General features: G+C 52.7%; 1 protein-coding gene and 1 long non-coding RNA gene across 6 annotated transcripts; one reads left to right on the plus strand and one right to left on the minus strand.

Annotated features, from left to right (window-relative positions):
- The first annotated feature begins 8,388 nt into the window (after positions 1 to 8,388).
- On the plus strand, positions 8,389 to 91,667 carry SH3BP4 (SH3 domain binding protein 4). Of its 5 annotated transcripts, none has more exons than XM_077869324.1 (7): positions 8,389 to 8,548; positions 45,166 to 45,241; positions 65,582 to 65,685; positions 77,027 to 77,272; positions 81,602 to 83,958; positions 88,341 to 88,529; positions 89,569 to 91,667. In XM_077869324.1, the coding sequence occupies exons 4-7, from the start codon at positions 77,155 to 77,157 to the stop codon at positions 89,791 to 89,793; spliced, it is 2,889 nt and encodes a 962-aa protein (XP_077725450.1). In that variant the 5' UTR covers positions 8,389 to 8,548; positions 45,166 to 45,241; positions 65,582 to 65,685; positions 77,027 to 77,154; the 3' UTR covers positions 89,794 to 91,667. The 5 variants fall into 5 exon arrangements, with proteins under 5 accessions (XP_077725450.1, XP_077725446.1, XP_077725451.1 ...); XM_077869325.1 differs by lacking the exon at positions 8,389 to 8,548 and adding an exon at positions 19,968 to 20,177; XM_077869320.1 differs by lacking the exon at positions 65,582 to 65,685.
- Positions 66,057 to 71,004, minus strand: LOC144296265 (uncharacterized). The gene is made up of 3 exons (XR_013363431.1): positions 69,223 to 71,004; positions 68,268 to 68,508; positions 66,057 to 66,835 (listed from the first exon to the last, which is right to left on the minus strand). It is a non-coding gene; the product is annotated as an uncharacterized LOC144296265 (long non-coding RNA).
- Positions 91,668 to 141,471: the final 49,804 nt, after the last annotated feature.

Consider the following 141,471-nt stretch of genomic DNA (forward strand, 5'->3'; position numbering starts at 1 on the left):
TGTTATACATTTTTAGTACGCTTCAGTTCTGGATCCATATTTTGAGAACAGTGCTTTTGCTCCTGTCAAAAAGAACCCCTCACATTTTACAATCCAGAAACAGAAGGCTCCTCTCCCTCAGGCGAGAAGAGTTCAGATTCTGATGCTCAGACAGGAAAACAAGGTGGCCCCATTGATCCTCTTGCCAAGTGGATCCTCTCTGAACATGCTCAGTTAGCTGGAGGCGGAGCAGGGTTATCTCTGCAGGCTAACTGCCACCTGTCCTATGACCTTCTCGAACCCTAACGGGGTCTCGGGGTCTCGGGGCCTCATCCTGGGAGACCAGCTGGAGCCCCTCAGGCTGATACAATGACTAATCAGTTTAAAGGGAGGCCACTGGAGAGAGGTCACCCCAAGGCCAAACCCAGAGCGGCCACCTCCTGACATTGTCCCCTCCTCCTGTGTAATGGCTGCAGTGGATGCTTGACACTCTGCTGACCAGAGCAGAAGGCCTGCCTGACAGCTTCTGGATTCATCTCTAGGACTGAGCTGTCAGCTTGCAGATAAGCAGTGAGGTCTGTTAGCAGCCAGGGAAGAATGAATCATGAGGGAAAGACCCAGACTGTCTTAGAGTCACACCAAACATGACCTCCCCTTGATGCCAAGTGGACTAGAGAAACAGGTCTCCGGGCACTGAACAGAGGCTGGAAATTCAGATTCTGGATTGTGGCCCACCTACAGCCGGGTTCTACCTCTGTTCTAGCTGTGGTCTTATCTGAGTCATTCAAATTCTCTGAGCCTTCTTTCTGCATTAACCACGTCTTTTATTTTCTGCATTCTGATGCTTTGACATTTCTATCCTCAAGATAGTGAACAGCTTGCCTGCAAGCACATTTTCCAATCAACCCAGAGCTCATACTCATCAACATCCTTTACCAGGCTATCCAGTGGCCCTGATCACCTCACAGCCAGGGACCAGACGGCTGGGGACAGCCCTTCACCCCAGAGCCTGCTGCAGTTATTCAAAATAGCTGATCCCAAGCCTGCTTGTCCTGTCTTGCCCCTTCCTTCCTGCTGTTTGCCCACATCTCCCCACTTCCTCTGCCTCCCAACCCTGGTGCTTCCCCACATGGCCCTGTGTGCCATGCCTCTTGTCTCTAGGGAACCGTATGATAAACTGCTTCCTTTGTGACAGTCCCTTCCATGTCCGTGTGTCTTACTATGCCTGATAGAAACAAATCCTGGGCATTTTTAAAAACAGTTCCCATAACTTTGAAGTGGGGATGCTGAGGATTATGCCCACTTCAGAGAGTGTCTACAGAGATTGCGTATAGTTATGCACCTAAGGTACTTGGCACAAGGTCCCTGCCAGGACCCAATAAATGGTGATGATGATTATCATCATTATCACCTGGAAATTTCTATATCTCAGGGGGAGGGGGGAAAGGGGAACAGGAGGTGGAGGAGGGAAGGGGAGAAGGGAAAGAGGAAGAGGGAGAGGAGGAAGGGAGAAGGAGAAGAGGGAAGAGGGAAGAAAGGAAGGGGGAAAAGGGAAAGGAGGAAGGAGGGAAGGGGAGGAGGGAGGGGGAAGAGGGAGGAGGAGGGGAGGGTATGGGGGAGGAGGGAAGGGGAGGAGGGAGAGAGAGAGAGAGAGAGAGAGAGACAAAGGGAGAAGAATCTCCTTCCTAACATCTTATACATAGAAAAACCCGCTCCACCAGTAGACATAACAGCAAAAACAGAAGAAAAGCTTGGAGGCCTTGCTAAGGAATCTCTGTCCACATCACCGCTCTGTCATTAGGAAGAGATTCAAATGCCACCTATGGCCATCTGTCTTCCATATAAATTTAAAAATTTATGTTGGTAGTTAGATTTTATATATATTCGCCCTCTCTTACAAGTCATTGCAATAAATGATTTGTAAATAATGATTTCTTCCTGTAAGGCTGTAGATACCTAGGAGTCTAAGGGTCCCCCAGACTCTCCTTCCCACAGCATGGACTCACCTGCAAACCTCCTAGGAGTCTCTCCTAACTGGCTCTGAACAGGAGGGTTAAGCCTTGTGCTTCGTGGTGAGGGCACTGCAAAAAGGAATTGGCAGTCCCTACCCAGCATTTTGATGGCTTTCGCAGGTTCTGGAAATTCTAACCCCAATTTAAACCCAGATTTAAGTACAATTTAAACCTATGTTGCCATGACTAGCAGTAACTGATTTTTTTTTTTTTTTTTTGTAAAGAAATAAAGCTACTCACCACAGGCCATGTAGAAAAGCCATGTGCACACTGGAGAATAGGTCCAGGTAAATATCAGACCTCAGGGCAGATTTTTTTTGCTGTTCATGCTCTTTCCTTCCCACAAAATTGGCCATGGGTTGCAAAACTGTCATCGCTCCCGTCTATTCCCAAACTGACTGAGCACTTTTATTAAATTCTCACAGTTTGACATTGAAATTCTCCCCGTGGGGAGGCCTGGCCTTGAGCACTTGGGGTTCCAGGCCCCGCAGGACTCCCCACAGGGTTGGAGCTGACCCGCAGGTAGGGCCCACAGATACATCCTGCCCATGCCACACGCGGCAAGGTGCACCCTCCCTGCCCACAGCCCCCGAGGCCTCCAAGCTTGGCACCGGAGACCCGCCTGGGATGCCGCCCCTCCTCCTGTTTCTATGCCTGAAACAATAACACTCAGCCTTTGCCATCTAGCCATGAGGATGCCCACCCCACCTGCACCTAGGCTAGGTCAGGTGGCAGTCCTGGCACTTACTTGACTACTAAACACTCTATAGCCCGATTGCTTCTTCCCCAGCTGGGTGCTTAGAAGGATCGAGAATGGACTCATTTTTTTTTATCCCCAGCGTCTAGCATACCACCTGATAGACAGGAAGCATTCCAGACATAATTGTTAAATGAGTAACTGAATAAAGGACTGAGAAAATGAATATTCATTTAGAAGTATTTCTAGAAGTTTCCTGAAAGTCACAAAATTCCCTATTTTGTCTGCATCCCTCCTGGATGCTATGTGAGAGAATCGTGTGCTCCCGTGATGCTCTAGTTATGCCCCCCGCCTATATGGATTAATTAAGGACAACCAGCAAGATGGAATGCTTGGTGTCTCAGCCTCTCAGGGTTGCAAGGATGGAGGCTTCCCAGAACGGCAAACGGGTCACCCAACATTTTCTGACAACAGACACTCTCTCTTGTAAAGCTAATGCCTTATAGAATTCTTGGCAAAGCAACTTTGTCCGAGCTGCTCCGGGATCTGCAGAGGATGGAGCAGCATCTGAACACCCCACATTCCTACATAGGCAATGGGCTTTGCAGGCCCAGCCCCCAGGATCTGTCCATCCTCAGTGGTCCCTGTTCTTTACTTCACTTCCTCACCCCATGGAGGGGGTACATTTCAGTTTCCTGAAATTTTTCTGACCTCGGAGTCTTCACATATGCTGTTCCTGCTGCCTGGCTGCCGTACATAAGGCAGGCATCTCCTTGCTCAGACCCTGGTGCTTGCCCTTTGAGCATGTACCACCAGCAGGCTGGCCCCCCTCCTGCCTCAAATCACCGCCGCACTCTGGGCCCCAAGACAGTGGAGGCGATTCCATCTCTCCCGGTCTCATAGTGTCAGGGCCTGGCACACAGTAGCGGTCAATAAATACCTCTCAAATGCACAAATCTCATTCCTTAGGCTTATGTATCATGCAAGGCCCACCTCCTCCCTCAACTTACATCCACAGAAGGCATTTATCCAGGCTACGGTTTTTATATTCTGAGTCACAGACGACAAATAATGAAATTTCATCCAGGCACATTGATGATTCAGTGTGTTTGATGGAGCCCACTGAAAAGCTACCCTATGCTCTATGCTCTCCTTTTCTCCCGTAGCTGTGTCTTGTACCTTTTTATTCTATCTTGCTCTCATCATGGGCATTTGGGTCATTACTAATGTCGCACTTCACCAAAAGAACGGTATTCTTTTTATCTCCTCGTTGAGAATGCTCTGGTCCACAGACAGATACTCTCATGATGGGTCTACATGTGATTTCAGAGTCGTTGCACCCTCCTGGGAAGGGTGTTTTACAGGTGGTCACAATGCCATCACACGAGCAGGCTTTGGCAGAGTTCAGGACAGCAAGGAGCTTTCTCGTTTGAGCTGCTATCTCTGGGCCCGCTGTGTCTATTTTGAAAAGTCCGTGGCATGACTCTTTGGTGGTGGCAGCTGGGATGCATCCAGCTTAACCTATTGCTTGTCGAAATAACAGAGGTGCGGGGCACCTGGGCGGCTCATGGGTTGAACGTCTGCTTTGGCTCAGGTCCTGATCCTGTGAGTATCAGGCTCCCTGCATGGAGCCTGCTTCGCCCTCTGCCTGTGTCTCTGCCTCTTTCTCTGCGTCTCTTACGAATAAATAATAAAACCATTAAAAAAAAAAAAAAAAGAAAAGAAAAGCAGAGGTGCATGCTTCAGTCCAAACCCATCCCACTCCCTTCCTCTTACCTACCTGCCTATTTTACCTTCCTACGTATGAGAGACCTAACATGGCATTTTTCCTGCACACGGAGTGCACGCCCTTATAAAGGAGCCCACACTCAGAGAGAAACCTGGCAGGTGACCCTCCTTTTGTAAAGTTTGAAGTTCACATTCTGGGACGGTCCCTTCAACCCTTTCCCCTTGGAGCAACGTGGTTGCCCCCTCCATAACTACAGTGGCTTGAAAAAAAGGTATTTCTGCGTACAGCTGATGCAAAACTAGGATAATTCTTTCATGTTCTATGTGAATCACAGAACAAGTTGTAAGTCTGTATAGGCAATAATGACAATGGCGTATGTATCTAGATGATTTTTGCAGCACACCGAGCAATCTGCACGCATTGTCTCACTTAGTTCTTGCTAGCAGGCATTGCCGTCACTGTCAGAGAGGACACACCCAGCCATGGGGTAGACATGGCGTTGGACCACAGGCAGCCTTCGTTCAGCGCCCATTACAGCCAGTCTGTCTCTCTCAATGCGTGTGAGCATGTGTCCCCACGTATGGGAGTGTATGTATACAGACATACATGTGAGATAGACACTTGTTCAAACACATAAGAGATGCGTAAGATAGATACACGTACACACAGATAAGATAGATTCATGTAAAAACAGGCTGACACACCTGTAAATGCTTAGGAAAAGTGTCTGAATGGACACATGATAACACGCCATTTGCCGTGGAGTCTCGGGAGAGGGTATAAAATTGGGGATTGATGCCCCTGGTTCCACCACACACCTCTCTAATTATTTGTAACCTTTGAAACAAACATGCATTAGTTCTGTACCTAAAAAAAACAAGTTATTGATTTTGCTGTGCGTGTTCCCACTAGAAATGCTTACCGAGTAATTGAATGTTATGAATATCTTACGGTTTTTTTCTTCTCTTTTTGTGTTTGGAAGGGCAAGTAATAAAAACTGGTGGAATGAGAAAGCATACATTCAACAGGAAGCAGCGCCTTGAGACCTCCTTGCCCTCCAGAACATGCAAGACGAACGATCCGCACACAACCTCCACCGAAACGTGTAATGTTGACACCCAGCAACAAGGCTCGAGGGCAATCCAAGCTATTGCAGTGACAGCATGGGTAGCATGTTCACGCCTTTGCTGCCACTGCCTTCAGACATTCGGACCTCTGGGAATTCCTCTCCTAGGATGTGGAGTGGTCTAAAGATGCTGATAGCACCATGAAAGCAAGTACCTTGGCACAGGTATGGACACCATCAGGCAGGCTCTCTGTAGGCCCCCAGGCAAAATGCCCAGGTATTTGGTTGTTTTTTTTTTTTTTTTTTTTTTCACACACTGTCTCTTGCATGTCTGCAGCACTTTGTTCTTTGTGATTTTATTGTCTCTTTCTTAACCGCTCAATGAACTCAGCTTCTCCCAGACTGAACTCTGGCTTTCGTATTTTATTATTTTTGTGTGTTGCTCTTGCTCCCCGTACTAGCAACAGAGCTTTTCATGCTTTGGACCATTTGTGGCTTCTCTGGGCATTGTCTTTTCACACCTTTTGCTTATTTTCCAATTTTCTACTGCTCTGTCTTTTCCAATGCATTACAGACATTTTTTTACACAGTAAGGATGTCATTTGGAATAGCGGTAATAACAGTAGCTACAACTTATTGAATGCTAATCTGCACTAATCTGCTAAATGCTTCACACACAGCATTGAATTTTCATACTCACTTAGGAAACTGAGTCACAGAGGTAAACTAACTCACCAGAGTTTGAAGCCTAGCAGGCTGGCTCCTGGGTCAGTGCTCCTCACATGTCCCTCTACCATTGAGAGCCCCCATCATGCCCCCTAGACGTCCTCTTCCTCTCTGAGGCTTCTCTACGTGTCCTTTCAGGGTGACTGCCTCCTTTCAAAGCCTGCAGCATACCTTCTAGGGCTAAATGTATTCCATTTGCAGGAATTCAATTGCCTACACCTAAATCAGAACACGGATTCCACCCTTCTTGAACCATGTCTATCTTCCTTTGTCTCCTGAAAATAGAACACGGACTGCAAATCAGAAAAACCAAATTCCTTAGATAAAGGGAGCTCTCCAAGACAGAGGGAGCAGCAAAGGCTTGGGATTCCGAACACTCATGGGAATTTAGATTCACATGCCCTGTGAGATCATAATACAACCCATAAGGCCTAAAGTCACCTATAAAATGAGAAGAATGATGATATCTGCCTTGCTAGGTAATGGTGAGAAACGACTCCAGGGATGTCCAGCTCTGGACCTGGATCAATGAATGAGAGCTCTTGTCCCAGGAAAGACCCCCGTGCTTGCTCCAGGTTCCTGCACTGTAGGGGGCCTTCAGTCCTTCAGGGGGAACCCCCACCCCCACCCGCTGGCAGTCAGGCAGCTGGCAGTCCCCCCAGGTGGTTAGAGCCCAACCTCCAGAGTGGCTTCAGGTCAAATTCTGGTTCTACTACTTTCTTGCTGTCAAATCAGCCCTCAGTCCATTCATGTGTGAAATGCACTAAAAGAGTAGCCGAGTTCGGGATTTTTTGAGGATTAAGTGTATCATTCCGTGGAAAGTGCTTGCCTCCCAGTAAATGGTTGTTCAATTTACTGAGCATTTATTGAGCATCTACTGAGGGCTGACGAGGTGCCTGGCATGGGGACACAAGCCAGACTGCGCGTAAATGGTTATGATGCTATGCAGGCCGCTTGCACCCCGCTCAGCAGGAAGTTCTCCTTCTTTGCCATGTTGCATGTGACCGCCTTTCTTCTCGCCTTACTGTCCAACTTTGCGCCCGCCCCCGCGGCCCCGCACCTGCCCTCCTTCCACCGTCCTTGACAAGAGTGTTAGAAGCAGGAGTGCCACACCGCCCTCCGCGACCTGGCCGGCGCTCCCGGGGCCGCACCTCACCCCGGGGTTCCCGTTCGGAGTTCCCAGAGAAGAGGTGCGAGGAGCACAGGAGCGCGACCCAAAGGTAACGATGAAGCTGCCGCATCTCGATCTGCGTGGTTCCGGGGACCACGACCCCGGGGGCGCCTGGCGGCCGGGACCCCATCCCGCTGGCTGGCGTCGGGAGGAGGAAAAGGAGGAGGCACCGAGGCGGGGTCCCAGCCCCGGGCTCCTGCAGACGCGGCGCCACCCCCTGCCTGCGCGCTCGCTCCCGGGCCCGGCCTCGCCCCTGCGCGCTCGCCCCGCCCCGGCCTCTGGGTGGTCCCAGCTCGGCCACGCCCCCTGCGCGCTCGCCCCGCCCCCTGAAGCCCCGCCCCCTGCGCGCTCGCCCCGCCCCCTGTAAGCCACACCCCGCTCCAGCCTCTGGGTGGTCCCGGCTCGGCCACGCCCCCTGCGCGCTCGCCCCGCCCCGAAGCCCCGCCCCCTGCGCGCTCGCCCCGCCCCCTGTAAGCCACACCCCGCTCCAGCCTCTGGGTGGTCCCGGCTCGGCCACGCCCCCTGCCTGCTCGCCCCGCCCCCAGCCTCCGGGCAACAACGGTCCGGCCCCGCCCCCTAATTGTCCACATTCCCACCCCCCCCGGCCCCGCCCCGCCCGTCGGCGGCCTCAGCGAAGCCCCGCCCCCCGCGGCGCTAGCCCCGCCCCCTACTTATTTCCACGCCGTCTCAGCCTATCAGGCGCCTTGGCTCCTCCCCGCCCCCTCCGGCCGGGCATCTCCCCCCGCCCCCGCCTCTGGGCCGGCCCGGGTCGGCCACGCCCCCTTCCGCGCTTGCCCCGCCCCCGAGGCTCCGCTCGGTGCCCCCTCCCGGTCCCGGCCTCCCCCGCCCCCGGTCTCCCGAGCGGCCTCGGCCCAGGCTCCGCCCGGCCCCCGAGCTCCACCCCGGCGCGGAGACCCACCCCGGTCCTCCGCCCGGGCCCCGCCCCCGCCCCCGCCCCCGCGCGCCCCGCCCCGGCGCGGGGACCACCCTCCGCCCGCGGAGGCGCGGGCTGAGCGCTCGGGGCACTCTCGGCGGTCCCGGCCGCTCGCCGCCGCCGCACGGAGGTTCGCGCGGAGATTCCCGCGGAGCCGCGCGCGCCCCCGGCCGGGCGGAGCTCCCAGACCGCGAGCAGAGCCGCAGGAGCCCGCGGGGACGCGATGCGAGCCAGGTAGGCAGGCGGCGGTCCCTCGTGCGCGCCGAGCGTTCCCCGCCGCCCGACTTCGCGGCCCCGGGTGCCCGAGCACGGCCGCCGCCCCGGGGGGCGGGGGGAGCGCCCAGGTCACGCCCGGGGCGGGCCGGGGATCCCGGAGCCCCCTCCCCCGGGTGCAGGCCCTGCGGGTGCACGCGACCCCGGGGCGCCCCCTCGCGCGGTTCCGGGGGGCACCGAGGGGCGCGCGGTCCCGGCTTAAACTTGTTGGTGACAATGCATATTTCAACTTCGGAGGTCCCGGGCTTTCGGGTGGAAATGCAGCCCCCGGGGGCCGGCCGGGCCGTCCGGAGAGCGAGCAGCGGCGGGGTGCCCGCGCGGGCCGCCGGCGGGCGGAGAGGCTCGCTGTCCTCCGGGGGAGGGTTCCCGGGAAGCCCGCTCGGCGCTGCGGATTGGTGGCGGCTCCTGGCCCGGGGCCGCTCCTGCAGCGCTGGCCCTTCCCGGGCGCCGGGCGGCGCGGGAGCCGCGGGCCCTCCGGGGCGCTCAGGCCGGCGGAGCCTCCCCATCCGCGAGCAGTGGGAAGGGACGCTGGGCTGGATCCTATGCATGCTCCTTCTTGGCAAGTTAGTGCAGCAGATTTGCACCGCGCCCTTTATCAGCCATAAGTTCCAATAACTTTTGATCACAAAAGCAGTGTATGCTTTGGGTAGAAAGCGTGGTAACAGAGCGCGAGAGAGAAGCAGCAAAGCAGAAACCGTGCATGACCCCCCCCCCCTTACCAACCGACCTTTAATATTTACATTCTTGGGGTCACAGTCTCGCAGATTGAATGAGTAGGTCACAACTGCAGCCTCTCTTGCGGAAGAAATCAAAGCAATCCCTTTGTGCGACTCTCCCCTCCCCGCCCTTCCAAGCGTGGTGGTCTCTGGACACCGGAGTTTTTGGCTTTATTGGCCTGGCTCCCTTGTCAGCGGGCCACCGGTCGGTCCCCTTTCTGTGGGGCTGAGATGCCCAGAGAAGGGAGCAGTCCGCCCAGAACATGGGGTGAGACTGCACTGGCCTGGTGCCTCTCCACCTTCCCCTGTGGTTTTCGTTCCTTGCCTCGTAAAAATGAAGGTAATGATTCTCAATCTGCTTCTCAGGCCGCCATAAACATTAATGGGTGGTTTGTGAAGCGTTTTGACATTCTCGGATGGACAGCGACTGTACTTTAAGGGGCTTGGGGAGCATTTTGCTGTTCCACGTTGTTGTCGTCATCATATTAAACAGTCTACCTCCTACCTGGCCATCCTGACCAGGAAACAGACTCCAGGAATGTCCAGCGAAGCCTGAGGAACGTTCCTGGTTCCCTGCTCTGTGCGTTCCGTCCAGTAAACAGGGCAGCGGGAGGGGTGGGGGGAGGCCTGGAGGGACAGACCACAGCCCCCCATGGGCCTCCCCCTCTGCTCTCTGCCTGCAGGCGGTCGTGGAGAGGGGAAGGGGACTCTGACGTGAGGGCAGGTCCCACTGTTGCCCGGGCCCGATGCTGGTCCATCTGCGGAATGCCAAGGCCATGCCGATCCTCGAGGGAACAGTTAGTTCTGGGAGGACTCAGAAAGTGAACAAACCTGGCTTCCGAGGGATTTGTCTTAGGGCTCACTTGTTTACTAAATGAACAATGAGCAGCTCAGATCTGCGGTGCCTGAGAAGCTTCTGTGCACTTTATTTTTTTTCCTGTTGTTCTAGAACTCGGGCACCACACTCTGCGGCCTTTAAAAACAATTACTAGGGACTCACACTATTTATTGACCTCAGGTATGCACGGCGGCCGTGGGGAGAGGCGCACACGGTGCCTTTTGTTCCCCTGGTGAAGAAACCCTGGTGGAAGAGTCTCCCGGTAGCAGGTCTGCAGGGCTCCAGTTTGTCATTTGATAGTTTCATTTTTTTTTATCGTTGCTCTCACCAGCACTTTGATCTGCCCAAGGTCTAGTGGCTGATCACAGCTCAGAACACAGGGGGATTTCCAGAAGGACCCAGAAAGGGGGCTGGACAAGTTGCTGCTAAGTGTCCTTAACTGGGCTCTCTGCCAGTTAGCATTATGCTCTTAATTTTCTCGGTGGAGGGAGGAAGAGGGAGTCTTCCTGGATTTTCTCCTTTGCTGTTGTTTGCTAACTTGACTTCTGGTTACCCGGCAGCCTGGAAGTACTTTCCTGCGGTTGCATGAATAGACTTTTCTCTTTATTCTAATGGTTTCTCTTCTGATGATAAGGAATGCTAATGTGAATGGGGTTTATACCCTTGGGTCCTGGGAGGCCACGCCCGCATTTAAATCTTCCAATCCCAGCCCGTTGCTTGTGGGAGGAGGCCACCTGGCTTCCCTCAGCTCCTTGGCCCAAAACAAGGTTAAGAGCCGCGAAGTTCGACCCCTGCTGACCTCATCCCTGGCTCCAGGCAGACCTCTATGCTCCCTGGTGGAGGTATCAGCCTTGTTTTGTCAGAGTAGAAGCTGCTATTTTAGCTAGTGGGCCTTGGGCCAGCCATGTGGGTTTTCCTTCGCTTTGTTATTTTCAAATTCAGCACCTGAATTGGACCGTGTTGAGATTTCTCTTCTGAGAATTGGAGGCAGGCCTCTGGGATATTTTCGAAGGCTCTGGAGATGGGCACTAGGACTTCTTTGTCCTGAGGCCTTTGCCTGACGCCCTGGAACTGGGAAGGGTCACCAAACAGCTTACGCAGACTTCACCCAGAGTGCGCGGGCCAGCTTTGCTCCTGGCCAGGAGGGGAGCCCAGGGCCATCCATCCACTGTTTGCACTCAGCCCCGTGCTCCGGGCCGCCTGCCTTCCCAGCTGTTGGCACAATGGAGGCCCCACATTCCACTGTTCCCCCTCTGGAGGAGTGACAGAAAAATAATTCACAAGTCCCCAAACACCCAGGGAACAATCCTGTTCCTTATTCAGGATCTCTCAGGAAGCCTGAGCCTGCTTTTCAGTGGGCCCTGGGGGCATCCGTGTGTTACATAACAGCACCTGATGCCATCTGGCCAAGCGTCTTAAGGGAAAGGATGTCAGTATTCAGCCCTCCGAAGGCCGGAGAATGCAGAAGGTATTTTAGAAATAAAGGGGTGGGCGGTGTGTCTCAAGGTCTCAAGGAGGGAGGGCTGACTCCATGGAGTGCACCAGCCCCCGCCCTGTCCGCCAGGTGACCTGTGCCTGCCCAGACCGAACCATCAGTAAGCCAGTAGGACTTCAGGAAGTAGAGTGGTGTACCGAGTTCACCTAATTTGAGTTGAGATTTTGGGGTGTCTTTGGGGTAGAAAGGGGTATCATTTGCTGAGGGCTTCCAAAGCAGCAGGCCTGGCGTGCACGCTTGAAGATCCTCACAAACACCACGAGGGGGGCCTTTATCCAGGGAAGCTATGGGAAGGTGAGTAGTCCCCCAGCACAGCGGCCCAGGCAGCGCTAGAGCGGGGAATCGAACCTGCACCTGCCTGAGCCCAGAGCTCCTGCTCGCATCGCCCAGTGTGCTCTAGCTGGAGGCGCTGCTGCTTTTGGGTGGCATGAAGACGGGTGCACGAGAGGAGCAGCTGCCTGCCTCCCTTCCGTGGTTTCAGAACTGGTACTCCGAAGGCCACGAAGTCTTGAAAGCCCGGGTAAGGTCTGCACCTTCACTCCCCGGGGGGTCTGTGTCCTCGCCCTGTCTGCCGGGTGAAGGTTGGTACCTTGGGAAGCCTTGAGGTTTTGCAGTTGGGCTCAGTCCTGCAGGAGCTGCTGGGAAGTCTGTCCCGGCAGCTGAGGTCACCAGAATAAGAGAAAGATTACGGGAAGCCTCTCAAGTAAGCGTAAGATAAGGATTCCAACCTTCCACTTCACAGTCAAATAAATGACACACTCATGAGATTATTCTTATCTGCTCATTAAAAGCTCAGTCTCGGGAGAAACTTCCCGTTGGTTCCTGTTAGCCTCACTCTTCTGAGCAAATTGAAAAGAATACTTCCTGTGGAAGGACTTTTGTGGTTCCAGATTCTTGTGATTCATCATCTCCTCTCTCCCTCTCCCTCCTTCCCCGGTCTGTGGGACTGAGGGAAACCCTGCCCCATCCGTGGGAACACGGAAGCCTGGTCTGGCCCCAGGCCTGGAGGGAATACAGGGTCCTTCCCTGGCTTCTCAGCGTAGGGGCCCCCTGCACCTGTGATCTGCTGGTAAACCCGCTCGGAGGGAACGAACACGGACCTTGACTGTGGCACCTGCTGGTTTCGGAGGTCCCGCGTAAACCTCCCCACTGAGGCCTACTTGAAGCTCCCAGGGCTGGTGCGGGCAGCAGCACTGAGTGTTGAACCACCGATGAGCGGGGAGAGCTGCCTGCAGGTCACCTTTCGTGGCCCTGAGGCCACCAGCCGGCCTCCTTACGGAATAGGCCAGTCGGTCGCCCGGCGTCTGTGGGTACCGTGTCTGCCCGGCAGCTGGGTGGGGAGAGGGTCGGGTGTCATTGGGTGCCCTGATTTGGCCACCTTCGGCACATACTACATGTTGAAATCACCTGGGGAGATTTTTTTTTTTTTAAATCCACCTTTGCCAGCGTGATCCTCAGTGGAGTGCAAATCTCTGAGGCTGGGGCCCAGACATGGACACTTTCTAAAAACTCCCCTTGAGAATCCGCGTTCTAAGATGTATCCGGGGTTGCTCGACGCGGAGGTGAGGAATCTGTAGGCAGGAAACGGGAGATGTGGTTTGGGACTAGACACGGTCAGCCCTATGAGTTGCAACTTTCCCCTGAGGAGCCAGGGAAGGTTTTTAGGGCTAGGTTGTTGGGAAGGCAGGCAGAGGCCCAGATCTTGCCAGTTGCCAGTTGGAGACCTTGCTCCATTGGCCTTTCTGTCCAGGCGTGGTGTGCAGCACACTTGTACTGCCTCAGTTGCCCTTGCTGGTCTAGAACAGAGAAGGGTCTTGGTGGAAGAAGGGGTTCAGGATGAAGCCTGGAGCTCTGTCCTTGGAGAGATTGCTCCTTGCGTGGGTTTGATGAGCTGATCTCCGAGGTTGAAGCACAGAGCCAGGGTCTAGAGGAGCTCCCCGGGACCACCCAAGTGAAGGAAGGAGAAACATGCTGGTTAAGGGCTTTGTAAGTCTGAGCTCGCTTGCACACATAATCTGATTATTTTCTGTTACAATTAGCAGGAAAATTATTTTAAAATGTGAGAGCTCCTTGGGAGGCAGCAAGCATGTGGCCAGGGGGGCAGGGAGTGTCCTTCAATGTCTGAGCCAGCCTCCTTAGCAGGTCTGACACTAGGAAGACGGATGCCAGGCCCCTGGGGTGCAGAATTTAAGGAGGCGTCCCTGGGGTCGTTCATAGGCAGGATCCGGGTGTCCCTGGGGTTGTTCACACGCAGGATCCCCCTTGCTGATCAGAGGAGGATCGAGAACCCTTTCAGTGGGCCGATTTGGGCCTCCTTTCCTTAGGGTTGAGCCCATGGGTGTGGAAGAGCTGTCTGGAGACCTGGGCGTGAACCGGGGGCCCTGGGAGCACGCTTCTGACTCACCTCATGAAGTTGGAGCGGGAAGGCCAAAGAGGAGGAGTGAAGAAGCAGCCGGAGGAGGGAAAATTTGGGGTGCTTCTCCTGAAGCAGGCAGGAGAAGGTAGGGGTGTAGAGGAAGGGGGTTGGGAGCCCCACGCAGACAGGACAGTTGTGGGGTTGATCAAAGAAGCAACGGCGGGAAGACACGGGTGGCCCACTGGGCATGGCTTGTCAGAACCGTGTGATTGGGGTGGTTGGAAGCTTCTAGAAAAAAAGAGACCATGGAGATGGACCACTGAGAAAAACGTTAGTGGTGAAAGAAATAGGGTTGTCATTTGATGGTGTTGAGACAGGAGGGACCCGGGGCGGGGTCGGAGGGCCCGGGATGCGGGGGGCCAGCCCACAGCGGGGCAGAGCAGTGAGTGCCTGAGTGGCCCCAGTTCCTGTGAGGGAAGGGGACGGATGTGGGTGGTCGTCATGGGGAAGAACAGGTTAAAAGACTTCCCCAAATGCCTTTTCAGGCTCTGTGGCTGGGGGGACAACTTGGTCCCTAAGACCCAGTTCAGGCCCCTTCTTCCGAAACCTTTCCTGCGCCCCCCGAGGCCGGGAGCTGACCGCTGCTTCCTGCATGTCCGCTGTCCCCCGAGGCCGGGCGCTGCTGGGCGCCGGTTACTTTCTACTGATGGCCACATCCTCCGTGCCAGACAGCACGTCCCATGGATGAGCGAATGGACAGGTGGCGACCGGGGCTGCCCAAGGTGAGCGTGTCGTGTGACCATTCGGAGACAGCATGAACAGTCTCTTCTTAGACGTCTTAACAGTTCAAGACGCACAATATGTGACAAGTAATTTCTGGCTTTTAAGAATTCTGGCCTGTGAATAGTAATCAGCTTACTCACAAATGCTGTCAAGTGGCACTCCCCGTCACTCTGACATTTAACGTTTCATTCAGCTAGGCTCACCCCACCTGTTTACCCTTTTTACGCCGCTGCGCGCTTTGAAAGGATTTGAATTTTTAACGGGTTCTGGATACAAAAGTAGTAAGCGGAACGTTTTTATTTTTTTTTATTTTTTTTATTTTTTTTTTTTAAAGATTTATTTATTTATTCATGATAGACATAGAGAGAGAGAGAGGCAGAGACACAGGAGGAGGGAGAAGCAGGCTCCATGCACCGGGAGCCTGACGTGGGATTCGATCCCGGGTCTCCAGGATCGCGCCCTGGGCCAAAGGCAGGCGCCAAACCGCTGCGCCACCCAGGGATCCCAAGCGGAACGTTTTTAAAAGATGCACCAACTTTCAGATATTTTTTGTTGCCCCCAGAATCGTAGCCTTGAGGAGTATCAGATATTTGCGTGTGTCCTTTGTGTGTGAATGGAACTTACTGGCACCGTGTTGAAATTTCGCTGGAAATAACTATTGGAAAAAAAAAAAAAACTATTGGAGCTGATATAACACATATAAATAATTCACATAGAGGGCCGGGCCCAGGGCCTAAGACCAGAATCACTCAGGCAACGGTGGTGAGGCTGGTGGTAGTTGTAAACAGGGTTGTCTCCTCTGGGCTGGTCTCACTCTTTCTCCCCCGTCCCAGATACCCCTGGTGGAAATTGGGATTTTTTTTTTTCCCCTTTACAATTTCGGAAATCAGTGTTCAGGACGTGTACAGGAGGAAAGCCCTATTCCTGAGTCCTGGTTTTGTGCTGGTAGGCAGCTGGGGGAATGTTTTACCTCCGTGGTGCTGGACGAGGAGCCCAGAATTTCCCACGTTGCTCACATCTCAGGCCTTTGTCAGAGGACGCCAACTCTGGGTGATGTCACAGGAGATGGGACACCGGCCCTACGTCAAAAATGAGCTCCTTGGAGCTTTTGTAGTGCACATATTTAGCTTATTAGAACCCCCTGTGATTTGAGGGAGAGTGTCTGTTGGTCACAGAGACAGATGTGCGAGGAATGGTCTCTGTTCTGGGGTGCTGGTGACCCCAACAGCAGCATGTGGCACAGCCAGTCCTGGGGAAGGAGGGGAGGGGCCGCCAGGAGTCCGTTTTCTCTGGGAGGGAGCCTAGTCAGTTCCTTCACTTGGCATTGTTATTTATTTATCTTATTTCATTTTATTTTTAAATATTTTATTATTTATTTATTCACGAGAGACACAGAGACGGGCAGAGACACAGGCAGAGGGAGAAGCAGGCTCCCTGCAGAGAGTCCGATGTGGGACTCGATCCCGGGACCCCGGGATCACGCCCTGAGCCAAAGGCAGATGCTCAACCATTGAGGCACCCAGGCACCCCTCAGTGTTTTATTTATAAATAGTTTAAGAGCTTGAGAAATTGAGTTTCAGGTCATTTGGACACTGAGATGCTAATCTGTCAGGTGCTATTTGGGGACGTGTGCACGCAGACCCTTGAGATGCTCATACCCAGCTTTTCACATGGAGATTTTTCTGTGGTTTGATGCATCTATTGGGCTTTCCCGCGGTGTCAGGCATGTGCGGGAGCCTTCTGTAAATGGCCCTTTCAATCAGTCAATGATGAAATTGTCCGATTTGCACCACCAGAGGCCCTATGTGCTTCGAGGAGAATCCTTAATAAGAATTAAGTGGCTAACCCTGGATCTTGGCCTTCTAGCATCGTTCTTGGTACCCAGGCCACTGCTGGGGAACAGAAATAGGTGAAATCTAAGTTTCCAGAGATGGAGATCCTAGAAGTTCCTTTCTGCAGTGATGTCCTCAGTGGCCCCGGGGGACATCTGGGGCTTCTCAATCCCACACACCTGTCTGTGTTTGAATCTTGGGCTTCTGGTTACCTTCAGTTTTGACATGGGACCACGTTTTGGACTCCTTCGAGACCCGGCTTTGTGGTGGTGCTTCCTGCTGGGGAGCAGGGAGATGTCAACGTGGAGATGTGGATTTTACTGCATCATCCTCCTGTGTTGGGCTTTTGGTCCCCCCACCAATCCTGGGGAGTTGTGACTGTGGCCTCTTGAATCTTGTGTGCACCGCAGATTTTTCTTAAATACTGAGTAAACAGGTTTTCTGAGATGTTTCACCATCTGAATTAAACAGGAGTGCAGGGCTTTGATATTTTTAGCTGTTCAGTCTGACCTTTGAAACGTGTACAGGTGCACACTAGTGACATAAAGTATTGGTAAATGTCTAAATAAGGATTAGCTCCCCCATTCCTTAAATTTCTGGAAGCAGGAGGAAATGCAAGAGTTAGTGTCAACCGATTGTGACCCAGCCTCACGCCTGAGCCGGAGTGTGGTTCTGGCCGGCAGTGTACACGGACCAGGGGACCAGCAGCCAGTCGCCAGGGGCCACTGAACCTGGGCGTTCCAAGGCCTGACCGTGAGCTGGGGATGAGAAGCATATCGTGTTCAATACAAGTACTTTCTGGATTAAAGGTGCCAGTGTTGTCACACCTAAGTCTAGAAACTTCCAAGCAAAACCAGGATCATAGAATGGGGACTTGTTATGTGCACCACGCATAGCAGTTCTTTAAATACATATATTTCAAACGGATGCCATGCTTTTTAAACACTGCTTTTTATCTAAAATTGTTGTTGACATATTTTCACGTCAGTAAACACAGATTTGGATCCTCAAATGACTGTCAGATGGTTCGGGGATGCACCCTATTTAACAAGTCCTTATTCTCAGACAGCTGAAATTATAAATAGCACTGCAGTGGACATCTTGAAGTTTTTCCTTTGAATGGATTTTTTTTTTTTTAATCGCCATGGTGCTTAGAATCTACGAAGAACTTCTAATCAGATTAATAGTTGAATGAATGTGTAATCGCTACTCAGAAAAGTGTCTCCAGACACAGTGACCTTGGGAAGAGTTTTTGCATCTGTTGAGTACAACTGGGCGAACTTGGAGACCAGTCTTGGGCTTGCCCATACCCTGTTTGTGGGGCTTGATTCCTGACCGTCCAAATCTTCATGTTCAGCAGCACGAGCTTTGGGGGTAGGGTTGGAAGAGCACAGCTCAGTTTTGGGATGTACACTTAGACACTGGCTTCAGAAACATTCACATCGGGGTTGGGGGTGGGGGGGATGTGTGTGCCTTAGAACACGGGAGGTGCTTCTGTTGGGAGGTCCTCAGGGCCCCCTCCCTCCTAGAAGCGAATGGCTGATGACTTCCCTGCGGTCAGCGTCTCGAGCTGTCATTGTAAAGCACCCCCGGGGTCGCGTCATTCTGGGTGTCAGCGGTGCTCTGTGGGGCGACCTCTCTCATCCGCTCCGGCGAGGTGGACTGCAGTTGTTGGATCCAGCTCAGGGCAGCGCCCCCGACTTGGTTTACACCTGCCAGGTTCATTAAGAGGAGAAAGTGGACCAGGGAGGCCATCATTTTGATTTCTGACTGCGGTCTGGTGTCACAGGACTTCATCCTGGCAGGAGAGGAGAGCTAACTGGTGGGTGGAATATATTTTGGCCCGTCTCCTGAGCGTGGCTTTGCAAAGGGGCCTGGCGGCCTCCTCTGGTCTTGGCACTCAGCGCCGCGCCCATGAGTCACCGCTCACCTGTTGTAACATGAGGCAGCACTTTGGGGGCTGCCGGGAAGGCCGGAGGAGGGCTCGTTCACTCCGGTTGTTGGTTTCGGGTGCCAGGTCCACGTCACGGAGTTCGGGGGGCACAGGGAGCCCCTAGATTGGGCCTGAGAGCTGAGCCTTTTGTAACTCTCTGGGACGCTGTTCCCTGGCCCTCTTCTCCTGGTGATGAGCTGCTGTTGGACTCATTCACTTACACTGAGCCCGCTGTATTCCAGGTGGGGTGGGGGGGTGGGGTGGGGGTGGAGAAACCATTGGGCAAGGCCTCTGTCTAGGCCAGCGGCCACCAGTACACAGGAGGAGGGAGAGGTCAGGCTGCGGGGGTCGGCTCCTACAGGAGCCCCACTGAGTGACAGATGAAAGAATTGGGCAGGCTCCTGCAGGGGGCAGGGGGCAGCAGGTGGTTGGGTGAGTGCCAGGTACCAAAGGAGGTGACCGCTCTCTGGGAGCACCTGGCCGGGGATGCGAGGGGCAGGTGGCCGGATGGAACAGTCCTTCTGGGCTTCATTCAGCTTTGAACTTTCAGACACTGGAAAAACTCAATTAGACGTGTAGGCATAGGGGCGCCTGGGTGGCTCAGTGGTTGAGCATCTGCCTTTGGCTCAGGTTGTGATCCCGGGGTCCTGGGATCGAGTCCCATATCGGGCACAGGAGCCTGCTTCTCTTTGCCTGTGTCTCTGCCTCTCTCTCAATCTGTGTCTTTCATGAATAAATAAATAACATCTTAAAAAAAAAAAAAAGTGTAGGCATGACTTGAAAGGGGCCAGGGAGGTGCCCTGACACCCGCCCCTCATCCTGGACACCTCCTCACACCCTTCATCTCCCTCACCGCCACCCCCCCCCCCCAGGCTCCCGTGACCCTGTGACCCACAGGGCTGCCTCTCCCTCCGGACTTAGTAGGAGAGTCTCGTAAAACCATCTGATTGAATGACCACTCTGCACCGTGTCAGAGTTACCTGTGTTTAACAGAATGACACCGGAAACCAAGCCAACTGTCAGATTATTAAGAGAGCCACAGCAGTCCTTTCCAGAAAGGAAAAGGTATTACGAAGGGGAGGTTTTCCAGTGAAAGCAACATTAGAGGGACCCCGGATAGATGGGAGCACCTCTTGGGCGTGGGTTTCCCCGACCTGTGCACCCAGGCCACGGCAGGATGGTCCCTGGCTCTCCTGGTCAGGTCCTGAAGCCCACCCTTCCCGTCCCAACAACCCCCTTCTCGGGCTGCAGGAGCCGCGGGGACTGGGCGGCTTTGCGGGCCATCCACGGGATTTCTGCGTTTAACCCACATTGACCCGGCTAATCCCGGTTCCACCTGGGGAGGAACTGCAGGGCAGCCCTCGGCCCCGGGAGGACATCCAGCTGCCCTCCGCGTGCTCGGACTAAAACCATGACTTTTTTTCAAGGTTAAAAGAACATATCTAAGAGCTGGAACATGATGTCATAAACGCCGCTTTTTTTGTCATTAGCGGAATTGTCAAGAAATTGGCCGCGTGCTAAATTGGGAGCCTGATTATTTTTCTGGGAAGAAGCCGGCTTATTTTGATGAGCAGGAGCACGGAGAGAAAGGCAGCGATCCCCGAGGGCAGAGCGGCGTTGGCGGCTGGGAGTAACAGGTGAACGAGGCGTGCGGGGCAAAAAGTGCCGATTTCTGGCTTCGCAGAGGACTGTAAATTAGGCACTATGGGAAGACGCTGGGCGAGTGTGACTTTGAATGTGTCAGGTTGTTTGCGGTTGTCCTTTGCCTTCAGAGTTTACTGCCGGGAATTGCAAATAGGCAGCTCTGGGGAGCCCCGCAGACAGGCCCGGGAGGGGGTGCCCAGAAATCAGAGCTGTTTGGATGTGAAAATCGGAGGGCGGGGATGGGAGGTGTCGCCACCCGTCCGCCCCCAGCCCCCTCCATCGTCTTCGGCCAAACCAAGTCATCTGTACATTTAAAATGGGGAGAGTAGGGGAGAACCAGAGGCTAGTGCTGTAAGCATCTGCAGGCAGCCACTGCGCTGGGGCCTCTTGCCTGGTTGAGCCTCGTGGAAACCCAGAGGGCCAGTGGCATCGTTCCCATCTTACCCATGAGGACACCGAAGCCACGAGGCTCATGAATGTGTCCCCAGACCCAGGGAGTCCAGAGTTCTATGGGGTGCTGATGCCTGGGTGCTAACCGATGGGTTTCCCCGAACACTCCAGCACAAACGCGGGCCTTCCACTTGGCAGCTGTGGATACGTAGCCCTTCGGAGCGGAAGGGCTGAGATCATTGAAAATGACCACCCCGGACGTGTCAGCAAAGGGCATTTGCTCGTGAGCACGTCTCGGGTCAGCACCGCCACGGGCTTGACTCAGTTTGACCACCTGCCACACGCCGGGCGCTTCTCTCCCAGGCAGTGCCTGTGTTGGACACCGGCATCTCATTTGCCCTCTTAGGGCCAACTGGGCCGCGTCCCAACTGGGCCGCGTCTGCATCTTTGACTCCTGTGTCTTGCTTTGAACCGTAAGGATGCTCAGAGACGTCAGAAACGAAGTTATTTTCATCGACGGCAAATAGTCCTGGTGTGGAACTAATGTGAACATCGATTGCCTGGCAGAGAAAGGAGGAGCACTCTCTTTAATTAAATTAGCGTTATACCGGAGAACAGAAGGATTAAAAAACTGTGGAATGGGGGCGCCTGGGTGGGTCAGCGGTTGAGCGTCTGCCTTTGGCTCAGGGCGTGATCCTGGAGTCCTGGGATCGAGTCCTGCATCAGGGTCCCTGCAGGGAGCCTGCTTCTCCCTCTGCCTGTGTCTCCACCTCTCTCTCTGTGTCGCTCATGAATAAATAAATAAAATCTTTAAAAAATTCCCAAAACTATGGAATGCCCCTTTGCTAATAAATCGTGTTTATGTAGTCCCTCTCTTCTTCAGATTTTTCCTGGGCGTTCTTGTTTAACACAGACGTGTTATGCTTATAATAGTAGTAATTAGTTAATAGTAGTAGTTAAGACATCCCTAACATCTGCTCTGTGCCGTCCCATGGCTTCAGCCCTTGCCTTGTAAACTCTTTGCCCTTACAACCCCGTGCGGGGAGGGACTCTCACCATCTTCCTGGAACAGGGGACAGCTAAGTCACCAGGTAGGTGGGTAGGGGACTTGTCTGAGCTGTGTGTGCAGAAGCCAGGTTGGAGTCCAGGCTATCAAGGGCTACACTGCTGTGCCCCATGCTGGGCGCCCAGTCTTCCCCGGGGTAGGGAAACCCCCCAGGTGCTAACCAGAAAAGCAGACCAGGGAGCCGTGTGGGGGGTATGCTATGGGCAGGCAGGCAAGGTGGGGTCTCTGGTGAGATGGGAATGGGCAGATGACAGCCACGTGGGTCGTCCGGATGATTCCAGTCCACCAGCAGGAGCCAAGGCTTGAGGATGGGGGTGAGGAGGAGACCCTAATGCCAGGAGGGTGGGCCCCTTGTTTCCATTGAAGCTGTCATTTGTCGTGATGTACACCACATCGGGCACCGTATGGCCCTCTTGTTTGAGATAATCTGGAATCATGGATCCTGACGACTCTGAGTGGTGGATGTTCAGAGATACGTCTTTATACCCAAGAAGTTTGCCCTCAAATATTTCCCATTTTGTGGTGCCTTCCTGATTAGCCTCTATGAATTGAACTAAGAATTAATATAATATGAGAACCCCCCTCCCCAAATCCCCCCCCCCCCCAGATCAGTGAAGGTGCCTCCGCTTTTCCTGCCACCCATGGAGAAGCCCCACTGGGCCTTCCCTCCATGGGGTGGGGGCAACCACACCCAGGGCCACCTAGTCTTTCGTAACGGGGCCACAGCTGATGGAATGAATGGTGGGCAGGATCACCCCCCACCCCGCCCCCAGGTCTGTGGTCTCCCAGAAGGTCTGGATCTCAGGTTCGCATTATGGTGAAGGTGATGACTGATGGAAAGTTCCAGAATATTTGAACCCAGAGGGAATAAACAGAAATGGCAGCATCAGTAGAACGGAGATGGGGATGTGTGGTTACAGTTGTGTTTTCATGGGGGGGCGCCCCCAGAAATCATCACGTGGTGACTGCCTAGAGCCAGCAGTTAGGAAGGACCCTGCGCTCTTCTCGCTCTTTCCGAGGAGGAGTCTTTAGCTCTTGCTTTAATATCCTCTTTAACCCAGGAGTTTTTCAAGAATTTAGTTTTTCTCCTTTTCCATTTTTCCCTCTTTCTTCCTCCTCGTTTCCTAGTTAACTTCTGGTATGACCGCCTTAGGGCTCAGATAAGGCTTCAGGAATGCTTCCAGCGGTTTCGAGTGGTTTCGAGTATTCCTTGGATACTTGCACGGCAATTGCATTTTCTCCAGGACTGGAAGTTTGATGTAGGTCGATTAAATTAAGCTCATCGACGATGTTGTGTTTTATGTTGGGTGCCATATGGTCCATCCGTGGGACTATCGGATTTCGGGAGCTGGGCTCACGTTCCCCCAGATGACTGTGGGGAGCATCCTTCTCTCCGGCTTACCGCTAACCGTTTCTTCCGCATGATCATCAAAAAGAGCATCCTCTTTTGTGTGTGTTCAGCATTTCCGGCCCCCCTTTTTCTGATACTCCGCTGTCCCCCTTCCTGGGTCGTCTTAGTTTTTTAGATGGATGTCATGCCGTGGGTGAGCAATTCTTTTCACTGGGTTGAACGCCTCCTTTCTGGAATGTTCGCCTTTGGGATAATGGTGTTCCCGTTGGTTTTGTCACCACCTGATCTGAAGAGTCTGCTTCTCAGCCCTCTTGGTGAGCTCCTTCTTGATTTGGGAGCCAGTAAAGGAGAACATTCCCACTGGAGTCACCTGATGAGTGTTAAGGGTGTGCATGGGGTTGGTTCTCATGGACACACTTGGCCAGGCTCCTGCCCCCCATCCCTCGCCTTCTGGGGCCCACGGCCTGGTTTTCGCTGAGAAGTTTGACTTGTGTGTTTCTGTGTCTGCTGTACCCAATTTTTGTTGCATGGGGATATCTAATTAGTTGAGTTTTGCAGTCTTGTGTGCCTATGGTTTTGATTGTGTATGTTTAATGCTTTCATCGGGGGATGATCCGCCCCAGGGCTCAACCCTCCCCCCCCCCACTTCTCTGCACTGGGGATGTTATGTGATGCGTGTGCTGGTGGGTTTCTGTGGGACTCCACAGTCATGTCACGTCCCACGTGTGCGGACGTCAGCTGTGAGCAGTGTGGCTCTGTGACCCTGGCCGCCTCCTCCTTCTTCCCATCCATTCACTCATTGATTCCTTCACGTGCATCGGTGGCTTCAGCCTGCTGGACACGGTTCTCCTGCGGCCTTTGATCTTTCCCAAGAACCAAAACCACGATGTGGCCTGCAGACTTCTGAGGCTGTCCTGGCTTCGCAGAGTGAGCCTGGACTTCTCTGTGTGGCGTGCGTACAGGGCCTGGCAGGCTGGCCTCTGAGCAGTTGTCTTCAGCTTGCTCTGCCCTGCATCCTCCAGGCCAGTCCCTAGGAGTCCACAGTGGTCCCCTAAGGGGTGTGTGTTTGTACACAACCCTGATCCTTGCTTTTGCTGCCTTCTACCCTGTGGGATCTCCTTCTGAGGCCTTAAGGCTAAATGTTTCCCCTCCCCCACCCCTGTCTGTCTGTCTCTCTGTCTCACACACACACACAGTAACCCTCGGCGTCCTGGTGTCTCAGTTCCAGCTGCTCTGGGCAGACTTCCTGGGCCACTGGCGTTAGCCCTGAGGCCTGATGCAGGCAGGATCCTTACTTTTCTTGTGACCATAAGGGAGGTCTTGGTGGATCTCTAAACCTCAGCAGGTTTAGAATACCACCTGTGAGGGTTAAAACTATTGCACAGGTCCCTCCCCTCGAGGGTCATTTGGACTGGAGCTGGGGTTTCTGCATCTCTAATTTTTTTAAAAACAATTTTATTTATTCATTTGAGAGAGAGAGAGAGAGAGAGAGCACGAGCAGGGGAGGCTGCCGAGGGAGAGGACCCTGAGATCATGACCTGAGCCAAAGTCAGACACCCACCCATCTGAGCCACCTGGGTGCCCCTGCATCTCTAAATTCAAAAGCAACTTGAAGTGGCTCTCTGCCCAGCTGAGATGGAAAATCACCAGGTTAGAATGACCTTCCCCCCCACCCCCACCCCCTGCAATACATGTCTTGGTTATCATTCCCAAGATGATGTTTTTTCTAAGCATTTGGTGTGCCTGAATCCGTATTAGAAGAGTAACACGTGCTTTTGTGCTTTTGTAACAGTTTCAAGTATTACAGACACATAGAGGGTGAAAAGTGAGTCTCTCTTCTCCCGCTGGAGGCTGGAGTGGGCCCATCTCTCAGGGGCTAGAGCACTTTCCTCGGTCAAGTGACCTTGACTGACCTTGACTTCTGGGGCTGATTCCATTGGCCTGCCGTGGATTCTGCTGACCTGTACCTCTCATTTTCTGTGTTCCCAAGTGGCATTTAGGCACAGTTGTCTTTTTTGTATATTAGCTTTGGGGGACTGGGGACACTTTTTGCCACATAAAACAATTGGAGTAGAGATTTTTTTTTTTTTTTTAACAGCTTCAGACCTGTCTTGGGTACCAGGCCCAAATCGAAAGGAGTTTGGTGTGTGTTGCTGTAGGATGTTGACAAACATTTGTTCAGAAACAACCCGAGCAAAGTAGGCTACTGAGACACCTCCCTCTTTCTCTTTTTAAAGACTTTATTTATTTATTTGAGAGAGAGAGAGAGACAGAGCGCAGAGTGGAGGGAGGGGCAGAGGGAGAGGGAGAAACAGACTACATGGTGAGTGCAGAGCCTGATGCAGGGCTTCATCCCAAGATCCTGAGATCATGACCTGAGCCGAAGACAGACGCTTAACCAACTGAGCCACCCAGGCGCCTCTATCATCTCCTCTTTAAAAATCTTATTTTTAATGATAAAAAAAAAACATATAAAATTCACCATCTTAATGGCTTTTAAGTGTAACGGCTCAATAGTATATAGTATGTGCACGTTATTGCCCAACATCCCACACCCCTTTTCATCTTGCAAAACCAAAAGACGGTTCCTACCTTCCCCCAGAGCCGGGTAACTGTCTTTCTACTTTCCAGCTCTATTATGGACTTGACTGCTGTAGCTCCCTCCTATGGGTGGAGTCACGCAGCATTTGTCATCTTGTGACTGGCTTATTTCACTTGGCGTAAAGTCCTCAAGGCTCTCGTCCGTGTTAGGGCATGTGACAGGATCCCCTTCCTTTCGAGGCAAAATAATATTCCATTTTCTTTATGCGTTCATCTACCCACAGACATTTAAGTTGCACTTCCTGGCTATTGTGAATAATGCTGCTATGAACGTGAGTATGCAAATATCTACTGAGACCTTCAATTATTTTGCATGTATACCCAGAGGTGAGATCGCCGGATCATATTGGTGGTTCAGTTTTTAATTTTTCGAGGCACTGCCGGACCGTTTGCGCAACGATTGCTCCTTTTTACATTCCCAGCAATGGGGCACCAGGGTTCTGGTTTCTCCACAGGGTCCCCAACACCTGCTGTTTCCTGTTGGTTTGATAGTAGCCACCCTAATGCAGGCGACGTGATGCCTCCTTGATTTGCATTTGGTGATTGTTGCAGTGTCTTTTCATGCTTGTTGACTCGTCCGCTCCTTCTAAGTGGCATTTACTTAGGTTTTTCCATAGAGAGTTTCCGTGACAAGGCTTTTTCTTTACTAGATGGGTACAGACGCTGCTTAGGGTAAAAAATGAAGACTCCATTGAATTGTTCTGGATGTCTGGGGTTTTCTCCCATCACACAGTTGCTGGGGGGGAGGGGCTTATTTCTGAATAGACCATGTAGAAGGAGGAGTTTCTTTGTGAAAAGAGGGAACAAGCCCTCCCCCGACATCACTCCCAGAAAGCCACCTTCCCTCTTGCAGATTGCTTAAGGAACCCATCTAAGGGAAGTCCACTGTGACACATAACATCTCAAACACCCACATCGCCCCGGGGACCTGGAACCTGAGAATCGTAGCTGCCCGGTGCCTGTGAAGGCCGGCCGGTGGCTGTCGGAGCTGTTTGTTTATGAGCGATCCGTGCTTACCAGAGACTTCGAAAAACGCAGCCTGCAGAAGAAATTAAGTCATCTGACTTGCCTATTGCTCCATCACCGTGAGATAAATCACTCGGACATTATTTCAGAAATGGGGTCATTTGCACTCAGTTCTGCAAACCTGCTTTTTCACTCAGCGGTGGTGGGAACAGCGCTGGCCACACGGGCGTCACCTGTACGTCCTTGGGTGATGCAGCCATCGTGGCGTGAGGTGGGATGCTGTCTCCCGGGGGTGTCGTGGGAGGAACCTCTTCACGGCCCCCGTGTTTACTGGAAGCAGGAGCAGCTCATGCCCACCCCCCGCACCCCCCGAGGGTCCCCCTTGCTCTGGGCGAGCATCCCCAGCCAGACCTCAGCCTCGTGTGGCAGAAGCTGTCGGTGCTCTCTGTTCTGCGGACAGGGCGGTGAGGCCACCTTCGTGCGCCAGGCCCCAGCCTAGCAGCCATCCCAGCTTTGGGGGAACAAATACACACTTTGGGCCCACGGGAGTGGATTGGATGCTTTGTGTCACTTCCCCCAGCCTTGCTCCCCTTTCTGCAGCCTGGGTTTGGGGGGCACTGCGGGTGGCACTGCCCACGTGGAATGTGAGCCCTTGCAAAGGGTTTTTCTGGGTCTGGCTTGACAGGTGTGCTTGGGAAGCTTCTCCTGAACCTGAGAAGGAACGTTTTCCCTTATTGTGGGTCAGCTCCTCGCCAGCCGTGGGAACCCGCCTTGGGAGAGCCGTGAGAGGAGTGAACCTGACTCCACGTGCCCCCCGTAGGACACGGCGCCCGGCGGAGTGGGTGGGGTGGCTCGCCCTGGGACACAGGGCCCTTGGCTAATGGTGATCCTGAGTTACAGCTTTGAGGAGTCAGGATCCCGCAGCTTCAGCCCGACTCAGCCCTGGTGCCCCTGCTGTAGTGACAGGCTTGTCTTGCATGCTCAGGGTGACCCTCGGGGCTCAGGGAAACCCGGGGTTGGGGGGGTGCCTACCCTTGTCCCCATGGATGAGCTTTCCCAGCTCAGGAGAAACAAGGGGTTCATTGCTGGGCACAGGTTCCCCGGCTCCTTGCTATGTCCCCCCTCCCCGTGGCACCCCGTGTGTTCACCGGGTGGTGTTGGGGTGCTTTTTGGCCGTCAAGTGGGAGGAGGGAGAGAATGAGGTGGATCGGAGCCAGTCCGTGCGCCCACACCAGAGGGGGATACAGTTCATCGTTAACCACGGCGGCCTTGCCTGGCTGGGACACGTGGCGATTTGTAATGGGGATAATCATAAAACTTCGCCCGATTACGGCGCGTGTGACATGCGCCTGGCACGCATCTTGGCCTCGCCTCTGGGAGCGGGCCGCGCGTGGTCCTGCCAGCAGCTGCCTCGCACTCTGCAGAGTTCGGGGCCTGAAGTGAAGGCTGGGGTTTGCGGTGCAGGAATTCAACTGTCATAGCCACGAGGAGCCTCTGGAGACCAGACTGAGTGTCTCATGGTGTCCTGGATGGGATCCTGGGACCGAACAAGGGCATCAGGGGAAGAAACCTAGGAAGTCTGGATAGAGCATGGACTTCAGTTCATTATAACTGGGTTCATCCTTGGGACAAATGAGGCCCCCTGTGTAGGAGGCTAGTAGGAGGGAAACTGGGTGTCGGGAGGTATGTGGCAACTCCCTGCGCTATCTTCTTCGCAGCTTTTTTATGACTCTAAATCTATTCTAAAGAAAGCTTATCTTTAAGGATGGACAAAAGAGAGACACCTGGGTGGCTCAGAGGTTTAGGGTCTGCCTTCGACCCAGGGTGTGACCCTGGGGTCCCGGATTCGAGTCCCACATCGGGCTCCCTGCATGGAGCCTGCTTCTCCCTCTGCCTGTGTCTCTGCTTCCCCCTCTCTCTCTCTCTTTCTGTGTGCCTGTCATGAATAAATAAATAAAATCTTAAAAAAAAAAAAGCATTGACAAAAGAGTGGCAGGCAAGTGAGTGGGCAGCAGACCCTCTGCATGAGTGTTTGCGTCACGAGGCTGCACCACGGCTGGTGTCAGGGTGCGGGTGGACTGCCAGGGCCACCAGTGGTACCAGGCACCCCCTGCCAGGAGGAGCCCGGGGCCCCCAGGCCCTGGCCAGAAACAGCCCTTCTCTGCAAAGCCCAGTGCTGTGGGCCCGGTCCACCCCGGTTCAGGCCGTGGCCCATCTCTTTGCATCAGCCCGTTCTTTGTTTGCTCCTGGACCAGACATTGGGAGGTGAGCCGCTCTCCCGGCCAATGAGGGGAGCCGGCTTCTGAACACAGACGCGGATCATCTTTTTGCCAGGTGAACTCGAGAAAGGGAGCAGGGCAGCGGAGACAATGGGCCCATTTATAAGCTGCTCCAACATTCAGAGTCGGGAACATTGGGCTTCAGAGCGGAGCAGCAGGTGTTGGGGTGGGAGCCCAGGGCCCCGCTCATCCTGTTAGCAACTCGAGGTGGACGCATGGACGACAGGATGGGATCGTCTCCTCCGAAGATGCCCGATTAAAACACGTTCAGAATACACGCGGCTGCTTCCAGGCATCTGTTCCTTTACATGCTTTCGGTTTTTGAATCTGGGCACAGGGAGCAAGCCCTGCTAACACGCCTGGCACTGAGGAAGCCACCAAGCACGTTTGCACGCGTGCACATTTGGATGCACTGGCTCCCAGGCAGGGGTTTCAGAATCTCAGGCAAGAAGTCTTACGGGACCCGACTTGAGGGGAGCTTGGGGACCAATGCTGGTCTCCGGCTGCACCTGCCGTCCCCCAGCACAGCGCGTCTCAGATCTCAGGTGCTCGGGAATCACCCGGGATCTTGTTAAAATGCAGGTTCTGGCACAGTCGGTGAGGAGTAGCTGCGTTTCTGACCGGAGACTGCACTTGAGTGGCTGGGCCCCCGCGATGGGCAGAGTGCTGGGCGGGGCTGGCAGGGGTGTGCCCAGCGGGGGAGAGGGCTCGGGCTTCACAACTTGTCAGAAATATGGTCAGAAGGATGAATTGGGGCATAAGCCTGAGCGTGAGTAGAGGGAGGAGACTGAGCCTGGAAGAGTCGAGGAGGTGGCGGCTGGGGGGAGCAGGAGACACGTGTGTGCACGTGGGGTCGGTCCTGTGAGCACCGAGGTGGCTCTGACGGTGGACCTGGCTCTGTTCTAAGGGCCTCCCACAACAGCCCTGTGCGGTGGACCCCGTTTTTACCCCTTTTCAGAGATGAGGGCGATTCTCCTGCTTGCTCAAGGCCCTGCAGGCCAGTGAGGGTGGGAGCTGGGTCCTGAACCCTGGGCCGCCCCGAGTCTGTGCAGAAGCTCTTGGGTGGAAAAAAAAAAAAAAAAAAAGAAGCTCTCGGGTGGGACAGGTGCCATTGCCTGGCCCACCTGTTGGCACTCAGGTACATCGAACCAGAGCGTAGGGGTCCCACACTGGGTGAGCCCCAGCGACCTGTGTGCTTTGGAGGGTCCCCCGTCTCAGAGGTGATCACTGGGGTCCTCAGGGTTCCTGTGAGGTGACACAGCCAGGATGGCCCCGTTAGGGTCCTGACTGCACCGGGGACCCCCTCATGGCTGGCCAGGCCCTCCAGAAGGTCCTCCCCGTGCCCCCCCTTCGCTCTCACGCCCAGTGGGTGTCTCTCCATCCCCAACCGAGACTCCCTGCACCTTTCAGGGAGAAGCTTCAACATTCCCTGTACGGTCATGGAAGAAACGCTTCTAGGTTCCTTACATGCTTAGTGTATGTTAGAGAAAACACATTTTCTGGGTCCTTCTCCAGTAGGAACAGGCTGTGCGATGGGTAGAGGATTTTCCCAAGGAAGGCCAGGCTTCAAGGGGGGTGGACTGCAGAGTTCGTTATTCCTTTGTGTCCCTTCCTCCCTTCCAAGATGTTGCCTGGCTGTGGGACAGGAGTCCGGAGAGCAGGGTGGCCGCCACCGCCGCCGTGGGCCTCCCGGGGTGGGGGGAGGTTTTGCTCTGCTCCCAGCAACCATTTGGTCCTCAGCTACTCCAGTGAGAGCTTGCATTTCCTCACGCTTCGCTCACTCATTCCCTCCACTACTACCTAAGAGCCTGCTGTGGGGGGGCCAGGGCGTGGAGGGCCAGGCAAGAGGCAAGGTCCCAGGCACTGCCTCCCCTTGTGGCCCCTGGGCCCGGGGACCAGGTGCTCGGGCCCTGCACCCCCCGTAAGCCTCGGAGGCCGAGCTGGCGTCCGCTGACCGGTGCTGACCAGTGCTGACCAGTGCGGGGACGCTGGCTGGGCTGCTTCCCTGCCTCAGACATCACGTCCCTCTTCTGTAAGCCTGCGTAGCAAGTCCTTTTGTTTGCCAATATTGGCACGATTGAATCAATGCTGCAGCCAAACAGGATGTGGTCTGGGTGACTCCCAGCTCCCAGCCATCGATGGTTCTTGTTTTCAGTTGTCTCAAGAGGTAACACCCACCACCACCACCAAGCACGGGGCACTTTGAGGCCCCGGACGGAGCCCCTGGCCTGGTGAAGGGGGCCTGAGCTCTGAAGGGCCACCGATCCCACCTTCAACTGCTGGGAAGGGAGTCGGGGAGGAGGTAGAGAGAACTCTGAGTCATACTCCAGTCCTTCCAGGTAAAGCTTGGAGGCCTTTGAACTTGGCTCGCTAGCTGGGGAGGGAAGGGTTTCCAGGAGGGCCCTGCTTCTGGCTCGAGGCTGGTCTATTTTGTTGCAGGGCAGGACGAAGGGGAGGCGGCTGCGGCGTGCAGGACACTTGCCCTTGCTCCTCCACGAGGGGCCGGAAGGCCAGCCTTGTGGTCCCTAAACCTTGAGGAAATATAAAGAACATTGGAGGGGGGAGGGGGATGAACAGAACATCACAAAAACGACAAGCACCTGTATAGACTTGTGTAGCCACCAGCCGTGCCAAGAAGTGGAACTTCACGTTTGAAGCCCTGAGGCCCTCCCCAACGCCGGGGTCCTCTCACCCCGCCCCTGATGTTTTTTTCTTCCAATCTAGTGTAAGCATTTAAGTAGCCCCTAACCTGAACTCTGTGGTTTTCCCCCTGCTATTTATAGTTTTTCCACGTAGCCAATAAACACTGGGTCCTTAAGCATTGTCCATTGTTTTGCACGTTTGCAACGTACACATACGTGGAAGCGTGTATTTCTGCCTGTGGCTGGCCAGCCCCCATATGGCCCCCGGTGGTCCCCACCCTTGTGTCGTCCCTCCGCCTGCTGTGGCCGGCCTGGCAAGCCAGCCCTGATAGAGTTCGTCCAGGGATGGACGTCCCTTCATGGTTAGGTTACGTCGGAGATTAACTTCCCTCTGGATGACAGACTGTCTCCTGCCTGCCTTGACTGAGCACGATGCCACGCAGGCAGTCCAACTTGGCAAGGACCTGCGGTCCAGTAGCCAGCCCGTGGCAGCTGAGCCTTCAGATGAGGCCCAGCGCTGGCCGAGGTCTTGACCGTGGCCGGAAGGAGAGGACCCAGCTGAGCCACATCTGGATCCCCCACCTGCAGAAACCGCGACGCAGGTGTGTTGCGTGTGGTCATTTGTGACGCGGGGCCGGGAGAGCGACGCGTAGCCCTCCCAGGGTTCCTGCACATCCTGTTCCTGCAGTTCACCGGTGTTGATGGGCAGAGCCGCAGGGTTTCCACTGTGCGCTAACACCTCCATTTACTGCCCCCGCCTCCTCTCGAGGACCAGAGCTGGTTTCCGACCCTTGCTGTTAGGGCCCGCCAGCACGCAGATGCCTCTCGGGGAGCCCTCTAGCAGGGGGCCAGTGGGTGTCCAGCATCACTTCCCACAGGCAGCGTTCCGGATCATTCCGGTTACTCTGCATCCCCACCACCGCTCCCTGTCGTCGGACTTTTCACTTTGGGAGGAGGCCCGATGGAAGGGAAAAGGCTGTCTGATTTGTTTTAGTGTATGCTTTCTTCTCCTTCTTTTATTAAGATTTTATTTATTTATTTATTTATTTATTTATTTATTTATTTATTTAGAGAGATTGAGAAGCAGACTCCCCACTGAGCAGCCAGCCAGCCAGCCCCGGGGCTCGATCTCAGAACCTGGAGATCATGACCCGAGCCGAAGCCAGATGCTTCCCGATGGAAGGGAAAAGGCTATCTGATTTGTTTTAGTGTATGCTTTCTTCTTCTTTTATTAAGATTTTATTTTTTTTTTTTTTTTGAGAGAGAGAAAGAGAGAGAGATTGGAAGCAGACTCCCCACTGAGCAGCCAGCCAGCCAGCCCCAGGGCTCGATCTCAGGACCAGAGCCGAAGCCAGATGCTTAACCACCTGAGCCACCCAGGCGCCCCTATGCTTTCCTCTTGACTGATGGCCATAAACCCATGTTTATCAACACTCTCCATTCTTCCAAGGTGAAGGTCCTTTGTTCATGGCTTTTAACTCCTTTTCCTTATTGAACTGCAGGACTTCTTTGAATTTTATGGAAAAATGAGCCCTCCATGGCAGGCTGTCACTTGGCCACGCAGCCTTTCACGGCCCCCGAAAGTCCCATTCTGCATCCGTCCCAGGCAGATTACTTTGGAGGGTTCCAGGTGTGGCCTTGTGGTCAAGTCTTTGGGTTGCGGCTGTCCCTGTGAAATTAGGCCCACATTCACCTTAATCATTTGACCAGCCTGCCCCCCCGGGTCTCCTTCTGTGGGGCACCCCCTGGCCTGGGATTACTTTCCTGTTCTAGGAGCCAGAGAGAGAGAGAGAGTCAGCCCTGGGCCTGGGGCTCGAGTCCCGCCAGCAGCTCTCAACCTGCATTTTGCCCCGCGCCCTCGAGGTGATTGCTACTGCTGGAATGTGGGTCCGGGGAGACTGTGCCCTGCCTGTTTAGAACAAGTGCATTTCTAGAGAATGTTAAAATTAGAAAAAGCGGCTCCATTTCCTGCCATTCAGTGGCAGTTGGCTTGTGTTTGTTTGCACAAGGATTTTTCTGGTAACAATCTGTAGTCGGTTTCTGGTGGAATGTGAGGTGAAGTCATGATTTTCGGGATGGAGGTGATCTGTTTCCATGGCGATCTTTGTGGTTGGAGAGTGACTGCTTTGTTTGTGAGTTCTTGCGGATTATGCGGCAATGGAAAAAATATTACTGAAACAACCTTTTTCTCTAGGCAGCAAGACTCGTTTTTGATTTTTATTTTTTTTAAAGTTCTTTAGTGGGAAGTTACTATCTTTGTTAGTGAGGTCCGGAAGGAGTGGACCACAGTGGGCTTGGCTGCTGATCGCCCCTCCTCCTCCCTGGGAGGGCACCCCCCACCTCCCTGGAGGTGCACAGCCTGGGGTGACCACCCCTGTAGATCCTTCCACCCCCTCACAGTGCTAGGTTTAGCAAACAAAAATGCACGGCATCCAGGTGTATTTGACTGGGACACATTTATACAAATTAAAGTATTCGTCATGGTTCAAAATTCAAATTTAACTGGGCGTCCTGTATTTTCTTTGGCAACATCCCCCCAGCCTCCCCAGCCCCCCCCCGCCAGCCCTCTATCCTTTGCAGCCTGTCTGAGTTTCTCTCGGTGCCTGGCCGTCTCTCCCAGGTGAGGAGGGGGCATCGCCTGCTCTTGGCTGCCTGACTTGTGGCACCTGGGGACACACCTGTGGCTTCCCCAGTTTTGTTCCGTTCTGTGCGTGGACACCCCCGGGGGCCGGCCCCAGGCTGGCTCCTGGCAGCACCTGGTGGGGCTCACAGCCCGCCCTGCGGCAGGTACGGCAGGTAACTGCTGAGTGGGGGCTTGGTTTATTGGTCTGTCCAAGGGAAGGCCCAGGAGCAGGACACTGGAGAGATGTAGCATCATCTTCTCTGGAGAGCCTAAGTGCCCATCAGAGACTCACCCCCCGGAACTGGAAGGAGCTCACCTGTGCTTAAATGGCCTGGAAGTGCCAGCCTCTAAGTAGGGGCGGCGGGGGGGGGGGTTGTTGCCAAGAGCCCAAGTCACAGGCTTTGTGAGAGGGGTGGGTAGGAGCTGGACCTTGAGTCCTTTTTGCAGGGGCAGGCGGGTACCAAGGAGGCATTCCCTATAGGGGGAAGCAGGTGTGTGTGCAGGAGTTTTAGGGTCCAGGTGGCTGACGGGTCGGTGAAGGGAATTGGCAGTGGGTACTAAGGAGGGAGAGCCTTGAAATGGCTCGGGGAAGCCAGGCCCCAGATGGGCAGGTGGCAGGGCAAGCAGGGCACCTTGTGTTCATGAGCCAGGGGAAGCAGGTGAGTCGAGGGAAGCGGGGGACCCAGGGGAAGTAGGGGAGGCAGTGGGAGGGTAGGTTTGATGGAAGAACAGGGCAGCTGGGACCCCCTGGGAGTTGACACTTTGCTCCAAAATAAAACTGCAGGTCTCAGGTACCCTGGGGGACTTTCTTTTACGTTCAGGGGACAGGTACTAGTTAGTAATGGAGCATCTTACTCTGGGCTAGGTGCAGGCCTGGGGCTGGGGACAGCGAGACTGGCGGGTCTCTGCCCCCGAGCACGAGCAGGTTAACCTGTTACAGTGTCGTCTGAGCACCTGCTGTGTTCCAGGTGAACAGGATGGAGTCCCTGCCTTCACGGAGCATTTCTTTCTAGTAGAAGGGAAAGGAAATAAAACCATCCTCGGAGAATGTGAGGAGTGAGAAGTGAGGTCAGCTGAGGGATTGGGGGGTGAAAAGCTGGTTTGGATGCAGTATGTGCTAATCTGAATAATCCCAGATATTCCCACCCTAATCCTAGAACCTATGCATGTTACTTTATATGGAAAAAGGACTTTGCAGATATGATTAGTTTAAGGAGAGATTACCCTGGATTATTCTACATATAATGTAATGACAAGTGTCATTTTAAGAGAGAGGCAAAGGTGCCCTGACCTCAGGGAAGGCCTTGTGATGAGGGAGATGGATCAGGATGGAGGAGGGGCCACAGGCTGGGGCCACTAAAAGCCAAAAACGTTGGGGAAATGGATTCTCTCGCTAGAGCCTCCAGATGGAACCAGACCTCCTGGTACCTGGACTCTAGGACTGGCCTCCAGACTGAAAGAGAATGAGTTGGTGTTTTGGGCCACCAAGGTCTCTTGAAGGGTCGAGGAAGTGACATTTGAGCAGAGGCCCGAGTGCAGGGGACTGGAGGTCGTAGCTCCTGGTGCTTTCACAGGCGGGGGTGGGCGTCCCTGCTGACACGTGGCCTGGGACCTGAGCCGGGTTCCAGGCCCGACCTGGGCTCAGGAACTCCGTGGGAGTCACGAGCTCTCACGGCTTTGGTCTTCAGCCTGGACGTGAGCCTCAACGAATGTATTTATTTTTAACGTGAAATGTCAGTTGGAGCGTGAATACCATTTGCTATTCTCCAGTTTAGCGGAGTGTAAATGTATCTGATTATTTTTGAGAGAGAGAGAGTGCGTGCAAGTGAGCAGGGGGCCGGAGAGGGAGAGAGAGGATCTTAAGCAGGCTCCACGCCAAGGGCGAAGCCGGACACGGGCTCCATCTCCCAACCCAGAGGTCATGACCTGAGCCGAAATCAAGGGTGGGATGCTCAACCAACTGAGCCACCCAGACATCCAGTGTATCTTATTAATGGAACAGAATATTTCCTTGGCTTTCTAAATTGGGAATATCTAACACTATAGAATAGCCATCTGTTCTGGTTTGGCCCTGAATGCAGAGCCTGAGGTAAGGATTTGGGGACTGGTATTGAGAGGTGGGGGAGTGAGGGTTGGTCCTTGGAAGCAGGAGCAGGGTGGGGGCGAGGGCAGGAGATGAGGAGGAAGAAGGCAAATGCAGGATGACTTTCTGAGCTCAGGGCCACTGTGGTCCTGGGAGCCATGTGGATATGCTGTGGTCGTCCCTCTGGAGGACGGGAGGCTGGGGCCCTGACCCCAGGGCCGCCCTGGGGAGTGTGTTCTGACAGGCAGAGTGAGGATGGGGGCCTGCACCTGCCCATTTGGAGAGCAGCCTGATGGCCCAGCGACGGGACAATTGAACCAATGCGGTGCTGCCTTCGTGAAGGCCAGGCTCGGTGACTGGTCCCGGGGAATGAGGACGGCCACTGTGTCAGCCCATCCAGCAGGAGCTGAGACAGCCGGCGGGGTCTGGCTTTAATGACTGTCGGCCACCAGTGTGGCAGGTGAGCGTTCGGGCACATGTGGCACTCAAGACGCACGGACACCCCGGGCCGCTCACCCGCCGAGGGCCTCCTGTCCCGTGCAGACCTCGAGACCTGCGGGGTGGCGCCTGCCCCACCAAGAGTCCTGGCACCGCGAGCATTTTCCCTCTCGGCGCCTGCTTTCTCCTCCTTCCAGTTCCAGAAGGCAGGAGCCCAGTGTCTTGCCGCCTTGCTGTCCCTCTGTGCTTTACGGGGAGCAGAGGCCCAGTGGGGAGGCCGCAGCCTGGCTCTCGCTGACCTCCTGTCGCCTGAACCCAACGAGCAGCGGCCACGGAAGCTGTGCTGAGAGGCCTGTTCACCTCTCATGCTTCGTTTTTGGTGGTTGATGACCAAAGGGAGCCTGAGTCGATATCCAGATCCAGAGCAGCCCCTCGGAGGGACGGATCGTGCCGAGCGTGCCGCTGCACGTGCTTGGCTGGAGACGAGAGACGCAGACGGAACCTGCCTTTGCGGCCCCGATAGTGCCCCCTGCACCGCTCTGTTCCGCCCAGGACCCGGCGCCACACGTTCGCCCCGCAGCGGGGACCCAAAGGGATGTGACCCCCTTGACCCCGTGCCCTTGGCCGGCCTTGCTGGCGGTGGGGGGGCGGTCACCCAATGCTGTGGCCGTCCCGGGAACCTTTCCCCAGGTGTGCACCGCTCTGAGAGTGGCTTTCTCGAACCCGCAGGGGTTTGGTGACTTTTATTCACTTTTTGCAAGATTGCATTTTTTTTTAAAAAAAGCCTCGTTTAAAAAGTAGGATATTCCCTGAGGTTGGGGACTCCTTCGAATTTCCGGATAACATTGTGCTTATCTCAACAAAGAGATTTAGAAACTGCAGATTCATTTTGGATGAAGAGTTTAAAAAAATACAGAATGGTCCCCTTTTTTTACTTTATTCAGGTCTTGGGCTTCAGAAAGTGTTTGTTCCAGCGATTCCATCCCTGACCCAGTTTCTGTATGTGCTTTGTGGGTCTGGCTCGTTCTGGGAGGCTGGGGGGGGGGGGGGGGCGGTGACGCGGGGTGGGGGGGGAGTGGTCAGCGATGCATAGTCAGATTAACACATCAGGAATCATTTCATGCTCTTAGAACGTTCTGTATCCTCCCTTTGCTCTACTGCTGGGTTTTCTTTTTAAAGATTTTATTTATTTATTCATGAGAGACACAGAGAGAGAGGCAGACAGAGGCAGAGGGAGAAGCAGGCTCCCTGCGGGGAGAGCCCAACGCGAGACTCGATCCCAGGTCTCCAGGATCACGCCCTGGGCCGAAGGCGGTGCTAAACCGCGGGGCCACCGGGGCTGCCCTGACAGCTGGGTTTTCTAAACCTCAAATGTCACCACCTTCCAGCAGGGAGGCTGGCGGGGGGCGGGGAGGGGCACCCCCCACATACCCCCTTTACAAAGCTGACTAGGGAGGGGGCTTTCGAGGGCTGGAGTTTGGGATCAGTTGGAAAAGCCCACTGGGGGTTGGGGGGTGCAGGGTCTTCCAGCCACATTTCTCCCTCTCTTGCCTTTTAAACTGTTGCCCAGGTGACAGGCTGCCAGGGTGAAGATTTGACCCCAGGTAGGAGAACCCAAGAGTTCACACGGCTGGTGGCCCTGCCAGTGGGGAGGGCAGAGGTGGCCGTGGGGCTCTGGGCAAAGGCCCCCCAGCACTCAGGCCCAGGCCCTGTGGTCCCCCCTCTGTGACCCCAATGAGGAAAGAGGGCAAGACTTCGCGGTGGGCCCAGCTGTCACACAGAGCCGGGACTCGAGTCCCCGTCCTAACCGGCTCTGAGCCTTCAACACACCACGTCGTCCTAAACATCTTCAGGCTTGTCGGCATTTGTGGGGTGGCTCTTGACTCTGCACCCTCTCCCCAGGACTCGCACCAGGGCAGGGTGACTTCCTCCTGCTTTAAAAGCCTTTGAAACCCTGAGGAGGTTTTATAATTTATGTCTTGGAGGAAGGAAAGAAGGAAGAAGGGTGATGTTGGAGCCCAGTGTGGCGTCTTAGGGGCTCACTCCGGGACATCTGGTCTTGCTGCAGCCTGCTGTGGGGTCTCTGTTCACCTTGCATCGGTCACTGGTGCTGGGCCGCCACCATGCCCGGCGACCCCCGGCTCTCCACTTCCTGACCTCAGGCCGGTGGCCCAGAGGGTCCGGTCTCAGTTGTCTCCTCAATACGTTCTTGACCATCACGCATCGTACAGTGGTTCTCAGAGTGTGTGGGCCAGGGACCAGCAGCATCGCCGTCACCCGGGAGCCAGCGAGAGGATCAGGGTTTTAGTAGGAGAACCACCCCCTGATGCCCATGCTAGCAGTTAGGTTCTCAACCTTTTATTCATTCCCTGAGTGTTTTGTGTTTTCTACTTGAAACCAAGGCCCAGATTCAATTTGGGTCACTCAGCCAAGGCCGTCGAGCTTGCAAAGGGCAGAGTGACCTGTGCACCCGCCGAAGTCCTCCATTTACCTGGCTGCCTCCTGCCGTGCGGCTCGCTCCCACACGCAGCTCCCTGACTGGGGTCATCTCCTGTTTATTCGGGAGATGTTATAGGATCAAAATAAAAGGGTTATAGGGTCAGAATCAAAGCCCCAGGTGCTGCCCGTGGGCAGCTCTCTCCTTCACTGTCTGGACGCTGGATTTGAACTTCCAGCCCCACTGGGGAGGCCCAGGATTAGAGCCGGGTCAGATGGCCCACATCCTTAAGTGACCACCTGCTAGTTGGAAAAGTTAGTCAAAGCCTGGAAAAATAATGTTCCTGTGTTTTGCTTAGTTTTTTAAGATTTTATTTACTTAATAATTTTAGAAAGAGAGAGTGGGGGAATGGGGGGAGCAGAGGGAGAGGGAGAAGCAGACTCCGCGCCGAGCGTGGAGCCTGACCCGGGGCTCGATCCGATGACCCTGAGATCATGAGCCGAGCTGAAATCAAGAGTCAGATGATCAACCGACTGAGACACCCAGAGGCCCTAAAACTTTGCTTTAAAAAAAAAAAATGCCAAAAACCATGTCTGTGACTCTTTGTTTGGGTGGAAGTCTTTTCTGAGTGTTTGAGAGCAGCGTCTGGCTTGAACCACAGCACGTCCTTCTGATTTCTACCTTAAAGTCAAGTAACAGCACAAAGATGCTGATGAGGCCGTCCGTGTTCAGGTTCTTAAAAAATTTCCCGCAACAGTGCGATGTTGTCCAGTGTGGCGGCCCATTTTTAAGCGATTCTCCTCAATCGAGACTCTGCAAAACCCCCCCGGTTGGTGGCTGGGGAAGCCGCTCTTGCCTCCTATGTGACCACTTGTTCCTGTGTTAATTAAATACATAAAGAGTTCCATATACGTAAATACCTAGATACATAAAAAAGAGTTCTGGAACAGGGCCCACTGGCTGCAACCAAAGGGGTCAGAAACCCAGAGGAGGAGCAGCCGCGTCTGGCCGCAGGTGTGGGAGGGAGTCCGCGTGCCCAAGACAGGCAGGTGGCACCGAGTCCCTCTGTCACACACACAGGCGAACAGAAGCCTCCCCCCGGGCTAAGGGCAGCCAGGAAGGCCGGCCAGCCGCACGCAGTGAGTAAAATCACCGGCTTATTCTGCATCAGGCACCCCACGGAACCCACAGACGGGGAGGGCACGTATATAAACCACCGTGGGTGTCCGCGTGTCCGTCTCAATAAACCCTTTTCCCCTTGAGCTTCATTATCAACAAAGGTGTGATACAGGAGAGGGGAAAGGATATTCCTGACCGCATACGTAGTCTGTAAAATTCAAGATATTGCGTAATTCTGGAGAAGGTAAGCGCACCAGCTCTGCGTGTGTCCGGGGTGAGAAAATGTCGCCACCTCAATCAGGTGTGATTTCAGACACTTTCCCTGAAATCTGTAATCGTCCACCACCTGCCGAAATAGGTTTGCAATTAACAGTGTTGTGTGTGTGGATTTTGATTAACACTCCAGGTGAAGGCGATGGCCAGTCTACCAAAATATTAATTTCTTTTTTTTTTTTTTTTTTTTAGTTTTATTAATTGGTTCTCTTAGAGTGGATTGATTTTTCTCTCGGAACAATGAAAAATGCGGGGTGAAGTCTGGGCATGAGATCCCATGAGATCAAGACTAATTAATGGTGCTCAGCTGCTCTTGGGGGTGGGGAGGGGGGCACTGCTGCCTGGGCGAGGCCAGGAGTGCGCCTCCCTTCCTGAGAGGTAGCATCTCTAGACAGCCATTGTGGGTTGACAGGCCTTGCCTCCCTGCCACCTGTCATCCTACCTGCCGTCTTGGCCGGCACGTCTGGCATTTACCCAGGCACCTGTGGCTATGTGCCCACTTCCCCGTGCCCCGACCCTACCATGCCTGGCCCTTTGCCCCATTGCATTAAGTGGGCTGGTATAGAAATAGGGTCAGCAAACTCTGCAAAACATCGGACTGCGTATTTCCGGCCTCGTGTGCTACTCTGTACTGGACACACGTCCTATAGACAAGACGGAAACAGGTGGGCTTGGCTCTTTTCAACACAACTTGACTTACGGACACTGCGATTTGAATTTCGTATAATACTCATGCCACAAAATATTTTTAGCCCCCTGCCCCCCCGACTCTTTAAAAATATCAAAACATTCTTCGTTCATGGGCGCCGTGCAAAGACAGATGGCGCACCAGGTTGGGCCCTGGTAGAGACAAGAATTTACTACTTGTTCTACTTTCTACTCTTGTCCTACCCTTTTGGTGGCTTTTGGGGCAGGGGCGGGGCTGAGGGAGCCCCCTTGATCCTGCCACGGGGATTCTCTACAGATTGGCAGACACAGCGTAGGAGGGATCCTTTGGCTGATGGATCGATCCGTGCATGTCCATCACGGTGGCTTGGATTGATCATTGAAAATTGATCTGTCATCCCCACAGCAGCCCCTGAGATGGGCGGGATCATGAAAATTCCTTTTCCCGTTTTGCAGAGAGAGTGTAATAGTTTCCTAGGGCTGCCCTAGCGGAGTGCACGCTGGGTGGCTTAAGTACCAGAGGTGTGTCGTCTCACAGGTTTGGAGGCTGGAAGTCAAAGATCGAGCGTCGGTGGGGCTGGTTCTCTCTGAGGCTCTGGGGAGCATCTGCTCCGTGTGTATCTCCTGCTCCTTGCTGGCGATCCCTGAGCCCCAATCTCTGCCTGCATCTTCACACGACATCCTTCCCCACGTGTACGTGTGCGCCTCCAGATTTCCCCCTTTTTTTTTTAATTTTTTTTTTTTTAGATTTCCCCCTTCGTAAAGACACCAGTCCAATAGGATCGGGGCCCACCCTAAGGACCTCATTTTAATTCCATTACCTCAGGAAAGACCCCACTTCCTCACGTTCTGGGGTCCTGGGGGCTAGGGCAGGACTCTGACACTTTGTAACTGGGGATCTGGAAAGCCCGGCTGAGTGTCTTGTTGGTCGCTGTCCTGGAGCAGGAAAGTAGGACAAAGCTGTCACCGCTGTCTTCGTATGAATATAGTTACCTGTCTAAATGTCGGGAGCCTCTCCTTAGGATTTATGCCCCCAGACTTCCAGGCCTCCTCAAGTAGGGTAAACCCTCCAGAGCTGTGCCTTCAGCTGAGACTATAAGCTGTTAAAACAGCTGGTGACAGATGCGCAGGGGACACTGGGCTGCAGGCAGAGACCTTTGTGTTCCGAGACTCCCAGAGACCACAGCATCGTGCCTTCTCCTAATTGCTCGTTGACAGCTTGGTGGTTCTTGAAGATTTCCCTTAATTTTGTCCAATGACACCACTGATGTTTCTTGAGACAAAATCAGGGAGTTAGGCATCTTCCAGACTTTGGGACTTGATGCCAACCTTAATGTAATGAGCCTACATTAAGTCCTGTGGTTTCTTCTGGGGGCCTTGGGGACTGGGGAGCCCACACCGGTGTATGGCCGCTCGCTGGGGACGACAGTGCTTGGCCAAAAGAACACATCTGCTCTCTTCTCAGGGAAGCTGGTCTTTGTACAGTTTTTGGAGATGTGGACCATGGAACTAGGAGGTTGGAGAGGGGCCAGCGGGTTCTGTCCACCTAATCCACCCACCCTGGACCTCACCGGTGGGACCATTCACAGCCAGACCCCCTGTCCTCCCTGTACTTGCAACACTGAATTACCAAAGGGTTCGGGCTGTGCATGCATGTGTGTGTGTGTGTGTGTACGTACCTGCCCAAAGTCCAGCATGGCCATGTCTAAGCTTGTTGGGCAACATTGGGTCATCCCATATTAGGTATGAGGTAGGAGTTGACCCAGTCACCCTCCCCACCCCAATCTGGGGAACCTGCCAGAGATTCACGTCATGAAATAAAAACTCCACCTAAATGATCCTCTGGAAGGAGTGAGTGACAAGCCCCAGAGAGCTTGCAAGGCCCTTTGCAAAAAATGCCAAGTTGACTCAGCCCTAAAGCAACAGTGATACGAGTGTTGTGCTAACCTCTCCATAAAGGAAAACTGGCAACTTTTTGGAGTTAGGACGAGGTAGTGGTCTGCGCTTTCTCAGCAAACATCTATTTCATGCCCCGGGACATGGGTTTGGGGAGCCTGGGGTGGGGTGAGCAGCAGCAAGGGTGTAGGAGGTGCTCTTCTAGGGAACTCTGACGTCTCCAGCTCCCCCACCACCTGGCCCGGCGTGAGGGGCCCACACGGACCAGAGCAAGGGGGAGCACGCCCAGCAGAGGAGAGAGTCCCACCACCCCAGCCGACATTCGGGTGGGGGTGGGACGGGGGAAGGAGGCACCCTAGTTTCACAGAGGCTGGGAAGAGTGACTTGGGAAGAGTGTTGTGACTTGGGAAGAGTGACTTTTTACAATCAAAAAACCAAAAAAAAAGAAGTGCGGGCCACACTCCCCGCAGAACAGATTAGAAAGAGTAGGGAGATGATCCAGAGAGGCAGCAGCCCACGCCAGCCCGCTTCTGAGGGGCCACGTCTGCAACACTGTCACCGCCTCCTGCCCCTTTGCAGCCCATTTCCCCCTCTGTACCCGTGATGAGGGCCCTAGGCGACAGCAGCCTCCGGATCACCGGGAGCACCCCGACAGCTGTCCCGGAGTCCCCGAGTCCCCGAGAGACGCGCCCACGATCGCGCGCCCGTGGACCGCGGCCTCTTGTTTCCTGCGCCTCGAACATCCGGTTTTTCTGTCTCCTTTGGGATCTGAGTCTTTTGTCGTGTTTGCGTCTATCTTGTCACGCTGTTGCCTTGTTCCTGGCGTCGGTTGACTTCGATGCAGCTTTTGGCCTCTGCCGGTTGACGCCGTGCGCGTCTCGGAGCCGCTTCCGGGCCGTGTTTTCTCTTTGCTTCGGGATGATGGCCATCCCGACCTCACGCCTTTCTGTGCATCTGGAGTTCGTTTTACTGTTGAGACCCCAGGTGGGGGCTGCGGGGTGGGGTGCAGGGGGGGTCAGCATCCTGAAAACCAGCCAGCGGCCCCGGAGTCCCAGGGACTGATGCTTCACGGTGCTCCTTCCCATCGCATGTGAAGTATTCACGCGGAGGAGGGTCTGTGGTCTGTACGGGGCTGTGTGTCCCCTGGGAGGGGGAGGGGGCGGGAGTGTCGCAGGCCGGGTGGCCTTGCCCTCCGGAGGGCATCCAGAAGGCAGTTTCAGCCGCACATTTCACGATGTGAAGGGTCCAGGATGCCCGGAAAGCCCCAGAGCCGCAGATCCTCCTGTCCACACCCGGGGCCGGGATCCGGTGGCCGAGGGGGCGGCCCGCAGTGGTGACCTTCGGTCCCCTTCCTCTCTCGTGCTGTCCTGGCTTATGGACTCCTTCAGGGGTGTGGCCTCTGTAGTGTCACGTTCCTTAAGTGGGACCCAAACCCCCTCCCGAGTCACGGCGTGTGGTGTGCGAGGAGGAAGCCCCACTGCTGGCGGGAGACTGGAATGTGTGTCTGGGGGTTTAGCTGATAAGATTGTTCTGTTGAACTAAGACTGCTGGTCTCTGCAGCAGAGGTAACAGCAGGTGAGGGAAGACAGACTTGGGGGAAAAATTAGTAAAAAAAAAGCTTTAGGGGCAGGCTGGGCTGCCCAGGGAGCTGACTGTGACACTGGTCTTTGCGTGAGACGCTTATTGGGGTGCGTGCTTGGGGCCAGCGCCCCTGGAACGCCTGGGCAGGCCTCTGAGACCCGCAGGAGCTCCGGATCTAACCCTAACCCCGAAGGCCCATGGCTCTGCACGTTATCAGCGGGGGTGGGGTGGGGTGGGGAGGGTGGCCTGCCTGGGGAGGGAGTGGGGGAAGGGTTTGGGGAAGGGAGCTGGGGACTGACATCCAGACGGGTCTCCAGGGGGCGGTCTCCAGGGGGTCTCCAGGGGGCGGTCTCCAGGGGGCGGTTGCAGAACCGGGCCCTTCTGCAGGCCTCGCTCCAGCAGCTGGGATGGGAGGAGCATCTGGGGCCGCATCACAGCACCCAGGTCCCCACCTTACTGTGACAACGCGGCTCGGGGCGCGGTTCACTCTAGACGTGGGAGTGGGGAGGCACCCGCGTGAGGTGTTGCTGACCGAGGCTCTGAAGCCTATGTTCCCCTTTCTTCTTGCAGCCTCTGCCTTCTGTGGACGGGAGGCCGGGTCCTGGGACTTGCGCTCTGACGTCAGGAAGCCGGTGGCCTGTCATAGGTAAGCCAGGCGGGCTGGGTGTTGGCTTGAGTAGCTACCCTCGGCCTGCTGCATGGGGACCGCTGTGTCGTGGCTGATGTGCACAGACCCGAGTGGGGAGATGGACCCCATATGCCTGCACAGTGGCTCAGATGGGAGGAGTCCCTTCCAGAAGCTTCTTGGCCTCTTAGTGCACTGCAAACCTCTCCCTCATGGCTCTGTCTTCATATCCTCATCAGCTCTCAAATGTCCCCAACTCGGAAAGGTCAGATGGCACCAGTGACTTCCCTTTCTGGTGCCACCAATGGAACACTCTGGCTCTACCCAGAAACCAGACGGGCAGCTTGTTCTGAGCCCCAACCGCCATGGGGCAGAGCCCAGGTTGGCTGTCCCTTTTGTGTTTGCACAAAGGAGTTATTCTTACAACCCAAGGGGTTACGAGCTCCCGAACAATGGCCACCAGTGACGAGGTGCAGGTTGACCGAGCTCCCTGCGGCCGTGGCCACGGCTCACCCACCCCGGGGCCCTGGGAGGACTTCCGTCCCGTCTGTCCCGGGAACACAGCAGCAGAACAGGCTTTCTGCAGCGGCCCCGAAGAGTGAATGGTGTCCTTATAGGATGTTCTCGCGGATTTTCTTGGATGTTCCCCACCCCCCTTTTATGATTGAAGGGCAGTTGACATACGTTCCGTTGGTTTCGGGTGTTCAACCTAGTGACGGAACAAGTCTGTACGTGGCCCCGTGGCCCGGACTTCCCCCACAGGTGAGATCGTAGCAGCTCTTGATTCTTATTCTGACCCCCTTGGTCAGCAATAGAACCCTCACCTCAGTGGGGTCGTCTACACAGCCTTCCTGGGTTGAAAAGCCACGCACATGCATCCTCACTGGGTGAAAGGATCAGATAAAATTAAATGGATCCTCTGCACACACTGGGTAGAGGAGGGGCAGTTCACGGGGAACAGCTCAGTTACCCCTTCCTTCCCCATCATGTGTGAGTAATAACAGCCCTTCAAATAAAGTGAGCAGGGCTTGGATTGTTCCAGGCTTCTCTTTAAGTCTCCTGCATCCTCTGTTCCCCTTGACAGATGACTGGGATCCTTCTTCTTCCCCTCCCCACCTTTTCTAGCAGTCTCATTGTTTTCTGGGATCTGCATGTGCTTTAGGACGGAATGTTTGGGATGCCTGCGCCTCTGGCCCTGGGGGCTTTCCATATAGTGATGTGAGGAATTCAGGAGCTCTCTGGTCCCGGGTCACTCCTCCCTGCCCTGCACTGAGGTCTCAGGACTTAAAATACTTCTGTCCTTGCCTTATAAGTACAGCCCCTTGCCCTGAAGGCAAACCCAGCCGAAAGGCATCCAAATTCCTCGCATTCTTTTGGCCTGGCACCGGCGGGAGTGCCAGGGTTTCTGAGATCCACCAGCAGATCGGCGCCTTGGTTCCTTTTCTCTAGATAAACTTGATCGACACCAGGGGGTTGTACAACATGACTCGCTGCCCGACCCCCATGTGGTCTCCCCACTGGGTCTGGATTTAGGGCACAGCTTGGTAATGCAGGCCACCCCGTCCCGAGTCAGGCCTGGAGGAGGTTGATGGGGGCGTCTGCCTGGGACACGTCGCCTGCTCCAGCAGTAACCTGAGCGGTATTTATGTGGCTGGTTTTTTCTGGCACTGAACCAGGGTTCCCGGGGTGGCAAGATGCCTGGGAAGAGGAAGAGGTTGGTGGGACAGGGCCTCCTCTCTGGAGATGAGCCCGAGTCGTGCCCATTGTCTCCATCCCCATGTAAAGGGCTCCCAGGAGCCGGGCAGGGGCGGGGTCCACCCTTTCTTGTTTGGGGGTAGCAGATGTGCCGTCAGGCTGAAATCTTAGGGACATAGACATGTGTCCTCCAGTGCTTAAAGAAATCGTCCACTGACTGTGGCAGAAAAAGAGATCTCGTCTCGACACATGTGACATGTGGCCAGTTTTTGTGCCCCCCGCCCCCCGCCCCGGCCCGACCAAGAACATAAATGCACTTTTCTCTGTGCATCCTTAATAGTCAAGATCTGATTTATCTCAAGTTCACTGTGAAGTGGGTGAGGCTTCCCAGGGTTTCAACGTGTGCGTCCCGAGTTGTGCTCATGCCTGATTTTGTGATTTGCATGTACTTCCAGCAAATTCTGGGTTAGAGCATCCACGTTAGTGACCTCCTTGTTACCACCACCAGAAATAGTTTATTAAAACACCTGAAAATAAGTAAATAATAAAAAAATAAAAGAACACCGGCTTTAAGGCCACTGCTAAAAAAATTAAAAACAGACCACGTGAGGCAGCTGGAAGGAGCCCTGAGTCTTCCTCTTGGCTTGAAGACCAGTGCGAGTGACTGGGTGAGCGGCAAATACCAGCGCTCGGCCCTGTAGCTCCTCGGGGGTTGTGCCAGCCAAGGCCACAGCCCGGGTCCTCCTCCCTAGGGGAGGCCGAGGCTCCTTCCCACAGTTTTGCCACCGCCAGGGGAGGAAGCTTCTGTCCTGCCCATTTCACAGAGAAGAGGTGAGGCTCCAGGGAGCACCTCATTCAAGTTCAGGGCGTTATTTCTAAGTAGAGTCATTGGGAAGTAGAGACTCCCCGTCCTGGAGCCCACGTTGGATGCCCAAAGCCACCACCTCTGCTGGTTTCCCACTTTTCAGCACCCCAGAAGGATACCCTGTACCCGTGAAGCAATTATTCCCATGGCCCCTGCGCCCATCCCCCAGGCAACTACGAAGCGGTGACTTTTGAGGATGGAACTGGACCCCGGGCTGTACGCGGGGAGATCCTGCTTGCGGATGTCCTCGATGCAGGGCAGCTCAGTCCAGCATACCTCACGGCTTGACCCCCAGGCCTGCTTGCACCGTCACTGGCCAGGTGACCCAGAGGTTCCGAGTCTGCACCTGCTGAGGTCTGCGTGGACGCCCCCGGGGGCAAGGTCTGACCTCACATCGTCCCAGGGTCACCCAGTAGCCGGCAGAGGGCAGCCCCCCAGCCAGGCGTCGAACCTGAGACGTTGCTCGGCCTCTTTCAAAACCTCTGCCTGAAAATATCTGCCATCAGCGCCACCTCATTAAGCGGCGAGTGCAGTTGACTGTGAGCGAGGTCACGGGGCAGCTACATGGAGCCTGGGGAACGCGGACAGGTGACAAGGCCCGGCTCGCCCGGGCGCTGAGCTGCCCTGGCCACGGGGGCTGCGTTCTCGGAGGCCCCGTGTGTCAGCCTCATCCCCTGTCCCCCCCATCCCCCCCATGTGTCAGCCTCATCCCCCTTGTCCCCCTCCCCCGTCCTGTCCACCCCCCCACCCCCCTGCCTGCCCTCCTCAGCCGCAAGCAGGGAGGGCTTGGGGACAGATGAGAAATTTTTGACATACTTGAGGGTTTGGAGATAAAAGTGTGAGTGAAGGGAGCCTCCACCATTGTTTATTTCAAGTGCCTCCCAGCCTCTTGCTGAAACCGGCTCCGTCTACAAAGAGCTCCCGGGGTCTAATCAGAAAACCCCAATTTGCCTATCTCTCCGGCTGGATCTTTCCCGGTTATTTCATTATTTAACGCCGATGGGGCGTTGGGAAGGGCAGAGCGATTGTATTTTATTCTTGGGTCAGAAAAGTGTGCAAAGAGCTTAGCCCCTTGGTCTTTTCTAAGTGTGGACGAATTTCGAGTCCATGAGCGTATTTTGCATAAATTAATTTCCCTGGGCCTCGGTTTCCTTGTCTGTAAAAACGGCACCCGTGTCTAGAAAGTTCTTAAAGATCCATAGGAATTAAATAGGCTCTCGGATCTCGCTCAAGAGAAAGAGAAGTGATTGGAAGGATCCAGACTGAGCACAGCAGGTCCCAGAGGACCTGAGAGCCAGGTTTTTATTTTATTCTATTTATTTATTTTTTTTTTAAAGATTTCATTCATGAGAGACACCGAAAGAGAGGCAGAGACACAGGCAGAGGGAGAAGCAGGCTCCCTGGGGGAGCCCGATGCGGGACTCCATCCTGGGACCCCGGGGTCACACCCTGAGCCGAAGGCAGACGCTCAACCGCTGAGCCCCCCAGGCGTCCAGAGAACCAGGATTTGAGCAGTGCAGCTGCTTTTCAAGAATTGCACGTCCCTGTCTCCTCCTCCACCCCCCCCCACACACACACCTATGCACCTGGCCCAGGAATGGCTGCCAGCCAACCCGTAGCAGTCCTTTGTGGGACTTGCCCCCCCTCACCCCTTCACCCCCTCACCCCAGCCACAGCTGAAAGTTCACTTTTGCATTTCCTGGGCTTCCAGCACTCAGAGGCGGCTGGGGCCAGGTAACCCTTTTGAGCCCCATCCTCTGGGGTTGGGTCAGCAGGTGGGCTGGGGATTGGCTCCCCTGGAGGGGTGTCCATTGCTGATCTAGGGCTGCGGGGGTGTCCTGGAGCCAGGCCGTGACAGCTGATGGTACTGCCTGGTACTCCGGGGCACCGAGCTGGTGACCTGCATTCATCCTCACCTGGGCTTGTGTGCAGCGTCCTTCCCTCCCCTCCTCCCTCCGCCCCTCCTTCCTTGGGAATTTGGTACCTCCCCATCATTTTGGGCAGGCCATTTAGCATCTCTGGAAATTCCTTCTCTTGTGTCTTGATCGAGGGCCCCCTGAGCATCAGCATCAGTCCTCTGAACATGTGGGTGATGTGGTCAGGGGGACGGCCCTCCGCTGACGTTTTGGTTTGTGCCATATGCCAAGCACCCTGCCTTCCCCACCTCACGCCATCCTGGGGGGTCCCAAAGGTCAGAAGACGGATTAACAGGCCCCGCTGGCCAGAGTGAATAACTTGGGGCCCCTCTTTCCAAGAGGTGAGCAGCTGCCTGCGAGATGGCTGCATGGAGGGACCAGCCTGCGTCTTCCCGGCGCACTCCGGCCGTGTTTTGTAGGCTGCCAGGCTGAGAAGCTCCCACTTGTGATGCACCCAGAACCCCGTTTCCATTCTATCAAGAGGCAAAGCTTTGCACTGGGCAGAAGGAGAAGCCGAGACTTAAAAAGCCAGCATGTGTCCAAGCTCAGCGTCTTCCCAAGGTCACAGCATCTTCCCAAGGTCACAGCGTTTTTCCAAGGTCACAGCGTCTTCCCATCACAACCTGGCCATCATCTGTCCCTGAAGGTCAGGGGGCTGCCCCCTCGGCTGTCCACCCCGGTGAGGGCCTGCCGTGCTCCTCACCTTTGTGGTGTGCTTGTCGCCCTGACTGCTTGTGAACAGGGAGCCCGCACCCCCACCCCCATCCACCTCTGGGCCACCCTGGACTCTGCTCGGTAAACACAACTTGATCCTTTTTCCTTTTGTCCTTGTCGTCCCCATAAATACTATTTACCATCCCTCTTCCCCGTAGGAGCTGGAATGTGCAGCCCTCTCTCTGCCTTCGGTTGTCGGCGAAATTAATGGTCATTGACTGATGCCTTAGGTTGGCCGGGGTGTCCTCGGGTCGTGTCCACCCTCTGTGTGGTGCCTTGTCCTGCCGAATGTCATTTTTTTTTTTTTTTTTTTTTTTTTAAGAACGAGCAGGTGTAGTTACCCAGGAGCCCGGGGCCTCCTAGCAAGGTCCTCTTGGAGGGTCCCAGCAGAACGTCACAGGTGCAGGTGGTTTTCTGCAAAGAAAATGTAGCTCTTACTGCATCTCTCAGAGTATCTGCACCCTCCCAGGAGGCCGTAGCTCCTGACTGGGAAGAAGGCCCGAGACAGGCTTGCAGATAAGTGGGCGGTAAGAGCAGCGGGGTAGGGCCCAGCGGGGGCACCGAATGTCCCCCGGGGGTGCAGTGCTCAGCTGAAACCCACGTAGAACTGGACAGGAACCAGTCAAATCTCTTCTTTCCATGTCCTTCTCATAGATTCTTTGGCTTTTTGTGAAACCCAGAGGTCATTTGCCCATTGACAGAATGAGGGAGCCTTGGCTTCTGGAAACTTTTTAGATATTAGTTGAGCTTGGGCTTACTCGGAACAACACCTGCACGCCCAAGGCGCTCCATGGGTGGTCAGTGGGAACCCAGCACCCAGGCCAAGGCGCGGCGTCCACGTTACCTAACAGGCCGTCCCCGGGGCCTCCCGAGTTGTTCAGGCCACACGGTGTTGAGGTCTCGAAGCCTCGAAGCGGCGTAGTTCATGAAGCCGCTTTCAAAGGAGGCTGGCTTTTTAACGGAGGGTGCCTGAGGTTCTGGGGCCCGGGTCAGATCCCGGAGAGAAATGTCCTCGCGCAGCGTTTGAAGAGCTCCTCTCCGTAGCTTCGTGTTCTGTCTAAATTTGGCGCAGCGCTTTACAGTTTGCAAGCGCTCTCGGGAGATTTGTCCTTGATCTTTTCGGGGAGAGGTGGGGCAAGCCTGCCTTTCGTCGCTAACTTCATGGCTCAGGGGAGGGAGCTTGGGGCCTCGGAGAAGCCGAAGAGTGATCAAAGCCAGGTCAGACAAAGTTCTGACCCCAGCACCCCCACGTAGGGGCCCCCAGCAGGCCATCTGGGGTCGGATGGTGCCGGGTTGAACAGGGTTCTAGAATCATCCATCAGTAGAAGTGACCCAAGCGTAGCAGAGTCCACTGGCGCCTGGTTGGACCTGACAGAGATGTTGCTCACCAGGCTCCATCTGCCTTGGATCCCTTGACCTCAGAGGGATTCGCCAACCCACGTACTCGTCGCGGGCAGGTGTGGGTAGAGGTCACCAGGAATCCGTCCGCCCAGTTGGGATGCCAGGTTACGGTGGAAACTCCTCTGGGTACCACACGTGAGCAGGTGTCAGGGTGAATGTGAACGAGCGTGGGGGTGGCCCGGCCCGTGGCGGGGAGTGGCGGGCAGCAGGAGCCAGCAGCACCCCGACTTGGCAGCTCCCCGGTGAGCCCAGGCCAGCGGGACCCCGACGGTGTCTCCTGGCCCAGGCCTGGCCCGCAGGTGCTGGCTCAGGCCGGGCTGAGATCCTACAGACCCAGATCCCGGCTGCCTGCCGGGAGGCACACGGTGAGCGGTGAGCGCACCCCGGGGGTGCACACGGGGGTAGGCGGGGGGATGCAGCAGCTGGGTGTCTCTTTAGAGGGTTGGACAAGGACCCTCTTGGGGGAGAACCTGTCAGAGTGCCTCACAGCCGTGCGGCCCCCACCAGCCGGCCCTAGGTGGTGCCTCAGTTTGTTCCTCCGTAAAATGGGAACGAGAAGCTGCAGTTGCACGCAGGTGGCGCCTTCACGGTTATGCTTGTGCTCACACGCTGTGCACAAGTGCGCCGGTGGCTCGGGCCCAACCCGCAGGGACGGTGACCCGGGCTGGAGCCGGAAGGCGTTGAGTGTCTGCATCCAGGGGTCTCCAGGGCCGGTGCACCCTGTCCTCCCTCGGCTTGCCTGGGGTAGCGCCCAGTCTGTTCTGGTTTTGCTTAGGGAGCTGGAGTTGGGTCTTTAGAGCCCTAAAAAGTGCCCAGGGTGGTCCCACCCTGACCCTCCCCTGGGTGCCCTGCTGCAGCAGGAGCGCCTGCCCGGGGCTCTCGGTCCCTGCCTCTGACCAGTACTGCCTCCTTCCTCCTCACCCATCCCTCCCTCCCCTCCCCCTTCCTCCCTCCCCCTCCCCCTTCCTCCCTCCTCCTCCTCGCCCATCCCTCCCTCCTCCTCACCCATCCCTCCCTCCTCCTCACCCATCCCTCCCTCCTCCTCACCCATCCCTCCTGCTCACAGCTTCTTCCATCGGCTTCTTCCATCGCCCCCTCTTCCTCCGACTCCTCCTCTCCTTTCCCTGACTGCACATAGGTCCCTTTGGTCCTCTAGGGGTTCACTCCTGCTTGTACCTGAAGTACAGCGTGTACCAGCTTTTTAGTGAAGGTGTCTCTTCCGACTGCTCACTGTGCCCCGTAACACAGCGCGTTAGCCCAGCCGGGATTCCGATGGGCATGATTTAAAGTGTCCCCGATTCCGTGATATTTAGCAGATTCACGACGTTGTGCAACCACCACCACCTCTATCTGGTTCCAGAACATTTTATCCAAAAAAATGAGACCTGTGGGCAGTCCCTCGACGCCCCTCCGTGCCCCTGGCCGCCGTGACCCCTGCTCTGCCCTCCGGGGTGGCCCATCCTGGAACCCTGCCTTGTGTGACTTCTGTGACGGTCGTCTCCCACTTACCGTGATGTTCTCAGGGGTCACATGTGGCGTGGGTCAGAATCTCCTCCTCCCTATAGAGAGGACGACTCCGTTGTGTGGCTAGACCACGTGGCGCTGGCCGCTCCTCCGTTCCCGGACGCTGGACTGTGTCTGCCTCTTGGCGACAACCCACCGGATGTTGCTGTTCTAACTAAATTCTACAAGCTGTCTTCTCTGGTCTCCCGGTTCTCGGGGGGCCCCCTGGCTTTGGGCTCCAGCTCCCCCCAGCCCCCCGGCCAGTCCCCAGTATTTATTAAACCTCCAAGAGCCAGGATGGACCCAGTTGCGTCTTTATTAAGTTCCCTCAGATGATGCTGATCGGAGCCCACCGGCCCCTCTGGCTGGACTCTTGAGTGACAGCTCAGCCTGTCCCCACCCAGTGAGACGCCAGGGCCGGCCCAGGACCCTGCGCTCTGCAGACCCTACTGCCCGACCTGGCCGTCCGCTGCCGTTGTCGGCTGCCTGTGTCCACGCGTGTCCTGACTCCACCTCTTGGAGGACCGGAGAGAAGCAGCAGGTGTGGACCGAACCCTTGCTGACAACCAGGTTTTGCAGGTTTAACACAATCTCACTGGCCGAACAGGAAGGGAGAAGGGGGAGCCAGGGCCTGTTGGCTTTCGGAACGGGTCCCCGAGCGTCTGAGCACTTAGCTTCCGGTGAGCAGCTTCACTCGGCATCCTAGGGGTGCATCCCGGTGTCTGGGGGCTTTGCCCCCTGGGTGGGCGGGGAGCAGGCAAGGCCCCTGCAGCCGTCCAGCTCTCCCCAGCCTGGCTCCAGGCACCGATCCCATCCCGGGCTGGCCCGAGCGGGGAGGCGAGAATGCTGCCCGCCCTGGACTGGGCGGCGCTGGGCAGGTGACGGAGGTACAGACGGAAACGGGACAGCAGGTAGCCCACGTGGCCCTGGACTTGGCCTCCTTTGTCTTGTCCTGCTTCGTGCCAGCAGCGATTTTTCCTCCTCTTCTCTTTCCTCTCTTCTTCTCTCCCCTCCCCTCCCCTCCTCTCCCCTCCTCTCTTCTCCTCTCCTCCCCCCTCCCCTCTGCTCCCCTCCCCTCCCCTCCCCTCCTCTCCCCTCTTCTCCCCCCTCTCCCCCTTCTCCCCTCCTCTCCCCTCCCCTCCCCCCTCCCTTCCCTCCCCTCCTCTCCCCTCCTCTCCTCCCCCCTCCCCTCTGCTCCCCTCCCCTCCCCTCCCCTCCCCTCCTCTCCCCTCTTCTCCCCCCCTCCCCTTCTTCTCCCCTCTGCTCCCCTCCTCTCCCCTCCCCTCCCCCTCCTCTCCTCTCCCCCTCCCCTCTCCCCTCCTCTCTTCTCCTCTCCTCCCCCCTCCCTTCCTCTCCCCTCCTCTCCCCCCCTTCTCCCCTCCTCTCCCCTCCTCTCCCCTCCTCTCTCTTCCTCTCCCCTCCTCTCCCCCCTCTTCTCCTCTCCTCTCCCCTCCTCTCTCCTCCTCTCTCCTCCCCTCCCCTCTCCCCCCTTCTCCCCTCCTCCCCCATCCCCTCCCCTGCCGTCCCATCCTCTCCTCTCCTCTCCTCCTTTGGAGATGCTGTGTCCACAGAAATCTCGGAAGGGCTCCTTGCTGCTCTAGGCAGTATCCTGACATTCTCAGGTTTGGGTAAAGAATAGATCAATCAGAAATCTGCGGAGCAGCATTTCTATGGGAAATGACGTGTATTCTTTTTCATTTTTAACGGATTTTTAAGTGTGATACAGAAAGGAACCTGTGGGATGAAGGCAGCCAGTCCTGTAGGATCCTCAGGACCAGTGGTCTCTGTTTCCGAGCTCACCTCACTCTGCTTTGCCCCCTGGGGCTGTCAGCCTGGATTCCTGCTCAGCCAGTGCACAGACCTCCGAGGATGGGTGGGCCGGTCTGTGCTGCCCGAGGCGTCTAGGGCCACCTCTCCATCCTGCGCCTGTGCCCAGGGGCCCAGAGAAAGGGCAGAGACGGAAGTAGTGGGGGAGGGCTCTGGGCAGGTGCAGTGTCGGCGGCAAGTGGCCTGTGTGCTATCAAGGTGAAGGCGAAGGCTCGGGGTACCACGCACACCTGCGTGACCTGGGACGAGTTCCTTGTCCGAATCAGTTTCATCATCTCTACTCATCGAACCTGCTGTGGAAATTTAAATTAGTTGTTAAAGCACTGGGCACAGGGCCTGACCGGAGATACAGCCCTCCTAGTTAGAGCTGACGTGAGCTCTGCTTTTCTGGGCAACGGGGTGAAGCCATACCTAAGAAATCACGTGTTGGGGCGGCCAGGCGAGGGTGGAGGTCCAGCTGAGACGTGGGGATGCCTGAAGGAAGGCCAGAGGCAGGGCAAGGAGGGGGAGCTGGCCGGGGAGCAGGTGCAGTCCAGAGCAGCAGCCAGTGAAGTATGGCCCTGGGACGGGGTACACCAAACCCTGCGTGCACCCTGGTATCGTAAAGGTTTGGGGACCCAGCCGTGCCCACTTGCTCGGTGTCTGTGCTGTCTTGGCCTTTCAAGGCGCAGCTGAGCCCACCAAGCTTGGAAACCTCACCACCCGGCCCTTGCTGGCGGTGCTGGCACGAGGACGCGCGGCAGGGCCCGGAGACATGACCGGTGGTCGCAGCTGGGCTCGGGGCTGCTGTGGGCATCCAGGGGCAGAGGCCGCGATGCTGCCAGCCGGCCCACGATCCGCGGAGCAGCCTCGCCGCAAAAATGGCCAGGCCCCAAGTGGCCGTGGTGCCGAGCTTGAGAAACCCTGCTTTCCAGGGTTTCAGGCCGAGCTTGAGAAACCCTGCTTTCCAGAAACAGTTTTCTGTTCCAACTGGGGAATCGGCTGGTTTGGAGGGAGGAGGAGTCTAGGATGGGTGATTTCTGGGCGGTGCCCATTGCCAGGATGGGGATGCGGGGGTGCGGGGCGGGCCCACTGGGTGGGGGGAGGTGAGGCCAGCCTGTTGCCTTGAAGGAGGGGGCTGTGGGCCGTCCTGAGTGGGCCCGGGAGGCAGCTGTCCGTGAGGGTGGCCCTGCACACATAAGGGCTGCCAGAGAGACACGAGTCTGGGCACCTGCAGAGACCAGGCAGCCCGTACCCCACGGCCTGGAGGTGGCCTGGCTGTGGCTAGCCCCCTACGGGGAATACCCCAAGCGACAAGAGCAGAAGGACAGGGGTGGACAGTGAGGACATCGGACACTCTGGGCAGGGGAGGAGGAGGTATCTGTGAAGGAAGGTGGGAGGACCAGCGATGGGGAGGCTGGGAGGCACCTGCAGGATGCACCCGAAGGGCAGCCCGGAGAGAAAGGAGAGTGGTCACGGCGTGGGGCACGGATGGAAAGCTGCCGGGAGAGACACACGGGAAAGCACCCGTCGGGCCTGGGCTCCGCATGGCCTTCCCTGCCAACCCCAGCGAGAACGGTGTCCGGGCCTGCAGCGGGGAGCCCGTCCCAGCCCAGGGCAGGGTGAGGGCTGCACCCCGATACAGCGCCGGCCAGTGCAGAGCCCTGTATGGTGGGGCCAGCAGTCCTGTAGGGGAGGAGGCCCCTGGGCGCTCGGGGTCGTGTCACCGTTGATGGCACAGCCTCCCTGCAGAGGGCAGAGAGGGTCGGGGAGGAGATGCCACAAGCAGCAGCTGGATGTCCCGGCATGAGCCACGATAAGCAAAACAGAGGACAGAGACTTCCAGACGGTGCCCTTTCTACTCAGGAGTGGTTTCTTTCTGCACCCAATCCTCTTTCTTAGCCTCTGCATTGAGTAAACCTCCTCAGGTACTTCTTATTTATAGACGGAGGCCAAAGAAGAGCTGCCCCCAGCTGCCATTGGCACAGGTCACGTGCTCCCCGTGCAAGGCCCCTCCTTGTGTCCCCATTGGAACTGCTGGGAGAACCAGCCGTGAATTACCGAGAGGCGTGGGCCTGGCTTCCAGAGCCTCCGGTGAACTCCTCTCCCCATAGGAAGCTGTCAGGTCAGTGGAAGTGCCTAGCACGGGCTTGTACAGCGGCTCTGCGGACAGACGGAGAAGGAGTCACACGAGGTTTGCTAATTTGTGCTCGGATTAAACAAGATACATAGAAAAGGAAAAACATTTTTTAAAAAAGAAATGAGAATAAAGGGGCACCTGGGTGGCTCAGCGGTTTAGTGCCGCCTTCGGCCCAGGGCGTGATCCTGGGGTCCTGGGATCGAGTCCCCCATCGGGCTCCCTGCAGGGAGCCTGCTTCTCCCTCTGCCTGTCTCTCTCTCTGTGTCTCTCAGAAATAAATAAGTAAAATCTTTAAGAAAAAAATGAGAATAAAAAAATAGGAGCAGCGACCTGAGCATCCTGTTAGCTGTGCCACAGCAGCACAGTGTTGGGGATCCCGTTCTGGTCTCCAGGGGCTGGGCTGCTGTTTGCCCAGTGGGACAGGTGGAGAGGCAGCTCGTGTTCTTGGAATTGTCTAGAAATGAGCTGATCCCTCCGGTCCTTGTGCTCGGCTCACGCCGGCCTCGGGAGGAGGGCATGCGGGCTCCCGCCGTGGGCCCTGGAACCCCCGGCGCTGCCTCTCGGGAGCTGGACCAGTTGCTTAGCTTCTCTGAACCTCAGTTTCTCGACTGTACAGTGGAGACAGTAGTCGTCTGTCTGAGGAACGCGTACACGGAAAGCCCCTAGGAGAGTGCCTGACACACGCGCAGGGTCCGACGTGTGTGTGCCGCTTCCCAGGGCCGTGGAACGGTGACCAAGGACTGCACGGCCTAAAACAACAGAAATCAACTCTCCCAGCCTGGAAGCTGCGGGGCCGCCGTCCCAGGGAAGAACCCATCCTTGCCTCGTCCACGTTTTTCCCCCCAGTCTTCCCGATCGGCGGCCGGGGGCTGTGTCTCTTCATTTGGCTTCCCTGTGTGTGTCCGGGTCTCTACATCCAGATTTCCCTCCTGGGCTTGGATCTAGGGCCCACCCTAATCCAGAAAAACCTCATTTTAACTTGCCGACATCTGCCAAGAGCCTGTTTCCACATGTCAAGTTCACGGACATTGGGAGTCCGGCCGGATTTAGTGCATCTTTCCGGGGGAGACCGCCCGGCTGCCGACGGTGGCTGTGGGTGTGCTGTCGCCTGCGTCACGGCTTCTGCTGTAGCTCACGTCCTTGACCTCAGCATTTCTGTGAGCTGGCTCGGAGCAGGAAGGGTCTGGCCTCTCGCTGTGCATTTGCAGCTGCTGCCCTGGAACGTGGCAGGTCTCCGTACCTACGCGGTTGACTTAGGGAAGACTCCCCCTCCCAGAACCTCCGTTGTTTCCAGAACAACAGTCTGTGCCGGACAGACCTCAGGCAGGCTGTGAACATAAGTCTGGCTTTGAAAGGGCGAACACGGCATTTACGTCGACGTGGGTGGAACTGGAGGGTATTGCACGCCGAGCGAAATGAGTCCGAGAAGGTCCGTTATGAGGGGAAGCTCCATGGGAAGTCATCAGAGAGGGAGACAAACCATGAGAGACTCTTAGCTCTAGAAAGAAACAGAGGGTCACTCGAGGGGAGGTGGGTGGGAGACGGGGTCACTGGGAGGGTGGGCATTAGGGAGACAGGGATGTGATGAGCACCAGGGGTTATAGGCAACTGATGGGTTAGGAACACTGATGATGTTCTATGTGTTGGCTGATTGAATTTAAAGAAAAAAAAAGGTGTCTTATTTTGGAGAGGCAGCCCCGTTCCGCTGGTTCCCGTATCTACCGAGGGATGGTTTCCGTGAGCCGGGCACTGCAGGGGCTGCCGAAGGACACCGTCCTTGCCGGCCCAGGGTGACAGCCTGGCGGGAGAGACACGCAATTAAATATAGTCACAGTCCAGGGATTAGGTCCTATTGTAGGGGAGCCCCGGGCGCCAGGGCTGGTGACCGCAGAGGAGGCGGTGACTCAGAGCGACGCCTCCTGGCTTAAGGAGCCGGGCCAGCCCCTGGCAGCTGCTCGGAGCCCCCCGAGGGACGGCCGGCCGAAGGAGACAGCAAGGACGGTGACCGGGACGGGAACATTCCCCGGCCTCTGCAGACGGGTCCCGCACTGTCCCCTGCATCGCAGCACGTGCCCCGCGGTGGGTGACCCAGTTAGGTCGTCAGAAGGGGCTCCCGTTTGCACCGGTTGAGAAGGGTGCCAGTTAGGAGCGGGCTCCCCAAAGTCTTCCTGCGGGAGCTGCAGGAGAAACCAGAGCTCCCTGTCAGGTCTCACCTGCTGTATTCTCACCTAAACGCTCCAGGAGGGTGACCCTGCTCCTCCAGGAACGTGGGCTCTTGCTTTGACCCCGCTGTGAGCGCGAGGCCGGGCCTGCTGGACCCAGGAGCCCACGCGGCTGCTCGGACAGGAGCCAACCTGAGGCCTCCCCCTACCTGCATGGACAAGGCGCACTAGGGTCCTTCAGAAGTCACGTCCACCAAGAACCTCGAAACGTGAACTTAGTTGGAAGCAGGGTCTCCGTTCAGTTACGCCGAGGGCCTGTGGGAGTGGAGGAGGCCCCGACCCCATGAGTGGTGGGTGTCCTTCGAAGGCAGCCGTGTGAAGTCGGGAAGAAGGCCGTGTGGAGCACAAGCACCCACAAGCCGCGGAGAGACAGGGATTGCCTGTGACCCCACAAGCCGAGAGGGGGGCCTGGAAAGAATCTTCCCTAGAGCTTTTGGGGGGACGTGGCCCCGTGACGCCTTGCCTTCACACTGCCAGCGTCCAGGCCTGGGAGAGGGCAGCGCCTTCGTTTAAAGCCGCCCTGTTTGTGGTGATTGTTCTAGACGCACCCACCGTGTCCCAGCCTCCCGAGCCCAGGGTGGTGCCGCCCACGGGACAGCGTGGGCCGTGTGGGGTGTGGGATGCTAACCGTGCTGGCCAGGTAAGCCCCTGTCTGTGGTTAGGGAGCCTTCACCCCTCAACCTTGACCGCTGCCCTTGATGGATGTGGCAAGTCGGGCCGGGCTCGGGCCATCAGCCGCAGGTGATTCTAGGTGATACCGGAGGACCCTGTCGACTGCAGGGGAACTCTCCTGGCCTGGGAGGTGCCATGCTGGGGCTTAGCTCCCTCTGAAGGAGCCCCAGGCTGGGCCCCGGAGCCCCGCGTCCTCAGCCCAGCTCTGCGTGTGATTAGTTAGTGACTTTGGGCAAAGCTCCGTGTTTCTGCTCTGGTTGCTTCCTCATATGCTGGTCTTGTACCCACACGTGTGGGTAGGTCCTAGGCACGTGAGCTTGGGCACACGCTTCCACCTGCGTGATACGCTCCCATCAAGCTGCATTCTCGTCCCCGGGGAACCTTCTCCACTCCCTCTCCCCCACCACCACCACCAATCCCACCTTCCCCCCTCAACCGCTCTTCTGGTCTCTGGAGGTCCATTTCACCTGCTCTTGCACGTCATGTGACGTGTGTCCTCTCTTGTGCTCGGCTTCTGTCCCCCCACGATGCCTGTGGGGTTCCTCTGTGCTGTCGCATGGATGAGCGTTTCCTGTCAGTGGTGCCGTGAGATGTACCACCGTTCGTGCATCCTCCTGTTGGTGGACACAAGGGTCATTCCCAATTTGGGGCTATTATGAATAAAACCAGCGCAGACACCCTTGTACGCACCTCCCTATGGACAGACCCATCCTTTCTCTTGGGCGTGTGTGCCAGGGGGTGGAACTGCCCCACGTGGTGCACGTGAAGTGTTCCAAAGGGGTGGCTCTGCCTCATGCTTCCAGTCGGTGGATCTTTTTTTTTTTTTTTTTTTCTTCATGAGAGACAGAGAGAGGCAGAGACACAGGCAGAGGGAGAAGCAGGCTCCTTCTGGGGACCCCATTGCAGGACTCGATCCCAGGATCCCAGGATCGCACCCTGAGCCCAAGGCAGATGTCCAACCACTGAGCCACCCAGGTGCCCCCAGTCAGGTGGCTCTTAAGTGGTTCCTCCCTCCGTGGTGGGAGTGGGAGGCACTGGGCAGGTGGGCGAGTGGGTGGGACCCGACTCCTCCTGCAGGCCCCTCCGTGTGCCCCCTTCCCACCTTCAAGGAGATCTGAATTTCTTCATATTTACCTCGCCTTTGCTCTGGGTTTCTGCAAAGCCCTGAAGAGCGGGTTCAACTTCTCAAAATGAAAGGCTGTGTGCTGCTGGGCCCTCCGGGCCCCGTGATACACAGTTTTCCCAACTACTTGATTGTGTGTTTCTACAGTGTAGGTCGGCTCACACTCACACCCCGGGAAGTGTGGCTCGTGCTGTTCTGCAGGCGGATGGCAGGCTCATCTGAGCACCGCAGTCACCACCCCAGGAGAGGGGCCCGGGGTTCCCGAGGCCACCTGGGCTGCTCCGTGAGGCCCCGCTGTGTCCCTTAGCTCTAAGGACACACGCTGATCTTTTCAAGACAGGGTCACAGAGCTCACGTCACCTGGGTGGTCGGGGTCTGCGGCCCCTGCGTGTCTTGTGCAAAACTGCAAAAGAAGTCCCCCTCCAAGAGTTGAGGGTGGCGGGTGTGTAGACTCAGGGCCAGTGTCTAACACCGGGAAGGTGCTGCTGCTTTTGGGTGCCTTTGTGACGGGGCGGGGGGCTGGGGTGGGGGTTGGTCAGTGACAGCAGAGCAGCTTAGGAGGTATTGCTTGAAGGGTTTGGCCAGCAGAGGCAGGGGAGAGAGCCTTCCAGGCAAGGGAAGCAGCACGCCCCACGGAGGACCAGAGGGTAGACTGAAGCAGGCAGGGCCAGTCATGAAGACTGTCACACTTGGGGGATGGTAGGGATGAGGATGGTATCTTGGGGTTGAACTAGTGAGGATTTTTCCCAGTAATGAGGTGCAGGTGGTGACGGGGTTAGAGGGTGCTGGAGAGGAGCCGGGTTCTTACAGGTCAAGTTTGGGCCTCGGGGAGGCCAGGCAGGGACCCCGCAGCCCGCCGTTTGCAGTCAAAGGGAAGAGAATGGGATCGGGGCTCTATGTGGAGGGACTGCAGGCGGTTCTTTGGCGGGTGGCAGCGGGCCCGGGCTGTGCGGTGATCCTGTCCTATCCATGCATCAGGGTTTTGTGAGAGCCCTGACCCGTCTCTGGATTGGGACATATTGTCTCAACGCCTCCAGAGGTGCCTGTCATCAGCATCAGGGTGGAGAAGCTGCTGTGGGGAGCCCTTGGGGGCACAGGTGCATGGGTGTGGCGCGACGCCCCTGGCTCCTAGTGGGGAGATGCCAGGGATGCATCCTCCAGGGCACGCGACAAGGATGATCGCGTCCAGGGGTTAACGTGCCAGGAGGGGGACCCCGACCCGGGTGCAGAGGTGGGTAGCTTTATCCCCGTTTTATAGAAAGGAGCTGGAGGCAGGGGCACCGCTGATTAAACGGGAGGTCATCCAAGGTGAGGGAGTGGTGAGTAAATGACGTTTCCGAGTGGAAATGCAGAGAGTTTGTGGTTTGTGGTTTGCGGGAGACCATGAATCGAGTCCCCGGTTCAGAGCGGTTGGGGGGACCCAACCCACATGTCTGCACTCTGCAGGGAAGACGGTGAGGGACGGTGGTCATTGAGCACCTGCCGTGTGCTCATCTGGCAGGGCAGGGGACAGAGGCTCCGAGAGGTTAAGTAACTGGGCCCGGAGCGCACAGCGAGAGCTGGCCTTTACACTCAGGTCGACCCCAGGGCCCCGTGCCGTGGCCCCAGTGCAGTCCCCACCGTGGTCCAAGGGGGGAGGAGGAAGACACGAGTGATCACCTAATGGTGCAGCTGCAGCACGTGTGCAAGAGCGAGCAAGGGCCCTGTGGGCTGGTGCATGGTGGGGTTGGAGGCAGGTTGCTGAGCGTGCAGACGGCAGCCTTGCTCCGAGAGAGGGGAGGGAGGCCCCGCTGGCGTGCCAGGCCGCAGAGAGGGGCCTCCGGGGGGAGGCGAGGGCCCATCCCCTCACCAGAACAGCAGATGTTCCCGGAGAGCCCTTTCTTCCCTGGTCTTTTTCCAGAATCACTGTCTCTTGATGCATCAGTGAAGGCGAGCTCCAGTTTGGGCCAGAAGACGTTGAAGCCCTAAATGCCGAGTCGAGGGGGCTTCGGCTCCCAGCAGCTGCTGGAAGTTTCTGTCTGGGCTTTTGCCTGTGCGTTTGACCTCAGCCGCCGTGAGCCGCTGGGGTGTTGATTTGTATTCCTGAATGTTGTGTCAGGTGGTGTGGACGGCTCCAGCCTGCTCAGGCCCACCTGGAGGCACCTGACGCTGGCCGCCAGCTCCAGAGGTGGTGCCCTGGGTGACGAGAGGAGCCTCCCCTTCCCCGGCCTTGCCCGTGGACGAGGGGCCACCATTCTATCCGCCCTCCCATTTCTGCCCTCGCCTCCTATTTTCAAAGGGTCCCAGCATGTTCTCCATTAACCCCAATGCCCAGGCACCTCCAGCGTCCTAGTGAGAGCAGCTCATTGCAAAGCCCCAGTTACTTGGACGCCACTAGGAAAAGCCTTTGCAAGGGCCCTGAGGTGACTTGGCAAGAATTTTATAGGAACGCTTAGGATGTACAAGTCCAGTTACCCATGCGTCACCTGCCAGCATCAGACTCCTTCAGGAGTGTGAGATGAGCGGCCATCAGTGCTGGCCTGGTGGTTCGGGAGCCTAGGATGGAATGTTCTAGAAGTGTGGAAACAAGGTCACACTTTTCAGTAGCGGCCGTGGCTCTCTGTGTTGGGAGCCTGACTTTTGTTTTATGTCTTGGCGTTCCAGTCTTAATGAGATGTGACGGATCGAGAGACACACGTGTGTATTTTCCTGGGGCCGCCGTAACAAAGTATTACAACCCGAGCGGCCGAAAAGAATAGAAATTCGCTCTCAGGGTTCCGGATGCCGCAAGTCCGAGATCTTGGTTGTCTACAGGCTGGTTCCCTCTGGGGCTGTGAGGGGGAAGCTGTTGCAGGCCTCTCTCCTTGGCGTGTGGACGGACGGCCACCTCCTCTTGTGTCCTTATGTGATCTCCCTCTGTGTCCAAACTTGCCCTTTTTATAAGGACACCAGTCATAGTGGACGAGCCCCACCCACCCACCACCCACCACCCACCCAATCACTTCATCCGACCTCGATCTTCCACGAAGATCCTATTTCCAAATAAGGTCATATTTGCAGGTAGGAGAGGTGGGTCCATCTCAAGGGGGCCCGTGCTCAGTGCAACCTCTTTACAGGGGGTATTAGAAAAATGGGGACATATCGATAAGGCTTCTCGGTGTCATCCCCACCCTGGCCTGGTGGCATTTAGGTTTTCGCCAAAAGATGCGTGTTGCTGTGCACGACTGGCAGTGTCCTCCCCAAACCTGAACTCCCTGCTGGGCCTCCGGTAGCTCCAGCCGTGGAAGTAAAGTGCATGGAGTACTGTCAAACCCTCACTCCGCGGAACCCGGGGTCAGAGCAGCGGAGGTAGACCTCAGGAAGCGATTAGTGGCTGATAGACAAAGGATCCCGGCTCCTTTAATAAAGCACCTGTGAACCCACCTGGATGCAATTCTTTGCTGCAGCAAAATCTCAGCGTTCCGGACCACAGTGGTGCAGTTGGGAAGCAGCGAGGCCGTGTTAAAAAAAAAGAAAAAAAAAAAAGATGTGTTTTGCACAAACTCAGAGCACTTGCTGTGCAAACACGGGGCTTGTGTGGGCGCTGGGTCATGGTAACAGCATCGCTTCTTGCCTCTGTGGACCGTTTCCTGTGCCGCAAGGCCCTGCGCACGGTGTGTGGGCATCATCTGTTGTGCAAGCCCTCAATACTCTTGTCCCTTCCTCTTGTGGGTGGAGACAGTCAGGCACAGAGAGATCTGGCTGAGTGTGGCCGCGGTGGTGAGCGAGCGGTTAGCTGGGGCCTTCCCGAAGCACTGAGCAAGACCAGAGTGGCAAAAGCTGTCAGCAAAGTGAAGTTTGCGGGGACAGAGCTTGCCGGCCAGCGGGAACTGCCAGTGCCAAGGTCCTGGGGCAGAAATGAGTTACACGTGGAAAATGAATATACTCAGAAGGAAAGGAGGTCATGGAGGGCTGGGCTGGGCCAGATCGGTCAGTCCAGGGCGGGAGGCTAGATTTAACGGACTCCCAATTGGCCGGATAGATTTATTCTAAGCGCAGGGAGATGGGGAGATGCCGCAGGAGAGACTTAACTTGTTAAGAGGCCCCCCAGCTGTTCGAAGGAGAGGGCTTAGCCGTGTGTGTTTGGGGCTGGGGGGTGAGGGGAATGGGAGCTGGGAGACCAGGGGAGAGAGCAGGTGCTCAGCTAGAGGCTGACAATAGAGAGAGGGGGTCAGATGAGCTCACTCTGGAGGCAGGATTGCCTGGACTTGAGGGCGGAATGGAGTCCTCGTGACAAGAGAATGTGTGGCTCCCCAAAGTCCAACTTCTTCTCTGTTCCTTTACAGAAAGAGTTTGCCGGTCTTTGCTCTACACCCACCGCCCTGGGGCGCAGTTTTTAAATAGATGAGACCTACCATGTTTCTGGAAGAAAAGAATAAAGTATATAACGGTGGGTGTCCCTTCTCACCAGGGCCCGGCCAACGGGGTTGCTTGCCTCTGGGGGCGGGGGGAAGACGTTTTATCCAATTACTTTAATTTTCAGTTATTTTAAAGGTCATGTAGAAGGGGGAAAAAAATAGGTGAAAACAGGTGAAAATAGCTGATAAGAGACTTTGAGATAAAGGTGCTAGTCCTACCAGGGAAGCAGATGTGGTTAAACCACCACGGGAACTGGGGCCCATGTGGTTCTCAGAGCATGCAGACCAGTGACACAGAAGAGGCCCGATTCAAACCCGCACGGCTGCCCACGTCCCGCGTGCAGAAGGCATCGGGGCGACGTCCCCGCAGTCGGGCCCCTGCTTCGCCCCGAGGTAAGGAACTTCGTGAAGTTCCTCGCTGAGCAGCGAAATAAGTTCTGTACGTTCATGTCGGCATGCAGACCCCCCCCCTTTTTTTTAGATAAAGGAAAATAGATGTGAATGTTTATCCGATTTTTCACGGAGGTGGGCCTCTCTGTGTCTCGAGGCAAAATCACGAAGGAAAGATTCACGGGGCTGCGTAACGGAGACTTGATCGAGTTAGCAGATGGATCTCTGTGTGCGGGCAGCGGAGTGGGGCAGGTGTTTGCAGCGGGGACCGTGAAATTGTAGACTCGTAATGGAGCAAAGGATACGAAATCATGGTCCTAAAACAGGAAATAAGAAGGAGTAGGGGGACGCCTGGGTGGGCTCAGCGGTTGAGCATCTGCCTTTGACTCAGGGTGTGACCCCAGGGTCCTGGGATCGAGTCCCGCATCGGGCTCCCTGCATGGAGCCTGCTTCTCCCTCTGCCTGTGTCTCTGCCTCTCTCTCTCTCTCTCTCTCTCTCTCTCATGAATAAATAAATAAGATCTTTGAAAAAATAAAATAATGATTTTCATTAAAAAGAAAAAAAATGTAGCAGTAGGTGTCTGAGAAATTTCTGAGTGTCACGGCCAGAGGATATGACTTGGAACTTCGGGATTCTGTTCCCCGCTGGTCCCGTGAGCAGGGCTTTTCTGGAACTGCCGGTGACCCCGTGACGGAGCAGGGGCCAGGCACCCACGGCTGCCGAGAGTCCGTATTGCTGGAACTTTCCAGGAACACGTTTGGCAACGCTCCGTCCTCTACTAGAAAGCCGTCCTAAGAGGATAATCCAGAACGCCGAGGAAGTCGGGTTAGGAGGATGGTCTCTAGCACCGGCCCTGTGTTTATAGCAGCCGCGATCTGGCTCCCGCGGGGAGCGGGGTCAGGGCGCTCTCGGGGCGAGCCCGGTCACGAGGCTGGGCTGGCTTTCCCTTCTCACGCTCCCCCCCGTCAGGCAGCCTGCATTTCTGGGTTACTTGGAGCATAAAGGCCAGCGGGGCGGGGGTGGGGGGGCACTGGCTCTGTCCACCCCCGGATACATGGGTCTGAGCCTCAGACACATGGCACGCGTGTGTGTCATCAACAAGAGCGGTCGGGGGCGGCGGGCGGCGGAGAACCCTGGAAGCTGCGCCCCGTCCCCTCCTTGTCTCAGTCTGGCCTTTGAATCTGAGTCTTAGAAACAGACCTCAGGGGAACACCCCTCTCGCTAAAACCAGACAAGCCTCAGTTTACTCATCTGTGACATGGGTGGCACCAGCCAAGCGTTGGCTTCCCAGAGTGCTACCTAAGAGGACCTCTTTTTAAAATTATTTTATTTATTTGAGAAAGAGCATGAGAGGACGGGGAGGGAGAAGAGGGAGAAGCTGAGCAGGGAGCCGGACGCGGGGCTCGATCCCGGGACCCCGAGATCACAACCCGAGCCGAAGGCAGACAGACAGACGCTCAACCGGCTGAGCCACCCAGGCGTCCCTAACGTGAACTTTTAAAAGGCATTTTTAAGTTAACATATACTCAAAAAGGTCTCCGCGTGTCTAAGGAAGGTTTTTCTTATAGACCGGCTTCCTCTTTAAAGCAATAGAAAGCTGCTTCATTTAAAAGAACTTCCTTAAATAAACTTCAGTTATAAAAAAAAAAAATGTGTTGATCTAAAGAGAAGTATCTATTTGGGTTGAGTTTAGGTTTTTTTTTTTTTTGGAAGACAGTAAATCGATGACTAACATCTACAAATCACAGCTGCTTTTTAGTGCGGGTGTTTCGCCGTTTCGTTGAGGGTGTGGGAGGGGAGCCCCGCCCCCCCCCCCCCCCCCCCCGGAGCAGCAGCCCCGGTCCAGCGACTGGACCTCCCTTCTCGTTGCCGTTAGACCATTTCGGAGATAATGACCCTCGGTCTTTCCCGAGGTCACTGGCGGGGGACCAGGGCTGGTAAGCCTTTCTCGCCGGGCTGATCACAAGGCCCACCTCACAGCCTGTCTGCCGCCAGCCCGGTCACACGGGGGGTGCTGGCCTTCCCGTGTGACTCAGTGGGGCAGACCACAAACCGCCCGGCCTCCCGAACCCCATGCCGGAGGCGTGACCTCCCCGCCGCCTTCAGCCGCGGGCAATGGGACAGATGAAGAGCAGCCGTCGGAGCACACACGGTATGACGGGCGGTTCGAGGTGTCCGCGGGCTCCCGTCTCGTCGCGCCAGGGACCCACGAGGGGGACCCACCTCGTTCTCCTCGCCGTGGCAGGGTCCTGTACGCGCCCGACACCGCACGGCAAGCAAGAGAGGGAAGGAACGAGCTCCTCCATCCGCTTGCACCATTGGTGGTCCCCGGTGACCCGCGGTGCCAAATAATTGCTCGGGTGAGACGTTTGTCCGTTCAGCAGGTGGCGCCGGACAGCGTGGGCCAAGTGCTGGGCCGCGAGAGAAGCCGCGTATCCAGCTCTCCAGGAAGTGAGTGTAGCACCTGTTAGGGACCCAAGAAACCGCGTGCGTCGTGACAGCTGTGGTGCTGGGGATCAGAGCCAGAGGTGCCCAGAGGTGCCCAGAGGAGACGGTGGGTGGATCCCCGCGGGGCTCGGAACAGAGATGGGGTTCCGTTGGCAAAGGCGCCGTGGGACGGGGTCCTTTGCAGATGTGCAGGTTTTAATGGGTGAGAAAGTAGGAGCCCTGTTAGGTCTTTGAGATAGGGTCGGGGTGGGGGGTGGCAGGGTTCAGGAGGTGGCTGGGAGGGACACCAAGGGCAAGCAGCCGGGTTTGGCCAGAGTCCGGGAAAGACGAAGGGATGTGGGATGCGGTGTGCACGGGGGTGCGTGTGCGGAGCATCTGGAAGTGGGAGCCGGGGGGTCTGGATGGTCCTCTGCGGCCTAGAGAGAGGAGCCGAGACTGTGGGGCTGGACCCGGCTGGCCGGGAGGGGGCCGGGCCCTGGGACGGCCCGCACCCAGAGGGTCCTCCGATGTCCCTGGCCCGTGAAACCTCCCGCGGTGTTGCTGGCTCCCCCAGCCCTCGCCCCTCGGGGGGTGGAAACAGCGAGTCAGAAGTGCTGACCCGTGTGGGCACGCCGCGCCCACGGGACCCCCGCCGCCCCCAGGGCCCTGGGTGGTGGTTCTTGAGCTTTGGATGAGCAGATTAGGACTTGAGTGCGTGCATGTCCCCAGCCCAGTGTCCGGCGCACGGAACCTTCTCTCTCCTCCAAGCTTTAGGCTCCGCGTTGCCTCGGGCCTGGCCTCCCTGGACGCATCTGCTGTTTCCTTCTGCTGAGCGCAGAGCCTTGCTCCTGGACGCTGGGCTCCGAGGGTCTTCACGGAGACGACAGGGCCCCCTGCCTGGGGGATGCCCATGTCTTCGGATGGACTCGGGACTGGGGTGCGTGATCCTCACAGCCGGCCTGCTGGGGGCTCTGAATGGCAGCAGGCCGCCGCCCAAAACTAAAACTCCGTCGTCAGACTTGAAGCTCACTCCAGACCCTGGTGAATGAAGCGGATTCCTCGGGGCCCCCTCCAGGGGGGCCATGCCCTTTGCACCCCCAGAAGGAGGCAGCCCTCCTTGGAGGCCGCAGGGCAGCGTTTCTGTCTTGGGCTACAGGGGCGCCCAGCAGGTTCTAGAGAGGAGACTCCCGAGGTAGGAAGCCTCCTGCCACGGTGGGTGGTGGGAAGGTTCGGGTTTCTCTGGGCCCGGCTGGGGCTGGTCCTCGTAACGGGAGCCAGGGCCGTCCCTGCCAACAGGGGGTGGGCCTGGAAAGGGGACACCAGTCACGTGCTGGCTGTCCTCTTGGGGTATTGCCCAGACCGGTCCGGGGCAAGGGTCAGGATGCAGAGAGCTGGGAGTTTGCAGGCTGAGGAATCGGCCTCCAGGGCCGTTTGGCTCCGAGGGAAGGGATGTTGGAGACGTTGGCAGCACACAGAGGCGCCCTCTGGCCTGGCCGGGTCGCAGCCGGCTCCCCCTGCGGGGTCCTCCGTGTGATTGCTGAGAGCTGGGAGCCCCCACGGGCCTGCAGGCTGGCGGGCATGTGGACGGTTTCTCTGCGGCTGGCCCCGGGGGTCCGGGCCCGGGGTCGGTGGGCTCCCGGCCGCTGCTTACGGGGTGCAGGCGGGGGGACAGGCCAGCCGGGGAGGGCGTCTTTGAATTATTTTGATTCTCTGAGCTCGCTGCTGTTTGGGGAGCGAGCCAGGTGAGCAGACGGGATGGAGTTTCTGTCGACAGTCTGGTGATTGGAATCACCCAGAGCGGGTTGAAACCCATGCTCGCTTTTGAACCCGGAGGAAATCTGATGCAATCAACACGACACTCTTACTCCAGAAATTAAAATCAAATGCGGAGATGAGTCATCTCCAATGAGGCACGGACAGACCTCGCCGGGGAGGAGCTCGGAGCGGTCTGCGGGCCCCGTGCTTCCTGCACGCGGGGCCCAGACCCAGCAGCTTTCCCCCCGCCCCCCGCTCGGGGGCCCCCGGGGAACCTGGCACCCCACAGACGCTCAGGTTCTTTGGTTTCTTCCTTGGTGCCTTTGTCTTTGGAAACGTTCTCGGGTGGAACGTTGGCAGAGCCACCCGAGTCCGAGGCGAGGGGCGGGCGGGCCCAGGTGGCCCAGGGGCTGTGTAGCGGCTCCCGAGTTGGCCACCGGAGTCCGTGAACAATTCTGTGCGTGTCCAGCGATGTTGTGTGTGCGGAGGCCAGCCTCTGGTTCCCGGGGAGGAGCTAGGAGCGGGCTCTTCTCCGCGCATGAATCAGCCTTTATACTAAGGAAAAGAAAAACTCATTAGTTGTGAGTCAGGCACAAGCAAGCTTTAATGCCCCTTCCTGTCTTCCCAGACCTGACTTCTAGAGAAGGGGTGGAGGGGGGCTTCCCGCGGGCAGGCGTGGCCTGGGGAGGATGGGGGGGCGTGCAGGGGCTGCCCCCGCCCTTCGGAGAGCAGCAGCGCACGACCCTAGTGGAGGGCAGGGCGGCTGGACTTGTAGCCCCCCCCCATCAGCCGTTAGGAACGTGTAACTTAGATTCCCACCAGAGGCTAGGGTTCCGGAATTCATCCTGCTTTGTATAATCAAGTCATGAGGCCATCTGGGGGGCACTAGACATTCACTGGGGATTTTGGCTCTTTAGAGGAGAGTATCGCAGCGATACCTGTTAAAATACCTCCGAAGCTCTTATCTTTATTACTTTTTTTAATATTTTATTTCTTGGGAGAGACAGAGACAGAGAGAGAATCTCAACCAGACTCCACGATGAGCGTGGACCCCGATGCGAGGCTTGATCCCACGGCCCTGAGGTCATGACCTGAGCCAAAATCAAGAGTCACAGGCTTAACTGACTGCACCACCCAGGCGCCCCACCTTTGTCTTTTTTTTTTTTTTTTTTTTTAAGATTTTATTTATTTATTTGTGGGATTACAGGCAGAGGGAGAAGCAGGCTCCCCGCAAGGAGCCCAATGCGGGACTGGATCCCAGGACCCTGGGATCGCGCCCTGAGCCTAAAGCAGACGCTCAACCGCTGAGCCACTCGGGTGCCCCCCCCCCCCGCCTTTGTCTTTATTAAAATAGAATTCTTAGGGTGCGGGGGTGGTTCAATCTGTTAAGCTTCTGCCTTCAGCTCAGGTCGTGATCTCAGGGTCCTGGGATCGAGTCCCACGTCGGGCTCCCTGCTCAGCGGGGAACCTGCTTCTCCTCCCCCCTGCTCATGTACACTCGCTTGTGCACACTCTCTCTCTCTCAAATAAGTATGTAAATAAATAAATAAATATTTAAATATTTTAAAAATAGACTTCCGTCCTTCATGGTCCATGTAGGTCTCACAGCAGAGGAGGAACGGAAGCAGAGTGAGTCCTGTGGCTCTCAGAGCTTACACTCTCTTGGAGAAATCGGGCTGGTGACAGGAAAGCACGTGATCTGTCGTGTTGATAAGGGAAGTAGGGAAAGAGGGTGGAATCAGGGATGTCAGTGGAGCAGACATTTGACATTTGTCCCTGCCGATTAGGTGACATTTGAGCAGGCCCTGGATAGAGATGGGGCATCGCGTCTGGGAAATATGTAGGCATGGGCCTCCCAGGTGTGGGAATAGCAGGTGCAAAGGCCCTGAGGAAGCACTTCAGAAGGGTCCACAGAGCCAGCAGGACCCACAGTGTGGGGCCTTGAGGTCACTGTAAGCTCACTAAGCACTAAGCAGCTTTCAGAGGGTTTTGAACTGTTGGGACTTGTGGAAACATTCTGAGTGCTGAGGGGTGGGCTCCCGGAGGACAGAGTCGGGTACGGTGGACTTGCAGGGAGGAGCTGATGCCTGCCACCGTGGGGGTGCCGAGGTCGGGCGGAGGTCAGGTTCTGACCGGGGTGTGTGTGGTAGGGCGGGGTCGGGGGGGTGCTTTTGCCTGGTTGCATGTGCCATTCAGCTGTGACTGAGTTGGTGAAGCCTGGCAGGGGCTCGAGCTGGGTTTGGACGCCCGTCAGCCCTGCAGGGCCCCTCGGTGACCTGGGTCTGGAGTCCAGGGGTCACTTGTCAACTGAGCAAGAACCGGGCCACGTCTCCTTGTGCTGCTCGAGCGTGCGACCCTGTGGCTCCTTAGAGCTTCCCTAGTCAGAGGGAGACGCCTGCACGTCATTCCTGATCCATGTCTGGGAAGGCAGGTGACAGATGTTCCTTGATATTACTCTCCTAGTGTCTCTTTGATTGCAGGCGTTTTTGAACCATGTACATAATTAGGAGAAGAGTAAAAATAAAGTAGTAAATAATCTAAAAATATTAAAATAGGGTAAAGGGCAGAAAATGCAGAGGGAAGGCAGCCTGACGTGCAGCAAATGTAGTAACAGGGAGCAGTCGAATCAGGCACCACCAGATACAGTCTCGAACCTTCACACACTCATTGTAAAGCAAGTCGGAGCGTCGCTGTCACTTACCCCACCGTTGCTTTTCGCACACGGCAGGGACCCATTCAAGGCCCAGCACATGAGTCACCCGGGAGGCGTGCAGGCCGGTGGGGAGGCGGGTGGGGCGGGAAGGGTGGAGGGAGAGGACCGTTTCCCTGGAGGCGCGGGTGGGGGGGCGTGTGTTCAGGGTGCAGACGCCCAGCCGCCCCGGGCACGCTCGAGAGGCAGCAGGCCCGTGTGCGGTCACCGACTCGCGTGGGTGTGGAGGTGAGTGACAAGCCTGGAAGGGCAGGTGGGAACCGAGTCGCACGGGGACTCCGAAGGCCGGGGCAGGGAAATCGAACCTCACTGATTTGAAAGCTGTGAGCAAGGGGCGCCCGGGGTGGGGTCAGGGGTTGAGGTCGGGTTCGGCTCTGGCCGTGATCTGGGGTCCTGGGTTCGAGTTCCGCGTCGGGCTCCCTGCAGGGAGCCTGCTTCTCCCTCTGCCTGTGTCTCTGCCTCTTTCTCTGTGTCTCTCATGAATAACTAAATAAAATCTAAAAAAAAAAAAAAAAGCAGTGAGCGACCCTGCCAAGTTTGGAGCTGGGCAGTGACCTGACCTGGAAGGGCAGCTTTGAGAGGAGAGGGCCCCATGGACGGGGCGACGGGAGGAATCAGGCCTGCTGCACTCCGGCTTTGGAAAGAAGCGCCTAGCAGGGTGCTCGAGCACGGAGCGTGGTGTTGGCCGCCGCCTCCCGGGCAAGTTAACCTCCCGAGATCTCTCGGCGCCTGGTTCTGGGGTGGGTGGAGGTGCCCAGCTGCTCTGTGAGCCGTCCCCCTGATGGTATCTCCTCAGGGAAGCTTCCAGGTTCCAGGAGGAGAGTCTGCCCTCTTTGCTGTAAAATAGCATCCCCAAGGGGCAGTGGTGAGTGTCAGGACTTGTCTGAGGACCGTCCCCCGCTGTCCCAGAAGAAAGATTGCCATTCTGGGCTTCACACAGGGCATTGAGCACCAGGGACAAACGCCCCCCGTCCCGCGGAAGAGGCTGCATGAATGAGCGTGTTGATGCTCGGCGGCCACCCGGTGTTGATGCTCGGCTTCGGTCTGGCTGATGATAACGTGAGGCTGTCAGAACCGTACAGTTGGTGGCTTATCTGCTCCTTGAACGGCACCCCCTGGGGGGGGGTATCTGTGCTTCTAAAAGGACTGCAGATCTCTTTGTGGAACTGCTAACACGCCTTTTGGCTCTGCCCTGGCTCGGGGTAAAAACTACGTCCCCATCAACAGTAAACAACGTTTAAACAGTGATCCAGATGCAGAGGATGCCTTCTCCTTGCCCTCCCCTGAGGCCCTGGTTCACCCCAAGCTACCTTCTTGGTCGTGGCAGGGAATGCAAGAATCACATCGCTCTGAGCGTGTTTATCTGCTGGTCTATCTGCCAGCCTCCAGATTCTTGCAGGTGCTCGTTGGAGAGCCCTGGCGTGTTCTGTAGGTGTCTCAGGTGCACAACTGGCTCCCACTGTCCACCCCTCCTCCGCCATCCCCGGATCACATCAGCCTCATCCGACCTCACCAACCTACCCTACAGGACGTTGAGGGAGTTGGGGCTCGCCCAGGGGCCTCTTGCCCATCGCCACCTGCACCTGCATCCCGCGCCCTCCCCGCACCGGCCCCCACGGCCTCTCCTGCCCAGTCAGTACCAGCACAGCTGCTCCTCTTTCCCTCTGGCAGGCAGTAGCCAGGCTCTCCAGCCCCTCCGTGTTGCAGCACGGGCTCCCCGAGCCGGCCTCGGGGTCCCCGGGGCCCCACCAGCGTGGGAGTGAAGCCACCTCTGGCAGTATGCTATGCCTCATGATGATGCCCATCTCGGCTTTTCTCTTAAACCCTCCGTGAAATCATTTCTTCCTGCTGTGAGTGGGAAATCAGGTAACATGCATTGAAGAGGAGGTGGGATGGCAGGTGCTGCCCCTCCTTTTTTGTTCTGGGTCATTCTTGAAGCTTGGGCAGAATGGTTTCTCCCGGGAAACTCCTGGACCCCTTTTCCCAAAGCACACGTGTGCTGGGGTCCGTGTGTCCTTAACCGGGACACCAGCCCAAGGCGTGCACGTGGGTGGAGGGCTGTGGGGTGGATTTGGTAGGAAGAGCATCCTTTGGCCTGAGCACGACCCGGAGTCCTCGGCCTCGTGCTCAGAGTCCTCAGAGCAGCTCTGCACTAGGTGGGGAGCCTCTCATGGGATGGGCAGGGGGTGCCAGCCAGTTTTCACAGCACCCTCCCCACCCCTGTGCCCCCCATTTCTTTGGCTGTGTCTGTCTGCTGCTTCCCCGGGAGGCACAGTCCGACCTAGAATCTGGGGTAAGGAATCATCATTAAATTTGAAAGTCCACTCTGCAGACACAGGTTATGGGCTCAGGACCATCCTAAAGGCCCCCTCCCCGCGGCCTGTCCTCCCCGCCCCCCGCTCCCCATCTACGAGTCCCATTTTCTCTGTGTTGGTTCTCTCCAGAAAGTGGGACTCGTCTTTCAATTTTTTTTTTAAATTTTTATTTATGATAGGCACACAGTGAGAGAGAGAGGCAGAGACACAGGCAGAGGGAGAAGCAGGCTCCATGCACCGGGAGCCTGACGTGGGATTCGATCCCGGATCTCCAGGATCGCGCCCTGGGCCAAAGGCAGGCGCTAAACTGCTGCGCCACCCAGAGATCCCGGGACTCGTCTTTCAGATCCAAAGGGTTTTCTCATTCTCTCATCTCAGCGACGGAGCTTAATATCACGGCTCCTTTTTGAAGCCGGGCTGCCCGGCAGGTGGGCTTGGGTTGCATCCTGGTGCCCGCAGGCTCCCACCCTGGGCCACAGGCTTGCCTGGCTCTGCGTCCAGCTCCACGCCCCCTTCTCTCCAAGAGCATCCCAGTGAGGATGTGGTGGTGTGTGGCAGAGAAGGAAAGAAATCTGCCTGGAGCCATTGCCAGTGGGTCGCTCGGAGCCAGGACCGGGGCTGCTTGGCGGGCTCTGGCTGGGGTGGCCAAGGTGCAGGGGTCCACAGTCGTCGATCTTACATCGACGTACGTCTTACATGAATCATCCTATTGATTCACACACATCGATCAGGACAGGGCTGTCCTTGCCACTGGGAGGTGCCTCTGAGGAGTGAAGGCGGCGCAGCTGGGCCAGCACGTTCCAGCTGTCTCTGCAGAGCACAGCGAAGGAAGACGCGAGGGACCTGAGCCCGGGTTCTATGAGCCGCGATGAGGGGGGGAGTGAGGGTCGCCTGGCCTCGGGCTGCTCTCTGCCCCTGCCGGCCGGGGTGTGTCTCCCCGTTTCCCTCGAAGAGCGTGGAGGACTCACTGCTTTGAGTCCTGGCTCCTGGCTGCTCCTTTTCCTGCCCACAGCCAGTCATGTCTCAATCTCCAGAACCCCCCAAATGCCTCCGGAAAGAAACAGGCCTTGGCGTCATGATTCTTGTGCTCTGTCCCCGGGACCTTCTTGCGCCGGCTTGGTAACACCGGGTGCATATATCACGGCTTCATCTGCGCACGGGACGCAGGGATGACTTAGAGGCAGAAAGCAGCCTGTGTATTTTATCCAGGATGGTCGTTTGTTGGGGAGCCAGGGAGGATTTCAGGGGAGCATGGGCATGGAGCACTCCCCTCTCACCCCACCAAGGCGGGGTTCCAAGGGGCGCGCGCTGAGCGCCGCTCTCCCGGGTGTCGCAGCCGCAGCTGGGGCCGTGCCTGTAAGGGACCAGCCGTTGCCTGGGCAGACAGATTCATTTCTCCTTTCCTGAACCCCAAAACTGGCTACGTGGGCTGTGCAGATCCTGTTGGTCCTCCTCGTTCACTGTAATGAACAGGCTGGCCAGGTGTTAGAACAAATTTCACAAATTTCACAAACCCCATCGTGCCCCAGGACAAAGGGGTGGAGACACCAGGCCCTGCGCAGCAGCAGAACAGGAGGAGATAGGCTGTCGGAGCACAGAGGCTCCAGGGGGTGAGCCCTACTCTGTTCTCCTGGGCCAGGAAAGGTCACGTGGGTCTGTCTTTATTGGCGCGGCCTCTGGGAGAAAGAGGATTCCCACTTCCCCTAAAATCACTCTTCAGCCCATGTTTCACTTGCTCAAGGGAGATTCTCGTGTTTTCTTCCCCCCGCCTGCAGGAAGAAGCACATTGCCGAGTCGACCCCATCGGGCAGCATGGTTGCCTGAGAAGAGCTTCAGCCAGCGCTGGGACACCCGGAGGAGGAGATGAAACCTTAGCCGTCCTCCCAGGAAGAGCGTTTTCGAGATGGCAGCTCAACGGATCCGAGCTGCCAACTCCAGCGGCCTCCCTCGGTGCAAGTCCGAGGGGACCCTGATTGACCTGAGCGAGGGGTTTTCAGAAGCGAGCTTTAATGATGTCAAAGGTGAGCTCACGGGGCGCCTGGGTGGCTCGGCTGGTTCAGCGTCTGCCTTCAGCTCAGGCGGTGATCTCAGGGTCCTGGGATCGAGCCTTGCATCGGGCTCCCTGCTCAGCGGGGAGCCTGCTTCTCCCTCTCCCGCTGCCCCTCCCCCAGCTCGTGCTCCCCCCCCCCAAATAAATAAATAAAATCTTAGGAAAAAAAAAAAAAGAAGAAGGGTGAGCTCATGGGGACACAACCATGGCTGGGCGCAGGGGGCACAGATTTGCAAGTGCTCTGAGACCCAAGGACTCCTCCGCCTTAAAGGCTGCCAAGTTCCCATCCAGATAATTCAAGTTTAGCTCTCTAAACTTCGTCAAAGGTGAATCCAATCCTAAAGCAATAACCACTTGTTTTGGGGGTTTTGGGGGGAGGGGATTTGGTGTATTGGGAGGTTTTGAATGTTCCCCTTGGTAATGCAACTTTTTCATACAGGATGTGTTTATGTTTCCTCTTTTTGAGAGTTTTGGTGACATTGAGGTAGGGTGCTGGGGGGCGAGGAGAGAGAGTGGTCAGCCGAGGAAATAGTGAGAACTGCTAGAGAGGAAAAGGTGGTCTGGGGTCAGGGTCAGCAAGCTTCTCCTGTAAGGGGTCACACAGGAAATATTTTAACCCTTGCAGGCCCTAAGGGTCCCATCACAGCTATTATGTGCTGTTGCAGCTCGAGGAGGGAGAAGACAGTAAGCGACGGGCATGGCTGTGTTCCAATAAAGCTTTATTAAAACAACAATAAAGGGGCCGTTGTTTGCTGGCCCCTGCTTTCGAGGTGAACCTGGGATTAATCGCCCTGAGCCTCGGAGTCAGTGAGAATGGGTACCCACTAGTGGGTCATTTTCTTCTTAGAAGTCTACTCTGACCGTGGTAGGTGCTTCCTGGTGCCACGCGATACAGCATCGTCGTCATTAGGCGCCTTCCCTACGGCATTTACCCCAAGGGGTCATGGTTCCCCACTGGGCCATCCCGGGTACACTGAGCAGTGGGAGCTGATCTTGACCTTTATGTTTTTAGCCCCGGCACAATGTCAGTGCTAAATAAATAGTTCTTGAACCAAACCGCAGTCTCCCAGGTAATGATGTGACCCTCTTCCCCGATGTCCTAAAAACCACACGTACCACGTTTCTCTCTCTTCCTAATCTCTTCTCCCTTCACTTTATCCTCAACCTCTCCCTTCCCGTCTGTGCTGTATGCTCGGAGCCCTGAGCATCGCTCTAAATGTTCTTCACACGAACAGATCGGAGAAGGAAGTTGTGAAATTTTATTAATAAGAGAGGCGGCGTTACCAGGTATTGCTGTAAATGGTGGGACCATTCATTTCTCACTGTTCAGTCGTGGGCATTGTCCTCTTACTTTATAGGCGAGCTAATTATGGGGAAAGCTGGGACACGTGAGCATCATTTGTGGGATTTGGGCTGGGCTCTTGAATTGAGAGAGCTGAATTTTTTAAATAATCACGATGACCCGAGAAGTGTTAGGGTCCTAACAGAACACCCCAGTTGTGGGGGGAAGACAAACGGGACAATCCGGGATGCGAGCTGGGGCTGGTGAGCCGAGAGGCCTCGATGCCCACGGAGACCCTGGACCCACTTCCCCAGGCAGCACTGCAGCTGGGCGTCAAGGTGGTGATTTATTCCAGCCAAAACATCTGCTGCAAAGTTCTCTGCCCCTTGATTAACCAGAACTGAGGCAAAGGGGTAAAAATTAGATTATTCAGTGCACTGAACTCCCTGACATGCAGGGATTTTTTTATTTTTTTTATTTTTATTTATTTTTTTGGTATTAAAATCAAGGATAGCTGTGAATCTTGGGCAGTGCTCCCCAGAATTCATTAAGATGGGATTTGATAAGGATTCTCCTGCCTTTGAGGGGGTGGACGCCCCTCCGGGGGTCCCCAGGTGCTCTGTGACAGTGACTGATGGAGGGACCCATCTGGCAGGAGCTCACACCAGAGCCCACTTCCCCGGGCGGCCCGGCAGGGAGTAGCGCCGTTTCCCATCGCAGGAGCCTGATGCTCGGGGTGCAGTACGTTACCGCTTCTCTGCTGAGGAGAGTGCCTGGAATTTTAAGTGAAACCATTTTTATTCCTCAGTCTGGTGAAACTAAAGCGATAATTTGCATTGATACATTTTCCTAGGCTATCTACAAAGCCCGCTTAATAGCTTTTGGTTTTTAATTTTAAAAATATCACTCTAAGGGGATTGTTCTGGGGAACATAATAGGGATATAACTTCTGAGGGATTCTAACAAGATTTTAATAGCTGGCAAGCTCTCTGACTTTCATTTGGTTTTAATTTTTATGTGACATTTTCATTAGAGGTGCCAAAGAGACAAAAAGGGAGCTTATATTTCTGGAGCCCATGGCTCAAAAACAAAGGGAGAGAGATCTTTTGTTGTCCCCTGACCCCAGCCTGACCCATCCTCCTCCCCACCCCTCGCTCAAAAGGCATTCCCTGTGACTTGGCTGTTTTTATTCACTCCCCTGCCTTCACTGTTGAGAGATTTCTCTTTGGGGTAATTGTATAGCACGGCACAGCCAAGGAAAACACCCTGACCCCATTACACAGATATGGCCTCTCTGTCGTGTGCATGGGAGATGAGCATTCATTCTCCGAGTATTGGCTGAACACCTGCCATGTGACAGGCTGTCTTCCCGGATTACCGCTGTGAGCAAAACAGACCCTAAGGGAGCTTCCACCCTAATGGGGGTGACACAGCCCCCTCCCAACAAATAAATAAGTAAACCTATCATTTATATATATATGTGATATATTGATTAATGATAAGTGCCACGGGGAAAATAACATCAGGAGGACGGGGGGTGGAGATGTCCACTTTAGCATCACCCTTTGTGAGTCCTTATTACCTTGGGCTGAGTAAGCATCATTATGCTAAGGACATGATCAGAGAACCTCATCTTCACCAGAGCCCGTTGGGGAAAGAGTCTCAGGCTCCGGAAGCCACACGTCTTCCAAAGGCCCGGATTGGGTCCCAGGCCCAGTGACCCCAAGCCACATTCCCTCCCCCCAACACCCCGCATGGAGGGTGGGGCCTTCAGCGCCCCGGTGAGCTTCCTACCAAGCATCACTCTCTAACCTAGTTCGTGGAAATAAAATAGACACGTCCTGCTTTCTTCTCCAAGACTTTGCAAAGGAAATCCAGTTCAGTTTTCGTTATTTCTCTTCAAAGGAAGAGGACGCTGGCAGACGGTGTGTTTGGAGGACCAGTGTCATAGGCTAGAATGTGTATTGCCTTAATCCCACAGCAGAGAAGATGTGGGTGTAGTTCCACTCAAAACACGGTCCTTTCTTCCAGGCGTTGGTTACAGGAAGCCAGAGGATCCGCAAACTCCGTGAGACAAGGCGCAGTTAGGGTCCGGGCTTATTTAGTCCTTTCCGAAGGAACTTTCTTCGTCCCCTGGATGTACGTTGTCGTGTATGGGAGGGAGAGAAAACACTTAGGTATTTAATTACCCGTTACTTTTCAAAACACACACACACACACCCCTTAATTCGCCGCTCCGTGTACTGTCTACGCCGGCAACGTACGTAGTTCAACGCCACGGACCATACATTAGTTTGAGTCCCTGTTTAAAGTGTTGGGGTTTCTCAGACTTCAACATTTGCTTGGAAACAACGTGAACAACACCAGACATAAGCCTCTGCTCTTCGAGGTACGCGGGAGAGGGCGCTCCTGGGTCGTCCTGAGTGAGCCTTTAGAGGAGGCTGGAAGAGATTGGCCTCAAAAGTCTGATTTCGATGAAGAACAGGTTCGGCTTGTCTAGGGAACCCTCCCCACCCCGCTCTCGTGTGCTGTGTTGAAGGCCAGAGCATGGCACCGGCTCGCCAACACGGGGAGCTGCTTTGAGGCTCTCGTTTCCCCGTCCCCGGCTGCAGGCAGTGGGTCACTCTGCTCAGGACGTTGCTGTTTCTAAATCCGCCCACCTCCAGCTTCTCTCCCTACCCAGGGGCCGCTCCGGTAAGCTAGGCACGTGAGAGAACCCGGGTCAGAATGAGACGGTATCTGGGGCACCCGGCGGGCTCGGTCTGCGGAGCATGAGACTCGATCTCAGGGTTGTGAGTTCGAGCCCCACGTTGGGTGTAGCGATTACTTAAAAATCAAATCTTTAAAGATTAAAAGACATTTTAAAAGTGGGACGGCAGTTTAGTGATCCCGGGGAGACAGGGTCGGGCCAGCTGCCCCCACGGCGCCGAGCGAGCTAGAGTCCACGCCGGCGTTGGCCTTGGCTGGCTTCTGCTAACTGCCTCGCGCTCACCACCCGTTTCTTTGTGTTTTGTGCAGTGCCTTCTCCCAGTGCCTTGCTAGTAGACAATCCCACGCCCTTTGGAAATGCAAAGGAAGTGATCGCAATCAAGGACTACTGCCCAACCAACTTCACCACCCTGAAGTTCTCCAAGGGGGACCACCTGTATGTCCTGGACACGTCGGGCGGGGAGTGGTGGTACGCGCACAACACCACGGAGATGGGCTACATCCCCTCGTCCTACGTGCAGCCCCTGAACTACCGGAACTCCACTCTGAGCGACAGCGGGGTGATTGACAACCTTCCCGACAGCCCGGATGAGGTGGCCAAGGAGCTGGACCTGCTCGGGGTGGGGATGGATGACAAGGGACCGAGCAAAACCTACAGTAACAACCCTTTCTGGAACGGGGCCCAGACGAACCCGTTTCTGAATGGGAACGTGACGGCGATGCCCAGCGTGGATGAGCTGATGCCCAAAAGTACCGTGGACCTGCTCCTCTTTGACACGGGCACGTCGTCGTTCACGGAATCCAGCTCCGCGACCACGAACAGCACGGGCAACATCTTTGACGAGCTGCAGGCCACCAACCGGCTCCAGGCGGAGGCGCCGGGCAAGCGGGACAACCCGTTCTTCAGGAGCAAGCGCTCCTACAGTCTGTCCGAGCTGTCCGTGCTCCAGGCCAAGTCCGACGCCCCCGACTCATCGGGGTTCTTCACGGGCCTCAAGTCGCCGGCCCCGGAGCAGTTCCAGAGCCGGGAGGACTTCCGCGCCGCCTGGCTGAGCCACCGGAAGCTGGCGCGCTCGTGCCACGATCTGGACTTGCTGGGCCAGAGCCCCGGCTGGGGCCAGACCCAGGCGGTGGAGACGAGCATCGCGTGCAAGCTGGACAGTTCTGGGGGCGCCGTGCAGCTGCCCGACACCAACATCAGCATCCACGTGCCCGAGGGCCACGTGGCCCCCGGCGAGACGCAGCAAATCTCCATGAAAGCCCTGCTGGACCCCCCGCTGGAGCTCAACAGTGACAGGTGTAGCAGCGTCAGCCCGGTGCTGGAGGTGAAGCTGAGCACCCTGGAGGTGAAGACCTACATCATCTTGGAGATGAAAGTTTCGGCCGAGGTGAAAAACGACATTTTTAGCAAAAGCACGGTGGGTCTCCAGTGCCTGAGGAGCGACTTGAAGGAAGGGCCCTATGTCCCCATCCCACTGACCTACAGCTACGGGGACACGGTCCAGGTGCAGCTAGACAACCTGGAGCCCTGCATGTACCTGGCCATCGTTGCCCACGGCCCGAACATTCTCTACCCTTCCACGGTGTGGGACTTCATCAATAAAAAGATCACGGTGGGGCTCTATGGCCCCAAACACATCCACCCCTCCTTCAAGACAGTGGTGACCATCTTTGGGCATGATTGTGCCCCAAAGACGCTCCTGGTCAGCGAGGTCACCCGCCAGGCGCCCAGCCCTGCCCCCGTGGCCCTGCAGCTCTGGGGTAAGCACCAGTTCGTCTTGTCCAGGCCCCAGGATCTCCACGTCTGCATGTTCTCCAACATGACCAATTACGAGGTCAAAGCCAGCGAGCAGGCCAAGGTGGTGAGGGGGTTCCAGATGAAGCTGGGCAAAGTGAGCCGCCTCATCTTCCCCATCGCCTGTCAGAACCCCGGCGAGCTGTCCGACTTCACCCTGAGGGTTCAGGTGAAAGGCGACCAGGAGGCCATCCTGACCCAGTTTTGCGTCCAGACTCCCCAGCCACCCCCTAAAAGTGCCATCAAGCCTTCCGGGCAGAGACGGTTCCTCAAGAAGAACGAGGTCGGGAAGATCATCTTGTCCCCGTTTGCTGCCACCACCAAGTACCCGACTTTTCAGGACCGCCCCGTGTCCAGCCTCAAGTTTGGCAAACTGCTCAAGACCGTGGTGCGGCAGAGCAAGAACCACTACCTGCTGGAGTACAAGAAGGGCGATGCCATCGCTCTGCTCAGCGAGGAGAAGATCCGCCTGAAGGGGCAGCTGTGGACCAAGGAGTGGTACATCGGCTACCACCAGGGCAGGGTCGGCCTCGTGCACGCCAAGAACGTGCTGGTGGTGGGCAAGGCCAGGCCCAGCCTCCTCGCGGGGCCCGAGCTGAGCACCTCGGTGCTGCTCGAGCAGATCCTGCGACCGTGTAAGTTCCTCACCTACATCTACGCCTCCGTCAGGACTCTGCTCATGGAGAACATTAGCAGCTGGCGCTCCTTCGCCGACGCCCTGGGCTACGGGAACCTGCCGCTCACCTTCTTCTGCCGGGCGGAGCTGGACAGTGAGCCCGAGCGGGTGGCGTCCGTTCTGGAAAAGCTGAAGGAGGATTGCAACAACACGGAGAACAAAGACCGAAAGTCCTTCCAGAAGGAGCTCATGATGGTAAGTGCTCCCCAGGGTTCCGGGGCCCGGCTGGCGAGTCACTGGGCCGGCGTCTGGGCGCGTCCTCGCTCCCCGAAATACTCAGGCAGGGTTTCGGTGTGCACTTGCGCCTGGAGGTGGGCGTTTGTGGGGGGCCCCTGGGGGGACCCCGAGGCAGGTCAGGATGCAGCATGGAGGGCGCCCACCGTTCAGGTGGCTTCTGGCTGGATTTGCAAGCTCCTGGGGGGTCTCCGGTGGATCCCTGGGCACAGCGACACTCATGCTCCAGCTGCCTCTGTTTTGATCTCTTGGGAGAAGATCCCTGGTCCATCAGATTCCCGACAGGATCTGCGACTCTGAAGTGTTCAGAGCTGCTGGCCCAAAGTCTAGCTTTATTTTGATGAGCGTTTTTCTCTCCCTGAGACTCCCTCGTTTCTCCTCTGCCTCCTTTTTTTGCACATGTGATTAGGGATTGAGGGCGGCCTCTGTTTCTCCGGCATGACTGGGAATCGCGATCGTGAGAGGTGGAACGGGGGACGTCGGTGTCACACTACAGGGCACACCCGGGCCTCTAGCCAACGGGGAAAGCATTGGTGGCCCCCGCACGGCCTCCCGCGACCCGGGCTCTCCACCCTCTCAGCTGCCCACCTGCCTCCGCTGGCCTGTCCTGGCCGGTTGGCTCCGAGAAGCCCCATAACGTCCTCTTGGCGTCCCGCCTCGCGTCTGGGGCCAGGGCTCAGAGCTGGCGCTGGTGCTGGAGCCGCCAGGGTGACGCCACCGGGCTTGACGACCAGGGGTCACCGGTGGCGGCTGTGGCCAGGGTCGTTGGGGTCCGGGGCCGGGCTCTTTGGAGAAGGTTCTCTGAGAAAGAGTTACTCTAGGATACGAATCAGGGGAAGGGCGGCTGTTTCGGGAGTGAAGCAGGAGGGGAATAAACCCCTGGAGCCTTGGAAGGTGATGGAAAAAGGGGCGAACTGGGAGATTTGGGGAGCGGAGGTGGGGGCTGGAGAGGGTGGTGTGGAGGGATTCTCAGGGTCGGGAGAAAAGCCTCCGCACCCCGCAGAGAGGGGCATTAGTTGGCGTTGAGGTGGCTCCTGGGGTTCCTGCCGGGCGGCCCCGGAGCGGGAGGCTCTGCTGCCCTCGCCCATGTGGGGGGCGGCCCTCGGGACGTCTGCACACCTTGGGAATAGAAGCACGGGTGGGATTCACAGCAAAACTGGAATTGTACCTCCCCGGCTTTTCACGAGAACATCTCCTGCAACAGGGCTTGGCAGACTGGCTCCTGGGCCGCCTGCTTTTGGCAGTGACGTTGGGCCGGACCGAGCCGTGCCCGTGGGTTCAAACACCATCTACGCTGCCTTCAGTCCACACCGGTGGACTGGGGGGGGTGGGTGCAGAGACCACGTGGCCCGCAGAGCCAAGACCTCTTCCCTGCCTGGCCCTTGGTCAGAGCAGGTTTGGTCACCTGGCTCCAACTCCAGACCACTGGGTGAGCGAGCTCACTGCTGGAATCAGCATCGTCTCAAACGGGATTTTTTGGGATTACCCGTGTGTGTGTGTGTGTGTGTGTGTGTGCGCACGCTTGCACACGTACGAGGAAGTTAACGAGGAAGCTACGGGGAAAGGAGCCAGAGCCAGAGCCTCCTGCTAGGAAGCTTTCTACTGCCAGGACCCGGTGGCACCCAGGCTACGTCCTTTAAAAAAAAAAAAAAAAGCGTAAACTGCCCTTTGGTGGCGGTCCCTTCAGCAGACCTGAAGTTAGCAGGGAACCGCGCGCCTCCATCCCTGCGTTCACCCCGCACCGCGCACGCCCCGCGATCCCCGGCCCTTGCCGGTGCTCCTGGGGACAGAGCCGCCCTCGTCGCTCCTGCCGGGGCGACCCAAGTCAGAAGTGTGATTCTGGGACGTTCTGTTGCCTAGAAAACGAGGCTGTCCCCGGAGCCGGGCCAGTGCTGAGCACACGGACGCACGTTGGCCTGTGTGCGCTGGGAAGCCGCAGGCCAGTGCTGAGCGGGGACACGGAGGGACCGACCGTCCCCACCCTGTGGCGACCACGTGCCTCCCCGGGACGGCGGGTGGCGGGGGGAGCACCACTACACAGAACTTAAATCCGGAATTCTACCGATTTATCCCAACGTCCCCCTGTGTTCTGTCTTCTGAAACATAGATCTATTACGTATTTATTCCTTAAACAGTTTCACCGGAGCGCATCAAAATTCAAGTAAGAACAGACCGTTTTGTGAAATAACGTAAATAGCTGACGCGTCAGCCTAACCCAGATCCCTGTTTTATTTGAGTCCGTTCCTGACGCCGGGCAGTGAGTGCCCTCGGAACTGCAGAACCCCCCGCCCCCCTAACAGCTGTGGACCCCGGATGGGCCACCTGTGCAGACCCAGGACGGGCCACCTGTGCGTACAGGTGCCGCAGCCTCTCCGTCACTCTGCAAAATGGGGGAGCTCAGCACCTGCCTGCTGGGGCTTGTGAGCAGTGCGCCAGCCCAGGCCCGGCTCCCCGTATCTCCCCACCTGCAGTAGCTTCTTTCAGACCACACAGACCAAACCAGAGAAGGACCACGAGGTCACCCTCCGGCTCCCTTCCGGCTGCCCGTCCCCGGGCCCGCGGCAGCACCACCGTGACCCGTCATCACCCCTGTTCTGAATTGCAGAGAGTGCCCCGCTGGGGCGTCCAGCTGTGCAGTCGGCACATTGCTGGAAGAGCCCCCATTGCTCCCTCCCGTCAAGCTCCCCCCGTGTAAACGGGACGCGGAGGTGAGGATACTCGGGCTGAATGAGCGGCGCCCTTTCAAGCAGGCGACGCAGCAGACCTCAGCTGCTCAGCCCGGGCCACCCGCTGTCCTCGCAGAACAGCAGGCTCGGTTCTCACGGGGGCTGCGTGCTCGGCTCAGTCGGGAAGGGGCTGCGGGGGGCCGGGGGGCGGTTGCTTTTAGCCTGTGCTCTTCGGAGTCTTGGCGCGACAACAGCAGGTGCTCAGATGGAGCCTAGAAGGACGGAAAGAACACCAGGTGACGTTTCCTGCTTCTGGCCTCTCCGGGCTTATGCCCCCGATCTGAGGGCCTGAGGAACCGTCTCCGGGCTGCCTCTGGGGCCCACTTTTCCTGCTGTTGGGGTATCGTCTGCATCTGCGCTGGGCGGCAGAGGCCTGGGCACGGTGTGAGGCCCACGTGCGGCCGGCGACCATCGCAGGACTTGGGTGACAAGCCTTTTGCATCTCACGGCGGGCAGACCCGTGGGCCGCTGGTTTGCACAGGCTGATTTGATTTCTGTGTCCTCAAGCCCCCAGCGCGAGGTCACACGGGACACGTTGGAGCGTTGAGCCCGGTGTTGGAAGCCTGCCTGGTCCGGCCCCTTCCTAGAGGGGGGAGCAGGTCCCAAGGTGGCCGCCTGCGGGTACAGGCCCGGCGGGGACATGGGCCAGGCTCGGTCCCCTTGCCTCCTTCCTTCGAAGGGTGGCGGGCATTCTTTTCCCTTCTGAGTCTCCGCAGTTGGTGGGTGACTCCTGTGCTGAAGACACACTAGAAAGTTCTCTGAGCTTGGCAAGGGAGGAGTCCTACCGATTCCAGAAACTGTTCAGATGGTGCTCCCGGGCTCAGCCTTGGGCCTGTCCGTTCTCATCCTCCACAGGGGCTTCCCTTTGCCCCCCCAAACCTGAGAGCCCAGGGGTCGGTGTGCACCCCAGGCCCAGGTCTGAGCCCTCTAGCCCGTGGCGCTCCTGGTCCGGTCCTCTGAGCCCTGGGCGTGTGGCCCGTCTCCGTGAAGCATCACCGTCTCCAGCTGCTCCCACGGGAGTCAGGACAGGGCAGAGGGTAGCGTCCACCCTCGCCCCATCAGTCAGCATCCCCAGGCTGCCGAGGCGACGCGCCCCGGACTGGGTGGCCCAGCACAGCAGAGGCGTGTTCGCGGGCCTGCTTCCTCCTCTGGAAGGCACGGTCTGGGCCAGGCCTTGCCTCTGGCTCCTGGTTCCTCCGACAGTCCCTGACGCTACTTGTCTTGGGGCCGCCTCACCCCCACCTCTGCCCCTGTCCTTGTGTGGACTTCTTCCCTCTGTCTCTGTCTCCCTCCTTATAAAGACCACCAGGCACGGGATGAGGTGCTGCCCTAACCCACCAGGACAGGTGGCTTTAACTAAGGACACCTGCAAACACCCTATTTCCAAATACAGTCGTTCTGACTTTGCAGGTGGACGTGAATTTGGGGAGAGAGCGCAGTCGAACCCAGTCCACCCTGCAAAAATCATTGCTCTCCCTCCATCCTGTGGGCCTCGGCCATGCTGGGGCCCAAGGGGCACATTTCTAGGCCTCTGAACTTTGGAGGTAAAGCGTGTGTGGCCTCTGAAAGCAGAGCCTGCCCTCTGACCTGCCTCGTGCTCTGCTCCTTCCTCCCCAGGCCTTACTGAAGATGGACTGCCAGGGCCTGGTGGTCAGACTCATCCAGGACTTTGTGCTCCTGACCACGGCGGTGGAGGTGGCGCAGCGCTGGCGGGAGCTGGCCGAGAAGCTCGCCAAGGTGTCCAAGCAGCAGATGGACGCCTACGAGTCTCCGCACCGGGACAGGAACGGGGTCGTGGACAGTGAGGTGAGCCTGGGCTGTGGAATTCAGTCACGACTGTGTCTGCTTTCCAGCGTGTCGACGGGGGTGAGGTTGAGAAAGTGTGCATCCAGCACGTGGTGGGCTCCCCCGGGTGGGGCGCGGCTCCTCCTCCTCAAGGCCACTGGCTGGGAGTCCGGCCCTGCCGCTGACAAGGCCGCTGGGCATGAGGTGTCCGCAGAACCGCCCACCCCTGATTGTCCCGTTCTTAAGTGACCATCCGTCAGACAGAGCAGAGTGCCAAGGGAGCCCTTGGTGGCCACTCCTGCTCGGTCACTGGCCAGGTCTGTGTTGGTGACATTCCAGGGCTCTGTTGGGTAACGTTGGCTGGAGCCGGTTGGGTTCCTCCTCAGAGATTCTTTGTCTTCTCTCTTGTTGGCGAGGGTGGCCGGAAGCTTCTGGAAAGCTGGGTTTGGCCTGAGATTCCTAGGAAGGAGGATGTCCCAGAATAAGGGCGTCCTTTATTAGCACAGTGAATTTCTAAAGAAATGGCCCGCCTAGAAAATGCAGCAGGGATTATTAGGTATTTTCCTTTTTTTTTCATGATATTATTTATTATATATTTATATATATTTAAATATATATTTCATGATATATTTATTTATTAATGAGAGGCAGAGACATAGGCAGAGGGAGGAGCGGATTCCCTGTGGGGATCCTGATGTAGGATTTGATCCCAGGACCCCGGGATCATGACCTGAGCTGAAGGCAGACGCTCAACCACTGAGCCACCCAGGCAGCCCGCAGCAGGGATTGTAAGGAGAGAAGCCCTTCGTGTTTGCTCAGACACTCTCTCCTGCCTTCCTGCGCTCGCACAAAACACGTTCTTCCCTCAGAAACGTGCTGGCTCTGGACAGAGTCGGTTCCACCTGTTTCTCTGGGTTTGTTCCACTCTCCAATGAGAAACATAAATAATGAGCAAAGGGATTGGAGTTAATAGGATCGAATAATAGGATCACGTCTCTTACTGTCCCCTCATCTTTTCTTCCCCCTCCCTCCTTTGCTTTGGGATGACTCCACCATCCAGGCCATGTGGAAACCCGCCTATGACTTTTTGTTAACCTGGAGCCACCAGATCGGGGACAGCTACCGGGACGTCATCCAGGAGCTACACATAGGCCTGGACAAGATGAAGAACCCCATCACCAAGCGCTGGAAACACCTTACTGGGACTCTGATCCTTGTGAACTCGCTGGACATTCTGAGAGCAGCTGCCTTCAGCCCAGTGGACCACGACGACTTTGTGATTTGAGCGGGTACATGCCCACCCGCTGCTGCTCCGGGGCACCCGCCTTCCGCCTGTCCTGGAGGCCCGTGTGGTCACCTGGCGCATGGTCACCTGGAGCTGGGGAGGGAGGAAGGGCCGGCTGCTCTGACACATCCGGGCTTCCTCGAGGCTGGACCCACACCCAAGGACCAAGCACACACAATGCTCCACGGTCCTCCTCCATCACGGGGGGGCCTGAAGGGAATTTCTACTGCAGGTTGTTGCCAATCAGATAGCTTTCTATTTGTTAGGTATAAATTTAAATTTAAAAGTCACTTTTTTTAAAGTATGAGGGGAGGCATATGAGAAGGGTGGTATCTAATTTTTTTAATGGACCATAAAGGTTAAAAAAAAAAAAAAGAAACCCACCTTAATAGGGGCGGATGCTGTTGAGGTTTTTATGTTATATAAAGACCTTTTTAAATTATGTTACAGATGTATATATGTATTTAAAGGTCACTGGGGGCATTTGTGATTCCCAGCCACCCTTTGCATTTCAACACTTAGCACGGAGAGACGCTTGTTCAAGTGTTGGACCTCTTTTGCTCTCTACTTGTATAAAGGGTAAATCAAATAGGAACGTGGTTTTTCAGTAGATGAGTCCAGCTCTTGTCCATCCTTTCTGAGAATGTCCCAGGTCCTGCTGTCCCTTTTCACCTGCATTCTTTTCTGTACCTCCGCCTCATGTTACAGTAACCGGTCAGCGAGAGCACATGCAAGCCTTCTCTGAGCTTTATTTGGCAAAGTAAAATCCTACACGAGCAAGCAGGTGCCCTTGAGATGAAAAGACAGCTGGGAGCTGGCATTCTTGGTGGCCCCCACCAGCATGCAGGTTGTTCAAGAAAACTGTGCCATTTGCAGTGTGGTAGTCCCTGCAGGCTTCAGCCACCGCCGGTCCTGTTTCTTCGTGGGGGCACAGGAGAGGAGAGCTCAGGGCTCTCCTCCCTGTGGCCACTAGGGAGACTTCACCACGAGGGGTGCCCTGCGCTAATGTGTGTGCAGCAGTGCCTGCCGCCACTGGCCAACTCTCCACTTCATTCTATATGAAATCCACCTCTCTCCCTTTCTGGTCATACCCACGTGTCCTAGGAAATAATAGCTGAGGGGACTCCATCTTGTTTAATGTACAATATAAAGGTTTTCTGAGCAGGATGGACGTTTTCTAAAATAACGTTCCCCAACCTAAAGTCAGGGATTTGCCAGAGCATTGCATTGATGACCTCTACGGTTGTAGATTGGCTTGGCTGTGTGTGGGCACACAGTGTTGGCTTCCACGATCGCACTGTGGTTGCGGCAGCTCCGAGGGGAGGAAGGGGCAGGATTGAAGAATAATTATTTGGCAAATCAAGAGTTGATTCCCGGGAATGTGCCGGGACATGCAGTGGGCTTGTGCGAAGTGATTTGTGGGCCATTGGGATTCGCGGACCTCATGCTCGAAATCTGCTGTCTTGAAACATGTTATGTTAATTACTTACTGTAATCAATGTATGATCCCTGTTGGGCTGGAACATTCCTATATATCTATTGATTCAGATCCTGAAGACCAACCAGCTAGGGAAAAAAAAAAAATCAACAGAGAAAAACACTACTTTTTTTTTTTTTTATGCTGCAAGAACCAGGACACGCAATTCCCCAATCATCACACGAAATAACCTTAAATTCTGCTTCTCGTTTCCACCTTCATTCTTTCCAGAGATCATCTCTCACCTTCTCCCCAAAGAAGAAACAAAACCAGTTGCACCTTAAACCATGGATATTTTTCCTCAGGGGCTTTAAATAGTTTCCTATGCAACATGTCTTGTAGCACAAATTAAATTCTACAAAAGTTGCAGTAAATTTTATTTGGATATTTTAACCTATTAAGTGTGCGTGTGTTTTTCTGTACCCAACGAAACTTTAAATAAAACAAATAAAACCTAGTTTAAGTATCTGTGCATAGAATAATGGATGGCTCCCTCCCCTAAAAAGCCACCCCTAGATGACAAGGTGACCATTGGTTTAGCAGATGACTTTTTTTTTTTTTTTTTTAATTTATGATAGTCACAGAGAGAGAGAGAGTCAGAGACACAGGCAGAGGGAGAAGCAGGCTCCATGCACCGGGAGCCCGACGTGGGATTCGATCCCGGGTCTCCAGGATCGCGCCCTGGACCAAAGGCAGGCGCCAAACCGCTGTGCCATCCAGGGATCCCGCAGATGACTTTTATATTTTTACTGAATATTCCATAGGCCGGGGTCCAAGAAGCTCAATTAAAATCTCTACTTATTGGAGCACCTGGGTGACTCAATGGTTAAGCATCTAACTCTTGATCTCAGTTCAGGTCTTGATCTCAGGGTGGTGAGTTCAGGCCCAGCATTGAATCTCCAGTTCCTTATTGATGTTAATTTTGACATTTGAAACAATAGTAATTTGCATATAAAGTTATGGTATTCGCAGGTGTTTTTGAGGACCAAATATTCAAAGAAAGATTCAGTTGAGAAAAAAAAAGTTTCCGAAGAAGACAATTTTGTCCATAATAAATTCCTGCCTTGGTTCTCACTTAACCGTCATATATCCTTGTCACATGGGGCATGTGCCAAATTGCTTGTGATCACCAAGCCCCCACACCCTGTGTCACCTGACACCGCAGCCAAGCCCAGACTTGGCCCCAGGACCTTCCCCACAGTTGGTCACCAGATCCAGCACCCTGGTATCTCCCAACCGTGGCTGGACCTTTGCCTTCTCTCCCTGTGCTCTCCTTACTACTCACTACTCAACATCCTCCCACCTGTGCCACCGGCCACTCTCCCCTCCTGCTTCCCGCTATACGGTCACATCCGGGCTCATGCTCCCCCTTGGCTGCACCTCCCATGCACATCAGCTGCAGAGCTCCCTTGCTCACCTGCCACACTCATACCTTTGAGCTCTTCCCCCACACTGAAACACCACCTGGAGCTCCTTGAGGTCATCAAGTCTAAACTCATCCCTGAATCCCCAGAGCCTGGTGCCACGAATGTATCACGGGAGGGACTCGACCATGACTCTGAGAGAGAAATGCATCCCTGAATGCTTATAGCTTGGCTATGGAAGGGGTAGATAGAACAGGCTTCGTCCTGGGTTTGCAATCAATGTAAAACATGCGGCCAGCAGGGAGGGCATCAGAGCCAGCTCAGTGTTTGGAGTGTTTGAAGGGTAAAACATGGCAGAGATGGAACTCAAGTGTACACACACCAAAGCAATTTTCCCATTTCTGGGCACGAGGGAAACCCTGTCAGTTGGGTCCATGATTTGTGCTGTAATAAAATTCAACTTCATGTAAAATGGATTGAAATGGCATCACCCTAAACAGTAACCTGGATTTGGGGGGGAAAGAATGCAGCCAAGTGTCCAGGCTTTGCTTCACACCTGTGGTCTATGAAAGATTTGCTCCAATTAATGATGACCTTGGTTTCAGTTTCAAAGATGAGGAAAGCAGCTGGGGGTGGAGGTGGGGGCAGGCAGTAAACAGGCCCGGCCGATGCAGTGGCCAGTACGAGCTCTGTGCACCCCGGCTGTGCCCTCCTGCTGCATCAGAAGCAGAGAGAAACCTGACAACACACAGGCCATTGCCTGAGAAGCCAGGAGCCAGGGGTGCCACTGAGGGTGGGCACTGGGGAGGAGGCTGGGTGCGGCGAGCAAGCCGGGTTGTCTCTCACAGACCTCTGCTGGAAGGTGTGTGCGCGGTAGGTAAACCTTACTATTTCGTGTCCATTTCCCTAAAACCTTAAGTATTTAAAATATTTGCACTTAGCCCCAATTTTTCTTTGTTAAAAAAATTCCAGTTTTATGGAGGTAGACTTGACATATAAATAGAAGTCTTCCACTTTTAAGACCCAGTCATTTTCATCAAAGAGCTCATCTTAGGTGGGTTGCACAATAACATAAATGTGCCTCACTACTGAACTGTATTGAACCACTTAAAAATGGCTAAGCTGATAGGCTTTGTTGTGTGTTTTTTGCCACAATTTTTTTGTAAGTGAAGAAAGAGCCTCTGTTGCCTGCAAGCCTGTCATCCTGTTACGGAAACCAGGGAGTGGGCTGGGGCTGTGTGATGCAAGGCTTTAACCCCTTCTGTGCCATACCCCTGTGGCAGTCGGATAAAGCCGTAGAGTCCTCGCAATTAGGTAAATGCATAAAATAAAGAAACCCGGTGCTCACAAATGAAAGCAGCTATGTTTACATACAGTTAGCAAAAGGCTTTTTAAATTGTCATGGGAATAATGATGCTATTTTATGCCCTAAATACCAACCTAGTAGCAGGGCCTCATCCACCATAAACTCACAGAATAGTGATGAGCATTTCATGTGTCTGAGATTGAGAAATTGTTGGCAAAATCACAGGGATTTCTGATAGAGGTCCCTTGCCTGCATGCATGCCCGAAGGAAATGCTAATGCTCAGTTAGAGGTTAATGAAAATGAAGATGTAATCTTTCTTCCTTATTTAAAAAAGCAGGGAGCTCCTCCTAAGGTAACTGAAATCAGATTTGCTCTACCAGTTGTTCCCAATGGCTTGTATGACAGTTTCTGCTCCAGGTTGGCCAGAAGAGTATTTTTTAAAGCTTTGCCCCCCGAGCCGATGTTCCACCTACTGAGGGAGAAGAGAACCTTGAGGACGTGAACTGGTCATGTCTGTGACTTTTTAAATATCGGAAGCCGTTTTTCTTAATTTCCCAGTTCAGTTGGTTTGCTTTTGAGAAGAATATCTGTGTAGGCATGTCCTGTGCATACAGCACAACTTTCTTTGGGGTCTTCACGTCGGGGCTCAGCAGAAGACCACCGGAACAGAGGTGTGTGCAGCATAAGCCTCGTGTGGGGTGGGCAGCGTGGCTGGAGGGCCGGTGGGCTGCTCGCCTGCTGTGTGTCTCCTGGAAGCCAGTCTTGGGCACATGGAGCATCAGGATCCTGGCCCTTCAGCCTCTGTATTCCAGTAAGGAAGATACAGACCTTTAAAATGGAAGCATTATTATCAGAGCAGACCAAGAAAGGATGTGAGAAGCCACACACCCACTCCTGTCAAAGTGATTGTTAATGAGGCTTTTCTTTTTTTAAAGGTTTTATTTATTTATTCATGAGAGACACACAGAGAGAGGCAGAGACACAGGCGGAAGGAGAAGCGGGACCCTGGGATCACACCTTGTGCTGAAGACAGATGCTCAACCATCGAGCCACCCAGGTGCCCCTTAAGGAAGGCTTCTGATTCGACCCTTTCCATTTCTCTCCGGGGGCTTCTCCTCCCATCCTGGCCACGGTCTCTCCCCATGACCCGCAACTCCAGGCTGGTCCCCCAAGTCGTCCTCCACGTGGCCACCAGGATGGTCCTTCTAAAATAGAAGCCATGCCCCTTTCTGCTTAACCCCCATCTGCAGCGGCCCCGTGTTTAAAGCAGATGAATGGGAAGGGGGGCTCCCACATGCCTACCCATGGGTCACCGTTGGCCCTGATGAGCTTCCACCTGTCCACACAAAATGAGAGAAATAAGCACAGTGCACTGAGGATTTCCTTCCAGCCAAATGTATGCGAATCCAACCGTCACCATTCCTTTTTGGTGTTAAAATATCCTTTAGTTTGGCAACTGATCACGACAGTAAATTGTAGGAGTTGTGGTTCTAATACCTTTCTTGGCAAAGCAAAATGTTGGCCGATGACAAATACCCATGCTTTTTTTTTTTTTTTTAAGACTTGAATTTTTGCACAAAGAAGGGAGAAGCAACACGAAACAGTCTATTTCCGTGGCCCTTTGCCCTGGTGGCTGTTTCTCCTAGGCCACCCTCCTCACTGCCGTAATGGCTTTATCATGTTTTTTGGGTGCTCGGCCTCTGTGGAACACTTTTGCTATATTTGGAACCACAGACTCGCAGCTTCTCTTGCAGCTAAATGCAGGCGTGTGACTATTGGATCTCTGACTCAGAGACCAGCAACTTGCAGAAGGAGGCAAGGGTGGTGGTGGGGCCTCCAGGGCAGGGGTGGCGGCAGGGCAAGGGCCCTGCCCAGCCATGTCATAGGTGGCAGTTTCCGTGGTTGGTGTGCCCGATGCAGGGGCACATTCCTCATCAGGCCAGTTCTGGACGTCAGCGTAGAGTGTGGCTCCTCCCCCAACCCTCTAGCGAATGACCCAATTATCTTTTAATAATCTCCTTTCCGGAAGAATCGGCCGGTGCCAATTTCCGTTGCTTGCACACAAGCACCTGGGCTTCTGACGAGTTTTAGTCCTTCAGGGTTCTGCTCTTATGATAATCAGACTCCCCTGGGAAGTCGTCTTGGATGCACCAAGAAAAGCCCTTCCTCTGTTTCCCTGCAGCCCTCTGCCCTTAGCACAAATATAATCCGAATCTTTCCATGTCAGAGCCGTGCATTTGCGTGATGTGACCCACAGACCATAAATTGGGCAAGGAAGATGCCACAGTGCCCGGCTCACACTCGGTATGTTCAAGCTCACGCTCAGGAAATTCTCGGATGCGTGGCTGACCGAATGAAGAGCTCCCCAGGGACCACTGCAGACCGATTCGTCCAGGGAGATGGAGGCTACGCATTAGTGCCTGAGGAGCTTAGTGTGTAATTGCAGGGGTTTCTTTTTATCAAACAAATATAAGTTTTATGGGGAGTCTATTCCGGATTATTTTTCCAGGAATTTTTGTCTCCATTCGTTTTAGTTCACTGGTCTTCCCACTATAATATCACATGTGTTCAGCTCCACAGAAGCTCACACTTGGAATAACAAGTGTTTGCTTTATTGTTCGCACATCCACGTCTTTTTCTGCATTCCAAATACAAAGTCATTTCACACCCGAGGTGTGGATGATCACACCTGGGTGAGAATAGCAGACGTGGATACACTTGGTGAACATCTCTAGCCCCAGGGAGCGGACTTGTCAGGCCTCCCTGGACACCTGAGCAAGCAGGAGGCTGGAGGACGATGGGCAGGCAGGGCGGTTGCCTGGCAACTCCAGCAGTCCCAGGGCCATCCGACTTGGGAAGAGAAGGATCTGGAGAAGTGACGCACATTCATTTTTGACTCTGAGCCTGGTTAGAACCAAAGTCTACAGAATGAAGACTTCATAGTAAGATCCAAGCTGACAAGTCAGCTTCATGGCAGGACACCCTGAAAAATACAAATACAATCCCACGCGTGGACAGACGTGCCGGGTGCGGGCGCATTCTTTGTACAACTAGTAAATTCAAAAGGATACATTGATGTGTTAAAAAAATAAAAATAAAATCTCTTTGGAAAATCAGATTCCAGTTCTCCAAGTCTTTTTGCAGAACACCTTTACGTATACCTAATTATCACGTTTTCCATGTGAGAGATGAGTTGAGAAATTAAAGACGGAAAAGGTAATGGATAGGAGAGAGGGACGCGGGCACTTGACCCAGTTAGAAATAATTTATACAGACCTTGGAGATTTACGTATTTCTCCCAGGCCCTGGGAGATAGCTCTCATTTTTCAAATATTAGATTTGTGCAAAATACATAGAGAGGTACCGATGGCCGGTGTTACGATGCCATGCACAGGATATCCGGAGCTATCAAAACAAAATTAAATCTGTTTTGCATTCAGAAGTTCATACCCGAGTAAAAGGAACTCCATTTTCTGTTTGCGATGTGTAATATATTCCAAAATTATGCTTACAATATTACTGGGTATCTTTGACGCTGTCAGGCAGCACTTCTTCCTGAATGAAAGAGCCTTGCATGGCACCCACACTGCACTTCCAACAAAGCAGATGATTAGCATCATTGTTTTGGGAATGTCTTCAAAACATAAAACTTTACTTTGTGTTATTCAAGTGTTTTTAATATTCACGCCTATTTCAGTGTATTTTGCAAGTCAATCAGATTACAGCAGAGATCTAGTTAAAATATGGTAAGTGTCTTGGATTCCCATATATCTTCCTCCCAGAGCTCTGGGAGGAGGTGAAGTGGGTACCAGCCTAGAGATCTTGAGAAAGAATTCATCTATTTAAGATCATTTTTTAAACCATAGTTGCCAGGAAGCCTGGGTGGCTCAGCGGTTTAGCACTGCCTTTGGCCCAGGGCCTGATCCTGGAGACCCAGGATCGAGTCCCACATTGGGCTCCCTGCATGGAGCCTGCTTCTGCCTCTGCCTGTGTCTATTTATAAAAAAATAATAATAATAAAATCTTAAAAAAGAAAGAACTGTAATTGCCATGACCACTCTACTGATTTTTTTTAAGTGACCACCTAAAGGAGACTTATTGGGAGGAAGCATATTTTTAAATGCAGATTCCAAGGCCTTCCAAGACCTTTAGAATCAGGTGCTTGTGGGGGCCCAGGAATCTGCATTTTACCAGGCTTTCCATCAGAGTCTAAGGTGTGCTGACGTGTGAGGACAGGCTCGATTTTTAATTTCATGTTCGGTGATTTCTGTTTCTGGATAGGAGGGGGTGGGCGCAGATTCCGTTTTGTGATTTCCACATATTTCTGCAGCCACAGCTCTGGACTCCTGAGCCACCTGGACTCCACACACTGTCCCACTTTCATCGGCCTCCTGCTGAACTTTAATTAAAATCCAGGCAATTGTTTTCAGGGAGTCTTCTCGGATACGAACCGTGTCACAGGCCCTTGTTGGCCTGTCCCCACCGAGAGGTATAAAGCGGCCGCCTGCTGGTACTGAGCAAGCAGGCCCTCCCTGCCCTGTGCCTTCTCAGGCTTCCTGTTTGGAAGCCTGCTGGGCTGTCCCCTGCTGGGGACTGTGCTGCACAACCCAGGCCGAGGTTGGGGCCTCACTCAGAGCTCGGCTGGACGTGGGGATTTATAGCTGCCTCCCACCTCCACGGGAAGCCCCATGTGGGCAGAAGCAAGTCCTCTCATTTGGTTAATGCTGGTCCTTCGGCAAGGAGTCTGGAGAAGCCCCACCTGCTGGCCAGTGCAGGCTCAATGGGCTCAGATGTACCTGGGAGGTGTGTGTGGTGGGGGCGAGGCTCTTATATGTGTGCACCTGTGCATGAGTGCGTGAGCGTGTGTGTTGCATCTGCATAGATGTCTGGAAGGACTCCGAGGCCAGCCTCCTGGCATTGCTTGCCTGCCTGCCATCACCTCTACAGAACAACTGGCCCTTCCGCTTTACACCAAGGCCACCTAGGCCGCAGCTGACACTTAGCCCTTGCTTTGTGCCTGTCATCGTCCTCAAGAGCTTTAGGGATTTTTTTTTAAGATTTTATTTATTTATTCATGAGAGACACACAGAGAGAGGCAGAGACACAGGCAGAGGGAGAAGCAGGCTCCCTGATGCAGGACTGGATCCCAGGACCCAGGGATCACAACCTGAGCCAAAGGCAGATGCTCAACCACTGAGCTACCCGGGTGCCCCAGAACTTTAGAGATTTTAACTCATTTGATCCTCACCACATCCCTGTGAGATGGGTACAATTATTAGCCACAGTTTACGGATGAAAAAGCGAGGCACGGAGAGGCTAAGTAACTTCCCCAAGGTCACATCGCCCCGAAGTGTGGAGCTGAGATTCAAAACCGAGGCAGTTTGGCCACCAAGGTCCTTCTGTCTGTCCCTCATTCCTGCCATACCCAGGGGATGTTCTTCGGAGAGCCAAAAACCCGAGCCAGAGACCGAAACTGTACATAACTGAAAGTGGTAAATAGCAAAAATTGTATTTCTGACTTCAGAATATTTTACGTGGAGATGGTAAGAGGTAGAGAGCGTTTGCAATAGGCTCTATGTTTTTAATTTCCTTTGGTCAAGCAGACATAATTAATTTGCATTCTGTCCGCGTACATCCGTGGCTGGCATGAGGACAGCTCAGAGGCTGGATGAAGGAAGAGTGACTTTAAAATTTGCTGCAATATCAATGTCCATCAATAATGGGGCAGTTGGATGAATTGCGATACATTTTACACCATGGAATACTGTTCAACCATTAAAAGGAAAAGGCAAATCCATAATTACTGGTGTGAAAGGGTCTCTAAGATACAGTAAGTGAAACAGAAATCTCTCATTTATGTTAAAAGTAACACATAGGGCCGCATGCAAAGCCCTCCTAGAATGACACCCAAGAGGTACGGCGGGAGGGGCGGGGGCCGGGGGAGGCTGGAGAACTGCATTTGGGGGCAGAATTTTCTGTTGCGTATCTTTTTTTGTGCCTTTTGATTTCTTACTCTGTAATGGTGATATTTTCATAATTCCATACATTTTTTTTGCCACAGATATTAATGTATGAAATGAGAGTAATTTCGAATTGGCTCTGGGGATAGAACGGATACCTCAATTTGCAAAATTAAAAGTCAAATAAGTACCTCATTTGCATACCGTTCATCAGCAAAGTTGGGTATAGATAGGCAGATAATCAAGATTGATTTATATGCCGAGAACTGGATGTTTTCAGGCAGGATACCTGGCTGGGTTTCGGGGCGTCTGGGAGACCCTCAAATGGGGTGCTGATCTTGTGTTCATTTTGCTCTGTGCCTCCTCTGAGGAGGGTATCTGGAGTGTTTAATAGATTGTCCTACAGGTTGGTTCCGCCAAAGTGTAACAAGCGCGAGCCTATGAGCCGTGGAAAAAGACCATGTCCATGTAAAAGACCTTGTTATTTAGAGTTTTAATGAGTATCCCAGAGGGATCCAGCAGCGTAGAGCTAAGGAAAGGGAAGTGGGGAGAGACCAGAACACCATGTGGCCCTGGTCACCCAGCTGGCCTGCGCCCAGGGCACACCCCCACCCCCCGGCCCAAGGCCCTCAGCCACCACACGTCATGCACATCACATGCATCATTCTCCCAAGCTGCCAGACTGCAGACTGCTTTTGGCTGCATGCCACAGGGCCCTTAGAGCGGCTGTGTCGAGGAAGGACTTCGTTTCCCTGTCCTGACAAGAGGTCCGGGATAGGCAAGTGGCTGGGGGCCGATGCACTTGCTCCAGGAGCCAGCTTCCTTCTCCCCCCTGCCACCCTGCATAGCCATGCTTCTTGGGCCTTTGTCCCCTGCTCAAGTCTGCTCTCGAATCTCTAGGCGCCAGGTCCATTTTCCAGGCAGATGTAAGGGGAGAGGGCCAAGGGCACGGGGTCATCGGCTAAGCGTGCCTGTGCGGGTGATGGACCGGTTTTCTGCCGTGAGCTGGTGAGCATGGAGTGAGTCAGTCGGTCCTAAAACCTGGCCTAATAGACGCATTGTGAAGGTGCCTCCAGGGGTGATAACTTAGGGACCTGCATGTACTACTGCCATTGGAGTCAAAGACGAATATTACGTGATTTTTAACTAGTCAGTGTAATTTCTGTAAAAGTGAATCGCCCAGCAGGAGCACCATAAAGGATTCCTGATGAAAGCAAAATGTTCTTTTTTTTTTTAAGTTTTAATTGAGATGCAATTGGCACACAGCACTGTCCACATCAAAGGCTCATGAGTTCAATGAGTTAAGTTTTTAAATTTAAAGCAAAACACATTTTAATAAAACCAACATGCAATGAAACACCCGACAGCAGGGTTTGGGTCACTTGGTGTCACAACCAGAGCTCAGATTGGGAGTAGACTTAGGGCACCTGTTAGCAACCAAACATTCTAGGAGCCTGGCCCCTTTGCAGACTCGGCTCGCGTTCTTCACCGTGAAGAAAAGCAAGGATGCCTGTGTCTGGGCTCTTTTCCTGGACGACGCCACCAGACACAGAGCTCTTCCTAACTGAGGACAGGAAGCCTGGGGGTGGGGTTGCAGCGAAGACCGAGCCTATGAACAGGGAGGTGCTTTGGCAGGAGAAAGCAGAAGCCGGAACTGATGGGATGTAGAGTCTTGAACCAAATGACCTAATAGGTCCTCAAAGGTACAGGGGCACCTGGGTGACTCAGTCCGTGAAGCATCTGCCTTTGGCTCAGGTCATGATCTCAGGGTCCAGGGATAGAGCCCTGCGTGGGGTTCTCCACTCAGCGGGGAATCTGCCTCTCGCTCTCCCTCTGCCGCCCCCCTGCTTGTGCACTCTCTCTCTCTGTCAAATAAAAATAAGTAAAAATTCTTTAAAAAAAAAAAAAAAGGTACAGACAGTGACTGTCCACAGAAGCAGTAGCTCAGTGTTCACACAGAATTGGAGTCTACTGAAGTGGCACTGACTTATCATCACCGTGATGTGGGCCTGAGTTCTAACTAGAAGCATCCTCCTTGTGGACTAGCAGCCGGCCTCCTGGGAGCACACCTCCCACTCCCATCCCTCTCCCGACCCCAGACACCCACAGTCCAGGCTGCACCGGCAAACAGTCGGAGAACTTCTCAGCTGAGCTGCCTGTTGGGGGATGTTTTGCTAAGAAATATTTGCCCCGTGGTATTTCTCCAGTGGCCAAGAACCCACTGATGAGCACTAACATCTCACCAGAAACTAAGTATGACTCTACACTTGAAGTCCTCCTCCCCCTTGGAAACCTTCCATCTTCTTTACAGTAACTCTGAAGCTTGCAGTTGAAAACCTTGTATTTTTTAAAGAGATGCGACTCAGAACGGAAGCAAAGTCTTCAAATTTTCCCTCCCGTCCGCTACAATATAATATTTGTGCTAAATGTGAAGGGTTTGCCTGGATCTGGATTTAATACGCGAGGAAAAATCGTTTGGGTCTCTCTTGGCCAAAATACCTACAGTTTAGGGGAAAGAGTAAGATTTTTATTCTCAAAAAAAAAAAAAAATGCTCTCAAACGCATGGCATTTGCTCCGCCTTTTAGAGAAATGATTGGAGAATGAGTTCAGATAGAGCTTCTCTTTCACGGTTACACATGATGGTATTTTTAAAAATCATACAAAGCACCTTTGATTTATGTTTTCCACACACCCAAAGGAATAACAGTGAGGTGATTCAAAAGCTGTAATTTGGGGGGAATATCAGGTCTTTCCTTTAGTTTCGTTTAGTTTCAGCTTCTGGAGATAAATTTAAATCTGTGTTTCTCTAGCATAAATATTCCTTGTTTATCACAGCTCTAAAATATTTTAAAGAGGTAGATTTCATGTAGTCTGATTCTTTAGAGTATTTTGAAACATTCTCTGACAGCTTGTGAATCTTTAAAATGTCCCTGTGGGAGCTGCATAAAAAATTAAAGAGAGAACCAATAAAAAAAAAAAATGTAGGGAGCTGTAAGTGTTCTTGTCGGGGCCGCCCACAAACATTCACGGGGTGTCTGCACAACCCCTCCTCACGGGCTCCGATGGCTCTGAGAAGAGGTGGCCGGATCTCTTCTCCAGATAGACGTGGGGAGGACCGAAATGGCATCTTGTTGACCCCAGGGAAGACTCAACCCTAGCAGAGACCACCCTCCCTCCAAACAAGAGGGATAGGAGCTGCTCTCAGTTCTCCGACCCCTCCTAGGCACAAGCAGGGGTCCCCTTTTTGGAGTTGGCTCTCTCCCTTGTGCCCCGCCCCGGGCCCTCCCCTCTGGGAGGCTCCCCCTCCAGCCTGCCCAGGCTCTCCCTCCAATCCCCAGCCTCGGCCAAGTTCCTTCATGAACCCTTCGTAGATCCATGCCCCTTTCCTCCCGAGACCTCACCCCACTTTGTAATCTCCACATCTTTAATGTGACCACTTCCTTGACATCTGTCTCTCCTACGGAATCTGGGCAGGTGCCTTGTCTGGCTCTGCTCCCCGTTGCACCCCCCGTGGCCAGTGTTAAGCAGCATAATAAATACTGGCCGTAGGAAGGGGAGGGTTGGGGACCAGAGGGTCTCACTGTTGGGTGGCTCAAATTCTCTACAGAGCCTGAAACTGAAGCTGAGCACAGTATTTCCTTGGCTGGTTACTTTGATTATATCCACACACAAACGGTGAGACTCTCCTTCATTTGAGGAACTCAGCCAATCTCCTTGCTGCTCATTCACTTTTTAGCGGCATCCTCTGTTGTGCTTAAAGGAACAAAACTGCCATCATATTTCATAAAGCCATTCCGTACCCAGAGATCTGAATGTACGGCAGGTTCCCGAAAGCTGCCTGCAGGCGTCTGGTTCATTACCTGTGGCTTTATAGCTCAGCTTTGTCAAAATGAAGGGCTGCCATCCACAAACGGGAGCTCGGGAGAAGTTCCTTTTAAGTCTCCTGGGAAAACTTATGGCCTTTAGCGGCGCTTAACCACCTTTGGCTCTGCAGCACTCATTTCCCACTGCTGCTTTTGCTTCCCGAGTTACCCATACATTACCCAGAGTTAAATGAAGAAAGACAACATAATGTCTAACCTCTGCAAAGTCAACCTAAACCTCACACCAAGGGAAATATGATCTTTTGTGTTGCAAGGCCAGCTCCAAATGCTGGAGACACAGCTCCATCGGTGAACGTGAGTGGCTGTCGCTGGCTCGCATCCTGCCTGCCCGCCCTGCAGTCCAGGATGCCCCCTTGCACGGAGGAAGGTGCCCCCTTGCACCGAGGAAGGTGCCCCCTTGCACCAAAGTCAGATGTGTCTTCAACCAGGCCACCCATTCCACCAGCCCACGGAGAAGCCTCCCTCCTCTGCCCTGGACCTGAGGGCCTGAGAGAGCAGGGGTGGTGGGCAATTCTGAAGAGAAAATGTGTGGGGATTCTACTCCCCCTCCTCTCCATCCTTGTTCTTGAACAGGCTCATTTGTTTTGAATTCACACTCATAATAAAAGTGGATTATACCAACATCTGTCCACTCGGTTAATGGAAATTCGAAGCTTTCTGCATGCCACTGAGACCAGGGCATGTTTATAACGTGTTGGATCCAGACACTATCATAAGTGGGTAGTACATGTGTCCTGTGGGGGAGGAGGGAGGCCTCTGGGTATTTGTAGGTTAGCTTGTTCATTATTTATTCTAATGATCAGGTTTCCTTAAAAGTCTTTGAGGCCCCTAGGAACTGGTTCCCTTTTCTATTCTGGATTATGGTTGTTTTGTTTTTCTATTTGTCCTTCCCCCCCACCCCCTTTCTGCAAAGATAACAAATGCAATATAAGAATAAGACAATATAACAAGTCATGGTCACTGCTCCGTTTAGGTATATACACATACTGGCCATAAAACAGTAATCATATTTTATTTAGACCTCATCTCTGCCTTAGTTCATTTAGCAGAAGAAGTTTCTAGACTGGCTAAATGTTTTGTTTTGTTTTAAATGGCATAGTGAGACTCTTGCTTCTAGCCATGAGTATAACCAGTATGGAACTTGCCCACCTACCATAAACCAAACAACTATAAAACTGGGCAAAATGTAGGAGACAACAGTATTCAGACATTGGACCAAAGCCAGTTCTTCTTTCAGAGAAGAAAAACAACAAGAGTCAATAAGATCAATTTGATGCAAAAGTAATTTAACTGCCTGCCAACAAACAAACAACCCCTGCAATACTATTTAAAGGAAAACAACCAAATACTATTTAAAGGAAAAAAACAAAAACAATGCTATTTAAAGGAAAACAACAAAATCATTATTGATGCTCAATAATGTAATATTCACACTGTCCAATACCCACACAAAACTTACTAGCCATGTGAAGATGTGAGAACATGTGACACATGGTCAGGATAAAATCAGGCATAGAGACAGAGCCAGAAATGCTACAGAGAGATGATGGACTTAGCAGAGAGGGACTTTAAGACATTATAAATATGCCCCAACATCTTAAGGAAAGTAAGAATTTAATGAGGACAGAAGTAGAATATACAACCATAGGAAACCATTAGGCTGGATAATACAATATCTGAAATAAAAAATTCTCTACACCTTTGCTAATCCAGGGGAATATTTTTTTTTATCTTTTAATGTGAAAACATTTCAAACACTCAAAAATAGGGAAAATACAGTGGACTTCCAGCACCCATCACCTATGTCAACAATCACCCACACTCTGTTCTTTGTGTTTTTCTGTCTTCCCAAAACCTTTTTTTTTTTTTCTGGAGCAATTAAAAATAAATCCCAGGTATCATATCATTTCACTCATAGATACTCCATCATTTATGTCTAACAAATAAATGATCGAAGCTTAAATGTACGTACAATACCGTTACCCTACTGAAAAGATTACCAGTAATTTGTTAATCTCTCTTTAACTTTCCCGATTGTCTTAGGAAATTGGAATTGGCCTTTATGGTTCATTTGCTCTATTTATTGCTTTCAGCTGATGTGTCTCTTAATTCTCTTGTAATCTTAATAATTTCACCTCCTCCTCTGGTTTTTCCATGCCAGTTATTTGTTGGAAACAAGCTGATCATTTTCCAGGTCATTTGCCCGACAGAATGTCTCACTTCCTGATTTGGCTGGCTGAATCATTGGAGCACCATTTAAATTTATTCTAAACCTCATATTTTCTGTGAATGGGTAGATGTAGAGGCTTGATTAGGTTCAAGTTCAATTTATGGATAATATTGCACAGGTGGTGCTGCAAACTTCTTATTGCAGAGCTTTGAGAGGCACAGGACGTCTGGCTGTCTCTCCTTTGGTGACATTAAGATAGACGAGAGGGAGCAGCTGTTGCCAGCCTGATCCATCCATTATAAAGTTCCCTGTTGACTCTGGTTTTAGATCTTTCTTGGAATTACAATTTTAAAATATCTTTGACATTTTGATAGCTGAGAAATTGGACCTGTTCTAGTTGCTCATTGTTGATTCATTGCCTGTTTTTTTGACTCAGAGAACTCCTCCTAGATTCAGCTCCCCACTCCCTGGCCCAGCCCTCTCACCGGGTCTTCATCATCTCCGGGCCACTCTTTTTCTTGTCCATCTCATCAGGCCCTCTGGACTGCTTGATGCTCAAATCATTCTGGGCTCAGCTTCTAAGAATTATTTCCACATTCCAGGCCACAGGTAGGTATGAGATGACAGGCCCTGATTCCAGTTGTGCACGTGGAGGTCAGTGATGTCTTAGAAGCCAGTGGTGCTGCAAGAGAACCATTGAGGTCACCATGAAATGTCCATGGGCTGGCTGCCAAGCCACCGACCACACACCCTTTCCCCACCATGGCCAATACTGCAGAGTAGGGGAAGTTTAGTGAAGCAACAAGTCTGTTCATTCCTATCCACTTTTTAATTTCCAGATCCTCTTCCTGAGATACCACTATGACTCTGCATAGGCTGGGCCACTGATCAGTTTGTGGGACAGACCCTGTCCTGAACCAGAATGGGTCGCCTCTTCCCAGTTGGGTCATTGGCTTTGGGCCATTCTGTGTTCTTCGACTCTCCTTTGTCTTAAGATGAGTTATTTCCAAGTATATCCTTGGTGGGCTCACCCCAGAGGCCATATACACAGGCCACGGAGACATGCCAAGCTCTAACAGAATCCTAGGATGACGGGGCCCCTCAGGGCTCAGTGGTTGAGCATCTGCCTTTGGCTCAGGGTGTGATCCTGGGACCCTGGGTTCGAGTCCCATATCGGGCTCCCCGCAGGGAGCCTGCTTCTCCCTCTGCCTGTGTCTCTGCCTCTCTCTGTGTCTCTCATGAATAAAATAAATTAAATATTGAAAAAGAAAGAAAGAAAGAAAGAGAAAGAAAGAAAGAAAGAAAGAAAGAAAGAAAGAAAGAAAGAAAAAGAAAGAAAGGAAGGAAGGAAGGAAGGAAGGAAGGAAGGAAGAAAGAAAGAAAGAAAGAAAGAAAGAAAGAAAGAAAGAAAGAAAGAAAGAAAGAAAGAAAGAAGAGAGAAAGAAAGAGAGAAAGAAAGAAAGAAAGAAAGAAAGAAAGAAAGAAAGAAAGAAAGAAAGAAAGAAAGAAAAAGAACCCTAGGATGAGCACAGGTTAGGCCGGCCTCTGGGAACCCTACTTTTGCCTCCACAGTAACAGGAAGCAATGAGGCCACTACTCACAGAGATGCAATGTGCTGCCAAAAGAATGCTTTTCCAAAAGGTGTTTGGTTTTTGTTTGTTTGTTTGTTTGTTTTTTAAGGAAAACAATGTAAAAAATCTTTTTTAGTAATTGAGGCATCTTTGTGAAAAATATTGAAAAGCTCCCCTAGGAATTCCTCTGAATCTCCCCAGGAAGCCTGCAAGACTTGAGGAGCTCTCCTCTCTGGGACCAGGCGGGACCTGCACAAGGCAGTGCTTCTCTTCCCCGTGGGAAACTCAGGCTTCAGGTCCTGATCAAAGACATGCTGCGAGTTTGGTGTAATTTTGACCCATTTGTGTCATCCGCTGCTTTGCAGGAATTCCAATGCAGAGTCCCTGCTGGAATGGTGAGGGGCGCCGGGATGGACCTAAGGTCGCTTGCTGCCTCGTGATCATGGTCACAATGACATTTAAGCATTCGCAGAGCTCACCGGGAGCTAGTGGCCAGATCAGCACGCCCTTCAGCCAGAATTTTGTCCCCAGCCCAGCCTTGGGTCATGGACACGTCTCTCAAAAAGGAATGGGATGCCAGGCCCTGATTCCAGCCACGTTGCTCCAAGGGGGAGATGTTCACACCTTGGAAACCCCTAAAATGAAGAATATGGGACTCTCTTACTAGTCATTCACATAACCTTTTGTTTTCTCTTTGGAATAGTAGAGACATTCTTTTCCATTTCAGCAACAAAGCGACCATCAGTTCCCACAGTGTATCTGGCCCCACGGCTTCATCAAGACCACCGGACACCCCGTTCTTAGTCTGACTTACCTGCTGCCAGGACCCTGGCTACTTCCTTTCTCCAACTAAAATGCCAACAGATCCCAAACACTATTTCACTATATCTGGCAAAGAGTCTCCTCTTCCTCATTAGCATGCATTTATTCCAGTTGAATCTCAGCTCATTTTATCTCAGGAAAGAGCTGCCAAGCCCGAATGACAGTTGGTGAGGACATCTGAGGAGTGTGAGCCCTGGACCGCCGAGCAGTTTTGTGTCTGGAAGGTCGGCCCTCCGCCACTTGTGGCTGGATCGGGGCGCTAGGCAGCTCCCCAGCTCTCATCTCCCGGGACAGCGTGACCACGGGTGCCAAGTCTTCAAGTTCCCCGGGGTCGGGCTACCGTCACCCACCCCCATCCCACTGCGGCTGTCCCCTGGGACTCCCAGGAGGCCCGTGCACCCCGCCTTCCACGTTGTTTCCTCCCCTTCCTTGCTCTCTGCGGTTTGTAACGTGGTGCTCGCCGCTGCTCCCGTGCAGAAGTGCATCCTCTGCACCTGCCCCTGGAGCTGGAAGGGCCATGACTGCTTCGACCGGGAGGCCATGGCAAAAGCGAGGCTGCATGGCGTCTGAAACCTCCCCACCAGGACGAGAGACCACATGGTTTCTGGAACATTCGTTCTTGAAGTTCTGACTGCCGTGTAAACACTCCTATGATTCTGAGGCCCTCATGCTCTGAGTGGGCCCACGTCACTGGGAGGCCACGCGGAAGGGCTCTGGTCAACCGTCCCAGCTCAGCCCAGCCTGCGGGTCACCCCACCCAGGCACCAGACAGGTGAGAGAACACTCCAGAAGGTCCCAGCCACTCGAGCTTTTCTCATTGCAGAACAGGGACAAGCCATCCTGACTGCGCCCCGCATCAATTCCTGACCCACAAAATCCGTGAACATCATAACAGTGGCTGTTGTTTTCCACCTCGACGATTTGGGAGTTTCGCTCTTCGGCACCCAATACCTAGAGCACCGCTTGACGGCCCTGCTCCTTGGCCGCCACACACGTGGGGACAGTCGTTGCCTTTATCTTCTCCTCCTGTGTCTTCCGTCTCTTTCACCCAGCATCCATTACGTCTGGAGAAATCCTGAAATCTTCCAGTCCCTTCTAGAAAACCCAAAGGAGCACATCTCAGTTGTTTAACAATAAGCAGTCAATCTTTTACAAATCTACAGAAATAAGCCAAAGAGAGCACACGGGGGCTCATGTGGTTGAGACGGAGGGAGGGTCCGCGTGTGGCCATTTGCTTCACTGACCCTAGTTTTCAATTATCAGAGACAATATAGAAGAAAAGAAGAAATGGATCTGAATACGAAGGGGGTTATGCCGTCGAGATGCTTGTGGTGGGTTTATCCGCAGCCCCCCCAGTCGGGCATAAAGGCAGCTGTCAGGGAAATGGCTTCATCCATGCAACGGTGTTTGCAACCCCTTAAGATGATGGACTGGGGACAGCAGGGGCTATGACGATGTGCCACAGTGTGCACTTCCTGAGCAAAACAGCCATGTGGGTGTTGAAAAGCGTTCTAAGAACAATTTTAAGAGAAGAGACAAACCTGGGACCTAGAGGTGACATAACATGAGAAACCGGGACAAGAATGTTCACTGCAGCCCTGGGGGCCTCAGCAGAGCCAGGGAAAGAACGCAGGGCCAGCCCCGGGAAGAGTGGGCAAGGGGCCTCTATTAGCCCGCGCGGCACCGTGGAAACACGCAGAAAGCAAAGCAGGGTTCGGGTGCTGATAGGCCTCCGGTGGACGAAGGCCGCGGGATGTGAAGGGAAGCAAACCACAGGCCACATGTGGGTCATTGCTAACTCGCCAGCCCTTGTTTTGGGTGATGAGCTCTCAGGTGCTAACAAATACCTAAATCGGGGACGCCCGGGTGGCTCAGTGGTTGAGCATCTGCCTTTGGCTCAGGGTGTGATCCCCGGGTCCTGGGATCAAGTCCCACATTGGACTCGCCTCTCTCTGTGTCTCTCATGAATAAATAAATAAAATATTTAAAAACGAAACAAAACCAAATACCTAAATAAGTGAATAAACGAGGGCGAGCCACCCAAGGGCCCAGGTGAGTGTGTCACAGAGCAAGGACTGGACTTTATGCACCTCTGCGTGCGTGAGGCCCCGCACAGCAGCGAGAGAGCACGAACGTGGCAGGAGGGCAGCTGGCAAGCAGGTCGAGACAACTCTTTCTGAGCCGTGAAGGGGGCAATAAAACCATCACGTGGTGGTTCTGCGTGTGTCCGTTTCCAGTTTGCTGGAATAATCGAGGAGCTGGAAAAATGGATGGTGCAGGAGAGGGGGAGGCTCTAGACACACATCCTTGAGGAGGTGAGAGGGACTGTGACCTGGCGCCAGGTGAGAGTGTCCCTCCCTGGAGCAAATTCTTTCCCTTTCCAATGCACCTGCCTCAGAGGCTCCTCCCCACCTGGCAGGAGGGGTGTCACCTGAGACTCTTGTGCCCACGCAGCAGCTCGGCTTACAACCTGTTCTCACAGGAGGCACTTTCTCCTTTGCACGGATCTGAAGAACCACAGACCCAAACGATCCCCCTCCACCTGCCTGCCTTTCCTCAAGATCCTGCCTTTGTCCGCATCCTCCTGGGACAAGGAAGATATGCCACCTTTCCCAGGGGAGCACACTCAGTAGCCATTCAGCCACCACCGGGTTCGTGGGCTCCCGATCTGGGCCTGGAGGGGCACCCAGGCTCCCTGCACCTGCGCGGACCCACCTGTCACTCCCCCCCACCCCCCTCACAAACCCTGAGCCCCGGACAGCTGGGCCCCCAACGATCTCCACCTTGCTGCTCCTGGACGGTCTTTCTTCCTTCTCATTTGTAAGAAGCGGTACCTGCCATTTCAGGCCTAGTTGAGAACTGCCTCCCCCCCGAAGCGGCCCCAGCCTCCCCGCCCGGCCGCTCTGCCTCTCCCCTGCTGCCCGTGGCTGTGTCGGGCCAGCAGCCAGACCCCAAGGCCCTCTTCGGCCCTCCCAAGAAGCGGGGGGCCCTGATGCTCCCGCTCACAGAGAGGCTGGGGGAGCCGGGAATCAGGCCTGACCCCGAGTCAAAGTCATCACTCAGAGTTAAGCCTGAGTGACACACAGTTCTACTTCCCTGAAAATCTCCGTCCTTTAAAAAGTGGGCTTCTCTGTTTGTGAGGCGGTTCCTAACCCGAAGCTGGAAACAGATACCTCCCACTCCTTCTGGAACATTCCTCCACGGTTCATCCTGGGAACGCCCTCCTCAGCACCTGCTCCCGCCGCCTCCCCCATGGAGCCTCCTGCCAATGGAGGCTGGACTCCTCGACTTCAGGCCTCCCCCAGCCCTGGCCCAGCACCCAATTGCACCCATGCCTGGATGCCAGGTGGGTGTCCCCACAGTTCCCTGCACTTCCTCCCTGTCCACCCCTCCCTGTGAGAGGTGCCCCCCACCCAGCCCAGCAGCCTCCCCACACATGCCCAGACCAGGGTGAAGGCTGACTCCGGCACTCGGCTCCTTTCTGCTCCCGGGGAGCTGGCTGGAAGGGATAGGAGAAGCTCTAATTGATTTTTCCCCTCTCCAGGCCAGCTTCCAGTTCTTCCCTGCGACGTTAACCACCCCCTGCCTCCCACCCCAGACCCTCTCCCACAACCAGGAAGGCGGGCTGCAGCAGCAGGAGAAGGTGGGACCTGGTTTTGCATGCTTGCTTTCCATTAATGATCTGGAGAGCGGCAAGACACCCAGCAGAGGGACCGACTACACCCCACACTGCCTGTACGTTTCCCCAAAGTTTGCATCTCCAGCTCTTGCAGGTGGAGTTGAGGAAGCAGGGCCGGGGCCTTCAGACTGGAGGTCTCTCCCAGTGTTCCCAGCCTGGGGAACGTGCGTGGGCGCCCCCGTGGGAGGTCAGGGGACCACATCTAGTGGGCGGAGGGTGGAAACATCTGAGGGCCCTCGTTCTCAGGGCTGGTCCTCCTTTCAGGAATCTTCAGATACCGTTCTGCTCCCAGCACAGGAATCTCCCTTCTTTCCACTCCTGAGCCAAAAGAAGAGGTGGGTTTCCTTAGCAACCGAGGAAACATCTCAAGAGAGCGGTTAGGTTGTTTTGAAGTGTTTTGAAATCTTATCAATGGTTTCCAGGGCAACCCAGGATGAGGAATTGAGGCTTTGCTTAGTTAGGTAAGTTTAAGACGAGGCGCAGGCAAACGTGTCTGAACCCACGGTATGCAAGAACTCGGCTGTTTATTAAGGCCGAAAACTATAGATCTCGCTCACATCTGACATTTTACTTGTATTGCCAGTTCGGGCTTATGGGAAGTAACTCCCTGGGGAGGTTAGCATCATCTGGACCACGATTTAAGAAATTATGCAAAGTTTAAAAGTTATGAAATTTCTGAGTCACGTGAGACTTGGAATTATGATTAATGGCACTTTGGGGAAGTAAAAATCGAAAGTTAGCAATTCAGCTGCCAAATTTGGGCAAAAGACTCTTTAAATCAAATGGTGCAATGACAAATTAGCTCAGTGCAAAACGACCACCACGCTCGATGTTTCCTACCAGCCCGTCCTGGCCGTGACTCTGTCTCACCAGTCCCCCCTACCCTACTCACCAGGCAAAACCATGTCTGGCAAGTCTGGCTCCCTCATGGACGCTGAGTTTTAATGCATTTTTGGTCTCCGTTTTGCATCCAGTGAGATCACCGGATGCTTTTGCATTTTTTGCAGGAAGGAACATCCCTCCCTTGGTCCATGATCATCTCTCATATCATCCGACACCCACATCTCAAATTCACCTTTGCCCTCATTTACCCTGTGGACATTAAGGAAGTCTCCCTTGCTCTCTGAAGGCTGCTCAAAGGAACAGCAAAACACCAACAGGCTCTAAGTCTGGGCAACATCATAGCTCCACCTCTCTTGGGGAATTATCTTCTGTTTAATTAAAATTAAAATTTATATTTTAATTGCTTAAGTAGCATCTTTCATTGTCATGGCGCTATGTACAGTCTTTATATAAAGCGACCTTCTTCTATCTTCTCTGGCTTTTCTTATTGAAGCCAAAGTCAACGACTATGAGAAGAAATGGATGAATCTAACTATATATCAAATTGATATCATAACCATGTAGACAAATAACAATTCAAGTAATTTTTGAAAAATTTACTCTGGCTATCCACCCTCCAGTGGGATATATTTTGAGGACAAAAGAGCTGCAAAGAAATCTTAAAATTTACTTAATAGGTTTGTTTTCAGTACTAATAGGGGTGTAGTAATTACAAAATACTATTTCATGTGTATTCTAGGATTGGGCAAATGAGTCAGTATGCAAAATGTTGGAAACAGTGAATCTTGCTGTGAGAGGGGATAGACTAATAGGAGTTGTGGGGATGTGAGCGAGAACCTCTGATGTTGGGCTAGAGGTAAAGGCATCATCGGCACAAACTCATAATTTCAAAAAATATATATTTTGAATCTCTCCCCACTGACAAGATCTGGAAACAACAGCACTCGGCTGCAATGAGCACTCAACGCCCAGAACTTGGCTTCTAAATTCCTTTCTCAACCAACGGGAAAGATGACTGACTCTAGGCCTGGAGCAAGGAAACTATAAAGTCAACCTGAAATATCTTACAGGGTCAGAAAGAAGGAGGTGCCCAAAGATTGATGTGGGTGTGAAAAAACAGCTTTCTTGAGGGGCCTCCCTCTGTTCACATTTGGGATGATTTGAGTTTTTAAAAAAATGCGCTAATAAATAGAGAAGAAACATAAATTAGAAAGGTCACAGATTTAATTATTCAGGGAAAGATCACACTTGATGTTTAAACATCAAAAAAAAATGTGATTGTAACACAGTGAATGTTTTAGAAAGGTATTCATGAACTCAAAATAAAGCTTTATTTTTTAAAAATGATTTCATTTATTTATTCATGAGAGACACCGAGGGAGAGAGAGAGAGGTTGAGAGAGAGAGAGAGAGAGAGAGAAGCTGAGGCAAAAGCAGACTCCAAGCAGGGAGCCTGATGCGGGACTCGATGCCAGGACTCTGGGATCCCGCCCTGACTGAAGGTAAGTGTCCTAATGGGCCAGTTCCTCCAAGGCTGGAAGAAGGTCCATTGAAGCTAATACACAAGTGCAAGGGCCCGAGGTTGAGCCAAGGCCAAGACGAAGATGAACACACTCTCTTTCACCTTTATTTCCACCTTTTCCCTTAACACACTGGCTCTCTCTGTGCCTAGGTCTACACACCATGTAGAGAATGGCTGTCGCCGGCGCCCAAGTTCATGTGTGCTAATTCCAGCCTGTGGGACAAACTGACCTCTTGCTATTGGCCTTGCTCCCAATCCTCGGGGGAGAAAGCTCTGAGTGGGTCTCGTGGGGCCGGATGCCATCGCCACCGTGGCCAGTGCCCACAGCGAGGGGGCCACCGGGAGCCGGGCGGGCGTCTCGAAATGTATGGGTCACAAAAGTCCTTAGAGCGCCTTATGATCTGTCCAATGACCTTATTAGAGCCATAGAATTAACCACGTTTTCTTTTTCTCTGTTTTCCAATATTACATTTTAGAAACACTTTCAGCAACGGGAGCTGAAGCAAGCGTTTAGATTGGCTTTTATGTAACCAGAAAATTAAATGAACCCTAGCAGCCAATCCCCACGTCTTCTGAGAAGCAGAGTATTATTTTATTAAGAAATCCTGATCTAGACAAATAAAAGTCATTCTTTCATGGATTTACAGCGATTGCTCCCTTCCAATCCCTTAAACTCGCTACAGAGCATTACTTACTATTCTGACCAAGTTTATCTGGCAATAGCTTGCGGTAGGGGAGCCTTCCAGCGCCAGGCCTGTTTTCTTTAGTGGAAAAACGTGGCTTCCTCGAGGGGATGGACACAGACGTGAGGGGCCGGTGGCGATCCTCGGGAAGTGTGCTGGGACAGGCTGGGTGGGCAGCCTGCAGGTCACGGGGCACCAGCACCTGGGGCTGGGGACAGGTGCTCAGCATCAAAGGGACGCCTACGAAGCCGGGGCAGGGAAGTCGGCTTGTCTTTCCTTCTCTTGTTTGAAAGAACAAGCAGACCTTCTGGGAGAAGGATTTCCCCTCCTTATGGAGCCGAGTCCCAAACACCACACATCTGAATAAATAAATAGGTCGGCTTCCTACATTTGGGATTTGTTGGTTTAATCCCAGAGTTCGGCCTCCTGGTGATGCTTCATTAATTACACGCTCTAGGAACAAAAGAACTTTGTATTCTTTAATCACGGAATTTCCAAAACATCAAAGTGGACCAAGAAGTTTGCAGCAGCTCTCGGGTTCCACCCACCTTCCTCCCCTTCCGGGTGTCCACCCGTGAGGGGGGCTGAAGGTCAACCCCAGGCATTGGGGGGGCTCCCCGCGAGCAGGGAGGACTCTCTAGAGCTTTCGGGAATGGTGGCTCAGGCAAATGTGATTAAAAGGAGTTTTTTTTATTTTTTACTTTTATTATTTTTTAAAGATTTTATTTATTTATTCATAAGAGACACACAGAGAGAGAGAATGAGAAAGAGACACAGGCAGAGGGACAAGTTGGCTCCCTGCTGGGCGCCCGATGGGGGACTCGATCCCGGGACTCCAGGATCACACCCTGGGTTGAAGGCAGACCTGCAACCTCTGAGCCACCAAGGCACCGAAAGGGTTGGTTTTTTTTGTTTTTTTGTTTTTTTGTTTTTAAATAGGGCTCTGAGCAGCCCTGAGAGCTGTCTCTGCCCGGGCTGGCAGCTGAGGCCCTGGAGGATATAAAACGAAATCACATTCCAAACATGCCGTTTCTGATGGGGAGTGAATACGGGCAGTAAAACCGGGTTCAGAGAAGGGTCTGCAGAGTATCTGCATGAAATATCGCTAGAGAGCAGGGGACGCTCTTGACGGCGATTTGGAGGGCTTTGCACATACGCCAGCAGAAGCTTCTCTCCGAATTCATGTAAGAATCGAACGAAAAAGAATCACAGTGAAACGCAGCGAAGAGTGGGTAGGACAGGTGTGTGGGAGCAGAATTCCAAGGTGCTCCCCGCGACTGCAGCTTCCCTCCTCCCCCGGGGTGGGTGCCGGGTGTGGCCCCCTCCTGGGAACCCTGGTGCCTGGGAAGAGCAGGGGCTACTGGCCCTCAGGATGGGGACCAGGCCATGGCATCACCACTCCTGCGAGTATGTGACCCTATCCAGGACTGTCACGCTGAGTGGCCTTGGAGAAGCAGAGAGCTGTGGGCTGAGCTGCCATGTGTCTTAAGACGGCCACATGGAGGCTAAGAGGGACCCCAGCAGGCCGCCAGCAAGAGGATGGGGGCTCCCCGGACTGCAGCCACCTGCTACTGCAGGCTGCCATCAGCCAGGTGAGGTGGGAAGGGGACCCGGAGCCTTTGATGAGAACCACAGGCTTTTCAGCCACAGCTTGGGTTCAGCCTGTGGAGACCCCAGGCAGAGAACCCCCCCTAACCCATCGGGGGACTCCTGACACACAGAAACATGGAGATAAAAGACGTGTTGGGATCCCTGGGTGGCGCAGCAGTTTAGCGCCTGCCTTTGGCCCAGGGCGCGATCCTGGAGACCCAGGATCCAATCCCACGTCGGGCTCCCTGCATGGAGCCTGCTTCTCCCTCTGCTTGTGTCTCTGCTTCTCTCTCTCTCTCTCTGTGACTATCATAAAAAAAAAAAAAAAAAAAAAAAAAAAAAAAAAGACGTGTGTTGCTTTAAGCTGCTGAGTTTGGGCCAGTTTGTGACACCCGCAGAGAAAACTAATAGAGATCATCTGAGAAAGTCAGTATCGTTTATCTCAGGAAGAGATTTAGAAAGGATTTGACCCATCTCTCATCCAAGAGAGGGTTGCTGGCGTTTGGTTAAAAACTTGAGAAACCTCAGCACGTCACTTAAAGCAAAGAGCACCATTTTCAGAGTCAAAAAACGTGATTCTGGCCCCGTCTTTGCCGGCGGGTTAACTGGAACGACGACTTCATTACAGCAGGGGTTCGCTTTGGACCTTGTTAAATGGTGCAACGTAGCAAAAGTGCTCCCTAAGTTTTCTTCTGGCTTTAAAACACCAGGCCAGTCATTCCCAGGTTTGTCTCTTTCAATTATTAAAATTATGTAGAGAAGCATTCACTTACCTGCTGAAACCCCAGCACAGCCAACCTCCCTGGTGCTTTTTAAAAATCTACATTATGTAGCCTCATCAATATTTCCAGCTTGTCTTTTGTCCCTCCCTTGCCACCTGACACTCCATCCAGCTCAGCCGACAGCCTGTGGGGAGGTCCCCCCTCTCATACAGGTGCGCGCACCTGTCCACACCTGTGCATCCACCACCTGGCCCTGGCCAGGGCAAGCTACCTAACCTCTTTGTGTCCCATTTTTATTGTCTATGAAATGCAGGTAATAATACTGTCTTGTCTTCCTTAGAGGTTGTTCATTTATTCAACAATTATTTACTGAGGACTTACACTGTGCCACTCCCTTGTTAGGTGCCAGGGTTATAGCAATGAACAACCCACACAAAACCCCCTGCCCTCTGGAGCTTACAGCCTGTAAAAGGTGGTCTCCGAAGGCCTCTGTGACACGAAGAAACTGGGACAAGTCCTGAATGAAGTGAGGCCACAGCCGTGCAGTTATCTGGGGTGAAGGCATCAGGCAGGGGGAGCCCTGGGGGTGCGGGTTGGAGCAGCAGGAGGCTGGGGTGGGGTTGGCAAGAAGCCTCTGTGATTTGTGGGAACCACAATGGTTCTGGCAGGCCTGAGCACTGGGGTACCGGCCCCAAGGAAGAGGGCCATCACCCGAAAAGGAAAGAGGTCCATGAGTAGCTCACCCTGCTGGGAGGTGTTGAGAGAGTTTGCTCTTCCATGGGAGTCAGAGAGCTTTGCTGGATCACGGGGTGTGCTTAGGGGATGACAGTCTTCGCCCATCCTTGGTAAGCTGTGGTCGTTGCCACGGGCTTGCTGGGCAACCCTGAGGGAGTCACGGTGCCTCCTTACGTCTCCTTTCTCTCATTCATACGAGGAAGGAGTTGGATTCAGTCAGTGATTTCCAGCCCGGGGACTTAGAGCTCTGAGGGCCACCAACAAAACAGTGCTGAAAAGAGACCCATGTCCTAAAGAACATTCTCTTGAGCAGCAGGGAAAGCAGAGAGACTTCCAGAGTTTCACCTGCGCTTTGTATAATTGAGAGGGGTGAACGGGGTGAGGCCGGCATTGACCCCGGGCACACAGGGAGCTGTCCCGCTGTCCCTGGCTGGTCTGAGGCCAGAGGAAGAGAAGAGGTCGATCGGTCGTACTCCTGCCTGATGACGCTGAGCACTGCCCGTGTGGGGACAGATACTCAGGGTTTCTGCTGCCTTTCGAAAAACATTTCTCTTCCTTGAATGGAACTTTCGACTGTCCTGTCTCTGCTCTTCGAGGTGTGTGTGTGCAAACACGTCCACAGATGCACCTGTGTGTATATATGTGTGTAAGTATTGTATGCACAGATATGGATCTGTGCATGTATGTGTATATATGTGTGTGAGTGTGTGCTGCATGTGCATGTAGGTGTATATACTTAGATGCACATGTGTGGGTATCTGTGTGTACTGTATTGTGGTGTGTGTGCATGTATTGTATGCGGTTGTGTGTACGTGTGTGGCATATATGCACGTGTGGTATGTGTACACGTTGTGCACATGTGTGCAATGCATGCATGCATAAATGTGTATAGTGCAGTGTGTGTACATGTGTTCTGAGTGTGTGTGCATGTGTGTGTATATGCAGGGGCTGTGCAAATGTGTGAGTGTGTGTTCCTACAGTTGCCCACGACCAAACCAGAGGAAGAGGAAAGGGCTTGGTAAAGCTCATAGGAGACAGGTATGGAAAGCCAGGCCCCTGGGAAGGTCTGCAGTGGGCAGATGCCATATTAAAATGTTAAATATCAAATGTTAAAACATCCATACTACCCAAAGCAATCCACAGATTTAATGCAATCCCTATCAAAATACCAACATTTTTCACAGAACTAGAACAAATAAGCCTAACATTTATATGAACTCGTAGAAGGCCCTGGATAGCCAAAACTATTTTGAAAAAGAAAAGCAAAGTTGGCAATATCAGAATTCCAGATTTCAAGTTGTATTCAAAAGTTGTAGTATTTAAAACAATATGGTACTGGCGTAAAAATAGGCCCATAGACCAATGGGATGAAATAGAAAGCCCAGAAATAAACCCACATTTATGTAGTCAATTAATCTTTGACAAAGGAGGCAAGAACATGCGATGGGAAAAAGTCTTTTCAACAAATGGTGCCGGGAAAATTTGGCAGATACATGCAGGAGAATGAAAGTGGACCACTTTCTTACACCACACACAAATATAAATTCAAAATGGACTAAGGACCTAAATGTGAGATCTGAAACTATAAAAATCCTAGAAGAGAGCACAGGCAGTAATTTCTCTGACATTGACCGTAGCAACATTTTTCTAGATATGTCTCCTGAGGCAAGAGAAACAAAAGCAAAAATAAACGACTGGGACCACATCAAAATAAAAAAGCTTCTGCACAGGAGAGGAAACAATCAACAAAACTAAAAGACAAACCTACCGAATGGGAGAAGATATTTGCAAATGACATATCTGATAAAGGGTTAGTATCAAAATATATAAAGAACTTATACAACTTATACAACACCCCCCCCCAAAAAAATGATCCAATTTAAAAACGGACAGAAGACATGAACAGGTATTTCTCCAAAAAAGAAACATAGATGTTCCAACTCACCCGTGAAAAGGTGCTCACCATCATTCTTCATCAGGGAAATGCAAATCAACACCACATGAGATACACCTCACACCTGTCAGAATGGCTGGAACCAACAACACAAGAAACAGGTGTCGATGAGGACGTGGAGAAAGAAGAACCTTCGTGCACTGTTGGTGGGGATGCAAACTGGGGCAGCCACTCTGGAAAACAGCGTGGAGCTTCCTCAAAAAGTTAAAAATAGAGCTACCCTATGATCCGGCAATTGCGCTATAGGTATTTACCCAAAGGATACAAAGGTATTCATTGGAAGGGGCACACGCACCCCGATGTTTATAGCAGCATTACTTACGGGAGGCAAACTACGGAAGCAGCCCAAGTGTCTGTGAGTTGATGAACAGTTGAGAGATGTGGTATATACACAGTGGGACATCGTTCAGCCATAGAAAAGAATGAAATCTTGCCCTTCGCCACGACGTGGATGGGGCTAGGGAGTGTACTGCTAGGCAAAATCAGTCAGAGAAAGACAAATACCATACGATCTCACTCATACGTGGAATTTAAGAACCAACACAAGCAAAGGAAAAGAGTGAGAGAAAACCAAGAAGCCAACAAACCAAGAAAAAGACCTTAACTCTGGAAAACACACCGATGGTTACTAGTAGGCGTGGGGGTGGCGAACAGGTGATGGGGTTTCAGGAGTGCGCTTGTGAGGAGCACCAGGGGATGCAAGGAGTGTTGAGTCACTACATTGTACCCCTGAAACTAATATAACACTGTGTATTTACTATACTGGAATTAAAATAAACACCTTATTATTATTATTATTTTTTAATAAAAGAGAGTTACCACCAAACAGATGGAAAACCGCTGTCTGGCCTCGTAAATCCTGATTTCTGCACCTAGTGGAGTCTGAGAAGGAAAAAAGGAGGGAAAGTGCTTCTCAGACTCCTCCTCGCTGAGCCTTCCTGTCTCTTCTGATGAGAAGGAGAGGGCGGGTCACCCGGAGAAAAGCCAGCTGTGACCCAGGGAGCTCAACTCCTGCTGCCCGAAAGGGAGGCCGGGGCTCTGAGCAGGGAGCTGCTGGGGTCTCGCCTCTGTCCCCAGAGGCGCAGGGGTCCGAATTCTTGCTCCCCAAGGATGCAGAGGGCTCAGGCCTTGTGCGCCCTCCCGTGATGCTTCATTGGGCAATTTTCAGGCCCTCCTTGCTCTGAACGGGCCCCACACCAGCCTGCTGTCTGGCTTCCTCTTTTCTTTATTTGGTTTTACCCTGGGCTGATAAACAGGAGAAGGAGACCTCATCGGGCTATTTCAAGTTACTTGAAACAGTCACCTAAATATGGGCCAAGCATCACTCACCTGTCTCTCAGGCCCCCAACAATAGGAGATGAGGTTTAGGCCAATTTCCACTGAAGTCTGGGCAAAGGCGAACGTTTTCTAGTTAAGAGACAGGAACATGGTTGATACCGACACACACTGATGGGAAAGGAAAATTGTGTCCCGGGAAAAGTCAGGTCAGAGGGAGCAGCCCATGTGCGTGCCTTCCCAGGGCTGCTGTGGGGAGGCCGGGCCTCAGGGTGCTGGCTCGCCACTGACCCGTTGCCCCTGCCCCTCCAATGGGTCACCCAACACTGCCCCTCTCCTGGGGGCCTCTGCGGAGGAGCCGACCACAGCTCTCAGGATTTGTGTGCATCACCATCAAATGTGGTCACTTTACTTTCTCCCTCTCTTCCCTTCTTTATTTTTTTAAACACTTATTTATCCATGAGAGATACAGAGAGAGAGGCAGACACACAGGCAGAGGATCATGCAGGACTCGATCCTGGGACCCCGAGATCACCGCCTGAGCCAAAGGCAGACCCCCAACCACTGAGCCACCCAGGCATCCCTCTTTCCTTCTTACTAATCGTTTTTCCAAAGGCATCTTTCTTCAATGAACCACCGGCTGATCATTCTACTGCTGGAGCCTGTCCGGGGCACCGGGCCTGGTGCGGCCCCTCTCACAATGCGCTGCTGGGAGTCTCACAGGCCTCTGGGCAGCAGCCTCCGCAGAGATTCACACTAGTTCCCACTGGGATGGTGCCCTCCCTGCACCCCCTCCCTCCAAGAAGCCCGCCCCTCGGTGCCCCTGCCGGCCCCGAAGCCCACTCTTTCCCAGTCTCTGCCTAGGGACCAGAGTACCAAGATGCCACGCTCTGGTTCTCTAGCAAAGTTGCTGATTGATCCTGCCTCTGATGTGGCCGGGGGTGCTGTGTCAGCAGACCCCCAGCTAGAAAGGGCCACTATGATTACACACACCCTGTGCGGCCCAATACACACACTAAAGAACACACAGGCTCCCCTTCTGCTCGGGCACTGGCCCCCGGCTCTGGGACAGCGTGATCCCAAGCCCTGAACATCTCTTCTTGTGAATAACGCCATCCACGTGCCAGAGAAGCGCTTCTCTGTAGGTCTTTGGCATCGAGACCAAAGGTGACTTTACCCCAACGCAGTGAAGGTTTGTAGGTCGTGCAAATGAGTGGTCACGGACGGGGCAAGTGCAGGGAGTCCTGTGAGTGTGGAAGCGAGAAAGCACGAAACCCTCCCCTGTCCCATTCTCCCCTGTAGATAGCAGCATCCACGTGCCTCTTGCATAACCAAGTATCACTTCCAATAGTACCAAGCATCTGTTTTCTTATTTCTCTGTGTTCCTGTTGGTGCTTCTGGAAATATTCCTGGATAAGCAGGTGCTTGGAACACTTGCGTATGGCAGCGGGAGAGCATTTTTCAATATTAAACTATTTGTTTCATGTTTCTCTTGCCCACATAGAGGCCTCGATGGAACACATATGCAGCTAAAATCACTTACTTCTTCATCTTTCCCTGTGAATCTTGATATTGCTTTAAGAGGGAAATAATAAGAGTGGTATGATCATTTATATAATAAGATTAAAACATTTTGCAATCTTTTATGAAGCCCTATTACGATGTTTGAATGAAACACGTGAATTCCAGGTACGTCCCTGGAGTGAAGTGCGGCTTTAAGACTTTTATTGACAATTCCAGTTGCTACAGCGTTAGCAGATGGAAGTTTCCTGAAAATCAAACCAATAAAAAAAGATCTGAGAACCCCAGTGACTCAAGAACATTTGTCTACTCTGTCGTTACTATCAATAAAATGCAGATTATGTGAAAATATTGATTATGATGACATCATTAGTGTTTTGCTGAAATGAAAAGGTAGCAAGGTATGGACGATGCATGATTTACGAATTACGTGTGCTGTTACTTAATTACTTGTTGAAACAGCAATGACCCACCTACAGGACATTCAGACATGCACAGTAACAAACTCAGATGTCTGATATTTTGCCAGCTTTCAATCATTTCAGATGACAGCTTTACATAGGTGCTCAGGAGGTCAGGGGAGGCTGGCAAGACATAGCAACGTGGCTAATAACTTCATGAGAAAGGAGGTTCAGTCAGTGGGGAGTCCTGGAGAAGAGGCTCTGTTGGGGGGGTTAAACAGGGGTGGCATGAGCTTTGCCATAGAAGCTTTATCGACTCCCGGAATTCCCAAATCAGCTTCTGGAAAGCTTCCTCCTCTTTTCCTAGTGGAAATGGGGAAACCATAGTTGACACTCACTCTTCACACTCCAAGGCTACAAGAGATGGGGACCTGGTCATCCACGTGAAGGACTCTTAGGGTCTAGCTTTGCAGAGGAACACCCCTTGGTGGGATGGTTTTAGTTCCAAGCCACTTGCTTGGAAACAAACAAACAGTATGGCAGGTCCTCAAAAAATTAAAAATGAAATAATCATAGGACCCAGCCATTTCACCTTTAGGACTACACCCAAGAGAACTGAAAGCCAGGGTCTTGAAGAGATATTTGTGCAACCACGTTCATAGCAGCATTATTCACAAGAGCCAAAAGTAGAAGCAACAGAAGTAGTCATTAAATGATGAGTGGATAAGCCAAGTGAATACTATCCAGTCTTTAAAAAGAAGGAAATTCTGGGACGCCTGGGTGGCTCAGATGATTTAGCATCTGACTTCAGCTCAGATCATGATCGCCAGGTCCTGGGATGGAGCCCCACGTCAGGCTTCCTGTTCAAGTGAGGAGTTTGCTTCTCCCCCTGCCTCTACCTCTCCCCACTGCTCGGGCTCTCTCTCCCTCTTTCTCTCTCTGTCTCTCAAATGGATAAATAAAATCTTAAAAAAAAAAAAAAAAGGGAATTCTAACACCCGCTACGCACAGAACTTTGCAGACATCACACTAAGTGAAATAAGCCAGACACAAAAGAAAAATACTCTCTGATGCCACTCCCATGAGGTGCCTGGCGTAGTCAAATTCATAGATACAGATGACGGTTGCGGGGGCTGGGGCCAATGATACGGAGTTCCAGCTTTGCAAGATGGAAAATTCTGGAGACGGATGATGGTGACGGTTACATAACCACATGAACGTGCTTCACGCCTGTGAATTGCACACGAAAAAATGGTGAAGTCGGGAAGTTTTCCAGAACGTCACACAGTTGCAATCATATAGCGTGTAGCCTTTTCAGACTGTCTTCTTTCACTCAGCAACACACATCGAAGTTTCCTCCGTGTCTTTTCATGCCTCGGTGCTCCATTTCTTTGGAGGGTTGAGTAACACCCATTGACCTCCTGAAGGCTATCTTGGTGGCTTTCAAGTTTTTGCAGTTGTGAATAAAGCTACTAAAACTTCAGTGTGCATGCGTCTGTGTAGACATAGATTTTCAACTCCTTTGCATGGACACGAGGAGCGCCGTTGCCGGATCATACGGTAAAAGTATGTGTAGCTTTGTAAGAAACTTTCAAAGTGTCTTCCAACGTGGCCGTGCCATTTTGCTTTCCCACCAACGGTGTAGGAGAGTTCCCCTTGCTCCACACCCTCGGCAGCATTTGATGGTGTCAGTGTCCCAGATTTTGGCCATTTTGAGAGGTACTTTGTTAATAGTTTTATATTTTTCTATCCAGCTTTCCTTCCTATGTCGTGGTCAGTGCACCTGTCAGTGGAGAAGTAAGCATCATCCAGTGAAACGCAGCCTTCCGATTTCTAGGGAAGACTCTAGCAGGAGTGAGACGATGGGCAGGGAAACCCCTGGGCTGGCCAACCGCGTGCTTCTGGGACCCAAAGCCCCACAAACAGGGCTCGGATGCTCTGAAAGTCTCTCTGTTAATAACAGGGCAGCCTTCCTCTCACGGGTCCCATTTCCAGCTTCATAACCGAAAAGTGTCTCACGGCGAAGCATTTCAGCCCAGGCCACCAGCATAGATTTGTGATCTTAATAAAACCAAGACTTGGCCTTTTATTCTCTGGGGGTGACAGAGCTTTATGGTATGGAGGATAAAAATGCAAATGGATCCTTGATATCCTTTTGAACTAGAAATCTGGGAGACCTACCAGCAGGCCATCGCTGGGAGCAGGCTCACCTTAAAATGCCCCCACCCTCCTGGCACTTTCCAAAACGCCTTACTCATGTCCTCCCAGATTGAAAGCTGTGAACATTTGGACAGGAAACATGTGTCTAAATGTCACTAAATTAAAAACTACTTAAAAAGTGATTTGCTTGGTGTGATGGTTGATTCCATGTGTGAACCTGGCTCAGTACTGGTACCCAGATGTTTGGTCAAACACTAATCTAAATGCTGTTCTGAAGGTGCTTTTTTTAAGATGCAATTCATACTTAAATCAGCAGCCTTTTGAGTAAAGCAGATTCCTCTCCAAAATGTGGGTGTGGGTGGGCCTCATCCAATCAGCTGAAGGCCTTACGGTGAAGGAACTTTGCCTCCAGACAGCCTTTGAGCTGAGCTGCAATGTCTACTCCTGCCAGAACTTCCAGCCTGCTCGGTGATCCTGAGAATTATAGACCTGCCGACCCCCACCATTGTGTGAGCCAATCCCTTAAAATAAATATCTGCTAATTTCAATCTCTCTCTCTCGCTCTCTCTCTCCCTTCCTTCACATCAATGTGTATTCTTTCTTCACTGGAAGATGCCTCCCATGCCCAAGCTTTTTCCAAACTCGATCCCTAGCCACCCTCTACTCCACCCCAAAAGGGACCTCCTCTTGGAGGTGACGATGCCTCAGGCAAGGTGGGGGGTCCAGTTTGGCAGTGATGTCAGAGCACGGCAGAGAGTTCACCCTCAAGACTTGTGGCTGGTGACACTGCACATGAGTGACGCCACTGGCCCTTCTCTTGGTCCCTCATGATCTGGGCAGAGCCCACACACCTCCACCCAGCCCCACGTGCTGTGGATCATTATTGGGATCAGATCCCAGATTTCTTCAGGCCTTGCCCGGCACATCGCCTGCATCCACCACCTCCTTTATCCTGTAAAGGCAAAGCCGTCTATGCATTGTTCTTTTGGTGTTCGAATTATGCGAAGTGAAAACAATGGATATAGAAAGGATGGATAAAATCCCACTCTGAGTGACAGTGATCCTCCCCAAATGTAAAAATGTAAAAAAAAAAAAAAAAAAACTAAAATACAAATTTAAAAAATAAAATCACTGAGAATCGCACTCTGTAATTCCAAAGCTGGCAAGCAGAGTGAATTCTCACGGGGACTTCTCACAGACTGTTGTCATACGGTAGGGACACGTTAACTGTCAACAATAATCCTACCCATCCTTTTAAAAAATTGTGTAGACCAGATTACTGTTCATTTGCATTTGGGCCTCTGCAAACCATCGGTGTGTTGTGATTTTAATGTTGTTATTTCCTGTTGGAATGCCATCTGAGCTGTTGAGTGGTGACACCAGCACTAAAAGGTACAGGAGAAAATTCATGCCCTTAAAACAGGTCACAGGGATAACGGGCTATGAAGGAAGCTAAAACATTACTGTGCGCCTTGCTACTATTTTAGGAGAGGCCTCTGCAAACTCTCAGGGAGGATGTTGGGAAAATAAAAGTAGTGTTGAGATAGGTGATGCCTTGCATTTAAAATATATAATCCAGGAAGGGCAATGCAAAATGTGAATAGTGCCAACTGCAGATGACATGCTTGCCTTGAGTCTCATCCAAGGTCCCATGGGTTGTGGAGAAGCTGGTGCGGTCACAGAAAGAAGCTACAGGAAAGTATCAAGAGCAAACTGACTTAAGGAGCTGAAGATTGCAGGAGGGAAGAAGAGAAAGGCAAGTGGGGTAGGTGTTTGAGAAGTTTGGGGGTTTATAGAGGAGGAGCAAACAGAAAAGAAGGAAGGAAGTGCTAGAGAATGTGAGATGTACGACCTCACGTGCTCTTTCCCAGACACACTGTGGTTGGCGTCAGTTACTTCATGTTACCTTGGAGGAGACCCTGGGTGGCGGGACTGGGCCACGTGGGCACGCAGCTATACTCGGGTTTCACAAGGCACAGAAAGTCAGCTGAACGTTCGAACATCCATGCATCCGTGACCTGTCCTTTTTTTGAGATTATTTACATGAGGTCTGTTTGACTTGATCAGATGTGAGTGTGAGAAAGTGTTGACTGAGCCTGGCTCTCTGGGTGAGACTCAGAAACATTATGCACAGTCCTGGCCTACCCCCTACTCTAACCCTACTTCTTCCCAGCCACAGCTGGCCACAGCCTTCCTCCTTGGCCTGGCCTTCAAGGTCATCCATAGTTGCGCCCACCCCTCCAGCCCTGCTCCCCACAGTGAAACCGTGGTCCTGCCTGAGGCTCACGCCCTCCCTGCTGACTCACTGCCCCGCAGCTGCTCCCGGGTCTGATTTCCCAGGTGATGGGCCCAGGCTCCAGAGCCTCCGTGAATCTGTCTCCCACATTTGGAGGCTCTTCCCCACTCGTCCTTCGGATCCCCTGTAGCACTAACTAGCTCAGTCTTTAACTGTTGCTGCCTTCTGTGCACTGCCTTACAGACCCGTGCTTGGTAAATTCCAAATTGTTGAAATTAACCTGTAAAATACATGATTATTATCATTCAACTCTTGTAGCTGGTCAGTTAGCCCTGGTAAAAGTTGTCATCAATGTTAGTTGAAAAGGATACGTAGAAGAATACTACAATGGTGAGGTTGATAGCTATCTATCATCTATCATCTGTCTATCATCTATCATCTATCATCTATTTATCTATTTATCTATCATCTATCTATCTTTTTTTTTCTTTTTCAAAATCATAGTCATTTTCTGAAGAAGCAGGACACATTTTATCAAATCTCTCTGCAGGAGTTTCCTTAATCTTTATCACGTGGCACGAGAATTAAGCACGAAAGGCCCATCTACTCAGTCTCACAATTACTATTTCCCTACATTCTCTTAGCAAAACCCACAAACACGGTATTCCGAGTCATAGCTCTTTCATGACCCTACTTGGTAAATTATTTTACTTTATCTGCAATGCTACACTTCCCCCTGGTGGAAATAAACCAGCTATAACAACTGGAATCTTCCTTTTCCTGAATCCGTGGGAATAGTATAAAAGGACCAGGGAGGAAAATCTAGCCTGTTTATTTCCAGACTTCTCACCCCCAAACTAATCATTTCATCTCTTTTGGTCCCATTGTGAAATACACTCTTGTGCTTTATTTTCCTCCCTACTTGCGTTGTTGTATGTGGTCTTGCAATTCATCTCTTAAAATTAATTTATCTTCCTATTGAAGTCGAGTTTACCATACTAATATTCTATTAGCTTCGGGTGATTCCGCTGAACAGTGATTCAACATTTGTATACATTACAAAATGCTCACCTGGGTAAGTCTGGTTACCATCTTTCCCTATGCAACATTATTATATTATGGTTGATGAGATTTCCTCTGCTGTGCTTTACATATCCGTGTATGCTCTTGTAATTCTTTCAGAGTGTTATACAAATGAAATGTATATCTTTTGAAAGATTTTTTTGATCTCCCCAAATCTCATGTATTAATTATGTTTTTATCTCTAAAAGCTTATGCATAATATATATATATATAGCAAACATTAACCAAAAAAAGTTAATTTTTTATATCATTAGGAAGCATAGAACATTTAGGAAAGAAGGATTATTAGAGAAAAACAGGAATATCTCATCCTGACAAAAGATTTTTTGATCTCCCCAATTTTCATGTATTAATTATGTTTTATCTTTAGAAGCTTATGTATACATGGCAAACATTAACCAAAAAAGTCAATTTTTTATATTATTAGGAAGCATAGAACATTTAAGGCAAGAGGGATTATTAGAAAAAAAGAGGAACATTTCATCCTGACGAAAGGGTCCCTTCTCCAGGAAGATACAAGGATTTTAAATGTATAGGCATCTTACTAATAATACAGCCTCAATATAGAAGAAGCAAAATTAGACCACATTAAAAAGAGAAATAAACAAATTCATGTTAATAGAGGTTTTCCCTGCCTCTTTAATAAAAATGTATTAGGAAAGGCAGACTAAAAATTCATTTTATAGATATAGAGGAAGTGAACATTGCAATTAACAAATGACACCTATTTATGCATTAAAATTAATACATCGGGTGTTTGTTAATATGTATATCACTCCAGCCACACTGCCGAATATTCATTTTCTCAAGTGCAAGAGAATATTTATCTGAATGCACCACAAAACATATCTCAACCCATTTTCAGGAATTAGATCAGACAGGTGTATGCTCTGGCTACAGTGGATTTCAGCCAAAAGCTGCAAATGATTACTTTCTTAAATCCCAATTTAAGAAAATTGAACATTCTTTTCCTTTCTTTTTTTTTTTTTTGAGAGAGACTGTTTGTGGGGGGTGGTGGGAAGGAGGTGGAGGGAGGGGCAGAGGGGAAGGGAGAGAGAGTCTCAAGCAGACTCCCAGCTGTAGATCCCACAACACTGAGATCATGACCTGAGTTGAAATCAAGAGTCAGCTGCTCCAACTGAGCCACTCGGGCGCCCCAAGCTTTATTTTTCTATATAACCCATGGGCCAAAGAAGAAGTAGGAAATGGTTTAAACTAGGTGTAAAACCTGTGATTGTTTTTCTGTGACTGTGAACCCTGGAGACCCCTGCTCAGCGAGAATGTCTGATCTCATTGTCTTTCCAGCCCTTTGACTCTTCCCCCGAAGCCCTTCATTAAAATGGTTGAATCCAAAAACAAAAACAACTTGTGGATCGCAAATAAAGCCATGTTTCAAGTGAACTTTATAACCTGAAATACATATATTAGGAAAGAAGAAAGGTAAAAAAAATCAATAGTGTACATTTCTATCTCAATAAGTTAGAAAATAACTTGAAGGCGAGAAATAATATACATAAAACCAGAAGGAAATAAAATTGTGATTAACAAATAAAAAGGCTCAAATGTCAAAAACTGATTTTTTGAAAAAATGAACAAATTTATTAATTGTGAAATATGTAAAATTATATAATTTATAATAGCATCAAAATAAAAAAGACACTGTTAAAAGGAAACCACAGGCCCAAAATGGAGTCACTTGGGCCAAGATGCCAAACCAGGGCTTAATAGCTAACTGCAGTTTCAATCCCCACCCCAGAGATGTAGTCTTAACTGGCCAGTCAGGAATTTTCTGACCAGTTCTAATAAGTCACATGGACCCTCTCCACACCCCAAAGTGATCCACCTAATAAGACTCCCTACCTACCCCGATAAGAGAAGGTGACCTGGTCTGAAGCAATTCTTTCCTTTTTTTTTGTTAATTGTCCCACTTTTTTTCTGCCCATAAAATCCTTCTATTTTACGCATCACTTCCTTCCTACTTGTTAGACAGGATGCTGCCCGATTCATAAATCGCTGGATAAAGCCCATTAGATCTTTAAATTTACTCAGTTGAATTTTGTGTCTTAACACAGCACTCCATCTACCAAAAGATTTGCAAGGTATCTCCACATAAAACAATAAATGTGCTCGTGGATTAGAAGATCCTACGTGTTAAGTGGTCAGTTCTACTGAAGTTTATAGATTCAATGCAATCCCAGGCAACATGTCAGCAGGTCATTTTGTGTACATGGACAAGGTCCCTATATGTTTTATGGAAATGCAAATGGCCAAAATAATTCAGATGATCTCAAAGGGGAGTAATAAAGTTGAAAAATTACTGGTTATTAATACTTACAAAATCACAGGAATTAAGATTATGTAGTATAGGTACAAAATTTGACAACAGACCAAACTGCAACAAACAAAAATAGACCAAACTAACAAAATACAGAGAGCCTAGTAAGGGACCCACACATATCTGGACACTTGACTTATAATAAAGTTGTCATGATACAGCAGTGGATAAATGACACTCCTTTGTCTAATTGGTGCTCAGTCAATTGTGTGTCTATACAACTGGAATAATGCATAGTGACCCCTCCCTTACACTGTACACAAAAAAATCAAACAACTTATCAGTGGATTACAGACCTATATAAAAAAGGTGAAAGATAAGGCTTCCAGAGGAGCACTACCTTGAGAACTTCTGCGGTGATAGAAATATTCAGCATCTAGCTGTCCAATATGGTAGCCACTGGCCACAGGTGAGTAGTAAGCACTTGAAATATGACTAGTGTGATTGAGAAACTGGATTTTTATCCTATTTAAGTTCAATTTGGGTTAGTTTTTGATTTAGAGAAGGAGGTAAAGAGAAGGGGAAGGATTTCCCCTTGTATGAGTCAGTTGTTTTACATCTACACTCATTTTTCTATTGGGCTTTTGTCTTCTTGTTTACTCACAGAATAAACAAGATTGTAATTTTATGCTGTTCCTGTAGCAATTATACATGTTGCAAATATCTATAGCCAATATCTCGTCTGCCTGTTGACATTATCTACGTGGTATGCTAGTGAACATAAATCTTTAATTTTGGTAGAATCAAATCATGATTTTTTCTCTGATATTTGCACTATTTTGGTTTTCCTTGCCTATGTCCAGACTCCCTCTTGTCTCTTTGTCTTTTTAAATATATCTATGGAAGTATAATTGATGTATAATAAACTGTACATATTTAAAATGTACAATTTGATAAATTTAGCAATATATATACACCTATTAAATAATCACAATGAAGATAATGAACCTATCTACCACTCCCCTAAATTTTCTTACAACCCTTTGTAATCCACCCTTTGTCTCCCATTCCTATCCTTAGAAATCATGGGTTTGTTTTGTGTCATCACAGATTATTTTGAATTTTCTAGAATTTTCTATGAATGGAAGCATAAGTATGCACTTTTTTTAGGTCTGGCTTCTTTCATTCAGCATAATTATGTTGAGATTCACTCATATTGTCATAGGTCAGTTTCTTCTTTCTCTTTGAATTACAGAGTGGTATTCCATCATCCATTCCACGATCTATTTATCCTAATCACTTCGCTTTGGACATTTTTGTATTGTTTCAAGTTGTTGGATTACTGTAGAAAATAATCTATAATATTTTATAACTTTAAATTCATATTATTATAAATAATAATGCTTGACTCTGTTTATGAATCTTCTAAGTTTGTGTGTGGATGCATTTCTATCCTTCTTGGGTAAATACCTATGAGTGGTGTAGCTCAGAAGTGTCGCCCCCTCTGCTTACTTTCAGAAGATTGGGGACTCATCCTAAATCTTACCATGTCCAGGCAATAGGCTGGCATCCATGGGGTTACCCCATCTGTTTCCCCTTTCCCAGGGATTGCTGTTCCCCGTATCTTGTTGTTCTATGTCCGAACCGTTGTTTCACATATTCTGTCCTGGTTTTGTGGTTCTCTAAGATGGGAGGGTCAATCTGGTCCCTATTCTTCCATCTTGTCTGGACTCAGGTATCACCACTCCATGGAACTGACTATAATTTCTCCTTTTACATAGGTCTTCAACCCACTGAGGTCATGCCTTTATGTAGGCTGTTATGTAAGATCCACTGTTGTTTTACTCTACATAATGGGCCAATTCTCCCAAGACTGTCAGCTAAATCATCTGTCTTTCCCCACTGAAAGCATCTTTATAATATACATCAGGTTCTCAATTTATAGGGCAAGAGACATCTCTGTTCCAATGCCATACCACACTGCCACGTTACTGTGTCTTTGTGCTAATTTGGTAGGACAAGTCTGACAAGGTTCCCTTAGCGCCTGTGAATCTTTATTCTTCCTATATCAGGAAATATATTATTAAATGAGGAATATGGTTAAAACTTGAAAAAATCTATCTAAAATTTTGAATATAATTGCTTGGAATTTATAGAAAAATTGGGGAAGAATTGATGTCTTTATAAAGTGATGTAATCTCTTCCAAGAACAGTTTCACCTTTTGAGTTTCAATTTTCTTATATATTCTTTAAAGCACCTTTTCTTTCATAGAGTTCTCATGTAGAAGGAAATTCTTTGGTATAGTTGTCTTACTATCATGAATTATCTTTTATTTGAGTATAAAAATGTGATTGAGTTTTTACAATTTGTTTTGGAGTCTAGAAACCTTCTTAAAGTCATTATTTCTGAATAGTTATGTTTGTTTCAGAGATAGAGTAAGAGAGAGAGAGAGTCAAAGAGAAATTATTCCTCAGACTCATTAAAAATAGCAAGATAGGGGGCACCTGGGTGGTTCAGTGGTTGAGCATCTGCCTTTGGCTCAGGACATGATCCTGAGGTCCTGGGATCGAGTCCCACATCGGGACTCCCTTGTGGGGAGCTTGCTTCTCCCTCTGCCTATGTCTCTGCCTCTCTCTATGTGTTTCTCATGAATAAATAAATAAAATCTTTTTTTATAAAATAGCAAGATAGATATTATTTAGATCACTTCTAGAGAGGGGAGTCTTTAGTATAGAACTGAGCTCAAAAAAAAAAAAAAAAAGAACTGAGCTCACCTCCAATGTGTGCAGAGGTGACTGGGTATTTCAAAGGTAGGAGGATGGGAAGTAGGCAATCCAAAAGGTGGGTAGGGGGTTGTTCAATGAGATTAGGCCATCTGTGTCTACTAACTGGCACTTATTAAATTAGGCTGATACCCTCTCCAGAGACTGGGAGGCAGACATGAGACCATTTATGATGAGAGTTTGTAATTCTTTAGGCCAAGATCCCAGAGAGGACTCAGAGGAGCCTAAGAGTTTGGTCAAGGAGAGTATCTTGGTCAACAGATAATATTGATGTGGGAAACAAAGCCAAAAGAAAAATTACATTTCCTTACTACTTACAGCCCATTGACAAGTCCTTGAAACAGGCAGAGTGACCTTCCCCTAGGGATTCAGCTGCCTCAATGTTCATACTTTGCGAAGGGCAAGAGGCAATCTTAGCCCCACCCCAAAGATCTTATAAGTCTACTTTAACATATAAAAATTCCTTTGGAAACCTCCTTTATCTCTGCCCCCAAGATATATGTTAGTAATCAACCTCCAAACCTATGGGCTCCCTGATACCCCTATGAAGGGTTTTATGACCAGGATTCTACTAGACAAGACTAAATGAACTGATCTTAACAGCAGCCAACCCCTCGTGGTCCTAGAAACCTTGCTTCCAAATTCTTTAGAGACTGACGCCCTCCCTAACCTCTGTCCAACTTGACAGTCTATAATCTGTTGCTCCTCACAATCCCGGGCAGCAGCTCTTTCTGTCCATGGGTCCTGTTCCCGGGCTTTCATAAAACCATCATTTTGCCCCAAAGACGTCTCAAGAATTCTTCCTTGGTCCTCTGCCAAACCCCAACGTCTTTCCAGAATCACTATCATCTGCAAACAATGCAGTTTTATATCAACCCTTCCAATTCAATTTTACTTATTTTTTATAGTTGTCTTATAGGTCAGGACACTGGTATTTCTTTGAGCCATCCTGGACATCAGATCAAACACAAATCAAAAGGGAGTAGAATAATAGAGATAATGCTAGGTGTCTACAACAAAGACAAAGCCAGAAATAAGAGAATAAAACTACAGATAATCAACAACAAATAGTTAATTTTATGAAAAGAAAAATGAAAGAAACCTTTAGCAAGAGTAATTAAGATAAAAGATTTTAAAAGTGCAAATAAACTACATAGAACACATAAATGGAAAACTGTAGATTTAATTTTTAAATTTTTTATTTATTTTAAAGATTTTTATTTATTTACTCATGAGACACAGAAAGAGAGGTGGAGGGAGAAGCAGGCTCCCTGCGAAGAGTCTGATGCAGGACTCGATCCCAGGACCCCGGGATCATGACCTGAGCCGAAGGCGGCACTAAACCTCTGAGCCACCCGGGCTGCCCTGCTCTGATGTTCTTTTTTAAATTTCCAGGTACAAATGCTTGTTTATTTGCAATTTTTTTCCTATTTTGTAATAAATGCATTTATTGATTTTTCTGTAAGTACTGATTTCTGTTTTCCAAAACATGTTAACCCATGGGGTTTTCATTATTATTGGGGTCTAAATAAATAGTTCATTATTTTAAGGATCCTTACTTTGAAATCCGATCTTTCTTTAGAAAAATTTGTTCAGTTTCCAGTCACATGGGATCTTTTTAGGTTTTATTAATTATTTCAAAATACATTCTCTTATAGAATGTATGATGACTTCTTTTGTCTAAAAAAGAAGTCTTTTGTCTAAAACATGTTTTCATGGATATTTTATGGGCCTGAAAGCAACATGTTTTCTTCAGTGTTGGAGTAGATTTCAAGCTCAATAATTGTGCTGTTCAGCTCTTCTAATTAAATTTGACCAGCGAGTGTTATTTGTTGCCAAATCTGTTCCTGCTTTTTGTACTTGTTCTTGTAATTAAGAAATTTATATATGCTTAATTACAACAAAAGATGAAATATGATGCCCAAAGTAAACAAATGAAATATGACCACCAAAACTGTGTTCCTAGGAAATCGAAGAATCCTTTAGAATGACAAATAGGAGCAATTTGCTTAAAAAAGCACATGGAATCCAGTGGTAAGGTATTAGTGAGATCGTTGTAAAGAATGGGGAAAAAAGGAACATCTAGGACGATTCTATATTTAGATTTTGTGTATGTTTCCTTAAGGACGTACTTGACTTCACAGAAAATAAAATGACCCATCCTAAAAAACGCTTACAGTTTATGTGGGAAAGATGACTCAAAACACTACTCAGAGCTGAGGCATCATGTGAAAACATGGTCTATTTTTATTTATGATAGGTTTTAAATTAAAATAAAATGTTTAAATTATATATGTATTTTTATGACTTCTGATTTTAGTTTTTGATTAACCACCGATTAATCATTTTAACTGTGTTAGATAAAAGGGCATCTACTGCATATTATTCATGTGAATATTAGGATATCTATAAAAAAGATTGATGGCCAATATTCTAAAATGCTAACAGTAGTTCTAGCTCTGTGAAAGGATTGTATCTTCCTGCAGCTCCCGTCTACTTGACACATTTTTATGGCAAGTTTGTGTTAGTCCTGTAACCAGAGGGGAAATTTTTTAAATAGAAAAGAGAAGAAGTACTAATAAAATTTTAAAAAGTAGGGAAAGGAAAAGTGATCAACAAAAGCAGTAATAACTTATAGTACTTTACAAATTTTTTTTGTAAGATTTTATTTATTTATTCATGAGAGAAACACAGAGAGAGGCAGAGACACAGGCAGAGGGAGAAGCAGGCTCCATGCAGGGAGCCCGATGCAGGACTCGATCCTGGGACTCCGGGATCATGCCCTGAGCAGAAGGCACCCAGGCATCCCAGTACTTTACAGATCTTAAAACATTTTTATTTGATCTTTACAAAAGCCTTAAGTATCAGCTACTCCAGAAGATCATTTTCTTCTAAACAATGCAAAAACAGGATCTGGAAAGTTGAGGGGCTAGACCATGCTCACTGTTTCCATTGTCTGTCTGCCTGCAGCAAAGCACCCCAGCTCAGGACCTAGTGCCCTAGATCACAGGAGGGAGCTCAGCTGGGTGACCCTATTTTGGGGTCCCTCCCGTGGTTGCCGCCATCTGGGGACCCTCTAGGCTTGGCTGGCGAGATGGTGCACTCCTGTGGCCACAGCTGATGCTGGCTGTGCGCTGGGAGCCTGGCTGGGCCCTGGCCAGGAGCTCACACGAGCCCTCTGGCAGCACGGATGCCGGATTCTTAGAGATTCCACTAGAAGTGAGCTCTACAAGAGCCCTGGGCAGAAAGAGCATGTCTTCCAGAAGAGCCTTAAAAATTCCAGAATGTCATTCCCACCACCTTCCATTGGCCAACCAGTCACTAAGACCAGCCCATATTCAGGAAGAGGGGGCTTAGGGCCTCCTCCTGATGGAACATGCCGCGTTCCATCATGTGAACATGATGCGTTCACATCACAGAAGAACGTGCAGGACGGGCGTCTCCGGAAAACAGAAATCTGTCACGGTCACCTGGCTAAAGATCGATAGGACGAGGATGACGCTGGTGCTCTTTTTACTGCAAAACACCCCCTCTCAGGACGATTCACGGGTGTGAACTGTCGCACCACGGGGTCTGCAGGGATGTGGGTCTGGTAAGCTTTTCATTTATGTTTTTTTTTTTCCTAAGGACTATTTGGGGGCAGGTGCATTTTTAAGTGCAGCATCAGGACTGGCGTTTTTAAAGTTCCGAAGCCAGTTGGAGTTTGCCGACAGTTTGGAACACGTCTGGGATTTCACGAGGGCGCGAGTGGGACGCTGGATTCACAGCCCGTGGATTTTCTTCCAGTAGAAGTCAGCGTGGTTGGGGCGCTGATTGGTTAGTGGTGATAAAGCGATGTCCCTAGGCTTGAAAAGCAAACTTAGTAACTGCTTTCTATATTAAAGTCGTGAATTGCTCAAAGCAGCTTCCTGCCCCCCCAGGAATCCAAAACAAAGCACAGAGTGACTTTTACGGCCTCTTTTATTTCCCCTGGGGAGCCACATGACTTCTGCTCTTCCTTTCTGGCTCTTCTCTTTCCCCAGGACATAATTTCCCTCTGAGGCAGTATCTGGGGAGCTTCAGTCCCTGGAAGATTCCAGAGTGTGGGATAACTGGTGGTGCCACACGGTCAAAGGTCAAGATGCCCCTGGGGACGTTCAGGCCTCGGGGGGCCTAAGCATTTTTTTTTTCTTTAAAGATATATATTATTTTCTATTTGGTTTAGTTCCTCCAGGGTCTTAACACGGTTAAGGAGTCCTTCTATTTTATTATTATTATTTATTTATTAAATAATTAAATTATTATTTAATTTATTAAATTTATTTAAAATAAATTATTTATTTTAAAGAAATAAAACAACATAAATGAAAATATGTCCGCGATCTTTGATGTTTAGTGAGCAAAACCAGAATCTTCCGAGAGACTATCTAGTTATTTTCGTAATCACCAGAACTTTAAATTACGCTAAGTATTTGTTTCCCTCATTATTCCTTGGGGTGATTACTGGACACTGATTTTCCAATTATGTTCATTAATCGTCATTTTTGCTGTGGGTTCAATTCAAAACATGCTTGCCAAATCGGGGGCGGGGGGCTTCCTTTTCTCCACCTTTTCTCTTCCTTTTCTCCTTTGCCAGAGCCGCTGAAAGACCCCCCACGACTCACCTGCTGAGAGCACCTCCTTCCCCTCGCCCCCACCAGCCTGCCCCTCTGCTCTGTGAATCCGTGGGATGGGAGACATCCAGGAGGGAGCCCGAGGTGGGGAAGCAGGGCGGGGGATACCATGAAGCGGCATAATTTTTGTTTGGGGAGGGGTCACTGGGGGGAGAATAGGGACTGAGAGCCCAGGGGGGCTGTGGGGAGCCAGAGGGATGATAGAGGGAGGGGGGAACCATTTGCTGGCACTGCTGGGACCACGACATGGCACCCCCAGGGGCTGGCATGCAAAGTGCATCCAGCCCTGTCCTGGAAATGTGGGGTCCAGCCCCGGTTGAGCTTTTGGGATGCATTTCAGCAGCTTCCCCCTCTTCTGTTGCCCCGGAACTCTACAACCACGGTTCTATGCTTGCTTGTTGGATTTCCAGCGTGCTCTTCCCCCAGGTTGGGTTTTTTTATTTTTTATTTTTCTCTTCTCTGCCTTGTACCTCCTACATCTCTGAGTCTTAAAACCTGTCACCAGGAAGCCCTCTTGTTGCTGATGCTCTTCTGGATGCAGCCTATATTGATCAAAAATGCTTGCATCTCTTTTGAAAATAAAGCATATTTACAGCTGAAATACAGACCGGTGCTTGTGTTAGGAGCTAAGTGGACAGTTAGGGAGTCAGGGCCGGGGTTCCCAGCAAGAAAATACAGAGTCGGGAGAGCTAAGATGAAACAGCCCCGACATCCTGTTCTGCAGCTGAGACAGGGCCGCACTCACACTCTGCTTTGCAGCCCTTGCAGAGACGACTTCTGCAAAACATCCTAAAATAAGACAATTAACCAAAAAGCATTTGTAATATCACAGGCAAGGGGCAGTGAAGACGTAAGCCCCCCGATGTCAGCAGAAAAAGACCATCAGCACCTTGACATTAACCTCATAGGTAGACAGGTATGTGACCATAAGCCCTGATTGGTGCGACTTAGCACACCCTGGTTGCTTAAGAAAATTCCGCAAAAGAGCTCATAAAAATCCCTAGACTTAGATACTCAAGGGGGCAATCCCCTGAGGCCCCCCCCTCCCTCCCTGGGAGGTTTATACTTCTGCTCAATAGACTTTGTTTGGCCACCCACCACTCGTGGTCTGGTCCACCTCTTCACTCTTCCACGTGGGGTGACCAAGAACTGGGGACGATGTGAGGGGGGGGCATGCAAATCCTGTGACACCTGGACACAGCTATTTCTCTAGCAGTGGCCTGCAGACGGCTGGATTCATCAGTCCCTCTAAGAAGCTCAGACCTCGGGAGGTTGATGTCCTTGGGATCCTATCTCTTCTGGGGTTTGGCTTCATGATGTGTGACCCGCACTTTGCAGCAAGCTTCCCCAGCCTGGAATACAAATGAGGCCTCATTGGCATTTATGTCCAGACCATAACAGCCCCCACTGGCACTTCTGAAATGGATCTGAACTTTCCGGAATATTTCCCTGCTCAAATATTAACAAATAACCCCAGAGTTGTACAAAGCCATGAATCAGTGCGGCATCTGAGCGGCCCCATCCCTGCCCGCTCCCTGCAGCAAATGGGGTAGACCTTCCCTCTCAGTCCAGAGAGTGGTAGTTCGTCGAGGGAAGGAGGATAGAGTCAGGAATGTCCCACAGGAAGGACCTTCAATCTATCCCATTAGGGCCAGTCCAGCCCCACCAAAGCCCCCCATGTCAAGGGAATGTCACTTCAGTCCCTTTTCACCCTCAGGTAATCCCACCCTTGTAAAGATAATAGCCACGCATTCACGCACTAGTGGGAGCAGGAGGCCCGAGTCCCTAGGTAGTAGGACAACCACACCGCGAGCTCCATCAGATGCTCTGTTTCTCAAGAGGACACGTGATGAGCTGGGGTTTTCAGAGCGGTCTCTCCCTACAGCCAACATGCACCCATCCAATGCAGGGCATAAAGGGTCTCAGCCCAAAGGTCACGGGCACATGGGAAGGACCCTGAGAGGGGGTCCCGGAGGATTAACCAAGGGGGTCTCTGGCTTCACGCAGGATGGAAATCAAACATGAGCCAGCAGGAAGTGAAAGCAGAGTTTATTGAAGTTTGAGAGAGAGAGAGAGAGAGAGAGAGAGAGAGAGAGAGAGATGCAGGCACAGCACCTGGAAGACTTAGGAAGGAAAAAAGGATGAGTCTCATCTTTGCTTTATTGGAGGTTGTGCTCTGGGGCACGTGTCCTCTTAGGCATTTAGAAACTTGTCAGAACAAGGACAGGGTCCAAGTGTCCTCCATAGGTCACTCGTTCCCTGAAGCCAAGGGTGTTGGCATCAAGGCCTTTGGAGCAGAGTCCTGGGGAACGTGTATGACGACCCCGTCCAGCTGCTCCTTGGATGATAGCTGTTGTGCTGGAAGCCTCCAAAGATATCGTTCTCTGTCTGTGGACGTGGGCTGTTTACATTACAAGGCATGTGCAGAGTGGGGTGGGGGTGCAGGTGCCAGCAAGAATAGAAGCCGGAAAAGGAGCAAAGGAAAAAACAAAAAAGGCTTTTTTAAAAAAAAATTTTATGGGATCCCTTCAGTTTCCCTGTCTCAACATGAAACAAACAATAATAATGACCAGAAAAGAAACATAACTGGTGAAAAATTTCTAGTTTCGAATTACATAGATAGAATCATACCAGCAAAAAATAAATAATAAAAATAAAATAAATATCACGGTACCAAAAAAAAAGAGAGAGAGAGAAAATAAGCACACTTTTCTCCCCCAATGGTTCTGAAATCTACATAATAATTTAAACTTTGATCCTTGGATTATGGTTTAGTAGAATATATATATTTTTTACCTTATTACTTTTTTCCAGTTTTATTGAGGCCCAACTGCCTTACAACAGGGTATGAGCTTCCCCTGTACGATGTAATGATTTGGCCCGTGCGTATGTTGCAAAATGAATGTGCAGCAAGTTACCATCCGTCACCTGACCTGGTTACAAAGGATTTTCTTGTGTTGAGAACTTTTTAAGAACTTTTAAGATCTGCTCTCTCAGCAGTAGATGTC

The sequence above is a fragment of the Canis aureus genome, chromosome 24 (assembly GCF_053574225.1).
Source record: "Canis aureus isolate CA01 chromosome 24, VMU_Caureus_v.1.0, whole genome shotgun sequence".
Taxonomy (NCBI): domain Eukaryota; kingdom Metazoa; phylum Chordata; class Mammalia; order Carnivora; family Canidae; genus Canis; species Canis aureus.

Bases quoted from the DNA above. Each gene is read 5' to 3' on its own strand.
- SH3BP4 (XM_077869324.1), top strand. From the start codon at position 77,155: ATGGCAGCTCAACGGATCCGAGCTGCCAACTCCAGCGGCCTCCCTCGG. The intron at 77,273-81,601 runs GTGAGCTCACGG...TGTTTTGTGCAG, and splicing joins GAGCTTTAATGATGTCAAAG to TGCCTTCTCCCAGTGCCTTG. The intron at 88,530-89,568 runs GTGAGCCTGGGC...TCCACCATCCAG, and splicing joins ACGGGGTCGTGGACAGTGAG to GCCATGTGGAAACCCGCCTA.